We start from the raw sequence: 142,989 nt of genomic DNA, 5'->3' as shown, positions 1-142,989 counted from the left end.
GACTCAACAATGATGCGGATAAGGTGGCCATCAATAGTAGTCCGCAGCTCCAATAGGTCACTCAGGGCCGGCATGAGGTTCTGGTAGAACAACCGAACGAGCCTCGGGTAATCTGGATAAGTGAATGGAGCAAAAATGACTGAAATGGCCCGCCGATCAATATCATCAAATCCCGCCCGTGTCAGAACCGACCGGGAAAAGAAGGCAATACCGAAGATCGACTCATGCGCCACCTGAAGGCGTGTATATCTCCTACTAGGCCTGTCTAGGATCTGGCCTAGCAGTGCTGGTGGTGGTGAAGGCGGTGGTACATATTCAGCCTCATTAGAAGAAGATAATGCGAAAACAGAGGACCGTAATCTAGTATCGGCTGATGAGGACTGAGCTGTAGCTGGCTCGAGAGCTGGGTCCTGAGCATGGGAAGGCTCTACGGGCTCCTCTATCCGCCATCTCACTCTGTGCTGATACTGCCTACGGGCGACAGTCTTTACTCGAGCCATGGCTTGCAAAAATAAAAGAAAACTTGCAGATGAAATCAGTACAGGAATAAAGAATTGAAGCATAATATATAGAACATGTATGTCTAGTAAGATAGAAAACTCAGAAAAATTGACATGAATCTATGCAAGTTGTAATGTAGCCAGGTATAGACGATGAATAAGTGAAATATGCTAAATATGACAGAATAAAATGCACCCAATATGGAAAACAAAGGCATTGAGTGAATATAAGATAGTGTGGAACACAAAAGATGGCATGTGAAGTGGATATGCAAATCTGTGATGTTCAATCCCCGGCAACGGCGCCAAAACTTGGTGTGGTCGTGTCGTAACACCCCAAAATTTCAATAAAAGTGCGACCAAGTTTAAATTTATAAAGTGCCACTACCTCTAACTACTAATATAGCTAGGGTGAGTAGGGATCGTCCCAAAGGATTGAGGGCTATATTAATATGGAAATAAAGTCGAATTAGTAGATCGAGTGATCAAAAGATTGTTTGTTTGGTTAATTAAACTATGATGTAAATGAATTCAATACTAAACAACTAAAGTAAATAAAAGGGTAGAGAACAAGAGAGAGAGGTCATCACTAAATATCACCATTTTAGACATTCAATGTGTAATGGATGAGGGGAAACATGTGTTGCAATTCAAAGAAGTGTGATTAATTGAATCAACAAGCATAGATTGACTAATTAAGCATACATTGTCTAGACAACCTAGTGAAAAACACAATATATCAAACTAAGCCATTAATCCTTCCTTTAAGCTCACAATCAACACACTAACAAGTTAGAGAATTATACTACTTGCATTCATAAGTATGGAACATCAAACAACAAGCATGGATTGTCCTCACATCTAAGAAAGTAAAGCAACTACACTACTTCTAAGCTAAGGACATGAAAATTAAACTAATTAAACTAAGGTAGAGGCACAATCCATCAAGAAATGAGTATGAACCATCAAACAAATCACAAGAGTATTCTATTTAAGCACTATGCCTTGACAATATCTAGATTCATAGCATCAATACACATAGACATTCATCAATATCACAAAACCAAGAGATAAATACAAGAACATCTACTCAGCATACATAGACATATGGTTAGAATGAAATGATCAATTGGAAGTATTAATCAACACAAATCATTGTAAGAACAAGATTTATATATAAATCAAGTGTCAAGACAACATTACAACACAAATCCCCTCAAAATACAAAGCATTAAGGTCTAGAAGGCATGATTAGGGCTAACTCTAGCCCCAAGAAGATGTTTAGTCACTCATTGATGTAGTCATCCAACCCTCAAGGGCCATTTCCATGGTAAAAATGCTCTTTTTCTTGATAGAAACCCTAGAAGAATGGAAGAACTCCCAAAATAGTGTATGTCTCTCTAAGCTTTAACCTCCTCTCCAAGATAAGTGATTCTAAGTTATGCTCTCTCAAGATATGATGATATCAAGATTATGATGTAAAAATGGCTCAAAATCCTTTTATAGGTAGCTCAAGTGTGACACCCAATAGTCAGGTCTCGTGGACTAGGGTCCCTTCAATGATTGCACCATGAGCCATCTTTTAATGAGCTGGACTCTGTTTTAATTCGGACTTGAGGAAGTTTGATCAATAGAATTCAGATGCGATCGATCGAACTATGGCCAGATCCATCGAATTTAGGCCAGATCGATCAATCCTTGGCGGCACCTTTTTAGATAAGACAAATCTAAGATATTTTTGGGATATTTTGGGAAAAAGACAAAAGTGGTAGGTGAGGATAAGATCAAGGAAGTTCGATCGATCTAAAGAAAGTTTGATCGATCGAAGATTGAAATTCTTTGAGGATAAGGACAAGGGGTTTAATCCATCTTGGTGAGGTGAGATCGATCAATATGAGATCGATCGAAAATATTCCTGATCAATCGAAGATTAATGATTTCCACCACTTTGCTTCCACTTTGTTCCATTCTTCCATTCAGCTTGAGATTGCTTCTTTTATGCTTTAATTTGGCTGAATTGACTTATTTTGTGGATAAGCACCTGAAAAGGGTAACAACATGAAATTAGTCTAAAACGGGAAAGTAAGATAGATAAAGGTTCTACAATAGTCGAGCTTAAGGGGTTTAAATGTGCACTTTTCAGCGCTCATCAAGCCACATCTCTCTGAATGTCTTGAAAGACATAATCATTTCTAACCTTCCATAAGTTCCCGCAAATAAGAGTACCCAAACTACATAAGTCATCTTTCAGGGGGCTACTGGACCATTTATCAACAAGACGGGACCATGATTGACTCCAAAAATGAGGGAACTCATCTGAAATAATCTATCTAAGAGATGAAGTTTTCCATCCCCAAGATGCATTGGCTGGACAATGAGAATTATGTTACGAGGAGTCCAGAAAATATTTAGACTTGAAAATCGAATAAAATAAAGAGTGCTCGTTGGAAGAGTCCCCTTGAATCATCTTATTCCAACCGAATTTAGCAAGAAGAACCAAATTGAAATCCAGAATGTCCTGAAAACCGTGACCACCTTTATATTTGGGCTCACACAAGCGCTCCCATTTAACCCAATGAATGGCAAAACCTTTACCCGCCCCTTTCCACCAAAAAAGAAAAAGTTTGCTAACAATCTCTTGAGCAAAGAAGTTAGTCATTTTAAAACATTGGAGGGTATATGTCGAGAGGACTGCCAAGACCGACTTTAATAACGTCTCTCTTCCAGCTCGAAAGAGATAATTGTTTTTCAACACTTTAAGTTTGGAGTCAATTTTATCCAACAAAAAATGGAATGCTTCCCTTTTAGATCTTTGAAGTAATGAAGGAAGACCAAGATATTTATTCGCCTAATTAGGTTTGGGACACGCATGATGCGACAGAGATGAGAGTGCACAGAGTTATCAATATTGCGACTAAAGAAAATGCCGGATTTAGCAAAATTAATGCGCTGACCTAATAGAGAAGAATAATGATCAAGAATATGCATCAAAGAGGAGACTTTCTTCACCTGAGCCTTACATAAGAGGATTGCATCATCTGCAAACAGCATTTGATTGACAGAGGAGGAATTATGACCAATCTTCACCCCATGGATGATGTTATTCCATTTAGCATGATACAACAAAATGCTTAAACCCTCTGCACATAAGAGAAAAAGAAAAGGCGAAAGCGGGTCTCCTTGATGCAGACCTCTTGAAGGCTGAATAATGCCACCCGACTCGCCATTAATTAGCACAGAGAAAGAAACTGAGTAAACACAGGACAAAATGAAAAAAACCCATTGGTTGCCAAAACCAAAACTTTGGAGCATACCTTCAAGGAAGTGCCATTCAATCCGATCATAAGCCTTCTCCATATCAAGCTTGAAGGCCAGAAAGCCAAAATTACCATTCCATTTGGCCTTAAGGTAATGTATGAATTCATGAACAAGGAGCACAATCTCATGAATGACTCTGTGGAGCACAAAAGCAGATTGATGGTTCGAAATTAGAATATCTATAAAAGGTCGAAGCTAGTTAACTAAGACCTTAAAGAAAATTTTATAAATAACATTACACAAACTGATAGGCCGAAAGTGAGGCATAGTCGTAGGATACTTGATCTTAAGAATAAGAACAATGTTGGTGTGATTTAAGCCCCTGAGCACGCTACCCAATGACAAAAACTCATTAAAACCATTAACCAGATCCCTTTTAACAAGCTGCTAATTTTTTTTGGAAGAAAAAAGGCGTGAATCCATATGGCCAAGGGGCTTTGAAAGGACCCATGGAAAAAAGAGCTTCTTTGATTTCATCTTCCTTGCCCACCTTCATAAGGTCACTATTCATTTCATTATAAATCCGTCATGGGATAATATACGAGAGAGCAGAGTAATCGGCAATTGATTCTGATGAAAAAAGGTATCGAAAGAAACGTTCGGCCACTCCACAGATCGCCTCTTTACGATCAAGCCAACGCCCATTCTTATCTTCAATACCTGAGATTTTATTCTTGCACCTTCTAATCATCGTCTTCCTGTGGAAAAAAAGAGGAATTCTGGTCACCCAAAGAGAGCCAATTAATTCTCAATTTCTGCATCCAAAATACTTCCTCATTTCTCTAAGCTTCTGCCAAAGCTTTTTCAGTTTGAAAAATTTCGTCCCGACTGAAATTGAAGAAATTTGACTTTAGAAAATCAAGACGGGATTACAGCTGAGAAATAAGCCGTTGAGAATTGTTTTTCGGCCTACTACGGTTCCAATTTTTAAGGAGGACCTTGATGCACAATAGCTTCAAGAAATTTGACTTTAGAAAATCAAGACGGGAGCTTTTCCTTGATGCACAATAGCTTCGAACCTTAAACAGGGGAGGACCAGGAATCGTGAGTAATTTTGATACATTCTTGATGCTTAGTCCACTGGGCATCAAAATGGAAATGGTGCTGTGATGAAGCGACCGAAGCATTAAGATCCAAGATCAGAGCAACATGGTCTGACCCCAAAACAGGGATATGAGAGAGGGCATAATGGGGGAAGGCTCTAAGTCATTTAGATGAACACAATCCTCTGTCCAAACATGCCCAAATAGTGTAGGGACTATCCCTGTTGTTGCACCATGTATAGGGGAAGCCTTTAAACCAATATCAATCAGCTTGCATGATGTCAAAAAATCTATGAAACTTTTTAACATCTAGGCTTGCAAATGATTACCACCTTTCTTCTCATCCGGATGGAGCATAACATTAAAATCCCCAAGGAGCATCCATTTAGAGCTCAATCTTGCTTGAAGGTGCTGGAAATATTTCCATTGGTGAGCTTTAGTCAAGTCATCATAAGAGGCATAAGCAGAAAAGAATTCCTAAGAGCCTTAATGGACCCCTGCCTTTAAAAGACAAGAGACTTGAAAATTTGAAAAATTAACAACGGAGACCTCTAGTTCCCTATCATAAAATAAAGCCCCCCCCCCCCCCCCCCCCAGGCCGTCCTTCGTGGAGGGATAGTGAACAACTCAAAATGACCCAAAATTCAACGGAGGTTAATAACTTTCTCGTCCTGGTTTTTAGTTTCAAATAGACAAATTACCTTTGGAGAATGGAAATTAATAAGTCTCCTCAACTGGAAAACTATCCAAGGGTTCCCCAGATAATTCCACACCATAACCTTCATGGGTACCTTGGGGACCATTTAAGGCTGGTCGCCTCCACCGAAAAAGAAGAAGAAAATTCATTACACTCATTAGATAAGAAAGTTGAGGAGTTACCTTGAGCATCTAGACAACCCTTTTTACTTTTGTGGAGAATAGTTTGGGATGGAAAATCATCATCAGAAAGCTTTATTTTGATGGAACTTGGCCAAGAAATATGAGAAGAAAGCCCCGGAGAGCGACGAGCTTATTGCTTCCAAAATTTCTAAACTGAAAGCCCTTTGGAGGTGAAAACCATACTGTCGTTCTGAGGGGGGGGGGAACATGGAATTTCTGCAATATTAATCGTCGTTTTGCCATGGAAAAAAGGTATGCCCTTATGCTTCTGATCATGGGCCTCTTGGTGAAAAGACGTGCATGAGGAAAGAAAAGACTAAAACTAGATATGATGGGCTGTGAGAATGTAAGGTTCAGTGAAGGCCGTTTAGTGAGTCGCCATTAAGTGAGATGGGCCAACCTGGGTGGTAGGCGAGCTTAGAGGGGTAGACATGGGCCCAGAAACTAAGCCTATTTAGGAGGCCCATGATATAGTAGGAACGTAATCCGCTATAAAATAAGAGCTTAATGGAGTGGTTGGGATCAACTGATCCTCAACCCTGTTGACATGACTTTACTCACAGAGATCTACCACCCCACGTGAAGGAACTCCAGGTGCAGAAGGGTGAATGGGGTCAACCCCATGGATTCCACGTGGGGGATCGGCTGATGAAGTGACTAGAGGGGTTGGGTCAGACCCGTTGGGAACTGGAGAAATGATTGCAGTTTCGTTAATCAACTCCGCTGCCACCGGTAGGAGGGCTCCAGTGACTACCGACCGGCGAACAGTATACAATACCTCTTCAGAAACGATCAGCTCGCATGCCTGGCCCGTAGGGGAGATTAGATAGAGGCCTAGAATGAGCTGGGTGAGGGCCTAATGGACACTTTTGAATAATGTGGCCCAAACAACCACAGAGATAACATATCGACGGTAGTTGCTCATATTTGAAGGGGATCCAGATGACTTCACCATAGGAATTAATCTTAGTACCCCTCGAGAGCGGTTCATGAATGTAAATAGACACCCTAAGGCGTAAAAATCACCTCCATCTGTTCGCTCATGAACTTCAATCATATGGGATTGTAAGAAATTACCTCCAATCGTTCGCCCTACTGCAAGAATATTACATTCTGTTATACTGATTTAAAATTGTTCTCAACTAATCTTGAATGATGCATTTTAATTAATCCACGTTAATAGATCAAACCATCATATTAGAGTTTCATTAGAATGAATTGCTGAAGAAAAGTCATAAAACAATGTACACTATTTAGATAATGTACATGCACATTTGATAAATTTATTTCGACTTCAATTAATTACTGTATAAGTTTGCAGGTATGGGCAAATAAGGTTGGACCATTAATTAATATTGTCCAAAACACTTGGCGCATGTTTGATATGCATTTTATTTTTGTTAGGTACTATAACAGTAAATAGTAAAAACTATATATATTTGGTAAAAAATATTTTGTTTTTTATAGTGTCTAAATGTTCCGTAAATAGTGGTAAAAAATCGAAACACCAATTTAATATTTTTAAATATTTCATACTATAGCGATAAACAATACTTTTAAAAAAAAAAATTCTCGAATGACATTTTTAAACTAACTATTATATTTTTTAAACTTGCAACATTTTTTTACCAAACATGTTTTTTATATTTTTGCTTCCAAAAACCTTATAACAAATGGATGTTACAAAATATACTTTCAATTACTATTCAAAACATTCTATAACAAAACATTTATTTTACTTCGAATTAAAACAAAATTGCAACAACGAAACGCTTATCAAATAGGCTCTTATTGACACACAAAAGTCTTTTTAAATTAGTTTAGTTTGAGAGATTGTGAAAATAAAAAATAAAAAATTTGTGGAAAAAAAAAAAAAAAAAAAAACCGTATGTGTTATATATATATATATATATATATATATATATATATATATACACATACAATTATTGGAAGCTACCATCCAAAAAAATTTATTCGAAGCCAAACGACCCTATCGACAACCATTTTAAAGTAAAATTGAAAATCGAAGTGCCCAATAAACCACGGCACGTTGCACTAGTGTAATTGAGAACACAATAATGAATCAACGAAAAATGAAAAAAAGTGTAGTGATCCATTCAATTGAAGCTGAAGGCATCGACCTCATCACATGCATACCCACCAACCGACTTCAAGAGCAATCACTTCATTCTGACAGGCTCACCACTAGGAAATGAAGTGAGCAGAATTTGGTCATTCTCTACTCCCTCCCTTACAAAATGTGTCCACTTTTTTATTTTTATTGTCTTGAAATAATTATTTTAATTAAAAAATTAATATAGTATTATTAATTTTTTTTACCAAAGGGTCTTTGAAGTTTGGCTGAGAGAGAGAGAAAGAGAAGGGGGGGGGGGGGGGGGGGGGGTTTCGAGCGTAAATAAAAGAGTTTGTGTTTGCTTTATATTTTGAAAAAAGAATTAGTATTATATATATTTTTAATATTTTTAATTTACCCTGCAATTATAAAAACGTTTAAAACGTATGTGAATTAATCGTAAAAGAGTATATTTGAAAATTTATTCCCTATCACTAAAAAAAAAATCATTAAAAACTATATTATTAAAATGTTAGGTTCCCAAAAAAGTATTAGGGATATTAACTATTTTCAACCCAGGAGGTTGTTGAGTTTCATCATAGAGCGGAAACATCATCATATCACATTAATACAAGCATACATATATATACACAATAATATACATCCACGCACAATACTATATTTTATATGGTTCAACTAATTAATTTTAGGGCTACATTCATGGAGAGAGATATTTTACTAATATGTATGAAGGAAATATACAACTAAATGTCAAAACCTCACTTACTCACTCACTCATCATCTCTCTTTACCATTCGAAAGGGGAAAAAATAGTATCATTTTTTTAATATTCTTATTTTACCCTGCTTACCTTGAAGTTATAAAAATATTTAAAGTTTATGTGAACACACCATAAAAGGGTATATTTGAAAATTCATTTCCTACATCTGTAATAAAAAAATATTAAAAACTATATTCTTAAAAAGTTAGGTTCCCAAAAAGATGTTATGGATATTAATTTCCTCTAATGCACTCAACTGACGGATGTTGTTAAGAGTCAAATTCCACTTTCATCATACATAGAGGAAGCACCATCACATTATATGAATATGTACAATAATATTCATCCACGTACAGCACAATAATTTACATGATTCAACTAACTTTAAGGTTACGTTCATGGAGAAAGAGATTCACTATTATGTATCTAGAGAATATACAACCAAATGTAAAAATCTCACTTACTCACTCATCATCTCTCTTTACCATTCGAAAAAATAATAATGATACCATTTTTTTAATACTCTTAATTTACCCTGCTTACTTTGAAGTTATAAAAACATTTAAAGTTTATGTGAGCACACCATAAAAGGATATATTTGAAAATTCATTAGTAAAAAACATTAAAAACTATAATCTTAAAAAGTTAGCCCAAAAAGGTGTTAAGGATATTAACTCCCTCCAACCCACTCAATTGTAGGATGTTGTTGAGAGTTAAATTTCTACTTCATCATACACCTTAAAAGCATCATCACATCACATTAACACAAACATATATGAATAAAAATAGTATGCATCAATGCATAACACAGTATTTTACATAATTCAACCAACTCTAGGGCTACGTTCATGGAGAGAGAGATTTCACATAATGTATTATGAGAATATTCAACCAAATATAAAACCCCACTCACTCACTCACTCATCTCTCCATACCATTCGAAAATTATATATAATTAAGAATATTAAAAAATGGTACTATATATATATATATATATATAGTACCATTTTTTAATATTCTTAATTACCCTGCTTACCTTAAAGTTATAAGAACATTTTAAAGTTTATGCAAACTCACCATAAAAGGGTATATTTGAAAATTCATTCCCTACCACTATAATAAAAATATAAAAAAAAAAATTAAAAATTATATTTTTAAAAAGTTTGGTTCCCAAAAAGGTGTTAGGGATATTAACTCCCTCCAACTCACTCACTGTGGGATGTTGTTGAGAGATCTTTCATTATACATAGTAGAAGAATCATCACATCACATTAACACAAGCATACATGAATAACAATAATACACATTTACGCACAACACATTATTTTATATGGTTCAACCAACTCTAGGACAATGTTAAATCATGGAGAAAGAGATTTCACTATTATGTATAAGAGAATATACAACCAAATGTCAAAACTCCACTCACTCATTCATCATCTCTTTTGAGGCTACATCTATACACTCGAAAATTACATACAAGTACTCTCCCCTCTCCTCAACACTCACCCTTGTCTCCTTACATCTTCTTTCTTGACCTCTTACACCCATCTTTATTGAAAGAGTCTTCAAACACAATTCCTTGTTGGACAAGAATGCTCTAACTTGCCTATAATGAGTTATCATACCAGACCTCAACTCTAAAATAACAGCCTAAAGCACCACACATTTCTTCCCAAATCTTCAGCCTCTTTCATAAGTTTTTTGACTTCCAAAACGAATTAGAAACTCCAATTGAACTGGTTCTAAATAACTTAAACCTGTTCATTTTTGACAGAACACTATTCGTATACCAAATTTGTGTTAGAGTGTTTCTCAATTTCATCATAGTGCTTTATTTGAGGTGGGAAAATATTTAGTTAAGGTGGAGCTATGAAAAGATCCTTATTCAAGGTGGAGCACGTACATGAAGACATATTTTGATCACGTGTTAATTACGTGAATAATTGGGGTGTTCAAAATTGCGGACTTTGGCAACTGCCAAAGTTGAATCGGTTCAACTAGGGTTATACCGGTTCAATTTGGACAGCCAATTATTGGAAACTGCAACAAATAGTTTCCTAATTGGTTAAAAGACTGGAAAAAAGTGAAAGATTTGGGGAAGAGGTTGTACATCTATTTTAGAGTTGGAAACAATATGGTAACTGGTGTTGGAGATTAATGTGGTAACTGCTTGTAGGCAAATTAATCCTAGTTTGAAATCTCTATAAATAGATATGAGTATGACAGAGAAAATTGTAGAGAGAAAAAGAGAGTTGAGATTGTGAGAGAGAGAATAGTGTGTAATCAAGTTTTTGAAGTAAAATTAGTCATTCTTCGCCCGTGGACTAGGCAATTTGCCAAACCACATAAATCTCATTTTTTGCTTATGTGTGATTTTTTTTATCTGTTATATTCGCCAATTGTGTGTGTGAAACCTTAACAATTTGAGCCACAAAACTCAACAAATTAAAGGAACATTTTTTTGTGGGACAAAAGGAATAAAAAAGTAATGGATAGCGCGCTTATCTTCTAACCGAAAAGATTAAACCATTGAGTAGAATTGCATACTCATTAATATTAATTTATATCTATTATTATGTCTATGCAGGTGGATGTGAGACAAGAACACACCTCTAACGAGAAATTATTAAATAGTCCTGAACCATTTGACACTTGATGGACTAATTTAATGAAAACTAATGTTTAGAATTCTTTGTAATATATTAATACACTCTTATGGTGCCATTTTCTCAATCAGATTATCTGAATGGAACTGGTCCACCAAGTGTCAATGGTTCAGGACTTCTAATAATTTCTCCACCTCTAACACTTAGCAATATCAAATTCTCTAAAATCCTATTGCATCTCTTGCATGAGAGACTAAAAATACGCATAACGTGCGCTAAAACATACGTGAAAAATATTTTGCATCCAAACAAACGGAGCCTAATACTCAACTTTTAAGATTACAGCTTTCAGTCTTAGATATTCTATATATAGAGGGTGACTAATATATAAATTCACAAATTCTTGTAATTTTCAATTTTCTCTGGAATTGATGAGTGTTTTATATGACTATAGTGCCACTAGATGAACTCCAAAATTGTTGGGATTTTGGCAGAATTTCATTGGTTGAATGATACAATTATGATAGTCAACTGTTTGGTCATGTGGATGACTTAATGTGCAAGTTAAGGGTTTAATAAGCAAACTTTATGGGAAAAAATTGATAAGGAATGAATTTATTTGTGCCAGCAATAAGTCGACTATCCAAAGGCAACAACTTTGTCCTATAAATTAGACAATGAGACGCAACAAAAGAAGCATGATCTTTCGGTGATCCATGTGAGATCCTTTAGAGAGAGATTCTAATCAAGAGGGTAGAGTCAGAATAAAATTATTGGAAAATTTTCTTGAGAGTGTTCGGTGAGCTTTTCTTCGTTTGGTGGGTGACGTTTGATTGTGAGAAGAGTGATTATCTCCTAGAAGAACCAAAACGTTCTTCAATTTGTAATCTTCTTCCATGTAGTGATACCATCATCATCATCTATTGACGTAAACTCTATTTGTGAGGGTGAACCACGTATAAGTCTTGTCTTGTGGTGTATTTTTTTTCATTTTTATTCATGTATTTCTGTTATAGGATTTGTCATTATTGTGTGTATATTTGTTTGGATTTCTGTTTCTGCCCAACACATTGGTATTAGGAGCTTCCGCTGTGCCCAACCTGCTACATTGCCTAACATCAAGTGTGTTTGCCTAAGAAATTAATTAGCTGCACAAAGAGTGTTTCATAACCCCAAAAAAAAAAAAAAAATACAGATCTTCAACATTTCTTCACTTTTATCATTGCACTAACGGAGATTGAAATTGAAGTGCTACTATTCTTGAAACTCTGAAACTTAGTACATTCAATGGTTTCATGTAATATCATTGTATTCAATCAATGTTTGTGGTCATGTATCTGCAAAGAAATGGTATTCTGTAACATTGTTAATAATGGATCTGAAAGCAGATACTGTAGTTGCTACAGCAAGGAGAGAAAACAAGACAATGATTATCCAATGCCACATTTTTTTCTCTATTCTCGCCATCTTTCCCTTAACCTGTGAAGTGAGAAATAAACACATGTTAAGTTCCGTCTTTTCTATTTCTTCTAAACTCTACGTGTAGTTCAGTTTTATGAGAACAAAGAAAACTGTATTAAAACTCTGATTTGTTCAGTTTTTTGAAAACAATTTTCTGAAAACTTGGTTATAAAAAAGTCTATTTTCAAATAAATATTTTTTATACTTTTTTGCAAAAACAGTTTTATGATTTTGGAGATCTTGAGAACTACCTTCTGAAAACTAAACCAAGTAATTAAGTCCTTGTTTGGTTGTAGTTTTATGAAAATTCAATAAAAAAAAAGTGGGTTTACCAGTTTTTGTTTTCTGAATTCTTACAAACTGTTTTCAGAAAACTAAACTGAACTTACTTTATGTTTTCACAATGCAACATGATGTTGAATTACCTGAAGGAAGATCATGCTTGGGAACATGAAGGTGAGAGGCACAAGTGTGAATGATCCAAACAAGTTCACGAAATCTCCCATGAACGGAAATGTTGCCGTCACCAGTGTATTTCCCGACAAGAGGAGTGCTCTCACGTAGAATAATCGTTTGATGTTTTCTCTTGAATGCATGCTCTTACCAAGTTTTAGGAACTTAGTATCAAGTGCCTCGTGAATTGGTGCTACAAACATCTGTAGTACATATACAAGTAAATACAAGAAAAGAAAATCATAATAGTATTAATTAGTCTCTTTAAATTGCAATACTAGTCTCAATGAAAATTACTAAATAAGAACTATAGGTTTGTTTCTCAAATGATGGTTATTGGACCATAAGGTTTAGTATTGCATACTCAAAACTCTTTTAGTAATGTTTAGCAGTGTACCTTAATGCCATGTTTGGGAGTGGACCTGCACCTTGAATTTAGAATTGAACAAAATCTAGTTCAAAGTTTAAACTGAATTTTATCTAATTCCAAAACTCTGATTCGATACATCCAAACGTAACATAAGAAATTCTACTTTGTTTTTGGAAAGAATAAAACAGATTTTAAAAAATAAGCTGCTTTAAGCATTTTCTTTACTCTCTCATTCTTACAATTGGATGAACCAACGGGCAGTGGCTTAGCGGTATCAACTTTTTACTTTCCAAAGGGAATTCAGGGGTTCAAATCTCAAAGGAGACAAGTGTGTGTAAATACCAAACTAAAAAAAAACAATTGGATGAACAGATTCTTGTCTTGGTAGGAGTATATGAGCTAGATAGAAAGACGGCCTGTGGGCCGGCATTTTTTTGGGCCGATTCTCTAGCAAAGACTAATTTCGGCCCATACCTCTGGGTCCTTAAGGCCGGGCTTATGCTATCTCATTCAAAGCTCAATCGGACCTTCTGACTAGACCTTAATGGGCGACTTTAGACCAGCCCAGCACAAAAATAAAGAAATTATTGGGCATATGGAAGTGCAGTGAGTATTCATTGTACAACAACGTTATATTATTACGATATTCGAACCCCCAACATTGAAAACATTTATATACTGAAAAAAAATCTCGAAAGTATTTTACACGTGAAAAGTGTCAAACTTGGAACAAACCACGTTGATACAAGCCTTTTTTTATATTTCTCCATCAAACATGCTCTCACATTCATCAAGGCTATGGCATGAAACTAGGCACCTTTCGTGTAATTAGATCCAACCAACCCAACATCAAATATATATGTATCTAATAATCTAAACGCATGTGTGTATCTTTTTATTGGCCACAAAATAATTAATAAATTAGATCCACCCATTTTACACCTGGCTTTGAATTCGAAAGTCATACGATTCATACAAATTTTATATGAGAGGAAAGTTAATGTCAATCCTAGTCATATAAAAATAATTGAAATTGTCTAACTTTCAAACTCTAAATTATTTATAAAAATTATTAATAAATAAAAACTTACATGTTGGGAGATTATAGATTGGACAAAGACTGCTAAGTTAACGAGGACTTTGATCCATTTGGGCCCACCTAACTCTTTGGGCAGGTAGTCTGATACCGTTGAACCATAGGCCCAATATCCTGCTACACTCACACCATAATAAACTGCAAGCCCCACCGTGTATTGTACATATAATGCATTCCTCATGTTCACAGTTGCAGGACTGCGTAGAGTTGACTGCATGCACATAATAGAAACAAAATTACTATAACATATTATATTGATTGTACATATATATATATATATAGATATATGTATATGTATATGTATATGTATATGAAATTTATGTTCACATATTATCTATATATATTGCTCTTAATTACCTGTATCTCCAATAGTATACCAGAGGTGTTGCAAACTATGATAGCTGAAATTGCACCAAATGCATTGAATACTTTGCCCACTTTGCTTCCTCTGATCTCATAATCTCTGTTTTCTTGGGATTTTCCTTCAAAAAAAGAAATTTGAATATATTGTGCGTTGATCAATCAACAATGTAACACTCGATGACGCAACAATTTTAAATTATTAATGCAATAATTACGTAATAATGGTGTAGTATTGCAACACAACGTGATTTAACGTGTTAAATTCTTTGACATTTAAGTACTGACATGGTAAAATTGATAATGATATTATGGGCAATATATAATGAAAATAATCAAAATGGCAGGCTTGAAAGCTCAGTATACCTACCATCTTTTAGTAAAACAACCAAAAGGATGACAATGTAAGAGAAGGTGAGGACAGTAGAGGCTCCCAACCACCTTCTCATTGCCGAAATCGTCGGAACCAGAAATGAGAACATGAAATAGGTCACTCCTGTTATGGTGATGAAATATTGGAGTCTTATGGGATTGTCACTCAACTCTGCATTGATTTCCTGTTTGCATTGAGAAAAAAATTAAAAAATTTAAAATCTACTATTAATTGATCATATATATAAACAAGAATAAACCATGACCTAATTTTGATTATATATATCTTACTCATCATACGTACCTTTAGTGCTTTCCCTCCAAGAAGTATGAATCCCATGTTCCCAAGAAGAAGGGTCAAGAATTGGAAAACCCATGTGATATAAAACATTTCTCTTCCTTCACAAGAAAATTATATATATATATATATATATATATATATATATATATATATATATCAGTGACTATAGTATATACATACATATATATGTGGTGGATGTGGCTGTGAGAAGCTCACCATAAAGAAAGCCCATGAGGTCTCTGTATCTGATGAATCTTTGGCCATTGATGAAGTGAAATCCAGCCAAGAGCCAGTTAGCATAGGCAGCCAAGAACCCAACAACAAACAAGCATATGATACCCCATGTCCAACCCAGAGGCGCCAACATGAGATTCGAAAAGCTCAATATGTATCCACAGTTGAAGCCTGTTACTAGCAGCAAACCTACTTGTTGCCATGAATCTGCAAGTTTACATCAAAGTCACTTTCCGAAAGCCAAAATCCAAGAAAATCCAAATGGAGTAAGGGCTTGCTAAGTTCAATTTTCTGTTTTTCGAGAATTGAAAATAAAAAAAGTACAAAAATCTGTTTAGTCGAATAGTTTCTAAAACAGTTTTCAGTTTTTTGAGTTATGAACGAAGCAGCCCAAATCTCTTTCTCTCTCTATATATATTATAATTATGAATAACATAAGATGAATATTGATGGTGTTGTTGAGGAAGAGAGAAGAAACAGACCATGGCCAATGGTGTGAGCAGAAGTGAGGACATGTTCATCATGAATTTGACCAGCTTTTGCTGGACCTGGTTCATCAACACTTGGAGCTTCTATGTTGTTGTTGTTGATCTTTCCTTGTATTTCCATGTCTAATTGAGAGACATGTAGATCTCAGAGACAAACAAGGGCTTTTATTGATGAATAAATCATGAAGAGATCTAGATCATGGTAGTGGCAATCAACTACCACTTGAGCCCCTTTAAAAAAGTGGTGAAGATAGAGATTGCAATATCTCTGGTTGGAGAGGTCATTGGATATAGATCTTGGCGTGTCTAAGTTTGGACTTTGGACTGAGAGTTGATTTCAAATCATGGTGTGAATGGTTGCGCAATGTGGACCCCACTGTAGAATGAAAGCATGTGAATCCTCTTAAATTTTGGATGTATATTGATACTAAATATTGTTTTCTTGTCCAGCCAAAGATTGCGTGTGAAACGCCTCCGCAGGCCAAGCGGTAGGCTACTTGGGATGGTAACATTGCGATTTTGGACAGGTGAATTCTCCTCGCCTCTGCAATCATTTACAAACTCTCGCTCTGTTTTTGTTCAAAATTATCTAAACGGATCTTTTTATTCCATTTTTGTCCTATTTAACTTTTTCACTCTGGCGAACACCTGTCCCACCTCGTTTAGTTTTAGAATTTCTCTCCCTTTTAAATTTTTTTTCCTCAAATACAATTATATAACTATTAAAAAAATTCATAAAAATGAATAATCAATAATTAAACATAAAATTCAAAGGTACTAGCGTTCTTAATTCCATAATCTCTTCGCGTTATGATACTAACCAATCCATCGAAATTATTAGGGCTTAACCAAATCAGCAGCGTTCTTAATTCGTAGAGCTCTGTTGCTCTCTAGAACGGTTGGCAAATTGAGTAAATAGGATCACAAGTTTCTAAAGCTAACTATATATACTAATAAAATAAGGATAATTTAGTAATTTATCTATCTAGACAGGACGGAATGACCTTCACCCCCACTCTCTCGCCCTCTCGCCCGTCACGAATCCGCACGAATTTTCATTAATAAAAACTATTTTTACCCAAATAAATTAAACATTTCCCCAAAATTACTATAAACGAGACGAGTACCGATACTCGCGGAACAAATTTTTTTTGAATGGTACTTGCGGAGCAAATTGTCATCCCTAACACTACTGCCTATTATCTCTTAGAGCTATTTTTGTAGCCTTGGCTTTATCATAAATATAAGAAAAAAGAAAGAAAGAATGCGACAGAGGGGAGTGATTCATGACTCTTGGATGCATTGAGAATTTTACTTCCACGCACATATTTAAAAGGGTCAAGTCACTCAACAAATATCTTTCATTGTTGTATTCAAATATGACCACTATTTTTATTTCATGAGAAAGGCACTCTTGATGACTCTCATTGAAGTGAATTTTCTCTTGTATTAGTTTTTTAGTGAAATAAATAATCACGGGAAATTAAATTATTTTTTTAGTACTGCCACGCTTTTCTATACATGACAACGATCAGAGAGAAGAAAAGGATGAACATGTTTTAGGAATGCTTTACTTATATTAGATTTTTATTTATTTTATTTTTTGGGAAAGGTAAAAAAAAATTATTAAGTTTATCATTGAAGAATCAAGAACCTTGCTCTAGGTCATTAACTGTTACATCTTGGTTTATTTTTTACATCTTCAAATATAATTCAGTGATATTTTTCGCATTTCAAAATAGTGAGTTCAAGTTTCTAAAGAGATGTGGTGTATGTAAGTTTATTTTCCTCCAAATGTAACTCTCTAAAAAAATAAACAAAAATAAAAATCACATTTCTTTTTCCCTTTATGGAAAAGTTTCAGGAAATTTTTTTTCTTTAGACTATTAAGAAATTTAGTTATGAAAAGAAAAAGGAGAAATAATACTTGCAGTCAAGTTTTAAGACCTGATATTTTACTTATTAAAAGAAAAAGGGAACAATTCCTTCAAAAATACACTCATCAGTAATAATCTCAAAAGGCATTTTTACCCTCGATTTTTAAAGGTTGATGTTGATGGTAGTTCTTGAAGATGAGGAGATTATTTCATGTATGTCAAGAATGCTGAAGTTAGTGTCCAAGGGGGAACTCAAGCAACACTTGAGATTCTTCTTTGAGATGGAGATAGGGAAGGCAAAAATTAATACCCAAGTAACTCGAGCTCGGGGGTAGGTGGTCTGTCTTTTACTGACTGATCATCCCCATTATTTATACTAGTTTCTTCGGTTAAGGACTTCTGGTTACAAGGACGGTTTTTCTTCAGTTAAGGACTTCTGGTTACAGGGACGGTTCCTCATTTTACCTGTAGGTTCAAAGACCATGCCTCTATCGGATGGGACACCGATTGGTGGCCAGAGGCGATTATTATCTTGGTTCGAGGGGTCACCTCCTACATTAAATGCGGGTCATGTCGGTGGAATGGTGCATTTAATGCACCATCTACCTTCTGATGTGAGCTCAGTCTTGGGTAGCGATTGTCCTCTCCCTCTCATGCTGACCTTTCCTTGAGGCATCACCTTAGGTTCCAGCCACCTGTCCACTATACCTCAAATTCCCGATGCCAGAAATAGGGGAGAGAGGTCCCTTAGGATTCTGCCTTCTAGACTCTTTAAGACCACTGTCCTCACTCTACATTCAGAGTTGCGTAAACAGGCGGACTCGAGAGGAGATGTCCCTTTTTCGGATTGAAGCTCTGCCTGTAGGAGAGAGTTTCGAACTTAGTATAAACGGCAGTACCCATCCTACTGGAGAAGGGTACCTCCATAGAGGAGAGAAGGGTGGCGACCCCTTCAACAGAGGGGGGTTCACTCTAAACTTGCCCTTCCAGAAAGAAGAGCCTGTTCTTAGCAACCGAGGAGGGGAAGGTCACTGAAATAATGTGAAGAAATTCATAAGTATAACGAAAAGTTAAAACTTGACATGGAAGACAACCAGAGCACTTATTGTGAAGAGAAGAAGAATAATATATACCTAGCTTCCCGAATTTGCGAGGAATAGGGAGTTTACTTGACTGGGATACAAACTAGTTCCCCTTAACAATTATCATCCACTTCTTCTCGGAGGAAGGAAGGTCCGTACATATCCTCTGCTGCAGAAAAGAGGTAAAATAAAAACGACCAGGCTCGGTCTCATACTTAGAGATGGTATAAGTGATCAGCAGGTTAGCAAGAGTCAAATCAAGACTCTCTAGCCTTCGGCGAACCAAGAGAGCCGAGACTATTCGAAAAAAGTTAGGGTTCACTTGAAGGGGGGCAATACCTAACTTATTAAAGACAAGATGATAAAAAGGGTGAAGAGGGAACTGAAGAGCGTTAAGATGCCCAACAGAGAAAAGTAACTCATTCTCTCTAAAACCCTCCACTGAACTAAAATCAGTCATGTTCGGATATTCAGTAATTTCTACCCCCTCAGGGATATCAAATTCTTCCATTCTCAAATCAATGGAGAACTTGATACGTCGAATAGACAAAATTGTCTCTCTCTCTTCTTTAGTGAAGATGTTATTCGACCCAGAAGTGGATATCTCAGCCTGAATTAGGGAATCATCAAACTGAATGGTCGAATCGTTTACAAGTTCAAGAGGTTTAGAAACCCTAAGTGGAGGAACCCTAATGAGAATGGGGGAAGACGAAGGCGTGGATTCAGAATCTACAATCTCTACATGGTCATGAGTAGTTGAAGTACTTATGATACAAGATCGAAAAGAAGTTGAAGAACTAACCTAGTGATACGACAAAGTGAAGAGTGTAGTGAACGAAATGAGCACAATGAAGGCAAAAACGAATCTTGAGGAAGCTCTTGAGTTAGAATGGCAATAAACACACCTTGAAACGCCTCTTACAAAAGTGGAAACCGTGCAACTTCAATTCTCTTTTAATTAGGAGTCGTAGCCCAATTAAAGAGGAAATTGGGGACAAAGTGTGAGATACCCCTCGAATCCGAGATATGAGTTGATCAGTGTAATGGGTATGATTATATATATATATATATATATATATATATATATATTAAAGTTATAAATATATATTTTTTAAAAGCAAGTGGGCCCCACCAATATATTAAAAACATCACAAAGGCCATAAGGCCATTACATGACCCAACTATTTTTTTTTTTTTTCTCTCTCTCTCTCTCTGCGCATCTCTTTTCCAGTAGCTTCATCTTTCTTTTCCTTTTTTTTTTTTCTTTTTCCTACAAGATTCAAGTTTCAATTAATCTCCAATCTTTTGGAGTTTTTGGGAGCCATTTGCTGCAAAACGGAGAACACGGCGAGATCTTCAAGTGGGTGTAAACAATTTCAGTTTTGGTGCACTCTAGGGAGTTCGAAATTCTAGGGTTCTTGGGCTCAAATTGGTGGTTTTCATCAATTTGAGGTAGGGATATTCTAATCTACAACTTCTTGGGTCTTTTGTGAATTTTTCTCCTTAAATTTGATCTTAAGCATGCTAATTTTTGATTATCTAGTTTGTTGTTGTTATAGTTATGTGTAATCAAAATGATAAATGTGTTTTATGTGTACTTGAGTTCATATATATGTCTATTTTCATTTCGGTAAATGAGCATGCTTAGTGTTGATATGTTGTATGTTCTACGATTATTTATTTATTACTTTGAAAAATTGATGCTATGGTTATAAATAAATAAAATGAATGAATGTTTAGAAATTCTTATTAAATTGTGATGATGATGTAAATGGAATGTATGAAAGCCTATAGTTGAATTGATGATTAGAAGTATGGAGCATTCATGCATCCATTGGGAAAAAAAGAGGGAAAAATGTTTTTAAATAAATGAAATCATTTTTGGAAAAAAATATTTTCAAAGGTGTTTGCGAAAACCGGACGCCTAGGAGGCGCCTAGTGGTCCGTGTTGTTAGTGTAGTCTAGAAGGGAGTATGGTTGAGCTAACTAGGCCGGATGCGACGCCTTGGAGGTGCCTTGTGGTCGTGGATAGTTAGTCAACCCTCCATTCGTGACGCCTTGGAGGTGCCTTGGGTCGGATTACACTAACGGTTTGGTTGTTGAAATGGAATTGTTTAGGAAATGGGGAGCGACATTTGCATAACATTACACTTCATGGAATTTTAGTAAATCTGTGATTAGTTGACATTTGCTACATATTTGTTGATGTGGTTGAGAATATGTATTTCCCATGGTATAACCCCGTCCTTTTTTATCCATTCTTTGTGTGGATTCACGGGGTCACAAGAAGTGTGTCTTAGACACTTCCTATTGAGCTTATGCTCACCCCATTATTTTTAACATTTTTCAGGATATGGAAAAGAGGTGGCAGACGATGATCCACCACAATTTTAGACGAGCTTGGGGATTTATTTTATTTTTGCTATCTTTTGTATTAGAACTCTAATATTTTGTAAATGTAATCTTAACTATCTTGAGAAACTTTAGTTTAATTAGTATAATGTTGTAAGTTATGGACTTTTAAATTCTAGCCACATTTCATGGACTGTAACTTGATGTAACTAAGATGTGTTTCTGTTTAGATGAAATGGTGGAAGGGAATTTTTAATATGCATGTAATTATTTTGGGAATATGATGTAATACTGGTATTGTGTGTTGGGACATGACATGTTATTTTTAAGCCCAATGAGGTCATTGTATTTTATTTTGGGTATTTCAACAAGTTGTAGAGGGACTTTTTCTGAGGAAGTCATGCCGAAATTTTTATAGATTTTATTATTATTTTGGTATCTTTTCGGGTTGTTACAATCAGGCCCAAGCCCAAACCCGAGAAAACATCAAACAATTAATATATAAATGAACACAGAATATAAAAAGATTTAAGAAGTAAATAATAAAGCTGAAAGAATTATTAAATATAAATCCTCCAAACGATAATGAATAATAATAATTCAATTCTCCAAAACCTCCAAGAGTACAACTCGGGAATCCATCTAGTGGACCCCTAACAAAAATCCCAACTAAATTGAATAACTGAAAATAAAATCCTAAACTAAAACATAGAGAGAATTCCTACGTAAATAAATAAATGAGTGACTGTCCAATAAGCACGATCAAGCTTTAAGGCTGGAACCGTCCCGTACCTGAAAAAAATATAAGAGTAGGTCAGGCCCACGAACAAGTTCTAATCTAACTGCAATCCATACAGTGACACGATACACAGATACATTCTAGGTATCTCACAATATCTATCTAGTCTATAAATATATATATATATATATATATATATATGTATGTATCCACACTAAGGGACATTCATTGGACTATAAAGGGGTCTCAACCTAAAAAGAAGGCAACATGCAAAAACGCACCCAAAGGTGGGCATGAATACCTAGACTTAACAGGGTACACCTCAACCTATTATAGCCAGCTACGCATCCACTACATATATGCACCTTAACCAACGAGCATGAGACTCAAGCTCATCTCGTGGTACCATAACCAAATATCTAAAGTCCGTCCACAACCAGAGTATGTCATTCAATTATATATTGATCTGACATACGATTTATAATCTAGTTAGTCACTCAACTTATTCAGTTGATATGACTTAACTACAACAACAGTTAATCCATGTAGTCCCTCAACTTACTCAGTTGATCTGACCTAAATATAAGTAGGATTCAATGTTTACAATCCATTCCCTTATTCCAATAGGGTAGGTCTTAACGTTTTGAGCTAAACCATCCCTAGTATGCCACCGTCCCATACCGGTGCATACGATCCACAACATCCATGTACATTATAGAACCCAAATAACAGTTCAGTAATTAAAGTTCAAAACCATAATACAGGTAATTGCAGAATAATGTATAATATTTCAGCAATTAAAATTCGAAACCATAATCCAGTTAATTGCAAAATAGTGTATAACATTTCAGTAATTAAAATCCAAAACCATAATCCAGCTCAAAACCATAATCCAGTTAATTGCAGAATAGTGTGTAATAGTTCAGCAATGAAATCCAATCCTTTATTCATGTAATTGCAGAGAGAAAAAAAAAAAAAAAAAAAAAAAAAAAAAAAAAAAAAAAAAAACTAATATTTCAGCAATTTAAAATCCAGAGCATGCATAGGTCCAATCTGTTAAATAAAAGACCCTACTGTGCATCTAAAACAAGATTTAAAATCATGTTATAACTCATTAAATCGCCAAATTAAAACTAAGCAATTAATTTCCTTCCAACCGTTAACAGCATGCAAAGTTGTTAAATTTCACACTGTTAATTCCATTAATATAACGGGGTAACTTGTGCAATTAGGGACCTTAATAACCCCTGAAATTAATTATTAAAACCCCCCAGTAAAGTCCCAAAACTAATCGGAACGATCCAAACGTCCAAACAGTATCAAACAGTACCGTCAAAAAAGTCCAGAATGCGCAAATATGAGAGAGCCTGATCCATGAACTTGGGAGCAGGCTCCCTAATGCATAGAGCCAGCTCCATGCCTCTTAGAGCCGGCTCTAAAGGGGTGGGAGTCGGCTCCCACTTCCATGGAGCTGGCTCTCTCCCTCACTGAAAGCCTCTGGTCCATTTCTGCCACGTTTTCGACTTTCTACTTCGTCTTCGGCCTATTCCAACCTTTTTGTTCTTCCTTTAAACTGATCTTAACAGTCTAATATTTATCCAGTATCACCTCCAGTCCTTCATTTACAACAGTAAGAATTAATACAACGATTTAAAACCATACCAATTTGTTATGCTTTAAAACCGACAATGAACTTCCAAACTTGCAAGAATAGTTTCAGATTCAATTAAAACACATACAGTTGATTAATTTAATATAAACTAAGCATGCAAGATTCAATTAATGATCCATTAAAACCCTAGAGACTATCTAGGTATGCACAAAACACAGGCTAACGGGAAAGAGAAAGAAAAGAACTTGCCTGTGATTTCAATTATGAAATATCGGCGTCGTCTATAAGTTTCTGGTAATTACTGAATACCGTCAAGCCTTCTACCACTTCGGCTCTTCCCTTCTCCTAGGTCCGACATTTAATCCCCAGCCGAAACCCTCACTGCAATTGCTCTGTTTTTCTCACAATCGCTCTCTGTTTCTCTCAACCTTCTCTTTACGTGAACAGAACTATGTTTATGTTTTTTTTTAAAACCCTAAGCCACCGTAATAATATATTTATAGGCTTAGAAAAATATAACCCTACCCTAATTCCAATTTAATCAGAGACGAAAAACAAAACACTTATTCAATACCTAAGTCGGCTAAAACTTAAATACCTAAGCAGAAAAATAAAACCCTAACTATAATTTAATTATTAAAAACTGATATCACGAATATAATTAACTAAGTCATTTAAACAAATAAATAACACAATTTAAAACATTAACAAGTTAAAACATTAACTCAAATAAAGAAAACAAATAATACAATTTATTCAATTAAAACACCACAATTAAACCAATTAAGCAAATAATTAAATTAAATAACATTTAATCCATTGATTAAAACAAACAAGCAAATACCAAATAAACAATTAAAAATGCAATAAAATAAATATTAAAATGCCGAGACTATCCTTTTAAAATTAGGAGTATTACAAAGTGTGAAGGGAAAAATCCCCCTCCAATAAAAGTCATCCACGTGGTTATAGTTGAAGCTTTATTTTTATTTCCGTTACGGGTCGCAAGAGCCCAATCCTGTTCGAGCCCAGATAAAGGTACCCGCAGCCCAAAGTCGCTAAGATTGAGTTTCTGACCCATTAATATTGACATTCGGACCAATATACATTCAGCCCAAGTTCGTTACATTCAGCCCAACTTCATTTAAAGAACAAGACCAGTCCTGCTAAGCAAATGATTCAACAAAGAAGGCAAGTTCTGTGCAAGGAAAGTCTGGCATAGAAAGAATTGTAAAAAGGAAAGAACTCTATTTGTAAAGAATGTTGTGTATGGGAAGAATTGGAGGACAAACAATACGAGTCCTACCATAATTCTACCACCTTTTTGTGTATAAATAGAGGCCTAGACCTCCAATAAAAGTATCGAACAATATAAGCTTTTCTCTGAGTATTATAATTGTTTGTTCTGAGTGAGTTGTATTTTTTCTTTTTATTTCTTTTAGTAGAGAGAAATTTTGCACCTACACATACGACTAGACCTGTCAATGAAACGGATCCTGATCCAGATTTTATACGAATTCGATCCGATTAGTCGGATATGAATTGAACAAAAAATTCAATAACCTGATTACGATCCGAATTCGATAATTCGTTAACTTAACAAATCGGATATTGATTATGCTGATCCGATCCGATCCGATTATAATTATTTATCAATAATTTTATATATTTATATCAATACTCCTATTAGAATTGTATTAGAGGTAACCTCAAAATTCAAAAAAAAAAAAAAAAAAAAATTCGTAATGTTATATATACAATAGTGTGTTGTTCTCATCTACATGCTAATAAATCTCTTAATATAGATATTAATACTGTGATGTTCTCATCAATGTTATATATATTAGTTATATATTACTAAATTTATATATATTAATTATTTATCATTGTATTCATTTGGTTTTTTAGTTATGTTTTGTAGTATTCTGTATATTAGCAATTCTTTACCTTATCTAACTTTATAATTATATATGTTAATAAATATGATTTTAATCCGAATTCGAATTTGAGTCCGACTTAAATAAGATATGGATTGAAACATTTAGTTCGAGAATACATTAATAATCCAAATTCAATAATCCGTTTACTTAACAAATCAAATATAAATTTTATCGATCCCATCCGTATTTGATCTATTGACAGGCTTACATGCGACCCTACCCACAACCATTTTAAATTGAGAACACAATTATGAGTCGTGATCCATTCAATTAAAGCTGAAGGCACCAACCTCATCACATGCATACCCACCAACTGACTTCAAAAGCAATCACTTCATTCTTACAGGCTCACCACTTGGAAATGAAGTGATCAGAATTTGGTCGTTCTCTACTCCCTCCCTTACAAAATGTCCACTTTTTTATTTTTATTGTCTTGAAATAATTATTTTAATTAAAAAGTTAATATAGTATTATTAATTTTTTTACCAAAGAGTTTAAAGTTTGGCTTAGTATCAAAGAAAGAGGTTCGAGCGTGAGCGTGAGCAAAAAGTCTTTGTTTGCTTTATCTTTTGAAAAAAGAATTAGTATCATATATTTTTTTAATATTTTTAATTTACCCTATGTGGAGGGAAAAATCTCCCTTCAATAAAAGTCATCCACGTGACTATAGTTGAAGCTTTATTTTTATTTCCTTTACAGGTCGCAAGAGCCCAATCATGTTTGAGCCCAGATAAAGGTACCCACAGCCCAAAGTCGCTAAGATTGAGTTTCCGGCCCATTAATATTGACATTCGGACCAATATACATTCAGCCCAAGTTCGTTACATTCAGCCCAAGTTCGTTACATTCAGCCCAACTTCATTTGAAGAACAAGACCAGCCCTGCTAGGCAAATGATTCAACAAAGAAGGCAAGTTTTGTGCAAGGAAAGTCTGGCATAGAAAGAATTGTAAAAAGGAAAGAACTCTATTTGTAAAGAATGTTGTGTATGGGAAGAATTGGAGGATAAGCAATACGAGTCCTATCATAATTCTACCACCTTTTTCTGTATAAATAGAGGCCTAGACCTCCAATAAAAGTATCAAGCAATATACACTTTTCTCTAAGTATTATAATTGCTTATTCTGAGTGAGTTGTATTTTTTCTTTTTATTTCTTTTAATAGAGAGAAATTTTGCACCTACACCCTGCAATTATAAAAACGTTTAAAGCTTATGTGAATCCCTATAATAAACGAGTATATTTGAAAATTTATTCCCTACTACTATAATAAAAAAAAAAACATTAAAAACTATATTATTAAACTGTTATATTCCAAAAAAGTATTAGGGATACTAACTCGTTTCAACCCACTCAACTGTTGGAGGTTGTTGAGAGTTAAATTCTTCTTTCATCGTAGAGTAGAAACATCACCATATCACATTAACACAAATATATACAATACACGTCCAAGCACAATACAATATTTTATATGGTTCAACTAATTAATTTTAGGGCTACGTTCATGAAGAGAGATATTTTACTATTATATATGAAGAAAATATACAACTAAATGTCAAAACCACACTCACTCACTCATCATCTCTCTTTACCATTAGGAAGGGAAAAAAATGGTATCATTTTTTTAATATTCTTATTTTACCCTGCTTACCTTGAAGTTATAAAAACATTTAAAGTTTATGTGAACCCACCATAAAAAGGTACATTTGAAAATTCATTTCCTACATCTGTAATAAAAAAATATATTAAAAACTATATTTTTAAAAAGTTAGGTTCCCAAAAAGATGCCAGGAATATTAATTTCCTCTAATGCACTCAACTGACGGATATTATTGAGAATCAAATTCCACTTTCATTATACACAGAGGAAGCACCATCACATTATATGAATAACGTACAATAATACTCATCCATGTGCAGCACAATAATTTACATGATTCAACTAACTTTAAGGCTACGTTCATAGAGAAAGAGATTTCACTATTATGTATCCAGAGAATATACAACCAAATGTAAAAATCTCACTTACTCACTCATTATCTCCCTTTACCATTCGAAATAATAATAATGATATCATTTTTTTAATATTCTTAATTTACCCTGCTTACCTTGAAGTTATAAAAACATTTAAAGTTTATGTGAGCACATGCACAATAAAAGGATATATTTGAAAATTCATTCCCTCCCTCTATAATAAAAAACATTAAAAACTATAATAATAAAAAGTTAGCCCAAAAAGGTGTTAGGGATATTAACTCCCTCTAACCCACTCAATTGTTGGATGTTGTTGAGAGTTAAATTTCTCCTTCATCATACACCTCGGAAGCATCATCACATCATATTAAGAAAAACATATATAAATAACAATAATATGTATCTATGCATAACACAATATATTACATAGTTCAACCAACTCAAGGGTTACGTTCATGGAGATAGAGATTTCACATAATGTATTATGAAAATATTCAACTAAATATAAACCCTACTCACTCACTCACTCATCTCTCCTTACCATTTGAAAATTAAATTTTATATATATATATATATATATATATATATATATATTATATAGTACCATTTTTTAATATTCTTAATTTACCCTGCTTACCTTAAAGTTATAAAAACATTTTAAAGTTTATGCGAACTCACCATAAAAGGGTATATATGAAAATTCATTCGCTGCCACAATAATAAAATAAAATTATAAATTATAAATTATATTCTTAAAAAGTTAGGTTCCCAAAAAGGTGTTGGGGATATTAACTCCCTCCAACCCATTCACTGTGGGATGTTGTTGAGAGCTCTTTCATTATACATAGCAGAAGAATTCACATCACATTAACATAAGCATACATGAATAACAATAATACATATTTACGCACAACACATTATTTTATATGGTTCAACCAACTCTAGGACTATGTTAAATCATGCAGAGAAATATTTCACTATTATGTATAAGAGAATATATAACCAAATGTCAGAACCCCACTCATTCATTCATCATATCTCTTTTGATGCTACATCTATACACTCGTAAATTACAAACACGTACTCTCCCCTCTCCTCAACACTCACCCTTGTCTCCTTACATCTTCTTTCTCTACCTCTTACACCCATCTTTATTGAAAGAGTCTTCAAACACAATTTGTTGGACAAGAATTCTCTAACTTGGCTATAATGAGTTATCATATCAGACTTCAACTCTAAAATAACAACCTAATACACCATACATTTCTTCCTAAATCTTCAGCCTCTTTCATAAGTTTTTTGGCTTCCAAAACAAATTAGGAACTCTAATTGAACTGGTTCTAAATAACTTGAACCAGTTCATTTTTGTCAGAACGCTACTCGCATACCAAATTTGTGTTAGAGTGTTTCTCAATTTCATCATAGTGCTTTATTTGAGGTGGGAAAATATTTAGTTAAGGTGGAGTTATGAAGAGATCCTTGTTTAAGGTAAAGCACGTATGTGAAAACATAGTTTGATCACGTGTTAATTACTTGAATAATTGGGGTGTTCAAACTTGTGGACTTTGGCTACTGCCAAAGTTGAACCAGTTCAACTAGGGTTGTACCGGTTCAACTTGGACATTCAGTTATTTGAAATTGCAACAAACAGATTCCTAATTGGTTGAAAGCCTGGAAAAAGCGAAAGATTTGGGGAAGAGGTTGTACATTTATTTTAGAGTTGGAAACTATATGGTAACTCCTTGTAGGTGTTAGAGATTGATATGGTAACTGCTTGTAGGCATATTAATCCTTGTCTAACAAGGATTTGAGTTTGAAAACTCTATAAATAGATATGGGTATGAGAAAGAAAATTGTAAAGAGAAAAAGAAAGTTGAGATTGTAAGAGAGAGAATAATGTATAATCAAGTTTTTGAAGTAAAGTTAGTCATTCTTCACCCATAGACTAGGCAATTTGTCAAACCACGTAAATCTCATTTTTTGCTTGTGTGTGATTTTTTTTAAGCCAATTGTGTGTGTGAAACCCTAGCAACCGGTATCAGAGCTATGGCGGCAACTATTACAGATGGAAAGTGCGTGGTCGAGAAGTTTGATGGAAAAAAGAACTTCAGTCTTTGGCAAGTTCGGATGCGGGATTTATAGATTCAGCGTGGTCTAGAAGACGCGTTGGGTAAGCAACTAGGAAAGACAGAAGATGCAGATTGGGTGAAGATCAACCTGAAGGCAATGAGTGCAATTCGATTAACATTGGTAGATGATATTGTGTATGATGCGATAAAAGAAGATTCAGCAGTGGACATATGGAAGAAGTTGGAGAATATGTATATGAGAAAGAATCTCACCAACAAGTTAGTTTTAAAGCAAGAGTTGTATTCCTTTAAAAGAAAAGATGGGGTAAGCCTTCAACAACAGTTTGGTGAGTTCAACAAAATTATTTGTGATTTGTCTAACATTGATGTCAAGCTAAGTGATGAGGATAAAAAAATTATTTTGTTAACGTCTGTACGCTATACCTATAAGTATTTATTCAATACTTTGCTTTATAGGAGATATACTATGTTAGATGGAGAATTACGAAGACAGAATGGAAGCCTGTTTCGAGATCCACTAGAATAAATAATCAAGAACAACAAGAGAAGGAAGAAGTCTTGACAATTGTAAGAGCATCGGCCTTTATCCCAAAAGTAAGAAGAGTTCAATTTGGTGATGCAAAAGTAGATTCTAAGTCTAATTATTTGAACTTGGAATTTGCTAAGAATAGATGAATGTAATGGTGCGATGAAGAACGACAAGAAGAAGAATGATGAATTTAAGAAAAGGTAGAGATTGTTAAAGTGTTTCTCAATTTCATCATAGTGCTTTATTTGAGGTGAGGAAATATTTAGTTAAGGTGCAGCTATGAATTTTGATCACCTGTTAATTATATTTGGAGTGTTCAAACTTGCGGACTTTGGCTACTACCAAAGTTGAACTGGTTCAATTAGGGTTGTACCGGTTCAACTTGGACAGCCAGTTATTGGAAACTACAACAAACAGTTTCCTAATTGGTTGGAAGACTGGAAAAAAGTGAAAGATTTGGGGAAGAGGTTGTACATCTATTTTAGAGTTGGAAACTATATGGTAACTCCTTGTAGGTGTTGGAGATTGATATGGTAACTGCTTGTAGGCAAATTAATCCTTGTCCAACATGAATTTGAGTTTGAAAACTCTATAAATAGATATGGGTATGAGAGAGAAAATTGTATAGAGAAAAAGAGAGTTGAGATTGTGTGAGAGATAATAGTGTGTAATCAAGTTTTTAAAATAAAATTAGTCGTTCTTCTCCCGTGGACTAGGCAATTTGTCAAACCACGTAAATCTCATTTTTTGCTTGTGTGTGATTTTTTTTATCTTTTATATTTGCCAATTGTGTGTGTGAAACCCTAAAAATTTGAGCCACAAAACTCAACAAATTAAAGGAACATGTTTTTGTGGGACAAAGGGAATAATAAAGTAATGGATAACGCGCTTATCTTCTGACCGAAAAGATTAAACCATTGAGTAGAACTGCATACTCATTAGTATTAATTTATATTTTCTATTATGTCTATCCAGGTGGGATGTGAGACAAGAACACACCTCTAACGAGAAATTGTTAAATGGTCCTCAACCATTTGACACTTGGTGGACTAATTTAATGAAAACTAATGTTTAGAATTCTTTGTAATATATTAATACACTCTTATGGCGCCATTTTCTTAATCGGAGTGTTTGAATGGAACTGGTTCACCAAGTGTCAATGGTCCAGGACTTCTAATAATTTCTCCACCTCTAACACTTAACAATATCAAATTCTCTAAAACCCTCATGTGTCTCTTGCATGAGAGACTAAAAATACCCATAACGTGCGCTAAAACATTCCTGAAAAATATTTTGCATCCAAACAAACGGAGCCTAATACTCAACTTTTAAGATTACAGCTTTCAATCAGATATTCTATATCTAGAGGGTGACTAATATCTACATTCACAAATTCTTGTAATTTTCAATTTTCTCTGGAATTGATTAGTGTTTTATATGACTATAGTGCACACTAGATGAACTCCAAAATTGTTGGGATTTTGGCAAAATTTTATTGGTTGAATGATAAAATTATGGTAGTCAACTGTTTGGTCGTGTGAATGACTTAATGCGTAAGTTGAGGGTTTGATAAGGTAATAAGTAAACTTTAAGCGAAGAAATTGATAAGGAATGAATTTCTTTGTGCCAGCAATAAGTCAGTTATCCAAAAGCGGCAACTTTGTCCTATAAATTAGGTAATGAGACAAACGAAAGAAGCGTGATCCTTTAGTGATTCCTATGAGATTCTTCAGCAAGATATTCTGATCAAGAGGGTAAGAGTCAGAATAAAATTATTAGGAATTTTTCCTGAGAACGTTCGGTGAGCTTTTCTTCATTTGGCAGGTGACGTTTGATTGTGAGAAGAGTGATTATCTCCTAGAAGAACCAAAACATTCTTTAATTTGTAATCTTCTTCTATATAGTGATACCATCATCATCACCTGTGGACGTAACCCTATTTGTAAGGATGAACCACGTATAAATCTTGTCTTGTGGTGTATTTTTTTTCATCTTTATTCATATCTTTCTGTTATAGAATTTTCCATTTTTGTGTGTATATATGTTTGGATTTTTGTTTCTACCTAACATATTGGTATCTTCCGCTGTGCCGAACCTGCTACATTGCCTAAAAAAAAAAAAAAACAGATCTTCAACATCTTCAACATTTCTTCGTAATATCATTGTATTCAATCAATGTTTGTGGTCATGTATCTGCAAAGAAATGATATTCTCTAACATTGTTAATAATGGATTTGAAAGCAGATATTGTAGTTGCTACTGCAAGGAGAGAAAACAAGAGAATGATTATCCAATGCCACATTTTTTTCTCTATTCTCGCCGTCTTTCCCTTAACCTGTGAAGTGAGAAATAAGCACATGTTAAGTTCTGTCTTTTCTAATTCTTCTATACTCTACGTGTAGTTCAGTTTTATGAGAACAGAGAAAACTGTATTAAAACTCTGATTTGTTCAGTTTTTTGGAAACAGTTTTCTAAAAACTCGGTTATAAAAAGGTCTATTTTCAAATAGCTGTCTTTTATAATTTTTTACAAAAACAGTTTTATGATTTTGGAGATCTTGAGAACTATCTTCTGAAAACTAAACCAAGTAATTAAGTCCTTGTTTGGTTGTAGTTTTCTAAAAATTCAATAAAAAAAAGTGGGTTTACCAGTTTTTGTTTTCTGAGTTCTTACAAACTATTTTCAGAAAACTAAACCAAACTTACTTTATGTTTTCACAATGCAACATGATGTTGAATTACCTTAAGGAAGATCATGCTTGGGAACATGAAGGTGAGAGGCACAAGTGTGAATGATCCAAACAAGTTCACGAAGTCCCCCATGAACGGAAATGCTGCCGTCACCAGTGTATTTCCCGACAAGAGGAGTGCTCGCACGTAGAATAATCGTTTGATGTTTTCTCTTGAATGCATACTCTTATCAAGTTTTAGAAACTTAGTATCAAGTGCCTCATGAATTGGTGCTACAAACATCTGTAGTACATATACAAGTAAATACAAGAAAAGAAAATCATAATAGTATTAATTAGTCTCTTTAAATTGCAATACTAGTCTCAATGAAAATTACTAAATAAGAACTATAGGTTTTTTCTCAAATGATGGTTATTGGACCATAAGGTTTAGTATCGCATACTCAAAACTCTTTTAGTAATGTTTCGTAGTTTACCTTAATGTCATGTTTGGGAGCAGACCCGCAACTTGAATTTAGAATTGAACAAAATGAAGTTCAAAGTTTAAACTGAATTTTATCTAATTCCAAAACTCTGATTTGGTGCTTCCAAACGTGAAATTCTACTTTAGTTTTGGAAACAATAAAACAGATTTTAAAAAATGAGCTGTTTTAAGCGTTTTCTTCACTCTCTCATTCTTACAATTGGATGAACAGATTCTTGTGTTAGTAGGAGTATTAAGTATATGAGCTAGCTAGAAAGACGGCCCGTGGGCCGGCATATTTTTTGGGCCGATTCTCTATCAAAGACTAATTTCTGCCCATACCTATGGGTCCTTAAGGCCGGGCTTATGCTATCTCATTCAAAGCTCAATCTGACCTTCAGACTAGACCTTAATGGGCCGACTTTAGACCAGCTAGCCCAGCACAAAAATAAAGAAATTATTGGGCATATGGAAGTACAGTGAGTATTCATTGTACAAGAACGTTATATTATTAAGATATTTGACCCCAACATTGAAAACATTTATATAGTAAAAATAAATCTTTTTTGAGATCTTTTTTTATATTAACTAAAAAAATAGTATTTTACACGTGAAAAGGCTCAAACTTGGGACAAACCACGTTGATACATGCTCTTTTTTATATTTCTCCATCAAACCTCCTCTTACTTTCATCAAGACTATGGCATGAAACTAGGCACCTTTCGTGTAATTAAATCAAACTAACCCAACATCAAATATTTAAATATCTAATAATCTAAACGCATGTGTTTAGATTAATAAATTGGATTCACCCACTTTACACATGGCTTTAAATTTTAAAGTTAGACAACTCATACTGGTTTTAGGAAAGTCAACGTCAATCCTCAGTCAAATAAAAATAGTCGAAATTGTCTAACTTTCCAATTCCAAATTATTTATAAAAATTACCCAAAAAAAAAAAAAAAAAGAAAACTTACATGTTGAGAGATTATAGATTGGACCAAGACTGCTAAGTTAATGAGGACTTTGATCCATTTGGGCCCACCTAACTCTTTGGGCAGGTAATCAGATACCGTTGAACCATAGGCCCAATATCCTGCTACACTCACACCATAATAAACTGCAAGGCCCACTGTGTATTGTACATATAATGCATTCCTCATGTTCACAGTTGCAGGACTGCGAAGAGTTGACTGCACGCACATAATAGAAACAAAATTACTATAACATATTATATTGATTGTATATATCTATATATATATATATATGAATTTTATGTTCACATATTATCTATACATATATTGCTCTTAATTACCTGTATCTCCAATAGTATACCAGAGGTGTTGCAAACTATGATAGCTGAAATTGCACCAAATGCATTGAATACTTTGCTCACTTTGCTTCCTCTGATCTCATAATCTCTGTTTTCTTGGGATTTTCCTTCAAAAAAATAAATTTGAATATATTATTAAACAGAAGTGTACATCATACGTGCATATAAAATTGTCCTATACTACAAGTTTAACCATGATGCTCATATTTTGTATACATAAAGTTATTCTATATGACGGATCCTCTCTGGTGTCTTTTTGACCGTGTGTCTATTTTGTGCGTTTCAATCAATAGTGCAACACTCGATAACGCAACAATTTTAAATTATTAATGTAATAACGACGTAATGATGGTGTAGTATTGCAACACAATGTGATTTAAGGTGTTAAATTCTTAGACATTTAAAGTATTGACATGATAAAATTGATAATGATATTATCGGCAATATATAATGAAAATAATCGATCAAAATGGCCGGCTTGAAAGATCAATATACCTACCATCTTTTACTAAAGCAACCAAAAGGATGACAATGTAAGAGAAGGTGAGGACAGTGGTGGCTCCCAACCACCTTCTCATCGCCGATATCGTCGGAACCAGAAATGAGAACATGAAATAGGTCACTCCTGTTATGGTGATGAAATATTGGAGTCTTATGGGATTGTCACTCAGCTCTGCATTGATTTCCTGTTTGCAGTGAAAAAAAAAAAAAAAACATCTTGTATTCATTGACTTTATATATATATATAAACAAGAATAAACCATGACCTAATTTTGATTATATATGTAACTTACTCATCATACCTTTAGTGCTTTCCCTCCAAGAAGTATGAATCCCATGTTCCCAAGAAGAAGGGTCAAGAATTGGAAAACCCATGTGATATAAAACATTTCTCTTCCTTCACAAAAAAATTATATATATATATCAGTGACTAGCTATTGTATATACATATATATGTGGATGTGGCTGTGGCTGTGAGAAGCTCACCATAAAGAAAGCCCATGAGGTCTCTGTATCTGATGAATCTTTGGCCATTGATGAAGTGAAATCCAGCCAGGAGCCAGTTAGCATAGGCAGCCAAGAACCCAACAACAAACAAGCATATGATACCCCATGTCCAACCCAGAGGCGCCAACATGAGAGTCGAAAAGCTCAATATGTATCCACAGTTGAAGCCTGTCACTAGCAGCAAACCTACTTGTTGCCATGAATCTGCAAGTTTACATCAAAGTCACTTTCCGAAAGCAAAAATCCAAGAAAACCCAAATGGAGTAAGGGCTTGCTTAGTTCAATTTTCTGTTTTTCGAGAATTGAAAATAAAAACAAACGTACAAAAATCTGTTTAGTCGAACACTTTCTAAGTTTTTTGAGTTCTGAACCAAGCAGTCCAAAACTCTGTCTCTCTCTCTATATATATATTATAACTAGGAATAACATAAGATGAATATTATATTGATGGTGTTGTTGAGGAAGAGAGAAGAAACAAACCATGGCCAATGGTGTGAGCAGAAGTGAGGACATGTTCATCATGAATTTGACCAGCTTTAGCCGGACCTGGTTCATCAACACTTGGAGCTTCTATGTTGTTGCTGTTGTTCTTTCCTTGTATTTTCATGTCTAATTGAGAGACATGTAGATCTCAGAAACAATCAAGGGCTTTTATTGATAATTAAATAATCATGAAGAGATCTAGATCATGGTAGTGGCAATCAACTACCACTTGAGCCCCTTTAAAAAAGTGATGAAGATAGAGATTGCAATATCACAGGTTGGAGACATTTACCTAAAAAAAATATCACAGGTTGGAGAGGTCATTGGACATAGATCTTGGCGTTGTCTGAGTTTGGACTTTGGACTGAGTTTTTTTTTTTTTTTGTTTACTTTGGTTAACGCTTTGGACTGAGAGTTGATTTCAAATCATGGTGTGAATTGTTGCGCAATGTGGACCCCACCGTAGAATGAAAGCATGTCAATCCTCTTAAAATTTGGATGTATTTTGATCCGAAATATTGTTTTCTAGTTCAGCCAAAGAGTGCGTGTGAAAGGCCTTGTAGCCGAGCCTTGGAGTTACTCGTACGAAGGATGGTTTTGGACAGGTGTATCTTTTTTTTTTGGGTAATTGTTTAAAAACTTTGGCTCTATTCATTTAATTTCAGAATTTCTCTTCATTTAAATTTTTTTTTTCTTTCTCAAATATAATTATATAACTATTGAAAATTTTCATAAAAATAGATAATCAATAATTTAATATAAAATTCAAAAGTATGAGTTTTCTTAATTTGTAAAACTCTGTCGCTCTCTAAAACGGTCGATAAAGTGAGTGAATGTGATATAAGGCTTCTACATTTAATTATATATAATAATAAAATAAGAGTAATTTAGCAATTTACCTATCTAAACAGGACCCTTCTCTTGCTCCCGCCTCCGTCCTCGTCCGTCCCAAACTCACTCAAATTTTCATTAATAAAAATTATCCCCATCTAAATATGCTAAACAGCCTCCCAAAATTATTATAAACTGAACAAATACTGGCAAATTGCCATTCCTAAAACTACTCCCTATTGTCTTTGAGAGCGCTGGCTTTATCATAAATATAAGAATAAATAAAGTAAGAAAGAAAGAGTGTGAGAGAGGGGAGTGATTCATGACTTTAGGATGATAATAAGAATTTTACTCCCACACATATATTTAAAAAGATAATACTTAATTATTCACCGATTAGTAATTAAGCATTAAGCATTATCGTATTTAAAAAGGCCTTAAATCACTCTATACATATCTTTCATTGACCGTTGTATTCAAATATGACCACTCTCTTTCTTTCATGAGAAAGGCACTCTTGTTATTGAATTCCCTCTTGTATTAATTTTCTAGAGAAATAAATAATCACGTGGCAACCAAGGAATTATATTATTTTTTAGCACTGGCACGCTTTTGTATCATGACAACGATCGGAGATAAGAAAAGGAAGAACATCTTTTAGGAGTGCTTAGATTTTTTATTTTATCCTTTAGAAGTGCTTCACTTAGCCGTCCGGTGAATTGTTAGGAGGCAGGGTGCTTGCTTATGGTAGTATCAAAAGGTGGAGCCCACGACTTGGATAACAATTGCAATCGTCACAAATCACAGACTTGTTATTAGTTGCTTTATCGACTTCTTGTGTTTTTTTTTTTTTTTTTTTCTTTCCAACCGCTCTTTATTGTTATATAGTAATGTTAGAAAAAAAAAAAAAAAAAATCCAGCAAATGCAACGTTTTTTTTTCTTTTCATTTTTTTCTTTTATATTTAATTTATTTTTATTGTACAATATTATTTATAAATTTGATTTTTTTAATTTAATTTTTATTTTTGAAAAAAAAATGAAAAATTTTAGTTCTTTGCCTTTTGAATATTTTTTTCTTTAAAATGTGTCAACAAATATACGAGAAAAGGCAAAATATATGTGTGTGTGTGTGTGTAATGTCTTTTTTATTTTATTGTGAGAAAATATGTAATATACTTTATATTTTATTTATGTAATTGTGAGAAAATATATAATGTCTTTTTATTTTATTTATATAAGTGTGAGAAAATATTTAATGTCTTTTTATTTATGTTAATTTAAATTTGTTACAAAAATTATTCCATTCAAATATAAAAAAGTTTTCTAAGTAATTAAAAAAATAGCCATTGAAGAAAACACAAACAAACAAAAAAATAAATATGTAATATGTGTTTTTAAATATAAAAATATTAATAAAATATTAATTAGTGATTAACCATACTGTGAAAAATCGGTAGCAACATGCTTTTGGTAGTCACATCAGCACAATTGCTAATATGGCTAGCAAGCCACATGTACATTGTTAGCTGGTATTGCTATACCAGCTGCCCTTAGATTAGATTTGTTTATTTATTTATTTAATTTTTTGGAAATGTAAAGGAAATTTATTAAGTTTATCATGGAAGAATCAAGAACCATGCTAAAGGTCATTAACCGTTACATCTTGGTTTATATAATTAAGTGTCCGATGTGATATATTTAATTATAGTCCGTGATACTTTCTCACTTTTCAAAATAAAAATGTCTTTGCATCGGAATTTTTTTTTTTCTTTTAGACTATTAAGAAATTTGGTTATGAAAAGAAAAAGGAGAAATAATACTTGCAATCGATTTTTACGCCCTAATATTTTACTTATTAAAAGAAAAAGGGTAAAATAATCCTTCAAAAACACACTGGGTCAAAATAATAAATATATTTTGCTACAATAGATGTGTGGAAGACTGGGCTTCTGTAACAGGCCCAAGTCCAGCAGAGGCTTGACTATAGCTTTTAGTTTAAATTGTTTAGGCCCAGGGTAGTCTTTACCAGTCCCACTTGCCCTAAATATCGGACTAACTAAGTAGAGCCTGTCAATGCCATTTGGGCATATAGCCCTGAACCACACTCCGGACAACCCAATACGAATTGGTCCGCTATGAGACGAAACCCCTTTCTTGCATCAGCGAGGTGTGTTGGGTCCACCTCTCGCACTATTTAATCTCATAATGGGTAACTTTTCCATCTTATATTATTAGATTGCCCCTTCTCGGAGAATTTTTATTTTCAATGATCTGAAAGCAGAATTTTCCACAACAATATAAGCATGTGTGTGACATTTCTATAGACAGACGTGTGTCCGCACAGCACACAACATACATTTGTTAACCTCAACTTTCAACTGGAGATGGGATGGATGATGATGTGGAAGTTTAGAAGTCAAAAATGATCTGCCCAATCCCATTCACTGCCATGTCATGTCACATCTCGGAGGTTATCCTATTCAGATACTTTGTTGGTATAATACGTAATTTATTATTTAATTTATCATAATTTAATGACTTATTTATATCAATATCCGTCTTCAGGACGAAGTCAATTAAGACCCCAGGGGCATATGACTCCTTGTTCTTACTCCAACCTACTATATATATAGATATATATTTTTACTATATACATATATTTATATGGTAAATTGTGCCCTTTCAAATTTTCAAATTCCTCTAATTTCTTTTTGAAAAAAAAAATTACATATATTTCCTTTTTCAGGTACATATAATTTCTAATTTTATTTCTTTTTTCAAAAATTTTCCTTTTTTACTTATGTATTGTTGCATTTTTTCCACTTCTTTCTTTTTATGGATGACATTTGTGATTATATTTAATTAAAATATTATTAATCAATATTTTGTTTCTTATATTTGTAAGAATATATTTTTTTTACAATACTTATTTAACATATTATTTTACAACTATTTTTTTTCTTGTTTGCCTTTTGATTTAAAAAAATTATCTGTCATATTTGTTTATTTACTTTTTTTTTTTTTATCAATAAGTGCATTGTGCCTCATCTGAAATAAAATTTTAGCTCCGCCCTCTGAGTCCGTTACATAGTGACCGCAAATGATACCGTCCCAAATACCGCGATTGCGAACTATAGTTCCCGCAAGTCAATTTCTTGTCTTATTTTCACATGAATACGTATATAACCTCAAAAAGAATCAAATACATCTTAGAATTAACACAATTAATCATATTGCCTTATTACTTAATATTAAATAAAAATGCTAATAATTATTATTTTAAAATTAAAATTTTAATTTTTTAATCATAAGGGGTTGATTCAATTGGGTAAGAAATATCAGGTTGAAAGATTGACTCTTCTTGAATGCAAACAATTCTTTAAGTGGGTGTGTGAATATCGACTAGGAAAAAAAAAAAATTTAACTTTGAAATCCATTTCAATCTAAAGCAAACACTCACCAAATTAAGAAGCACATTAAATTCAAAGGAAGTGAATACCACAAAGGTTAATTTCATAATTTTAAAATAATAATTATTTGTATTTTTATTTAATATTAAATAATAAAATCAATTTTGTCTTTTCACAACCCATATGAATATGGGTTGACAAGATAACTTTTATTTGTTCTGAGAGATTATTTAATTCGGTTGGGATTATATAATTTATATACATATTAATAAAGGGGTTATGATTTTACACCATTTTATTGTCCTAAATATTATCTCCAATCCTTTTACAAATGAAAAATCAATCCATCCACTAATTACGACTCTCATGGATTCATTTTTGTTACACACTGAAGATAAAAAGCTTGGAATAATAAGTAAAAAAAACAAAAAAGTAATAACGCTATGAAAAAGCAAATCAAATTAAAAAAGACTCGCATTGAATTTAGAGGTAAATAGATGAGAATATCACTTTAAGTATAAATTAACTTTTAAGTATAAAAATATTATAATTTCGGATCTTATCCAGATCTAAATATCTTTTTTTTTGCAAAAAATATCTTTCTACTTTGCAAAAAAATATCTTTCAATATTATATTTTGAAAAGTGATCCATATTATATTTATATGGTTCAGTCTAACACTGTCATTGCATTGAATTTAGCGGTAGTAGAATAATTCCAACTTTCAAACAGGAAAAAAAAAAAAAAAAAAAAAAAAAAATCATAATACCAAAATACAACCGTGAATTTCTTATTTTATGAATATAATCTCAATAATTTTATTAATAATGATTAATACACAAAATTGTAGTGACCGCCTACCCAAAATAAAAATAAAAAAAGTCTCTCTCTATTGTCGTTCTTTTCTTTTTTTTTAATTCCACCCTAAATCACATAAAATAAGAACAGGAATTGAAAGAAACGAGAGCAAGAGTAAGAGTAAATTAAAAAACTGGAGTCGAAGCTAGAACCTGAGTCAGAGCCGGAGCAAGAGCAAATTGAAAAACGAGAGCCAAAAAAAATATTGTAGAATTAAGTTATAAACAGAGCCCGCTCGTGATAGACACCGTTGAGAAGTCCGTTGACAAGTCTTAGGCCCCATCACCACTTTCTCTCTCTACACATAGTTCTGTAAAATGACACCGCTCTCGAAAATGTTTTCAACTATAAATACCGCTTGTTGTTTCGAGAGATTAACAAAGCTGTCTTCATATTACTATCTTCCCAATTCAAAATCTAATTTTTTTCGGGCTTTGAGTTCTCAATTTCCTCATAGGATTTGTTTGGCCATTAATTGTTCGTCACACAAAGCTCTGCATAGCTTAGTCGGAGAGGTTTGGTCTAAGACGAATTCGAATTCGAATTCATCAAGACAGGCTCAAATGACGGTCACCGCCGAGCCGTGTGTCACCGACGGTTGCCTCACGGTGAACGGCAAGGTCGTGTTGACCGGTGTTCCGTCGAACGTTTCAGTTTCTTCTTCGCCGGCTTGTGGGTCAGCTTTCTTGGGTGCCACTTCACCCACCTCCAGTTCTCGTCATGTATTCACTCTCGGAGTTCTTCAGTTAGTTCCTTCCTCTCTGTCTCTCTATATATATATGTGTGTGTGTGTGTGTGTATGAGCTCTGTTTTCCTAATTTGGCATGGTTGGCGAGAAATCATAGAGAAAATTTGGAATGTTACAAAATCAATTTCACAACCGGACTTGTTACGCTGTTCTAATCCGAAATTTTGATTCATTTGGCAGCCAAATGGGTTATATCTCATGGATATATTTTCCCGGGAAACAATTGTCTATGTTTTTTTTTATCCCTAAATTTTCGATTCGTTTTAGTACATTTTCTGGGTAGCTTAATGGGTTTTATCCCATGGAAATATTTTCCCGGGAATATTTTGTGTTACTTTACTAAATGGCTCTAAAGCTCTCTAAAATCGATTCGTTTTAGTACATTTTCTGGGTAGCCAAATGGGTTTTATCCCATGGAAATATTTTCCCGGAAAATTTTATGTTACTTCACTAAATGGATCTAAGGCTCTCGAAAATTGATTGTGTATATTGATTTACTTTATAAAAACAAAGTTCTTCAGACGATGCCCTTTTTTGTTTTTTTTGTTTTTTGTTTTTTTTTTTTTTTTCATGAGAAAGTTTTACTTCAAAATCAAAAACCATATATCAAAGTGCAATGATTATGACTCCAGTTTTATAGATTTTTATTAAAAATTAAAGAAACCATGGATATAAAGGCCCTCATAGTGTGAATTTACCTTCTTACCCTTTGTTGATGAAATGGACATTTAACTTTGTGGAAGCTAGTTCTTCATGTTGGAGGTAATTCTCACTTGACTCACAATTAGAACCCAAATTGCAATAATTTTAGTGTTGCTACTGGTTTGCCTTTTACAACATTTAGAGAACATATGGTTGAGATGGTCAGAGATTTTTCTGGTTGTCTTTGACATATTTATCATAGTATTACTTTTTATAATCTTTGGTTTTAATTAATTTTATGAGTTCTATCAAGGAATGGGTTTTTCATAAAACCTTATTCCTTCATGGTTTGGAGATAAGATTTGTGTAATGTCCTGTTTCTTCTTAATACATTTCTCTGATCTAATGTGGTGTGCCCATTACAGGGAATTCAATTTCTTGTCTCTCTTCAAATTCAAAATATGGTGGATGATACCGCGAGTTGGAAAATTGGGTAGTGAAATCCGAATGGAAACTCAAATGCTTCTCTTAGAAGCAAAGGAAGAGTCCGCCATTCACGGCGAGAATTATTCCGAGCCAACTGCAGGGAGCACATTCTACATTCTGCTATTACCTGTTTTGGATGGACAGTTTCGGTCTAGTTTGCAAGGGACTCCTTCAAACGAGCTTCAATTCTGTGTTGAAAGCGGTAAGTAGATGAAGCTATAATTATGTCATACCTACATTCTTCTTCTAAATTTTCGACACCATATCATGTTTCTTGTTCCGCTATGATCTGGTTTACGTTTTGCTTCAGGAGATGCTTATGTCCAAACCACCCAAGCGTTGGAAGCAGTTTTCATAAGCTCAGGGGATAACCCATATGAGCTGATTAAAAATTCGATCAAGTATGTGCGATATAGAATTAGTCGAGCGTCTATTCTTTGTGCACTTCTTGTCACTTTGAAGTAGTTAATGTTGAATGATCACGTTTTGTAAATGTGTTTTTGTGTAGGACACTTGCGAAGCATAAGGGTACATTTAATCACATTGAAGACAAGAAGGTACTAACATTCTATTTTCATCGTAGAATGATTATTCCATCTGTTTTTCGTCTCTGGATCCTAATTTAGTCAAAACTTTTCGAGTTATCCTAATCTTCCATGTGCTTTAATGAATAGATTCCTCCACATTTGGACTGGTTTGGATGGTGCACTTGGGATGCTTTCTACAAGGATGTCGATCCACAGGGAATCAAAGAGGGTCTTCAAAGGTACAGTGAAGAAGTCAACACATTTCGGTTTGTGAACTGAATGAAAGATGTTCAAATCTGTAACTAAGGTAAAATTATTCTACTGTTCTGCAGTTTTTCCGAAGGAGGCTGTCTACCGAAATTTTTGATAATCGATGATGGATGGCAAGAGACAGTAAATGAATTCTGCAAAGAAGATGAAGAAACAGTGTAAGTATTTTCTTTCGATAGTATCTCACCTTTTTGAAAATTAATCTGCTAAAGGCCCACTCACACTTTCTTTTTGAACATTAGGTTTGCGACTAGGTTAGTTGACATCAAAGAGAACAGTAAGTTCAGGGGCTCGGGCTCAAATGATTCCTGCATTGATCTCCATGACCATGTCAAATTTATCAAAGAGAAATACGGATTAAGGTAGGATTGAAATCTGGATGATAATTCTTTTTCATTATAAAAGCTTACCTTACTATACTTCTAATTGTAGACCATAACGATATGATATAGATATGTTTACGTGTGGCATGCTTTGGTTGGTTATTGGGGAGGGCTTCTTCCATCATCCCCGGCGATGAATAAGTACAACCCTAAGATTGAATATCCGATTCAGTCCCCTGGTAATGTAGGGAATCTTAGAGATGTTGCAATGGACAGCTTGGAGAAATATGGCGTCGGACTTATTGATCCCCAAAAGGTTTTCGATTTTTACAACGATCTCCATAGCTATCTTGCTGGCAGTGGCATAGACGGAGTTAAGGTGGACGTTCAGAATCTCATAGAAACCTTAGGCTCCGGACATGTGGGGCGCGTCCAGCTGACTAAACAATATCAGCATGCGCTTGAAGAATCTGTTGTTAGGAACTTCAAAGACAATAACCTTATTTGCTGCATGAGTCACAACAATGATACCATTTACAGGTTTGGCTAGTCTTTATATTCTGAAATATCTATCACCATTTACGTGGAGTTAGAAAGTAGTTAGAAAGTAGCTTCTGATCGAGTTGTGTACTGCATTGTCAGCTCAATGAAGAGTGCGGTTGCAAGAGCATCAGAGGATTTCATGCCAAGGGAACCAACTTTTCAGACCTTGCATGTTGCTTCCGTGGCTTTTAATAGTCTTCTTCTTGGGGAGGTTGTGGTGCCGGATTGGGACATGTTCCAGGTATGATATCATGAACTGATTCATCTTTATTCTCCTTCTCTATCGGCAATTAATAAAAATTGTAGTTTTGCTGCGTTGTGACGATAATTTAAGGTCGCCTAGTTTTGGTTGATCCTTACTGAAGCACTCTACTTGCAAAATTCTATATTTATATTAGACCATTCTAAACTTGACCAAGTGTTTTTTCGTTCTTTATTTCAGAGCAAACATGTCACAGCTGAGTTCCATGGTGCAGCAAGAGCAGTGGGTGGGTGTCCTGTGTATGTCAGGTGAGCTATACTAGCGAACAATTGATTTTACATCTTTTCCTGCACAACATCATTTTAGGGTTAAATGATTAATTATGTAGTATTATTGCGGTCAAAGAAATATCATTGAGGATTTCTTGTATAATTGTAGTGACAAGCCAGGCACACATGACTTCAAACTACTCAAGAGGCTAGCATTGCCGGATGGTTCTGTCCTTAGAGCTAGATATGCAGGTAGACCTACTCGAGATTGTTTATTCACCGATCCAGTCATGGATGGAAAAAGGTAAAATACTCTCTTCTTTCTCAGAAAATGAATGAATAAATAGATAACAAAGTAACTATAAACATATTGCTGACAATGTCGATTTACTGCAGCTTGCTGAAGATTTGGAATCTGAACAAGTTATCTGGGGTAATTGGTGTTTTTAATTGCCAAGGAGCAGGAAATTGGCCATTGAAACAGGGAGCTGAAGATGTTAGCCACCAAGCATCTACAGGTTCACTAATCTCGGGTCGTGTGAGTCCCCTTGACGTTGAATTTCTTGGAGAGATTGGTGGTGACAATTGGAGTGGGGATTGCGCAATATATGCATTCAACTCAGGTTAACTTATAATTTAATTTTTCTTTTGTCTAGACTGTTTGACTCTGGTACCAATTCATCTAACATAACCATTAAACTCTCTCATATTCCAGGATCTCTGTCTAGGTTACCTAAAGAAGAAAACCTTGAAGTGACTTTGGATACACTACAATGCGAAATATTTACCATCTCACCAGTTAGGGTCAGTAAACAGGCCGCCTCTTATTTCCCTTGTGCATTCTCTTTCTATCTAGTCTAACACTAACCTCGATATTACACTAGCAGGTTTTCAATCAAAATATTCACTTTGCTCCAATTGGATTGGTTGATATGTACAACTCTGGAGGAGCCACTGAAGGTCTAAGTTGCACCCTTGAACCTTCAGGATGCAAAATAAAGGTCAAAGTGCGAGGCTGTGGTCGTTTTGGAGTGTATTCTAGCAAAAAACCGAACTGTTGTATGGTGGACATGGAGACGAAGGAATTCGCGTATGATGCCAAGGATGGACTTTTAACTGTTAAACTTGAAGGTGGATGCAATATAAGAGAGATTGAATTTTTGTATTGAAGTCTATACAAAAGTGATTGTATTCTCGAGGAGTTTATAATGTAAGAAGCTCAATAAGTTCATTTTGTACCAACTAGAGGTGGCTCCTATGTGTTTGTTACGAAAGATAGGTGTCAAGTAGCATGAAAGATGTATAGCTTTGAGCAGCGTATATCATGTATTATTCATTTCAATCCATTGGTTCTTTCCACAAATGGGAAATGTCTTTGTTTGGTTCTTGGTGGTGTTTCATGGATGTGGATGATGTTTCGAAGTTTACTTGAAAAAAACATATCAGCAGCCAACAGGTATATCTAAACTTCAAAAAAACATATCAGCAGCCAACAGGTATAGCTGGTGAATCTCTTCCGATTGAAACTCTTAAGCCAATTCCTTAGCATTTTCTTGCTGCTCTGTTGATGGTACTTTTATGGTGCCCACCTATAAACAAGTGTTTTATGAAAAATAGCACGGGGGAGAGTACCGAATACTGGTACATTCTTTACTAAAAGTTTATCGACAGTTTATAACCTTCATTACAAAAATTTACACTAAGCCTTTCATTGCGCATACCAACCCTTATATTTGCACTTGCAATGGACAGTTCTAACATTTTGATATTTCACTAGGTGGTAATTTGTATTCAAAATTTGATTACTCTTTTGCTGTGTTTTGTCTGCATAGTTTCACTCGAAACTTTCTAGACACTCAATTCTAATTTCAAACACAAATTCATGCTACTAAACACAATACTAACTGCAATTTATGTATATTGTTAATACAAGGTTTTGTTCATTGGTCCTAATATTTTTGAATTAATTTTATAACTTTCCCTATACAAAGAAGGCTTTCTCACCACAGGAGAAGCTTCAACTAAGTAGCTGGATGAGTTTCTAAGCTATAGAAATAGGAAGCATGAGTACGGACACGGACACAAAAAAAAGAATATGTTATATTATATATGATATTTCTATCCTGTCATTGTAGTTATGTTTTTTTTTCCTTCAGTTGGACACTTCTATATATGTTTATAATGTTATTTCTAGGACTGCCATATGTTTGTTTTATATAAGACAGTGTGTGAGATATGTAGTCAAGTGCCCAGAATATGTTAATAAAGCATCCAAAATGTATCGACCAAGGGTCCAAAATAATAAAAATTAATTTTAAATTATGGAACGGTCATGAAGAGTCAGAAACGTGTCCAAGAGTATCCATGAAGTGTGGATGTCCAACACAAACACGACACCTCATAGAAGTGTCGGTGCTTCTTAGGTACCCTCTGTTTTTGCATTGTACAATGGTAGAATCCATTCTACAATCGAGATATATATATAGCACACAGAATTCATGGCATGAGTTTCTAAAAATCTTGTGCTCATAGGCACTTTATTAGATATATAACATCACCATTTGTACAGAACTTGGAACTTCAAATGTACATGTAGAGAAAGGATCAGTGATTCTTACAGAGGTTACTTAAACCAAGTAACATAGGCGAATTTGAGCTCCCAGCCTCGATTAGCCTTGCAACTGAGCTTCTTGACTCGTAAGAGGAACATAAAGGACAGCAGTCTCGCTCCAGACGTTGATTGAACCGTCAAGATTCTTATCAACAACCTGCAAGTCCTGGTGTATGTTGCCAACTGGGATCACCATTCTTCCCCCAGGCTTCAACTGGTCAATAAGTGGTTTTGGGATTTCTGGTGCTGCTGCTCCAACATGGATAGCATCATAAGCTGCAAACTCTCGCCGGCCTAGCCTTCCATCTATAACCATGCATATACCAACGAACAAACTAGTCAGCACCATTTCAATAACTTGATTACAACTAAAATTCATACCGGGATCAAAAAATTACATTATGACAAGCTTTCCAAAAACTATAAACAAGCATACGAATCATGCTCATCGGTCCAAACAATTTCCTTTCATAACATACTCAGTATTTTCTGTTAACATCTGAAGAAATGAACTTTTATATATCAAAGTTTCCAGCCCAAATAATTAGGTGGTGTGTATTGAAATGTCGTGTGATGGCATTCTCATTGCTTACCAGATTTATATTAGAATCTGTCTGCCTGATGGACTAAATAAAACATCATTCTCAAAAATAAAAAATAAAACAAATAAAAGCGATGAGATTTTAAAACATACCACCAACGTGCACTGATAGGGAGCCTTTTTCCAGTAATGGAGCTGCTGCACTTTTTTCAATGTTCTGGATTGAAGCAGTGACCAATTCAGGAATATGTTCCACACCAACTGCACGACCCTGCTGTCCAACCATAAGTGCAAAGCATGCTGTCAAATACCCTGTTCCTACAAGAAAAGAATTGTCATCGGAAATGACAAAATTGTGACATTTAACATCATCAACCGTAAACTTGGAATGCTGCAAGGAATTCATATGATAATCAAACAGAGTTGAATTCGAGTGACATTGTGATGGACATAGATATTCTGATAAATATCGTGTAACTAGGCTAGTAGAATGTCAATATGAGCATTTTTACTGGCATGCACTATATAGGTGACAAACCAGCTCCATGTCACGAACATGTTTGTTTCAATCAGTTTAGGTTTTTTAAAGGGATCGACTCAATTGAGGCAGCTGGGTTTAGGTATTTGTTAATTAATATAACGTACCACAAGGATCGCACAAATTTGGTGATGCTGAGGGGTCATCTGGTTACAAAACTAACCTTTTGGAGTTAATTCTGCTAAAACCTTACTTTACCTTGCACCACAATTTCCACAATAAAGATAACATATAGTCATACACCCATACTCTTTGATACGTATTGGTAAGGCACACACTCGAATGAGTAACTTGCCAAACATAACCAGCTTCTCAGTCTCATGATTGACCAACATCACTGCCTTCAAGTTACATGATATCAAATATTCCAATGCATCATTATAAATTCGAAGTCCTTAAAATAAGAGGAGTTGGTAGGTTCAGTACTTCGTTGAGCATTATGATCCATCGACACATAAAAATAACAAGAAAAAGGATTCGTCACCTTCCAGAGAGTGATGTTGAAAAGAAAGACAATCCACTTAAATTACTAAATGATATCACAACATTATGAAACATTACAAAGAATTAAACAGAATAACATCGCATAGTACTAACTTATGGAGAATGGCAATCACGTCAAACTAGGCATTCCAGCCCAAATAACTTGGTGGATCAACTCATATTGTGCTACTGCAATTATAAGAAGCATATTTATCCCCATTTTTTTCAGTTTTAAGTTGTCCAAAATATTCAGAGTGTTTTCTACAAACTTGCTAATATATAAGTCCTCATAAGACATAACGATTGAAAATGAATATATTGAAGGTTCAAGTCATTGAATAATAACATGGCTAAACACAAATAGAGTTATAGATATACCTGAGCCAACATCTAAAGCACGATTACCAGGCTGCAAATTTTGCTCCAGTAATTGAAGGCATGTAGCATGCATATGTGGTGCAGAAATAGTGGCATTATAACCTATATCCATCGCACTGTCAACGTAGGGTGGGGTCCCATCAGGAACAAACAAAGCTCTATCAACAGTCTCCATTACTTCTGCTACCTTCTTTGAGTGTATCAGTCCATATCGCTGCAACTGCTCCACCAGCATTTTGCTCTTATTGATTCTACTCCCAGTCCGGAATCGCTGTAGACAAATATAAAGTGCTTCAGTACAATGGTTTCTTTATTATCTAGTTTAAATATAACCATATTTCATTTCATGATCTACAGGGCAAGTAGAAAACTAGAAACCATTTGCTTGACGTTCCAGGGGAAAAAAAACAAAAAAACAAAAAGTGGAATCAGTAGATTATAGAACAAAGATGTCCCTGACAGGAAGTCACAAATTTCTAAGACAAGCAACTGCTGCTTTCAATTAACCAGATCTCAAAGCCACTCAGAAGATCAAATCTCCTGTGAACATGCCTAGCCACAAGTAAAGGCTCTTCCGGAAAAGGATTGGACTGACAAGTCCATTTCTACTGGACAGTGGTCGTATAGAAATCACATCAAATTGATGTCAAAGAAAGACACTTTGAACAAGAGATATTAGCACACAATGTGCAATCTACTGATTTCACATTGCTACATCCTTGAAGAAATTCTACATAGTTGAAGAAATTCTTTTAAAAAAGGAATCACTCCCCACATTTTGGGTGACGCTGACTGTTTTCCATTTAGCTTGTGAAAAAGAATTAACACTTTATGTTGTGTAATCAATCACTAAACATCCATATTCACTGACTTTCTTCTGCTAAGATGCATGTACCAACCCATTATTAATTGTCCAAATAGCTACTAAAACTTGAACTTTTGAACCACATGACATGCAAAATTTATTGACCGCGATAATAATCTCACACCTACTCCTCCAAAATATACATGACAAGTATCCTAAGTTGATAAAGCCTCAATCACGAATATACCACAAGCTTTCAACATTAATACCAGTTCAAATAAGTTGATGATATTCACATCAACAAGAACGACTCCACATTCCATTTATCATGCATGTTCTTTTGTACTGTCCAGTAGTAAAAAAAGTACGGAAAGTGGTTCCTTTAAGACTTTCTGTGTGTGATCTCCCTCATATTTCTTGGCTTCATGGTTCCAATCCCTTTTCCACTTATAGAGGCATTCAGAGTTCAGAGACAATTTCTTGAGCCGTATATCTCTTGGAATTGTCGGAAGAGTATAAACAAAATTTTACTTTGAAGACACTACAATTTAGGAGCAAGATATTGTTTCTAACTCTGTCAATCAATAGGAGGACTACAAAAGGGTTTTCTCTAATTAATCGAAGTGTTGTTTGTCACTGGAGTTGCTGGGAAGTGGAAACCACCCTCGACAGGTATTCTAAAGCTTATTTTGATGCTGCTTCTAATGAATCGAATGGAGAAGCTGCCGATGTAGTTGTTCTTAGAGATTTCTGTGGGCTGCATCATCAAGGCTGTTATTTGTTTTTTAAAGGCTGTAGCTTAGTAGTATCTCCTTTACCTCCCAATGTGGAAGGTGAGGGTTTGTCTCCCCGTGGGGACAAATGGGTGTGTGAGTTTCTTGCCAGTGAAAATAAATAAAAGAGCTGAAGCTTTGGTATCTAAGCAAGCAATCAAATGGAGTATTGATTGGGGTTTCAATGATCCCTTGATAGCAAGGGATTGCAAATTAGCTATTGAAGCTAATACCCCCACAAGCTTCCATTGCAAGAATATGGGATGACATTCGGTTTCTTCTTCGTCACTTTCAATGTCTCGAGTTGAGCGGGGTGAACAGAGAAGGGAATAAGCTTGGTATGCAAAATAGAGAGACTAAGGGCTTGTTTGGTTCATTTTCAATTTTCGGGGACCTAAAAATCATAAAATAGTGCAGAAAACTTGTTTGGTTGCAGTTTTTTAAAAACTCAGTTATAATAATATAAATAAATAAAAATACATTTTTTTCAGATAATTATCTTTTATAATTTTTCAAAAAATAGTTTTCTATTTTCAACTTTTTTAAGTCAACTGTTTTCAACTGAACTAAACAGACCCTAAGGAGTTAATTGATGGCATGCTGATGCTTTATATCTGTATGTTAAGAAAGCAGCAGTTTCTGATTGAATTGTGTAACCTAAATTTTCTTATCAATAAAATTATTTGCCTATTCTGCTAAAGAAAAATTACAAACTCAAAAAGTCAAATTCGTAAGTAAATTTCAAAAAAACAAACATAAATTTCAATTCCACCGTCTAGAAACCAAATGGGTTCGTAAAAAGGACATGTAAAATATATAATCGATGAAAAATCACAAAATACAGATACATACGCATATGCATACACACATATAGTGTAATATATATAGAGAGAGGTATACCTCCATCCTGAGTAATAGAGAGTTTCTGGGGCAGATGTTAGCGTTTGGGAGACGGCAAGAGAGAAAGTTGGCCGAGACGGTGGCTAGAGGTGGCGCAGTGAAACAGCGGCGGTGGTGACGGTGAGTGAAGTTTATCAACAGGCGCTTTAAAGGCCCACAATAGCAAAAACCGTTTGCTGTTACTAGGATCGGCATTTTCACTCGCAATGGTGACACCGCCACATATATGCCACATGTATCACACGTGGCAAAATTCTGGGCCGTCATTTGCCTCATAGGTGGTTTGATTGGGCCGTTATGGCCCAATAATGTTTCACTGTCTGTCTCAACAGCAAATGAGCCCAAAACTACCCATCTGCCCATTTCTTGTGGTCACCAATTAGCCCATCATTGCTGCTTATTTTTATTCTTCTTTATACCTGTATGGATTTTAAATATTCAATACCCAGTGGTACGAATTCCTAAGGCACATAATTCTTCTAAATGGTTATAGTTCTTATACTCCGTGCGTGTCCCTTTTCTTACGTTATGCACGTGCAGACGTGTTAAAATACTCAATAGTATAAGTTCCTAAGGCACACAATTCTTCTAAATGGGTATTGTTCTTACACTCCATGCATGCTCCCTCTCTTACCTTATCTCTTACATTATGTACTTGCACAGGGCCAACCTTGGGGCAAGGTGACCAATGCGGTAGCCTAGGCCTCCAATTTGGAAGGGCCTCAAATTTAGGATCATGGTGTAAATATAGTAGTATATGTCTAACATTTAAGCCATAATTTTCATAATTAAAAGAAAATGCATACATGTAAATTTATGACAAAAAATAAAATTTAAAAAATATATATTATATTAATAAATACACGTACTTATAATATCAATTTATATAGAGCAGTGTTACACATCTCGAATTAAAATTTCAAATTGTATATTGAATCTGACGTGACGATAACTAAAAAGACATGAATACCCTTTATTTTAATACATATTACACTTTATTTATTTTTACATTTGTGTTTCATATTTTAACAAACTAAAAAAATTGAAAATTGAAGGAAAAGGTAAGAACGAACAATTACACTGGTTTCTTTCTCTATCTACAATTTATTTTTCTCTATTAATATTTTTCATATATATACATATATATATTCTTTGTTGGGTATCTCTTTAAAATTTAACCGTAATAAAAAAATATCAAATCAAAATATAATTATAAAAAAACTTTAAGTGAATTATGTAGATTAGGATTTTTATTTATGAGAGAGAGATCACTTATTCATCGTAAAAAAATAGCTTCTAGTTTTAATTATGTGAAGATTTAATAAAAAAAGTTTTCCCAAATCAACATATATAGGCATAATTGAATTCAAATTATTGAATAAAATTAGGGTTTGGATTCTACAATGATAAGTTTTACTATTTTCTCTCTCTTTCCTATATTAAAAGACACAAATTAGCCGAATAAAAGCCACCTAATTCAATATAAAATCACAAATTTAATATATTTTATGTGTTTATCGTCTCATTTTAATAAAAATTTCACACTTTTTAATAAATATTTTGCACTCTTATGATTTGTTTATGCCTGGGAAACTTTATAAAGAGCCTCACATTTGAAAGTTCACCTATGACCTCTTAAATTTTTGGGAATGTCAGGGTCGGCCCTGCACGTACAAACGTGTTAAAAAACTTCGTGGTATAAATTCCTAAGGCTCACAATTTTTCTAAATGAGTATTATTCTTACACTATGTGCATGCTCCATCTCTTACCTTATTTCTTACGTTATGCAAGTGCAAACGTGCTCAATTCCTACTTCTACTTTGTGTCTTAAATTTTATTATTTTTTTGCTCATGTGACTAAAGGTATAACCATATAAGTAGAGTAATTATTAAAAATTCTGTCTCATTTTTACCCTTAAAAAAATGTTTTTATGTGTGTATTTTCATACAATTAAAATTTGCATTGTCATGATTAACACGCTAAATGCACCATATTTAATTTAATGAACATAATAAAAGTCCATTAATTAACTCATGAAAAACTCGGCCAATGTTTCATTAAAATTGGTGTAGATTTAACATAGGCTAAAATTACTAGTTTAAGGGTATTTAGGTATAATTAACAGAATTTTTAAAGTAAATTTATTGATTATTATCATGCACTTTAAAGCCAAAATTAAGTAATTTTTGCAATTTAATAAATCACGTTTTCTTAAAAGTGTTTCCATGCTATTTTTAAGAAAAAATATCATAATCTCTGCAATATTATTTTTACATCCCCTCAAATCTCCCAATTTGCCTCAAAACCGTTACTCTCCAAAGTTTTAGCAAATGCTATTAACATGGTTTAAAAAAAACAATTCTCGATGTTTCAAAAATGGTATTATTTAAATCATTTCAACTCAAAAACACTTTGAAAATATATACTTTTATCATCTCCATAAAGTTCTAAATTGTGGATTTAATTAGAATTTTATCCAAATTACAAAAGCTTTATGCACTATTATAATTGTAACTTAGTAGTCTCTTCTTTAACTTTTTAATAAAAAAAATTAAAAAAAAAAAAAAGTTTGGCTCAAAATTTATTAGAACATAAAATAGGTGCATTAGTTACTTGACCAAAAAAAAAAAAAAAAACCTTATTAATTAAAGTAAAAGATAAGGAAGAGAATAAAAAGAAATGTTCAATTGAATGTTTCTTTTGGTGGAAAATGTTTCTCGGTCAAAAAGTTGTTTGGGGTCAATTAAGCGCATTTAAGAGAAAGTTATACACAATTATTCAAAAATATATGAATAATTGTTTCAAAATAATATGCAATTATTAAGAAATACTCAGTAGTGTGTAATTTTAAAGTTTGAATTCGGCAATCTTGTCAAAGTGTAAGTAAACGCTTGGTCTTCGCCTTATACTTTTCCACACTTCTTTATTAAATGAGCGGGACAGTGGGACCTGCCATTTTATCAGGTCCCACAAATGCAACTCCAGGGTCCTGCACGGATTCTGATTCATGACAATGTGTAAATTTTGTGTAAATTAAATTGCTAGCAATTCCTTGGTCGGAATTTTTCTTTTAAGGTTTATTAAAAATATATATTCCCTATATTTTAGGCAGAGGGACTATTCAGTATTTTGTTTTAAGGGACGCAACTTTTTCATCTCAGGCCGAGTAAGTTACGAAATATAATCGTGAATAAATTGCGAAGTATTCAAATTCTAAATTTGATGTTTGATGAAGCACAAGCACAAAGTGATTTGAGTTAACCTTTTTGGGTTTTTTGTACTAAGGTTGATCTGCCTCGCATGTAAACTTTATTATTTTATTTAACAATTGACAATCAATTAGATAAACATGATTCATGTTTATTCACAGATTCAGTATAAGAAATAGTGTTACAATAAACACAATCAAGAATTGACAGAAAGCGAAATATCATTTATCACACAAAAAGATAAGGATTTACATCATTCCATTTATAGTCTGTGTTCACATTGGAGGTTAGGGAATAATTTTTACTATGTGAAGCAGAAAAGGATACTAAAAGTTATCAAGCATTCCACTCTATTTTTTATTTTTGAGATTGTGTTTCATTGATTAGAATTGGAGTTTTAAAATTAAAATTAGTAAAATTAAAAAAAAACTTGGTTCAATTTTGTGAATTATTTTTTTTCAATTCTACAAATTTCATTTACAAAACTCCAATTTTATACAAACCTTAGCATCCTTAATAATTTCTTTATTAAACAATACTAACCTTAGCATTCGAATTACAATAGTGGCTAGATTTTTAGTCTTAATTTTTATTTTTATTTTTATTTTTATTTATTTTTTTGGTAATGAAAACTGAATTTAAGTGTAACAATTCGTGTTGACAGGTCGTGTTTATATCAACACGATTACGACATGAACACGATTAGAGTCGACATGAACACGACAGTTAAGGGTAGCAATTTGTGTTGACAGGTCGTGTTTATGTCAATACGATTACGACATGAACACGATTACAGTCAACATGAACACAACACGATTATTAATCGTGTCAAGACCTCTTGACACGAACACGACGCAATTATTATACGTGTGACACGACACGACACGCGTAACCCATTTAATAAATGAGTTAAGACTTGACACGACACAAAAAAATATATTTTAGTTATTTTTGACACAAATAGGATACATTTATTCTACACGTTTAACTAAATAGGTTATTTTTTATACGAATACAACATGTGTAGTTAATCGGGTTAATCGTGCTAATAGGGTCAAACACAAACACAACATATTTAGTTAATATGTTAATCTGTATTCACACGATTACGATACAAACACAATTAACTAAAACTCAAATTTAAATCTTCGTATCTCATACCTTGTTCATAACGAGCCGTTGAGCATGACAGCAGAAGACTGGAATGTGATAAGGTCGTATAACTAATTGGAAAACGATGTTAACACTAAACACTCTTGCCTTGGATTTTATTTAAGGGCTTCAATGACCAAGACTTTTCAGTGTGTATTAGCACCATCCTCCCAAGTCATTTGATTTATTGAATATCAACTTAATCATCTTAGGCTTGAGAATCATCATGATCCAACGGTCCAAATTAGCCCAATGACTGACTTTGATCATGATGGTCTAACCTCCAAAAGGGTTGACTAGAAAGCCTTCATGGATGCTCTCCAACTGTCTACCATATACACAAGCCCACTGTGTTTACATGAGTGCCAAAGACTTGACTATGACCACCGTAAACTTCTCGAAGGTGAATTTTTATTTTTATTTTTTATTACAATTATTAGATTATGAGATTGTTATGTAAAAAGCCAAATAAAGTATTTAATAGACCGATCCCACTAGGGTAGAATTTGGGAAGATTCATATTGGCTACGGTCGAATCATGACTAATCCAATTTGAAAGGGACCGGTTCATTTTGGACAAGATATTTTTAGAACGGTGTTTCGTCAAGATGGACTGGTGATGGTTTTTCTGAAATCATTGCGTGGGAATGTTTAAGAATGCACATCTTATGGGGGTAAGTTGTGTTCATTTGTATGGGACTATCTATATCAACCCTAATCAAATTTTAAGATAGAGAGAAAACATGAATGATTAAATTGATTCGTACCTACACTAAAAAGAGTAATTGAGAGGAAATTAAATTAATTCGTACTTATACTAGAAAGAGCAATTGAAAGGAAATTCTCTATTATAATTCAATCCTTCATCATTACACATTGACGTAACACTAAATTACATAAATCTTGTGTTTTTGTATGTGATTATTATTTTTTATTTTTTATTTTTTATAATTATTTGTTTTACTCCTCAAACTTTGTTGTTTTGCGATTCTGCACACAACAAAGATTATAAGAGTAGTCAGTTGTTTCTCAACCTTCCTCCTCCCCTTTTTTTATTTTTTTTATTTTTTTGGGTTATGAATGAGCTCTCTAAATAACATTATTATTACTTATAATTTTTTACCCGACTGATTAATCTAACATTATTATTACTTATAATTTTTTACCCGACTGATTAATCTAATTAAAAAATCATTACCACAACCTTGGATGAAACAAAACAAGAAGTAGAATTGGGATATAGTATATACCTTGCAGGACAAAAAGAAAAGGTCAAACAGTTTTATATAACCTGCAGGACAATAGAAACACAATAATATATAAAATTGGATGAAACTTTCAAAAAAAATAAAAATAAATAAATAATATGATATATTGGAAAACCACATCAAGCTAAAGATGCTTCTTGTCCTCTTATTGTCAAATTATTTTATATTCTTAGAAAAACACATTACTATAATTGGTGGTATTGTGTACAGTGTATTAAAAAATAAAAAATAAAAACCTGATATTTTATAATATATTTTTATTATTTACATTATTTAATAATCTTAATTTTCAACAAAAAATTTATCATTAAATTCCGATTCCTTCACCCAATTTACTAATTTTAAGGGCAATTTGGGAAATCTGCCTAACATATGAAAATGAAATCCTTCTGATGGGCCCATAGCCCAACTTTTTCCACACGGCCAATTGGTCCAACGACTTCCCAAGTCCACAACGCGTTCCCTTGTATAAAAATCCAACCAAACTAACACCCATAACTCCAGTAACAGAACACCACACTACCACCACCACCCTCGTCTTCACGGCGGCGTTCTGACTCCAATGGCCTTCAACCACCGGAAAGCCCATTTCTCTCTTCTCTTTCTCTTCACTCTCACCCTCCTCGCCCATGCAAATCTCAACCTCCATTCGTCAGACCGCGAAGCTCTCTTGATCATCCAAAAAGACTTGAGAGTCAACGGTCAACGCTCCTCCATGGACACCCAAAGCCCCTGCAACTCCGCCGGAGTATTCTGTGAGCGGCGAATTTCAAACAATTCGTACGTTCTCAGAATCCACCGTCTCGTCTTCAAGTCTAAGCGGCTCGACGGATTCCTCTCTCCAGCGATCGGACGGTTGTCTGAGCTCAAAGAACTCTCCGTCTCCGACAACAGAATCGTCGACCAAATCCCGCCTCAAATCGCGAATTGCCGGAAATTGGAAGTTCTGAACCTCCAGAAAAACCAATTCTCCGGTGATATTCCGGCGGAGATATCCTCCTTAATTCGACTTCGAGTTCTTGACCTCTCTTCCAATAAGTTTTCCGGGAATTTGAATTTCCTGAAATACTTTCCGAACCTCGAAAAACTCTCTCTCGCAGACAACAATTTCGCCGGAAAGGTACCCATTTCAGTGCGATCCTTCAGAAACCTCCGGCTCTTCAACATCTCCGGCAATGATTTTCTGGACGGTTCTCCGGTGATGACCCGAGTCGAATATTCATCACAGATTACAATTCCAAAGCGGTATATATTTGCTGAGACTAATTTAACTAAGCAAAATCAAACCTCTGCAGTGGCCCCTTCTCCGGGTTATTTCGGCGCAGCCCCAGCTCCGTCGCCTACGATGGCACCAAAACATCGCAAAAACGAGAAGAAGCTAAAAGGGTCAATAATCGGGTTCCTCGCCGGAGCACTGGCCGGAGCCGTTTCCGGGCTGATCTTTTCGGTCCTGTTTAAGGTGCTTCTCGTGTTGGTCAAAGGCAGAGTAAAGGTGTCCGGTCCGGCAATATTCAGTTCATTGATCAAGAAAGCAGAGGACTTAGCATTTCTTGAGAAAGACGACGGATTGGCTTCGCTGGAAGTCATCGGAAGAGGTGGTTGCGGAGAGGTTTACCGGGCGGTTTTACCCGGCAGCGACGGAAAAATGATTGCTATAAAGAAGATCATCCAACCCCCAAGGGATGCTGCAGAGCTCGCCGACGAAGACAGTAAGCTTCTGAACAAAAAAATGCGTCAGATTAGGTCGGAAATCAATACGGTGGGTAATATCCGGCACCGGAATCTTCTTCCCCTTTTAGCCCATGTGTCAAGGCCCGATTGTCACTACTTGGTCTACGAGCTCATGAAAAATGGGAGTTTACAAGATGTGTTGAACGATGTGGCACACGGGAATAGAGAATTGGACTGGTTGGCTAGGCACAAAATTGCAAAAGGTATCGCAGCTGGGCTCGAGTACCTTCACCTGAGCCACTCTCCGAGGATTATTCATAGAGATCTAAAGCCTGGTAACATTCTCTTGGATGATGAAATGGAGGCTCGGATTGCCGATTTCGGACTCGCCAAGGCGGTTCCCGAGGCGATCACCCATGTCACGACGTCCAACGTGGCGGGAACGGTGGGGTACATCGCCCCCGAGTATCACCAGACGCTCAAGTTTACCGACAAGTGCGACGTGTATAGTTTCGGAGTGTTGTTGGGGGTTTTGGTGATGGGAAAGTTGCCTTCCGATGAGTTTTGGCAAACCACATCTGAGATGAGTTTGGTGAAGTGGATGAGAAATGTGATGACTTCTGAGACCCCAAGTAGGGCAATTGACCCTAAACTTATGGGGAATGGATACGAGGAGCAAATGCTTTTGGTGCTCAAGATTGCTTGCTTTTGCACTCTTGAGGACCCTAAACAAAGGCCTAATAGCAAGGACATTAGGTGCATGCTGACCCAAATCAAGCATTAGCTAGGGTATGCATGAGAAAGTGGAATAAAATGTAAAATGTGTACTGGTGTGTAAAATAATGATGCATGTGATTAAGAATTTTTGCTTCAAGTAGAAAGTTTCACTCTTTAAGTTGTAAAATTCAGTAAGTTTTACTAGTTGTCTTTTCTATTTTTGGAAAGTGGCATTGTAAGCCCTATCAACATGAATTGGAATATGTCATTCTGATTCAATGATTGAATGAATGGCATCTATTGCAATAAGTTATCTTGTTGATCCAACGTATGAAGGCTGAAGCTTGCATGATATATGATGAAAATTGTATATTTGTCTGTCATTATTATTATTATTATTATTTTTTTTTTTTTTATTTTTAGTTTTTACAATTTTTAATCTCAATTTTGTTGCCTACCCATTACTCATGAGGATTTGGGGTTCTGTATAATGATGACTTGTGTGTGTGTAAAAGCATATATAATGACATATTATAAGTATAGTTTTTGAGGCAACTGAGAGGAGAGAGTGCACATAAAAGTCATAGGTTCTTTGGTTTTCTACTTCTAGGAAACTTACTAGTACTTCTAACTACAACAAATGCTTGTCATGATTCTTGAATATTCCTCATCTGAAAGTAATGGCTATGGATGATCTACTATTCAACAGTCTTGAACTATATGAGTGTATTCCTCATCTGAAAGTAATGGCTATGAATATTCCCAATATAATCTTTCCTTTTGTATTTTTTATCTACTTTTTTTTTTTTTTAATTTTTTATATATACCTATAAAATTTAAATTTTGGCCCCGTAAAATTATAGAGAGATTTCACTATTGCCCCCATATATATATATATATATGTTATTAAAGTTCGCCTTCACTCACTTACTTATCTGAGTCCATCCCTAATCACATCTATGATTACACTCTTCTTGAGTGTAAACAATTCCTTGAATGTTTTGAACCGTCACACTTATATAATTGTTTTTTTGTTTTTGTTTTATAAGAATCACTCATATACTCACTTTGTGATCGGATCGGATTCCCAACAAATTGAAAAATTTTAAATTCGTCATCGATCCTTGGGATAACCGATAAGATTCGCATATTGAGAACTTTCCTATATAATCTAATATTATTTATATTTTAACCATAGCTTAATAGATAAAATTTTAATTTATCGACATTAATTCATCATTAACTAATATATTCTTAGACTCCACTAAATGATCATTAACTAATTATATTAACTAATACATTCTTTAAATATATATATACTCCGTATTATATATATAAATCTCACGATCGGATCGAATTTTAATAACTCAATCCGTGATCCGATTTGTGAATTATGAATTCAATTTTTTTATATTTGTCATTGATCCATGGATGTAGAAATTCGATCAAATCTGCACGAATCGGATCGGATCGTTTTCGCGGATTCTATGAAGACTTAAAACCTCGAACTTATACTTCAAAAAGTGAAAAAATATTATTACCCTATAACCCTTGGTGGAGTTCTACTGGCCAAGTTTCACTTGACAAGTTTTACCTAATAATAGCCACAGTTGCAATATTAGTTACAGATACATACACAATCAACGATTATTTTATGTTTAGATTTGCTTTCATTATATATTTTTTAATGATACTTCAAGCTGGGCAAGACCAAAAAATGTGGGGTCCCTAACTCGAGCTGACTGAAGACTCAACCCTCTAATTTTTAAATTTCAGTGTTACTATGATGAGTTTCCTAGCCCCTGCCATTGCGCAAGGCATAAATTTTTTAATGCGTTCCATGTCTCCTCAGTCTCTCAACTTTTCTCATCTTTAATATGAAACCATACCAAACAAATTCAGTAGTGGCAAGTGCGGCCTAGTCTATGGATTTTTGAGTGTTCTGATTAAAGGGTTTTTTTTTTTTTTTTTTTTTTTTTTTTTTTTTTTTTTCCGAAAAGTGAAGTTAATATATAAATAAAATAGAGAAAAGTACTTGAAAGGCGTTTGGCCAGTACATTTGGGGAGCAGGAGCCTAAAACAAGCCCAAAACCAAACAAACCAATCCACTAACAACAGAATAGCCGAAGGGCCAAAACCTAAAACAAAGAAATCAGACAGTGACAGTCATGAAGCCGTTACTGGAGAATTTCAAGAGCGATTCCGGTGGCATGGCCTGTGACGGCAGAGATAACCCTCTGCTTCGAGACTCAATCTGGCGGCCTTGGCGGAGAACGGCAGCAAGAATGAGAAAGGCCCCAGTCCTTCAGCAGCTCATGCAATGGAGCTCCTTAGAACCCCAATTTTAGGATTGAAGAGATGCTGTTAGAAACCCTTGTCAGGAGTGAGTTTTGGGATAATTTGGAACCTTTGAAGATGCGAGCATTCCTTTCCTTCCAAATATGGTACACTAGTGACATTATACATAGCAAAATAGATAATAATAATAATAATAATAATAATAAGAGAGAGACGGATAGTGAGAGAGATAGAGACATCAAAAAAAATTGAACAATTGAATCTATGTCCAACGGGGAGATTCTAAGAACCTCCAACCATTCTCCGTTACGGGCATTGGAAAAACCAGTCCTATAGAATTTTTAAACCACAGCTAAAATCGGACATTACTGTAAAAGAGCAGCTTTGATGGATGTATAATTTAAATATTCATAATTAAGGGAAGATTGCTAAATTAACGCACTATTGAGATAGGCTCTGCAGATTACGATAAGGATTACAGATTGAGATAGGCTTTACAGATTACGATAAGGATTAAAGATTGTGATAAGGATTAAAAATTACGATGAGAATTAAGTCTACAGATTACAATAAGGTAATTCTACGTGACATCTTAACCTAAGCCCTATAAAAAAGGCGGGGTAATCAACGTTTAGAGGTACGCAAAAAACCCTAACTCAAGTTCTTGATTTCTCTTAAGAGATTAGTTCGCACACTGACTTATTCGTCGGAGCCTACTCCACCGGTAACACACCGGTGCTTGTAGGATCACCTTTTTTTCTCTCTGTCCAGGAAGTTAGATCAGATCCGGGTTGCGCAGAATCCATCATCAACAGTTGGCGCCGTTTGTGGGAACGATTTTAGTTCTCTAAATAAAGTATGGTTCGATTACGATCTGGTCTGGTTGCTGGCGAATACGAAGCGTTGCAAACTTCTGATCAAAGGGACTCGACGAGGCAACCCCCCGCCGTCCCAAACGATCAGGAACGCGTCACAGCGTTGGAACAATAGGTTTAAACCTTAAATAAGGGAATAAACCAATTAGTCCAGAAAAATTCAATGATTCTACAACGCTTAGCCGACCTTAATGAGGTGGAGAATAATGAAGTACCCAATAATGACTCCCGTAGGATTAACAACGACGCTGAGCTTAGTCAAATAGGGGGTCAACAGAGAAACCATCACCATCGGTCTCTTGAACGGAATAATACCAGGCTCCGTGCAGGTACCTCTGGTTGTGTTGGTGACAAGACTGAAGACGTCACTTATTTCAATCTGTAGATGCAAGATCTGAGAACTAGGGTCAAAGACGTCATGCAAGCAATGAAAGGGAAGGGCCAGGCCACAGTGAACGATCTGGTACAGAAGACCAACCTAGCATTTAGCCTCGCTGTTATGTTATGAGTTGTCCTCTACTTAGCAAATTTAAGATGCCAACTCTTGAGAGCTTCGATGGGACGCAGGACCCACTCGATCATTTAGAGACCTACAAAGCTCTTATGTATTTGCAAGTCGTACCGGATGAGATTATGTGCAGGGCTTTCCCTACCACACTAAAGGGTTGGGCTCGTCTTTGGTTCAATAAATTAAAGCCAGGCTCCATTGAAATCTTTAATGAGTTGAGCAAACAATTCATTGGACACTTCATAGCTGGGCAGAGGCATAGGAGACAGCAACACACTTATTGAATGTGAAACAGTAGAAGGGAAAGCCTCTCCATGGTTACATAAGTCGTTTTAACGCTGATATGCTGCAGGTAGAAGAGGTGGATGACAAGGTTGCCCTCACAACCTTTATGGGAGGACTACAGACTTCTAAGTTCCTATTTTCCTTATCAAAAGAAGCCCCTACAAGCATGACAGAGTTGATGGTTAGAGTGTGGAAGCACATGAACGTTGAGGATGCTATGAATGCACGAAAAAACAAAGATGGTGAAGATAAGAGGTTGGAGAAGAAGAGGCCAGCACCTAACACTAGGGAGGAAAAGGAATCGAAGTACAAGAAATTCTCAAACAACCAGGCTGACATATCGTCTCGCCGCCCAGTGAGCCAAGGCAGGTATAATAACTATACCCCCTAAATACATCTGTAGAGCCAGTCTTTCTGCAGATTCAAGATGACGCATCATTGAAATGGCCGCCAAAGCTAAAAGCTGATCCAACAAAGAGGTCTCTAGGTAAATATTGTAGGTTTCACCGGGACCATGGACATAACACAGAAGATTGTTTCGACCTCAAAAACCAGATCGAGAACCTTGTTCGTAAAGGTCATTTACGCAAATTCACAACTAGAAATGGAAAAAGAGGCTCCAACCTAGCCCGGGAGGGCCGAGATGATCGCCCTCCTCAACACCAACTAATGGGTGAGATCAAAGTTATATCGGGTGGCTTCGCTGGTGGTGGTGAGACAAGTTCGGCTCGGAGGGCTCATGCTAGGAGAATTCGGAGTTTTTCAGAGGTGAATGAAGTTGGAATGACAAGTCCTCCAACAAAATTACCTCGAGTTGAGGAGCCGGTCATAACCTTTTCTGAAGAAGATGACAAGGGAATTCACCAGCCCCATGATGACCCTCTGGTAGTTTCCATGGTCGTTGCTAATTTCACTGTTCGACGAATACTGATATACAATGGTAGCTCGGCTGACATACTATTTCTTAGGGCGTACGAGAAATTGAAAATTGGTCGAGAGAAGCTCCGACCCATGAAGTCACCACTGGTGGGATTTTCAGGCGACAAAGTATATCCACTGGGGGTAGTTACCCTTCCAGTTACTGCAGGAGCCAATCCAAAGCAGGTCACTGTAATGGTGGACTTTGTAGTGGTGGACTGCCCATCATCATATAATTTTATCCTGGGGAGGACAACATTGAATGCCATGAAAGCAATCACGTCCACTTACCATCTCCTGATGCGTTTCCTAACCGAATATGGTATGGGAGAGCTAAGAGGGGACCAAACAATAGCTCGCGAATGTTATGTCGCCTCTCTCAGAAAACAAAATCGCAAGAGGCATTTACGATTGAAGGGCTGTAAGGGAAAGATAGACCAGACTTTCATAGAGCGGAACCTACAGAAGAGCTAGAAGAGGTCATCCTTGGTGATGGTGAGCCCGAGAAAAAAGTGAGTATAGGGTCTTTACTCCCCCCAGGTATCAAAGATGAACTTACTTAATTCCTCAGGAAGAATCGAGACGTATTTGTATGAAGACATGCCGGGTATAGACCCCACTATCATGGAGCACCGTTTAAATGTAAATCCTGACTTTAAACCTGTCAGACAAAAGAGGAGGACTTTCGTTCCAGAAAGGAATCAGGCTATATCAGAAGAGGTGAAAAAGCTCTTAAAAGTCGACTTTATTCACGAGGTGTACTACCCCGACTGGCTGGAAAATGTGGTCTTAGTGAAGAAGGCAAATGAAAAGTGGAGGCTATGTGTGGATTTCACCGACCTTAACAAAGCTTGCCCGAATGACAGCTTTCCTCTCCCAAGACTCGATATGCACGTTGAGGGAACGGCTAGACACGAACTATTAAGTTTCATGGATGCATATTTTGGATACAACCAGATATCTATGTACACCTCAGATAGAGAAAAAATGGCCTTCATCACTGATAGAGGTTTGTACTGTTACAAAGTAATGCCGTTTGGGCTCAAGAACGCTGGTGCAACATACCAAAGGCTAGTGAATGTAATGTTTAAGCATCAAATTGGTAGAATCATGGAGGTATATGTTGATGACATGTTGGTGAAAAGCTTAAAAGCTGAAGACCATTTGACTGACCTGCAGGAGACCTTCGAGGTACTTAGGAGGCATAAGATGAAACTCAACCCTAGCAAGTGTGCCTTTGGGGTTTCCTCAGGAAAGTTCTTAGGATATATGGTAAGTAGAAGAGGAATTGAGGTCAATCCAAAGAAGATCCGAGCAGTCATTGACATGAGATCGCCAAGATCAACCAAAGATCTACAATGACTACCAGGGAAGATTGCTGCCTTGAGTAGGCTAATCTCTCGGTCAACTGACAGGTGTCTACCTTTCTTTCGTGTGCTAAGGAAGGCGTTGGAATGGACCCCAGAGTGTAATCAGGCGTTCAAAGAACTAAAGCAATACCTTAGTTCTCTCCCACTAGTGTCTCGAACCATACCGGGAGAGGAACTATACATATACCTTGCAGTCTCCACGACAGCTGTCAATTCAGCTCTGATACGAGAAGAAGAAGGGGTCCAAAGGCCAGTATACTTCGTGAGCAGAGCACTTAGGGGTGCGGAGGAAAGATATCCAAGGATGGAACAGTTGGCCTTTGCTTTAATTGTGTCCGCCAGGAAACTGAGACTATACTTTCAAGCGCATACGATAGTGGTCCTAACAGATCAACCCCTTCGACAGGTCCTACACAAGCCAGAAAGCTCTGGTCGACTGATGAAGTGGTCAGTAGAGTTAGAAGAGTTCGATATTCAGTATAAGCCAAGAACAGCAGTAAAGGCTCAGGTGTTGGCTGATTTCTTAGCTGAGTTTACCCCTCCAGAAGAGGAGAAACAACCCCAATTTTCGACAGAACCAGGTTTAAGTGAGCAAATGGGCCCAGAAGTAGTCTGGGACTTGTTCGTGGATGGGTCATCTAATGTTCAGGTTAGCGGAGCCGGGCTTGTTCTTGTCTCCCCAGAGGGAGAAAGTATACAGTACGCACTTCGGTTTAGTTTCAAAGCAACCAACAACAAAGCAGAGTACGAAGCTTTGATAGCAGGATTAAAAGTGGCAAATGCCCTAGGGGTTGAGCAATTAAATATGTACACCGACTCCGACCTGGTCGCTGGACAAGTTCAAGCGGAATATGAGGCACGAGACGAGAAGATGAAGAGTTACCCACAAAAGGTGAAGGAATTAAAGAATCACTTCCAAAGATTCTCAATTCATCAAATACCACGAGAAGAGAATAAGAAAGCAGACACTTTAGCCCGGCTAGCTACTGCATTGAACCTGAGATCAATAAGAATATACCATTGGAATATTTGGAAGAACCATTTATATCTCAGGAGAGACAAATTGAAGTGCAACAAGCGATATTGAGTGTGGAATGGGCAGATCCTATCATCAGATATATCAAGGATGGGGTGCTACCAACAGACCGAGCAGAAGCTCGAAAGGTCAAGATGCGGGCAGCTAGGTGTACGCTTATCAAAGGGGTGCTCAACAAGAGAAGCTTCTCCATGCCATATTTACGATGCGTTTCTAGCGAGGAAGCTGACTACATTTTAAGGGAGATCCACCTAGGAGTTTGTGGAAACCATGCTGGGGGTAGGTCACTTGGTAACAAGGCCATCCGACTAGGATACTATTGGCCCACCATACAGAAAGATGCACTTGACTTCGTTAAAAAGTGCGACAAGTGTCAATGATTTGCCAACATCCCGAGACAACCATCAGAGGAGATGACTCCCATGTCAAGACCACACCTCTTTCCCCCTTAAAAGAATGAAGGGTCAGTTTCATCTTCTTCCCTCGTAAAAAGATGAGGGGTTAACTACTTCCCTTGTTAAAGGGTGAGCTGAGTGAAGCTCATAGTAATTTACTTCCCCTGTTAAAGGGTGACCTGGGTGAAACTCGTATTAATCTACTTCCCTTGTTAAAGGGTGAGATGAGTGAAACTCATAGTAATCTACTTCCCTCGTAAAAAGATGAGGGGTTAACTACTTCCCTTGTTAAAGGGTGAGCTGAGTGAAGCTCATAGTAATCTACTTCCCCTGTTAAAAGGCGACCTGGGTGAAGCTCGTATTAATCTACTTCCCTTGTTAAAGGGTGAGATGAGTGAAGCTCATAGTAATCTACTTCCCTCGTTAAAAGGTGAGCTAGGTGAAGCTCATAGTAATCTACTTCCCCGATGAGTGAAGCTCATAGTAATCTACTTCCCTCGTTAAAATGTGAGCTGGGTGAAGCTCATAGTAATCTACTTCCCCTGTTAAAGGGTGAGCTGAGTGAAGCTCGTATTCATCTACTTACCTTATTACGAGCTACGTGAAACTCGTTTTAATCTACTTTCCTTATTAAAGGGACGAGCCGACTAAAGATGTCAATAAAATCAAGTATAAAATAACGGTAGCATGCCAGTAGGGCAGCTTGCCAAATAATGGGAGCATGCCAGCAGGGCAGCTTGCCAAATAAAGGCAGCATGCCAGCAGGGCAGCTTACCAAATAATGGGAGCATGCCAGCAGGGCAGCTTGCCAAATAAAGGCAGCATGCCAGCATGACAGCTTGCCAAATAAAGGCAGCATGTCAGTAGGGCAGCTTGCCAAATAACGGTAGCATGCTGGCAGGGCAGCTTGCCAAATAACGGCAGCATGCTAGCATAACAGCTTGCCAAATAAAGGCAGCATGCTAGCAAGGCAACCTGCCAAATAACGGCAGCATGCCAGCAGGACAGCTTGTCACGGCAGCATGGCATGGCAGCTTGCCACATAACGGTAGACTACCAGCATGGCAGCTTGCCACATATACGAGCTGCCAACGTGGCACTACGACAAATATACAAGCTTGCCAATATACGACAAATATACGAACTTGCCACATATACGAGCTACCAATGTGATACTATGACCCCCGACTGTATTCGCGAAATGACAATATAAGTCAGGCTAATGGACAAAGCTCTGCAATTCTAACTATATATTATTGTGTGATATTTTGGAATTAACGTTCCGGTGGTTTGACAAGCAATCCTCCAAAACGGGGGGCAACTGATGGATGTATAATTTAAATATCCATAATTAAGGGAAGATTGCTAAATTAACGCACTATTGAGATAGGCTCTGCAGATTACGATAAGGATCACAGATTGAGATAGGCTTTACAGATTACGATAAGGATTAAAGATTGTGATAAGGATTAAAGATTACGATGAGGATTAAGTCTACAGATTACAATAAGGTAATTTTACGTGACATCTTAACCTAAGCCCTATAAAAAAGGCGGGGTAATCAACGTTTGGAGGTACGCAAAAAATCCTAACTCAAGTTCTTGATTTCTCTTAAGAGATTAGTTCGCACACTGACTTATTCGTCGGAGCCTACTCCACCAGTAACACACCGGTGCTTGTAGGATCACCTTTTTTTCTCTCTGTCCAGGAAGTTAGATCAGATCCGAGTTGCGCAGAATCCATCATCAACAAGCTTCATCATGGAGATGTGTGTGTGTGTGTGTGAAATCACTATAGATTATTGACTATAGGGCTCTATAGGACAAAGCTTTAGTCAAAAGAAAAACATGCAACATATAGAACACTAATCATATTTTGGAATATTACTCACTTGAGCAGGTCAAAAATCATAATTACTCCAACCGTAAGAGTGAGAGTGATAAATTTATATCCAAACCTAATCAGATTTTAGAGAAAACGTAAATGATTAATTGATTCGTGTCTATGTTAGAAAAAGCAATTGAGAGAGATTAAGAGGAAATTCTCCATTGTTTATTTTGTGTGATTATTATTATTATTTTTTCATAATTACTTGTTTTACTCCTCAAACTTCCTTACTTTTGCGATTCCGCGCACAACTGTTACAAGAGTATCAAGTTGTTTCTCAATACCCGACTGAAATCCTTCTAATGGGCCCATAGCCCAACTTTTTTCCACACGGCCACTGGGTCCAACGACTTCCCAATTCCACAACGCGTTCCCTTGTGTAAAAATCCAACCAAACTCACACTCATGACTCCACTAACAGAACACCACCACCACCACCACGACCACTACCACCACCACCCTCCTCTTCACGGCGGCGTTCTGACTCCAATGGCCTTCAACCACCGGAAAACCCATTTCTCTCACCTCTTTCTCTTCACTCTCACCCTCCTCGCCCATGCAAATCTCAGCCTCCATTCTTCAGACCGCGAAGCTCTCTTGATCATCCAAAAAGACTTCAGAGTCAACGGTCAACGCTTCTCCATGGACACCCAAAGCCCCTGCAACTCCGCCGGAGTATTCTGTGAGCGGCGAATTTCAAACAATTCGTACGTTCTCAGAATCCACCGTCTCGTCTTCAAGTCTCAGCGGCTCGATGGATTCCTCTCTCCAGCGATCGGACGGTTGTCTGAGCTCAAAGAGCTCTCCGTCTCCGACAACAGAATCGTCGACCAAATCCCGCCTCAAATCGCGAATTGCCGGAAATTGGAAGTTCTGAACCTCCAGAAAAACCAATTTTCTGGTGATATACCGGCGGAGATATCCTCCATAATTCGACTTCGAGTTCTTGACCTCTCTTCCAATAAATTTTCCGGGAATTTGAATTTCCTGAAATACTTTCCGAACCTCGAAAAACTCTCTCTCGCAGACAACAATTTCGCCGGAAAGGTACCCATTTCAGTGCGATCCTTCAGAAACCTCCGGTTCTTCAACATCTCCGGCAATGATTTTCTGGACGGTTCTTCGGTGATGAGCCGAGTCGAAATTTCATCACAGAATACAATTCCAAAGCGGTATATATTTGCTCAGACTAATAACCAAAATCAAACCTCTGCAATGGCGCCAAAACATCACAAAAACAAGAAGAAGCTAAAAGGGTCAATAATCGGGTTCCTCGCCGGAGCATTCGTCGGAGCCGTTTCCGGGCTGATCTTTTCGGTCCTGTTTAAGGTGCTTCTGGTGTTGGTCAAAGGCAGAGTAAAAGTGTCCGGTCCGGCAATCTACAGTTCATTGATCAAGAAAGAGGACTTAGCATTTCTCGAGAAAGACGACGGATTAGCTTCGCTGGAAATCATCGGAAGAGGTGGCTGCGGAGAGGTTTACCGGGCGGTTTTACCCGGCAGCGACGGAAAAATGGTTGCTATAAAGAAGATCATCCAACCCCCAAAGGATGCTGCAGAGCTCGCCGACGAAGACAGTAAGCTTCCGAACAAAAAAATGCGTCAGATTAGGTCGGAAATCATTACGGTGGGTCGGCACCGGAATCTTCTTGCCCTTTTAGCCCACGTGTCAAGGCCCGATTGTCACTACTTGGTCTTCGAGCTCATGAAAAATGGGAGTTTACAAGATGTGTTGAACGATGTGTCACAAGGGAATAGAGAATTGGACTGGTTGGCTAGGCACAGAATTGCAATAGGTATCGCAGCCGGGCTCGAGTACCTGCACATGAGCCACACCCCCATGATTATTCACAGAGATATAAAGCCCGGTAATATTCTCTTGGACGTTGACATGGAGGCTCGGATCAGTGATTTCGGGCTCGCCAAGGCGATTCCCGAGGCCATCACCCATGGCACGACGTCCAGCGTGGCGGGAACGGTGGGTTACATCGCCCCCGAGTACTACCAGACGCTCAAGTTTACTGACAAGTGCGACGTGTATAGCTTAGGAGTGTTGTTGGGGGTTTTGGTGATGGGAAAGGTGCCTTCCGATGAGTTTTGGCAAACCACCACTGAGAAGAGTTTTGAGAAGTGGATGAGAAATGTGATGGCTTCTGAGACCCCAAGTAGGGCAATTGACCCTAAACTTGTGGGGAATGGATACGAGGAGCAAATGCTTTTGGTGCTCAAGATAGCTTGCTTTTGCACTCTTGGGGACCCTAAACAGAGGCCTAATAGCAAGGACATTAGGTGCATGCTGACCCAAATCAAGCATTAGCTAGGTTATGCATGAGAAAGTGGAATAAAATGTAAAATGTGTACTAGTGTGTAAAATAATGCTGCATGTGATTTAAGAATCTTTGCTTTTTGTCTTTTCTATTTTTGGAAAGTGTCATTGTAAGCTTTGTCAACATGAATGGGAATATTTTAACAAAAAAAACATGAATTGGAATATGTCATTCTGATTCAATGATTGAATGAATGGCATCTATTGCATTATTAAGTCATATTGTTGATCCAAAGTATGAAGGTTGAGGTTTGCATGATATGATGAAAATGGTATGTTTGCCCGTCATTATTATTATTATTTTATTTTTATAAATTTTAATCTCAATTTTGTTGCCTACCCATTACTTATGAGGATTTGGGGTACTCTATTTGTGTGTGTGTGTGTGTGTAAAAGCATATATAATGACATTTTATAAGTATAGTTCTTGAGGCAACTAAGAGGGGAAAGTGCGGATAAAAGTCACAGGGTTCTTGGTTTTCTACTTCTAGGAAACAAACTTAATACTTCCGACTACAACAAATGCTTGTCATGATCCTTGAATATTCCTTATCTGAAAAGTAATGGCAATGGATTATCTCAGTATTCATCAAACTCGGCTTGAAGTCTTGAACTATATAAGTGTATTTTAATAAATAAAAAAAACAATAATATGTAAAGCCGAAGTCTTGAACCATATGAGTGTATTTTAATAAATAAAAAAACAATAATATGTAAAATCATAATTGGCCCCCATTTAGTGTTAAAAAAAAGAAAAAAAAAAAAGAGTTAGTTACCTTCTTGCATATCATTGCAATTCATGTCAAAGTGTCAAGGGTAGGGTTGGTAAGAACTTGGTAATAGTGTCTCGGAAAACATGCATGGATCTAAATTTATTTATTTATATACCTATAAAATTTAAATTTTGCCCTCCTGAAATTATAGAAAATTTTCACTATTGCCTCCACAACATTTTTTTTTTTTTTTTTTTTTTAAATTTGGTTAAAATTAACCCCCCCCCCCCCCCCACATATTTATCTGGGTCCGTCATACAAGATTCAACTCCTCTTGAGTGCAAACAATTCCTTGAGTGTTTTGAACTGTCACAATTATATAATTGTTTAAATCTTCAAACTTCTACTTTAAAAAGTAAAAAAATATTATTATGCTTCAACCCTTGGTGGGTTCTACTGGTCTAGTTTCACTTGACAAGTTTTGGCAAATAATAGCCACAGTTGCAATATTAGTTACAGATATACACCATCAATGATTATTTTATTTTTAGATTTGCTTGGCTTCATTATACATATTTTTTAATGATATTTCCAGCTATGCAAGACCAAAAAATGTGTGGGCTAACTCGAGCGGACTGAAGACTCAACCCTCTAATTTCTAAATTTCAGTGTTACTATAACGAGGTTTCCTAGCACCTCCTGCCATTGTTCAAAGCAGAAATTTCCTTTGAATGAAATTAATGAATCAATTTTCACGTTACTTTTTGATTTTCCAAGTCCATTCACCATTTTATTTCAAAGAAAATAATGCGGGCCCATGTTTCCTCAGTCTCTCAACTTTTCTCATCTTTGATATGAAACCATACCAAACAAATTCAGTAGTGCGGCTTTGATCACATTGTTATTAATTTCTGGGAAATAGCTAGCTTTATCTTGTTCATATTCACGTAAGTCTATTGATTTTGAGTGTTCCGAATAAAGGTTGAAAAATGACATTATTTCCTTCTCTCTCCTTCCACTTTACCCAAACATAATTAAAAGGTTTTTCATCAGCCACCCAACCCAAACCTTCTTCCTCCTACAGGTGACTTTAACTAGCTTTATCTTCTCCTTGATTAAAGAAAAGTTACTAATAATGTATAAGTGAGAGAGAGTGACATTATACATAGCAAAATACATAATAATAATAATAATAATAATAATAATAATGAGAGAGAGAGAGACGGATAGTGAGAGAGACACGGAGATGGAGATTCTAATAACCACCAACCATTCTCCATGACTGGCATTGGAAAAACCAGTAAAATCGGACATTACTGTAAAAGAGCAGCTTCATCATGGAGAGGGGTGTGCGTGTGTGTGAAATCGCTACAGATTATTGACTATAGGGCTGTATAGGACGAAGCTTTAGTCAAAAGAAAAACATGCAACACACAGAACACTAATCATATTTTGGAATATTACTCACTTGAGTAGGTCAAAAATCATAATTACTCCAACAGTAAGAGCGAGAGCAATAAATTTATATCCAAATCCTCTTTTGCTCATCTAGTCTCTCATTCATGGCTTTGATTGCCTTCGGACTAGGAGAGGAGCTAGGTCATAATATGGTCACCGTAACAAGGATGGCCAAAATAAGATATATAGAAACTGTTTCATCACAGAAAAATTTTAATCTGCTACACTCAACTAACCCGGCCAACCGAATGAACATCCAGATAAATAACAGGAGATAAATATCTTGATAATTAACATCACCAGGAAAGTAAAGGAAATTTTAAAAAGCATTAGGTGTGTTTCATGCCTACGAATATGACACCAGTCACACCACCACAGAGACGCCAACATGGCCGTGCTCCATGTCTACTCTGAAGAAGTTGTAGTAGGCATTCTTGTTTAGCCCTTCACAATATCATAGTTGACCAAAGCTGCAATTCTATAGAAGTGAAATGATCATCCCTACTAGTAAGTGTAGAAGAATAAATAAAATAAATAAATATAAAAATAAAAAGTTCATAAGCAAGACAAATGATTTCCAATTGCATGAATGAGCCCACCAAGAACAACACAAAGCAAGTGTATCAAAGCTTTAACTAATTTTCAATTAATTGAAGATAAATAAAAAGATGGAAAAAATATCTAACTGAACTCACACCGAAGCAGTTTACATTGATATGCAATGTTCCCATTTCCAACTACAACAATAATTGGGTTGCATCAATTGCTATGATTAATTCTCAAACTACCTCTGGTCCTCTACATACAGTTCTTCCTCGAAGCCACTAATAATAACGTCTCAATTGGATTTAGGAAAAAAAAAAATAACGTCTAAATTGGAATAGCTGGGAAAAAGAAAATGAAAAGTTCCCTTAAAATCTAAATTGCTACAGATGAAAAGTCGCTACTGTACTCTGAAGATTATTACCTTAAAAATCTAGAAGTAATTGTGGCAGAATCCTTTCCAGATGAGTAGCTTCTATTTTACCAACACCTTCTGCCTCAGCAATAGTAGCAGCACGTTGAACAGCCTCTACATCAACAGAATCTTGGAAGTTATTGAGAAAAAACATGAAAATAAAACAAAAATGCACCCTAGCAAGCACATAGTTTATTTTAGACAGGAACCTGTGACAAAAACTCGGAGAAGTTCACAGCTCAGCTTCAGGGCACTTGTATTAGCTGCATCAATGTTTGCAGAAAGAAAAATAACTAAAATGACAATATTTACCACACACTTGTGCAGAAGACGTAAATTTTATAAACCCTCTCAGGTAGGACACCAATAATGCTTCTCAAAATCAGTTTATATAGCAAGAATGAGGTACAAAGTATTTACATCTGATCAGTAACAGAGAATTGAATAATAATCTGCACAAATTTCTGCAGAATATCGCAGTAATATACCAATATCACAAAAAGAATAAATAATTTAGCTTTCACCATATGAGTTTTAAATTGGTATTTGAGACTGGAAATTTTGACTTCTCGACTTTGATATTCTTCTCTGAATATGTACAGACTTAATATTTATTTGCTCTTGATCTTATGGCCCCTTTAAAATGGAACTTTTTTCTGTTAAAAAAATGGAAAACTATACTTCCATTTCATCCACAAGGAATAAATTTTCAATATAGTTAATAAGCTTTGGTTTCAAAGGAAGGTTTGCAGTGAATTACAAGGTCTCTTGCTTTCATTCAGAAATATTTCCGTATATTTTTATTGTCTTTCTTTTGTTCGGAAGGCTATGTATGGGACACAAGATTTTATATACATTATACACTAACAGTCTCACACATATTATATGCTTTGTGGCCAAACAACCTAACTTTAGTATGATCTTGTCATCACCAGCAATGCATGTGACCTATAAACTAGTACAAGTATATCTCTATGCATTTTGTTCATAAATCCAAAAAATCTATCAGCAAGTTTAGTAAACCGGGCACTCAAAAACTATATATTAACTATTAAGCAATGGAAGCACTTAAACTACATCTCACCTAAATTTCCCTAAGAGTGTTGTAGCAATGAAAACTTTCAAAGATTATCAACAGAGGAATTTTATAAGAACCCGCACGGGTGGCCAAGTGGATAAGGTTCTCTTGGGGGGAACCGTAAACTCGTACATCTTGGGTTCGATTCTCACAAGGCGCAAAAACACCCCAGCTTAAATGATATGTGTGGTTTGCGGGTAATTACACATATCCGAAGTTTGCAAACCATCCGAGAGTCCAAAGTGGCTAGCAGGTGGGTTGATTAATCGTTACCAAAAAATAAGAATTTCATATGCGTGCATGTAATAGAAACATTTGCAAATTCCCACTACAATGGTATACCATTAACCTGGTTGAGACATAACAAATTCAGAAATAGATAAAGTCAAAATAGATAATCCAGAACATATCTTCCTTATAATTGACAAGGTTCCTTTATTCAGTGTTCACCATCCGTGTCCGAGGAAAGTGCGAAAACTCAGCTGGAAAAAGTCAAATAATGATGAGAGATACCTGAGGTAGGCCTATTTTTCTTTGATGTTCCAGCTCCTGCCTGCACCTTTCAAAGTTTAACAGGACACCAAGTACATAATTAGCTGTCAAGCGCATGGATAGTGCAGTCTGCTAATAGAGCCTATTGCAGACAAAAAGTTAAAAAATATTTGTAATAGATGTATCATCTGACGCCTTCAAACAAATGGATTTAATTCAAAAAGAACCTTCAATGTATGCCAATATCATTGTCTTCAGTGTTGGTATCAGTATTTGTAATGTTCGGAGTTTCATCTCGAGAAAATATAGGTTATCAATTTACCGATCTAAAAAGAAGAAGGCTCGCGTGCGCTTTACACCCCTATGATATCAATATAGTGCGTATAACCCCCCATTGTTTGTTCACCTCCCCTATACTTTAAAAATGGTGCGGATTAGTGCCTTTTAGGAGTTGACCTCTATTAACCGGTACCGGAGTTACAAAAAGACTAAAATAGTCCTCTATCTATGATTTAAAATAATAATAAAATAACAAAAAATGGGAAAAGACTAAAATAGCCCTCTATCAATACCACGTCGTTTCAGCCTCCCCAATCGCCTCCATCTCTATTCTCATTCTCAACTCTGAACTTGCTCCCTTTCTCTCTCTCTCTCTCTGCAACTGCAAACTACAAGAATCAGAAGTTCAAAACCCATATATTTCAGTTTATCTATCTGTCTGCAAGAATCAAAAGTTCAAAACCTATTACCTATATCAAAACCCATATCGGCATATCATTTCAAAAGTTCAAAACCTATTACCTATATCAAAACCCATATCGGCATATCATTTCAGATTGTTCAAAAAATCAAAACCCATATCTTTCAGTTTCCATCACTCGCTGTTCCAGTTCGGGTTCGCCGTTCGCAAGCTTCAGCCGCTGGCCACTGTCTCTCAACTCTCAAGCTTGCCCCCCTCTCTCTCTCTGCAACTGCTATCTTGTATGTATGGGTTTTGTTTTAATTTTTTTTTTTTTTTTTTTTTTAAATCAACTAATCAAGGTCTATAATTCTTGTTTTGCAAACTAAATCCTATTTGGTGAAATTTTTTATGATCTTTTTTATATAATTTTTTTTTAGGGCAAATCATTTCAGCCTCCCCAATCGCCTCCATCTCTATTCCCGTTCTCAACTCTGAACTTACCCTCTCTCTGTGTAACTGCAAACTACAAAATCTACAAGAATCAGAAGTTCAAAACCCATATATACTATATACAAATATATATATATATATAGTGAGGGGTAGTAAAGGAATATAAGAAGGGCAATTTTGGGAATAAAGGGTTTAAAATGGTCATGTGCCATCACATGACTAACTGACGTCCAATTTCTACTGGAATTTTCATCGGAGGTGCTTAATTGCACATTTTTATATCTAGTATGGATTTATATAAACAAATTTAACTAAAGGGGTCTAATTCGCACAAATTGAAAACCACAGGGGTGTTTTTCAGACTTTCCCCAAAGAAGAAAGATAAGTTGCATGGCCAAATAATATCCATGAAGGAAGGAGGAGGGTTGAAGGGGAGGAAGTGCAGATGACAAAGAGTAAAAAAATAAAAGTAATTTGGCACAACTAGTTGATGACTGAAAAGTTTATTGATGAGAAGGCAAATTTTCCATTTAAACGAACTTCTGCAACAACGTTGGATGTTACCCAACTTTAACAAGGTGATTCCTAATGAGGCCTCCCTAAATAAGCAATTATCGTAGAACTCAATACTTTTTACCATGACGCATAAGATAAAAAAAAATTGCGTTTGTGTATCCCCTCTGTTGTAGGCAAAAGAAATATTCAATTAATAGTCTGTTAGAAGAAGATATATGTTATCACCCATATAGTTAAAGCAATATGACTGACTAAATAAATGGAAAGTGTCTCAATGCCTACATATAACTTTACCATTGATATTCAAAATGCACTGATGCCATAATATCAAATTTTATGGATCAAACAATGAAACTAGGAGAGTGATTGAACAAAAAGTAAAAGCAAGTGTATCCAATTCAGCTTGGTATCATATTGGGGGTGACTGACAATGGGAGCACTTGTTAATTGAGGAGAATTGGGTAAAGGTTTGGAAACAAGAACAAACAAGCTGGTTACTAGACTATCTAACTGTGGCAGAATGTGGCGTATTTAAAAAGAAACAATAACGCATTACTATGATAATGTTATCATTCGAGTGACTAGAAAGACAGGGTTAAGAGTCAACGTGTGAGGGGATATTAAGAGTACCACCTATTCGAGATGATAAAGCAAACTTAGGTGGTACATACATGTACAATGTAGATTTGGATTAATAATCAACAACGTTTTTGCATTCTTACTAACCAATGATTTTCTCTCTTGCCGCCACATGACAGCGTAACAGCTATATAGTTACCAAGTCCGCAAATCAAGGAGGTACAACACCTAGACAATCTACACTTCAAAGATGCAGTCAAGCCTATATAATATAGTGCAAAGCATTGTTGCATCAATACTACCACACAAGACCATTTTCAAAAAGATTTAACATAATCTGTAACGCATAATATTCAGTAACAAGTGATGACCCATAAAATCAGAGCAATATGGATAGTGGCTTCTAAAAGAGAGCTCAACAATTATAACAAGAGAAAAAGAATCCAAAGGGAGCTCCGATATTCGAAGAACAATAAACAAAACATGGGGTAGACAACCAGCACTCTATTGCCATTGGCACTCCATAAAAGTTGTTTGGGACTCCATAAAAATTTGTTTGGTTAGAAGGATTCTGAAATGCAAACGTAAAGCACAATTTTCTCATACTACACAATAAATTCCTAGCACTCGGAAATTTATTTGGGGAAGATGCTAATTCTTTCTTTTTTCAATGTCCCTTCCCTGCTATCCTCTTCAACATTCAAATTAAAATCCTAGCAAAAGCGTCAAACAAGAGAAAGATGGTCTTTACAGACCAGACTCACTCAAATAGTACCTTAACATTTTTACACTCTTTTATAACCTAATTTAATCATTAGTAGCAAATGGAACTACACCAAGAGCAAATTACGCCTCAAGTACAAAGATTAGAAAGGTTTCTTTGAGTTAGATTCACAAATTCGTCACATATGGAGCAAAAGTGCCATACATTCGACCTCTACATGTAATTTTCAATTGAAGTATGTATAAAGCTAACACAGTCTGATCAAATACGAAACATTAACATCACTTCAGACCTGAAACTGGATAGAAAATCTATAATGCTAGAAAATATTTATGAATATCTACCTCATTTTCCAAAGCCTCGGTGCCTTCGTTTCTCTCACGAGCTGCAGTGACCAACAAAATAAATATTCAAGAAAATTAATCAAAATACATCAAATTAGAGATTACTACAAAGATTAAACAAAGAAGGCAATAGTAAAGGAGGTGAGATGCGAAATTGATAAAACCATGGGCTGTTCTACTCCATACGAGCTTGAAAATGGCTTGTATTAGAACCTGCAATATATATAATCACAAATTGTGACATACATATATATATACACACACACACAAAACAGTTGCAATGTGAAAAAGATTGAAAACGAAAGAACAGGGAAATTAGGGTTTACTTACAGGATCGAAAGTGTCGTCCATCGAAAGCAACAACAAAAACTTATCGATGTATGAGAATTGAGAAGTAGGAGTGAATCAGTGAACTAAACCATTTACATACGCTTTGGCGTGAGGTTAGTGGGAGAAATTTGATAGTAGTAAAGTACAAAATTTGGAGAGAATGCCATATGGGGTGGTGGCGCAGTTGGCTAGCGCGTAGGTCTCATAGCTTCTGAGTTATCCTGAGGTCGAGAGTTCAAGCCTCTCTCACCCCATTTTCTTTTTCTTTTTCTTTTTCTGCTTCAATGTGCACACATGCAATGAGTTTTGGAATTGGAGAAAAGCAACTCACAATTTTTTTTTTTTATTCTACAGCTCCAATTCCATAGACCCGAACACAGCTAAAGAATAATTTTTTAAATATAAGCATTATTTTGGTTGGACTAATTTGAGAGGTCTTAAAGATAAAGATGAACTATGTACATCTAATATAGTACAGAGACAGTATATGTAACTGTAAAGTACTAAATTGTAAATGTGCTTAGCATGGAGGCCCAAGAGATGGCCCGATTAAAGAGTGATCTATAAGTAGCCAGAGGCCCAACAAAGGAATACCAAAAATAACCCACATACAGATCCCCTAAACTTAGGGCAGCCCAAGCTATTGATGGACCACAATTCTGGTGGTCGTGTGGGGCATAAGTTTCTTACAATACTTCGTAATTCACCTTACTAGGGATGACAATTTGTCCTGCCCCAGCGGATACCCATCCCGTCCCGTTTTTGAGGGACCGTTTAACTTATTTGGACGTAAATGATTTGATATAATGAAAACAGGCGCGAGTTCGGTGCAGGGGCGGGCCGTTTAGATAGGTAAATTACTTAATCCTTATTTCATTACTATATATATTTCACATTAGTACCTCTATTTCATTATTATATATATTTCGCATTAGTACCCCTATTTTATTAGTATAAATATTGAGATAGTTTGTTTTGTAACAAAATTAATCTGAAAATCTGGAACAAGTAACTTGCGTAACCATTTAAAATGTTTTTAATATTGAATTTTATGTTAAATTATTTATTTTCCATTTTTTTGTTATGAATCTTTTCAATAATTATGTAATTTAAGTTGATAAAAAAATATTAAATGGAGGATAATTTTTGGTCTTAAACAGGACGGGGCAGGGCAGGGATAAAGATGTTAAATAGGGGCGGGGATGGGGTGGAAAGCTCTCCTATTTTTGCAGATTTGGACAAAAACGAGGATGAAATTTTTAAACAATTGAGAGGGTACACCCGCCCCGTTGCCATTCCTACATGGGACACATGCTATCCTCCTTTCCACATGCACATGGCATTTACCAAACACATGCAATCCTTCTTCTCGCATGCACTTACCAAAAACATTCTCAGAGTGTGAGAGTAGGAATGGCATTAGTGAGATTCAAATTCCCGACCTTCAAACTGCAAGATGAGAGTTTTTACCAACCGGCCATCCTTGGGGGTTACACCGGAAGCAATTAATGACTTGTAACAAAGTTCTTTCTTAATAATAAAAAAAAACATGATTATTAATTAATGGAGAGTTAATAAGTCAATTAAAAGTTGTCACGAAGCTTATACGTAAGCACTTACGCAAAGCGATATTTGAAAACACAAAATTGATGGAGGCATTGCATGGGACAAAAGTCCTTTAATTGATCTCAAGTTAATTTGGTATTAATTAAATTGGTTAAAGTAACCCACATGCTCCTACTTATAATCAGAACTATAAGCTAAAAGCTACCTACCGACAAGTGATCAGCTTTGTTTGTTAATCATTCCAAATTTCTAAAAAATAGAAAAAGCACAAAGACCTAAGTATTTAATTTAATTATTTCAAAGCTTTTAGGCTGACACTAGCACTCCACTTAATAAAAACGTTTCATCTCTATAATTTAATTAGTTAATTAAAACATTTTTAGTACTATAATTAATGGTAGTGGAAGCTTATTATAAGCATACAATTAGGACATTCTCTTGATTTTGTTGCCTTAATCATTCTATAAACAATATTGAAAAAGCACTTCATTCATCATTGACCTATCAACTTTTGCCCAAACATGTCGTGGGCTTTGAATGAAATACTGAAAGCAACCAACACGTCTCTGCAACTGCATCTTTTAGACAGATGAAACATACAGTTTGTAGTGGACATATCTCATAAACCATAATCAACACGGTTACATGTTTCATGTGACATCTCACAGAACATATATATATCATATACTACTATATATCTATATATATATGTAGAAGATTTACACAATAAACATCATGGAGTCATGGACCAAATTAACAAGAGATCTTTTTATTAAACATCACGGGTCAATCTCAGATTATATGAAGCTGGTGACTCGCTACTAACATCAGAAACCATGACTTGCCACACCTTAACCTCACCATCAAGACTTCCACTATAGACCATTACGCCGCCACCGCCAGTCGAAACGCGGCCACCGCCAGTCGAAACGCTGCCACCGGAAACTGCCACCAACGACTTAACCGGCTTCACATGTCCTTCCAACACTGTCACACAACAAAATCCACCATCAGTGCCACGTTGCCAAACCCTAACCGTCCGATCCGATGACCCACTCACTAACACATCATCAACACACATTAGGCACAGTACAGCCCCTCCATGCCCACTCAACGACCATGCAACCATCATGTGATTATGATCATCACCCTCCTCCCTCTCCCACACTAAGATCAGACGGTCACCACCGCCCGAAAACAACGCCGATCCATCACCATTCAATGCAAGCGCATTGACACTTGATTTATGCTTCTCTAACGTAGTGATCAACACATGCATACCCCTTCTCTCTCCATCACCTCTCTCCCAAACCCTAATCTTTCCGTCCGCCGATGCGGTGTACACCAGGCTGTCACCAGAGACGGCAACGGCATTAACGGCGTCATCATGGGCTTTAATGGACTCCAAACAACGTTGGTCCGACATTTTCCATACCTTAAAACTCTTGTCCCATGACGCTGAATATATTAAACCATCATTAATCACTAAACCCGAAATGGCATCCACATGTTCTATCCACAACCGTTTCACGTGACGCCGGACTTGGACATAGTTCATCGGAGAAATGCAACGGTATAAACGGTCTTTAACTGTAGGAAGAGTGGACATTAAACGGTGCCGTTTAGATGGTGAAATTCGCCACACTCTGATCTTACAGTCTTGATGAGCGGTGAAGATTTTCCCATTTCCGAATGCAATGGACTTGACCACACCGGAACGGGGATCATCGGAGCTGAATGTGTCGATGAGGGCATGGTTTGTTAGATCAAAGACGTTGATTTGGTTGATGGATGCGGCGTAGAGGGCGTGGTTGTGGACGGCGAGGCAGCTGATTTGTGGGGTTAGGGTTTTGAGAGTGGCAATGCAGAGGTGAGAGATGGAGGGTTTTAGGGTTTTGTGAGATAGATTTGATGGAGATGAATTGGTTTCAGGACTAGTGAAACTGTTTGTTTCTTGAGAAATAGTTGAGGTGCTTTGCATTTCAGAACCAGTGGTTTGGTCACTTGAGGAGGCTGATAAGTCAATTGCAAGCCAAGTTTGTACCTCCATAACTCTCACCAGAACCTGAATGGATCGATATATATATAATGTACATAAAGAGAGACATGAATATATAGAGTCTAGAGAGAGAGAGTTCATGGAATACTACAAAGGAGGGTTTTTTTTTTTTAAATTTTCTATTTTCTATTTTTTAAAATCATAGCAAGAAACATACCCCACAGTGCATTATTAATGATAATTACATGTGGCGAATGAGTGTGACTTATATGGCATGAAACGAATGTAATAAAACCATACCGTTTTGGGGCACACTCCGCACATAAAATTCCATTCACATAAATTATTAAGTTATAAGAAATTATTAAATGATTTTAAATTCTAATGGACGGTGTCAATTAAACACAAATTACAAACTACTGCAACATTTAATCCGGCCACATGGACCATCCAATAATTTATGTATTGTATTGTGTTTTGTTGGACACGTAGCAGTTGTTGGAAACTAGTGATTATATTTTGTTTTGGTAAGAAGGCACAAGGCAAGTGCAAAGTAGTTGATTGGTTTTGATGCGCCAATGGGGACTTAGAATTATGGAATTAATTATATATTCTCCTAGTGCTTAGACGGGGACACACTTGATGCTTCCCCCTATTATTTACCTTTTCACCAAAGTTAATGTTCTTTCTGTTGCTGCATTAATTTTTTAAGAAAAAGCCAAGCTCATCACTTATTTAGTTAGGGCTAGCTAGCTATAAACAAATTAGTCGTGCTTATTAACACATTGATCCCGTTTGAATAAAAGCATGGTTTGTATATTTTTATTAATTAATTAATAAACGAGTCAAATTAATTCCAACAAAATTTCAATTTAATTGAGTAAGCAAGTTAAGTCATGCATGTGTTTGATATATATTAATTTGCAAATGAATTTATAAACCGATATTCTTAAAAAGACAATAAAATTAATGATGCAGGTAAGAAATGAGTGCGACATATATGGCATGAAACGAATGCAAGACAATATCATAGGTTAAAATGGGAGAGTTTGGTTGGTATATAATTAACGTCTGTGGTGGTGGAAGGGGATTGTTTGTAGTTGCAAGTTTCTATTCAAGGTTTAATGGTAATAGTCAATGATATCCTTTCTCTCTCTAAGGATTGTGTGGATTCTTTTCTTGTTTGGATTTCTCGTAAAGGGAACGTCGTCCCTCATGTGTTTGCAAAAAGACTTTTGCAGTCGAATAAGAATATGGTAATATTATGGTTTCAGTGATCGTTAAATGCTGAACTCCTCCATTGATCGTTAAATGTTCTTCTCCTCCATTATACTTGTCCTTCTCTTAAATGATTTATTTTTGTTTAATTGTTATCAAAAAAATATATATATATAATATTTTGTCTCTTGTGCACATGTAGACATATATATATATATATATATATATATATATATATATTTAATAAGTCACATGAAAGGATACTTGAGCGAAGGTTGAGGTAGTCATTTGCAAATTGCAGTCCTTCTTTACATCTAGAGCAAAAACTACATAAAAATATGGGTCACAACAAAGTGGACATATTAATTAAGTTAAAGGGGAGATTAAGCGTGTACCTACAATATCTCTGGGAAAAATAAAGTATTGCAGGTAGCAAAATGGGTGAACCAAACAGGTTCTAAAGCCAAGTGAGCACGTGCTATGATTGAGCCATATGCAAGGCAGGGTTTTGATTAGGTCTCTGAATTGACAAAACTTGTCAACTCTAGAGAACATATTTGTGAGATTTGTCAAAAAGTGTCCTATTGTTTAGCCTGTGGAGTTTAGCATAAGCACATGTCCACAACTTGGAATTTAAGAATTAATTGACCCATCAATTTATATATTATTAGAAGTAATAAGACCTACCACTTGCTTTCAATGAAAAGTTTGGGCAAACACGTTAGCACTTTTGTTTTGTCTATTTTACTTTGCATTTTTTATTTTTGTTGGTATATTATAGCAAAATAAAAGCACGAAGTATATATATTTTGTAATATTTATTATGCTTTTGAATAATACCAAAACACTTTTAAAATTGAAGTCAAAATTGAAAACATCAAAATGAAAAAGCTTCTCTTTTTGTTTTTAAAAGTTGACCTCTCTTTTTGTTGATATTAATATGAACTTGGCATTGTGTATTTTGCTCAAATACAAGATCTCCAAATCCTAATCAAGTTGTGCTTTTTATTATGTTGTCGTGATGATCTCATATCATAAGCAAAATTTGGTTAGGATTTGAATATCTTGTATTTGAGCAAATACTCAATGCCAAGTCCATATTAATATTCTAATGACACCTATTTATTTGCTAAAAATTTTAATAGCAGTTACCAAATAATTCTAAAAATTTTGAAAATTTCATTTTAAAGAGGAAAACATTAACTGACTTAATAACATGAAACACAACGCAAGTCCCATATCAGAAATATACATGACATTTTTGACTATAATGATTAAATATGGAGAGATTATGATTTTTGTTGTAAGCGAAGTCTCTTGATCCATTGTGTTACTTATTGTTGAAATGTGTTATTGCTTGGATCACTCTTGGAAAAGATTAGTGAGATTTGACAAAATTCGTCCCTTTCTTTTTCCTTTTTTTTTTTTTTAGCCTATTGAGTTTAGCATTAAGCACATGTCATCAACAGACGACAAAATTTGACACAACACATGGGTTTGAATACAAAACACAGTTGAACAAAATAAATTTGACACAACATGATAAAGTATGAAACATTTTATAACATAAGCATTAATTAACAAGGGTTTGAATATGGGATGATCGGGTTTGAATTATAAACAAGTCGAGACGATTAAATAAATAAATTAACCATGTCGTGTTGATTTGAAGTTACATAACTCATTTAGGGAAATCAATTATGTCAACACGGATATATACAGCTCAACTCGTTTACAACCTATTTAAATAGATAAAATTGTAAATTAGAAATAAGTGATGGGTAAACTTGTAAATTGAAGCTTAAAGAATGCAACAAAAATCCCTAAAACCCTGCCATATTTTCATTTCTGCCCTGCCGACACAAATTCATAAGTACTCACAAATACAAAAAGGGCAAACTCAAGGCTCCCGTGAATGTGTAGGTTAATTTGAACTTTGGGTAGAATAGAATGTACGCAGCCAGCAAGCATTGTCTCTGAATGCAAATAAAAGGGATTATTTTTTTGTTTTGAACCTTGACTTTAAGTCTTACCGTTATACCAAGTTTGTGGTCAGCGAGGAAATTGTGAGGGCATTATTCCATACGGTAGACGCCTGTGCTCATCCAGATAAAGCCATTTGAGACAAAAACTGCAAAGTATGTCATTCGATCAGCTTTAAGGTGTGACCGTCAATTCAAGGAGTCATTATGACTAAATAAAAACAGTTCTAAAATATCATCTTCATAGTATTTATTAGATCTGATACAAACAAATAATTTTTATTTTAAATGAATAAATATTATTTAATAATTCTCATTGGGCGGGTCCAGAATACTGTTGGTGATAATTTTGATATAATATTGACTCTAAAGAATGGAATTGAGATTCTGAATCTAACTATATGACAGTAATAATTGAGATTCTGAATCTAACTATATGACAGTAATAATACATCAACTGTTTTTTACTATGATAGTTCTATTCAATTGCTTCCCGGATGTTAACCTACTGGCATGGGCTAAAAATCAGCCTACACCACACCCGTGGTGGCACACTCGAACTTCTTACTATGGGATTCTGTTCCTTATCCATGGCACACTGGCTCTATATATAGGTTTCAAATCTTTTTATGTCTAATCTTTCAAACTTTTGTGCTAATTATTTATTCTCTAAAAATTATTCCCTTTCACTCTATAATTATCTGGAACTCTCCAATATATATTTGAACCCTTTCAATTCTCTCTTACACTTGACAATCTTTTCACAAAGTCTATAATTCCATTTTATATATTTGAACCCTTTCAATTCTCTGACACTCAACAATCTTCTCGAAAACTCTAGAATTCCATTCTATATATTTGAACCCTTTCAATTCTCTCTGACACTCAACAATCTTCTCAAAATTAAAACTCTAGAATTCCATTCTACTCATGCAAACACCAATCATAATCCTCTCAAGAGCTCATATGTCACTTGCAAGACACAACCTGCAAATAAAAAGTGCATGACAATACTCTTTAATACTTAAAATTTCTTGATTACTATCTCCATTTGAGGATTTCCTCGTGCCTTATTTTGGAACTGAATTTTTTTACTTGCAGAACTTTTTGAAACTATTGGGGCCGGGTGCATCTTTCATAAATGAAAGATGTTTCAACTTTCTTTTTTCGGCCGAGTAAGACATCTCTCATGCCACCATGTGTATATAAATATTATACCTTTCTTCCTCATTTCATCATTGGCACAAAACTGATTAAAACTGATTTATCAACATTACCCAAACACAATCTCATATACAATGCACCACAAACAACACATCACAACTTATGGTATCTTATCATGCAACCCCTCAAGACAGGTCATGGTCCAATGTTGCCATTGTAGAAACATGCACTAAATCCTTTTATCCCAAAAAAAATAATAAAATTTGGCTAGCCTAACTTGAGTACTGAATATACACCTGTGACTGTTTCTGACAAGATTTGATCTTAAAAATTAACTCTCTAACATGACACATAGACGGGCTTACTTATTCATATATGAGGAGTTAAACAAATATTATTCCAAAAGGAGGGATGGCTGGGACCCCAAAACAGTGTCGGCCCAGTAAAAAAATGAAAGCTAGTGAATCCCTAGACTGGGGCTACTGTAAGTTGGTAGGAGACCAGAAGTGGATTCAATGGGTTGCCCCAATCCAATGGGGCCCATCTCATTAAAACAAAAGAACTCTTGATAATCTTGCATTTCTCACATTTGAATATATATAATATGAATGCAATAGCCGCGATATATATATATATATGAGCCCACTTTTTTTCTTTTTCTTTTTTTCTTTCTTCATATCTTTATTTCTTTTCCTTTTTCTTTTCCTTTTATGTGAAGTCCTTTTTGTTAAATATTCTCACTAGATTTTGAGTGAAGGTTAATTAAGAAGCATGATTTTGGAAACTAGCAAGATTCTTCCATGCATTTATAGGCAGAGAATAAACAATATAAATAAATCGTAAACATTAATTTCAAAGGAGACCTTCAAATATATCTATCCATTTCTGATATCTAGGAAAGTATATAGGTATTTAGTGTTCACAGGGTCAACTAATTTGACTTGCAAATTCTTTATCACTTCTTGTTCTCTTCCTTTCATTGACTTGGTTTTTTTTCGACCTGTCATTGCAGTGCCATTGGGTTGGTACCTGTATATATGTGTGTTTTGTTTTTGTTTTTTTTCTCTTCTCTACAAGAAATTCGTACAGTTAATTATTTTTACGTAACTCAATCTTACCTTTCATTTTAAAAATAAAGAAGGTATCGTTAAGCTACTATTTTTGTAGTTATGGAGTTAGTAAAGATTAGGGTCGAATATCATAATTTGTAGATACAAGGTCACATAAATATGGAGAAAGATTGACGAAAGAAGAGAAATCATAATTAAGATTCGAAAAGTTGTTTCTGAGCATAAGATAGAGATATAAAAAGACCAATCTGTATGCTACTTTTATCGAGAAATATGGAAATATGAGTGAAAACAATACGATGTTATTTACAAGTACTATTAATTAGCCTTAGTTGATATGATTTTTTTTCAAAGAAAAAGTTGATAGTTAGAATTAGTGGTTAGAGGGGAGGATCGACTGCGTTTACAACTTAAACTTAAAAAAAATAAAAAAAATAAAAATAAATAATACTGTCAACAACTGTTATCTGATAAATGTTAGGTTGGCACACTATAGAATATTTTTAACCATTTTTACAGTGTTGAGAAGCTAGCTACAGCAATATAAGATTATATTTAAATTTGAACAGGTGTTATTGTCAAACTCACACTATATCCGGAATGGTATACTACTATTGTTTTTTTTAATGATAATAGAGTCTCTTTTTTTGGGTTAAAGAAATAGGGCACTGACAAAAATAACAGTTGTGATCATACTCAATAATTGATTTTTTTATTCATTTATGGGAAAATTAACAGTCAACAAACATGTGGCCAGTTTTTATTGTTCGAGGAAAAGGTCTCAAACTTCACCAACATACTCCCCACATTCTTATGATCTCATGTGATGTGTGTCTTATAATAAATAGACCCATTGACCATAGCTCTAATTATATAATGGACCATGTAATTGATTGCCACCCAAAAATAATTAATTAATTTTTATTTTAATTACCAATTGAGTTGTATTAATTAATTAATATTCCTCCTTCTAGGATGAAGAACAAATATTCTAATGTGCCAACGTGGGCCCACCTTTTGATGTATTCACCTCGATCTCTTCTTCTAATCAGATCTACTTGCCCTAGATACAGCCAACACATGTCACAAAATTAGTAAATTAAATTCCCCATTTAGTCATTTTTAACACTTCACTTGGCTTAGTGTTGGTTATAGTTTAGTGCTAATAGGTAAAAGGGTTTTTAATATCACAATAATGCATGGGAAATCCATTTTGCTGTGTTTGGACTGTAATTTTGAATTCAGAACTAAAAACAGGTCAAACTTGCCCAATTTTAAAAATAAAATAAAAAATCTTAAAAACGAATCAAATATCGATGTTTTTAAAGAAGATTCATCTTGAAATTGGATTGGATTTAAACTTGTACTATACATTAAATCAAATCGATTGGATTTCTGTATAGTGGATTTAAAACTTATTTGGACTATTTATCTGTTATATTGCAAATAGAAAAATAATTCTTGTACAGAAATCTCAAATCTATTTGTTTAACTATCAGAGTTTTTATCTATTTGATGTAAGGAATAAAATTCATGTTTGAGTTTATCCATATTATCAAGTGAGTAAAAACCTCTTCAATTAAACAAATAGGTTAAAATAATCCGTTTAAATATTATGAATTATGTCAAAAATCCTTTTTTGATTTATTTTTATATAGAAATCATAAAATTAAGATAGTAGTCTATAGTCTCAAGTTTATATTTACTTACTATGTATTAACTTCATTTCATGTCCTAGTTTGAAATTGAATAAATAATAATTATTTTTTGTTTACCATGATAGTGTCGTGCCTCTAAAGACACATTTAATAGCTCTACAAGAGTGTATTAATAAATTACAAAGTTTTATGATTGGAAGGTTCTCATTGAATTAGTCTACTAAATATCAAATAAACAAGACCATCTAATAATTTCTCCTTTAATCCACCATATTTATAAAATTACTTTATAGGATATCATTTGGAATTAGGGGTGCAACTAAATTGGGTTGGGTGGAATACTCACGAATATTTAACTCAAGTCCAACCTAAATTAAAAAAACTGAACTCGGGTTAAACTAATAACTAAACCGAAAAATTGAGTTAATGTCAAATTTGGTTACTCCTTATGCATAAAAAATTCTAATACTAAATTGGTTACTCTTCCTATGCATGAAAAAATTCTAATACTAAATGTGAATATATAAAATTTTGAATAGCAATTCATAGGAATTTAATAAATACTGTAATTCAAGATTTAAGAAAAATTAACCAAAAGAGAAAAAAAAAAAAAAAAAAAAATTGGTTGATCACAACTACAAATATATACAATATATTTTACCTTCCAAAAAAAATATTAATATAATATATTTAAATTTATAAATTTATACAAAACAGTATCAAAATTTGAGTTCCAACTGAGTTCACGTTTTCAACTATTCAACCCAGACACAATCCAAATTAAGATAGGTTTGAGATTTTACAGCCCAAAAATCCAACCTTTATTATATCACATTGTTATTATATGTAATTGCATTTGATTATAGAATGTAATGTGTTGCACTAAAAGCATGTAATGCTACACAAAATATCCTTCACATTGAATTTTTTTTACATAATTGGGAATTACATGATCCCAATTAATGTGTTTTTTTATTTGTTCGTCAAATTTTGATGGAAGTAATATTATGACAAGAGGAATCAGAATTCACACACTTGTTTGAGTTATTCGAACGCAATTGGATAAGGCATGCGAACGGGGTTTCACGGCCACTACAAATGACAGCAGGTCACAAAATCATTATCCCTCAAATATTTTTAATGGTTGAAAGAACATTTTTAACCCCGCTCTCTCTACTCCTCCAAATGATTACTCTGTCTCTCACATCAGTGAAACTAACAAGAACAAGAGGAACAGAAGGAAAAAAATACTGATCCGCTTCTGATTTAGGCCAGACGACAACTTCCATAGACACAAAAAAGTGGTCGATTTCTAAAGAGAGAAATTTCAATGGGTGGGGTGACTTCGTCCATGGCGGCCAAGTTCGCTTTTTTCCCGCCGAACCCACCTTCCTACAACCTAATCACCGACGAATCCACTGGTCTCTTGCTCTTGGACCCCTTCCCTCACCGGGAAAATGTCGAGGTTTTGAAGCTACCGACCCGTCGAGGCACCGAGATCGTCGCTGTCTATGTGAGGTACCCCATGGCCACCTCCACTCTTCTCTACTCTCACGGAAATGCTGCTGATATTGGTCAGATGTATGAGCTCTTCATCGAACTCAGCATACACTTGCGTGTCAATCTAATGGGGTACTCTCTCCCTGTGTAACTGTGTTATATTGATGAAATTATGGTGAATTAGCCGTACCCAGTTTGAATTATTGTTTTTATGGGCCATATGCATGAGCTTTCTATCGAATTGAGCATATATCTACGTTTAATCTTATTGGTTCTTCCTTTTATACTTGCCCATTTTTTCAATTTTGAGAATTTTGTCCATTGTTTGGTGAATTGGCTATACCCAGTTTGGATTTATTGTCTGTGTGTGTGTGTTTGTATGTGTATAAGTGTGTCATATTGATGAAAAATTCTGGTGAATTAGCTATACCCAGTTTGAATTTGTTGTTTTCATGGGTCTTATGTATGAGGTTTCTATCGAATTGGGCTATATCTGTGTGTTAATCTTATTGGTTCTTCCTTTTTTACTTACCCATTGATTAATTGTTTTTGTGGGCGATATATATGTGCTTGCTATTATATTTGGTGTATATTTATTTATCAAAAAAAAAAAATTGGTGTATATCTATGTGTTAATCTTATAGGTGCTTCACTTACCAATTTTTGCAATTTTGAGAATTTTAGTGAGTGTATGCTAAGTTACAATATTGATCCTGGGGAATTAGCCATTCTAATTCGAATTTGTTGGCAATTTTTTTAGGATAATGCTTCAGTCCTGCCCCCATCAAGATAGATTGTGTCCTGCACACTAACGTGTCCCAATAAAAGGTTGACACCTCTTTTAAACTAAAAAAAATACAAACCATGGGTTATACCAATTTTTTAGGATTAAACCCGACAAATCTATTTTTTATTTCCTCTCTTTGCTCCCTGTATCTCACTTGGTCATCCATATCTTTCTTTTCCCTTAGCTCTGCCTGATCCAAATCCTAATATTTCCTACCTGACCTCCACTTTTTAGAATAATAAAAATTCTTTTACTTCTGAAATAGTTCCAGGCAATTTTTTAGAATCATATAAAATAAACAGAAATTGTTTTAAAATTACTCAACTTTGAATGTATCTTCTTTTAATTATGTTTCTAGAGAACAACTAATGGAAAATTGTCTTTCCTACCTTTTATGTTATTTTAAATTTTCTTAAGATAAAAAACTATCCTTGAAAAATTGAACTAACCATTTCTATTTCTCCCTTTTTAAAATCTACCTCAACTATTTTTTTATGCATGCTATATATGAAAAATTACACAGCCGGGCAAATATAATGTTTTAACATACCTGTTTCAAGAAAATGAATCAATCCTTGCCGAGACCAAATCGGAATCGAAATCCAATCTTTTTTTTTGGAATGATTGGAGGCTAAGGGAAAAGAAAGATATGGATGACCAAGTGAGATACACAGATGGGAGTAAAGAGAGGAAAAAAATAGATTTGTCGGTTTAATCCTAAAATATGGGTATAACCCATGTTTTGTATTTTTTTAAGTTTAAAAGAGGTGTCAACCTCTTATTGGGACATGTTAGTGTGCAGGACACAATCTGTCTTGATGGGGCAGGACTGAAGTATTATCCATTTTTTTTATTCTTCTTCTTCTTCTTCTTCTTCTTCTTCTTCTTCTTTCTTTCCTTCAAATATTTTTATTAATTTTTATTTTTAATAAAAAAAAATTATAATAAGAGATATATGTGATGGAAATGCTTTGATGGGGCTACTGGTGGTTGGCTTAAAAATTAAATATTGGGGTGGCTATTGAATCATTGTTTTGATGAATTAGTGATGATTTTTCTGGTGGGTGTGAAACGAACAGGTCTGCAACTGTTCATCTGCAAACTATAACTTTCACATTTTCTCTGGTCTTTTTATACATGGTCCTTTTACATCTTAAGAGTGTGACATTATGGTTCATTCCACTTTGTTACTTTGTTAGTTTGTGTGAACGTGATTGATTTTTTGATGGCTGAGATGTGTTTTCTTTGGGTTTTGTTTCAGCAAATTATCCACGCCAAAGTAGGCAAAGTAAGGATACTCATAATTATTTTTCCATTAACTAAAATTCTATTATCAACTGAGAGATATGCTCTTTAGCTTTGTCCATTGAGTTGCGTCATTCATTATCTCTCAACATTTTGGCAGTGTTATAGTTTCTAGTTGAATTAGGATATGATTTTTCCAACGTGAGGATGTGCCATTACTTGGCTTTTCCAATTGAAAGTTCATTTTGATGTTATGCATAAAATTGTGCCTTTAGGAAATTTGGTCCTGAAAGATCTTTTTGCCTTGTGATATGCTCTCTGGTTGGGATTTTGGTTTTCTAACTTCGAAGTTTGAATCTCATTCTAAATTACTAGGTGTTTTATCAAACTGAAACAAATAATGAGATAACTGACTTGAAACTATGTTGTGTAAAGTGGCTTGGTTGGATTGGGAATGCCAAATTGTAAAGTCGAATAACTGGGTTTGGTCTGAGAATGAATGAAAAAGATTGAAATTGTTCTGATTATACAAAATAATCAAGCAAATTATTGAGATGCATTCATTGTAGTTCTGGTAACCGAGTTAGACAAAAAATTCCAGATGTGTGTTGGTTTCAAATAACTAAATAAGCAATTCCTAGAGAGAACATTTCTTCAGAACGAACATTCTATTATTTTATTACCTCGGAAAAAAAATTATAATCTTATTGTTCAAAATCATTATCTAAGAATAATTATGACGTGTAATTAATTGGTATGCATATTTTGAGATCAACTTTTAATTTAAAAGTTCTTTGGGCAAATACTAAACTCATTTCCTTGTTATTGTGGGCCTTTGTTTTATTTATTTGTGGGTTTAATAGTGAAAGAATCTTCTTCAATACAAAAGATTAACCAATTTAATAAGCAAAAAGCAAAGCCTGGAAATATGTTTGTCATCGTTGTACAAGATGTCCTTTTTCTTCTTCTTTTTTGTTTGAAGAGTTAAATTGTCAGTAGACTAAATTTGCTTGGTCACTATGTATGAGGCCTTTTGCTGATTTCTCACTCAAGAAGATATCGTGTGTCCATCTGGTAACATTGTTCCCATCTCCCACCAGCATCATGTCACAGCGAATAATGTGTTTTCCTCTCTAATTTGTCATTGTGGATTACAATCTCCCCCCCTCTTCTCATTCTTCTACTATATACGGATGATTATTCAATTAAGCATCAATTATGGGAACTTTCTAAGATGCATTTCAAATTCACTCAGGTATGACTACTCTGGCTATGGGCAGTCATCTGGAAAGGTAAACTGAAATGATTTTCTTTCTTCTTCTTCTTCTTCTTTTTTTTTTTTGGTAGACATTTGTTCATCTCTTATTCGTACCAGTTAACAACCTGAAGGCACGCGCTGAAGTATATATGTAAACTTGTTACAGCCGAGTGAGCACAATACTTATGCAGATATTGAAGCTGCATATAAGTGTCTCGAAGAGAACTATGGTGCTAAGCAGGAAGATATCATCCTTTATGGCCAATCTGTTGGAAGTGGCCCTACTTTGGACCTTTCAGCTCGTTTGCCCCGACTACGAGCCATTGTCTTGCACAGTCCTATACTATCAGGCTTAAGAGTCATGTACCCTGTAAAGCGCACTTATTGGTTTGATATCTACAAGGTAAAACTCTGGTATGCTCATATGTTTGACTCTCTTCACTTATCATATCCTGCAGAATGTCTCTGAACATTATTTTCATTGGTGTTATGCAGAACATTGACAAAATCCCATTAGTGAAGTGTCCTGTTCTGGTCATTCATGTAAGTGCTCAAATTCTATACTTGACATTTTAAATTTAACAAAGAAATTGTTGATATGATCAACACATATGTTCTATGCTATGATTACTTGCAGTTGTCTTTGTAGATGACAAATTTTGTGTTCCTGTCATGTTATGAAAATTTATATGAACGAATTTCTAGGGCTGTTGTTGCATTATATGGTGCTAACCGGACCTAAATTAAATTGTTGCACAAATAATAATGATACTTATGAAAACCGAAATAGCATTTTGAGGTCCTACAAATCCTCTTATATATTTGAGTTCAATTGAATGAATTAAAGACAAAATAAAAAATTATCTTATTTATGTGGTTTCCAAAAGCAATATTGGCTTATTTATGAAATACACTCCATTCCATTTCAAAGATGAATCATATGTACTACAGTTCTAAAAAGTATTCAAATGAAAAAAAAAAAGAAAAAAAAAGAAAAGAAAAAGAAAACTGAAGAAAATCATATTTATCACAATAGTGAAAATACCCAAATAGTAGAAGTGACTGATTTTTCACACAACTTGGATAGATGTCCCCTTTGTCTTCCTCCTGTAAGATTTTTGTTGAACTGCAGGCCCATTTAGTTTATCTTTGAAACAAGGGCTGAATTAAGTATAATCCTTCCTTTTCAATGATGAATCATATGTGCTAAAGTTCTAAAAAAGATTCTAATGGATAAACAGGCTGAAGAATAATCATATTTATCGCAATAGTAAAAATGCCCAACTAGTAGAAGTGGTTGATTGTTCAGATACAACTTGGAGATATGGACCTCTTGTCTTCTTCCTGTACGATTTATGTTGAACTGCAGGCCTATCTAGTTTTTATCTTTGAAACAAGGGCTGCTTGGTTAATTAAATATACTGCATTCCTTTTCAAAGATGAATCATATGTGCTACTGTTCCTTAAACATATTCAAATGAAAAGGGGGAAAAAATAAAATAAAAAAAACGGCTGAAGAATAATCGTATTTGTCCCAATAGTAAAATTCCCAAATAGTAGGAGTGGCTGATTGTTCACATACAACTTGGATGTATGCTCCTTTTGTCTTCTTCCTGTACGATTTTTGTTGAACTGCAGGCCTATCTAGTTTCTGTCTCTGAAACAAGGGCTGCTTGGTTAATTATATGGTCTTGCAACTTGAGTTGGGAATGTCTTGTCTTACGTATCCAGAGTATAGGAATTCTTTACCCTCCTTTATTCTTTTCATCTTTACATTTAGTCACTTCACTTTAAATGACAGTCCTTTTGGTTGTGGTCCAAATATATTCTCTTTCAAATTCTTAAATGTTGGTGTTCTTAAATCAATCATGGAGTTCAACTCCATTCCAATGTAAAGGACTGCGGTGGCATGTTTTGTAACCAAATCAATTTAGGTTTTCAAGAGCACTAGCAAACATGAGCGCATGTGTGTCCTCAAGTGTAATAAAGTTCTTGTCTTTTTTTTTTTTTTTTTGGGGGGGGGGGGGGGGGTGGGCGCCTCTCATCCTCAATTTTTGTAAGAAACTTTATAGAAGCCAATGTTTGTCCTCTAGAATTATATTGAAAGGCCTGTTCTAAGACTCAAAGTCATGGTTTAAAAAATGGGCAAAATGCGAAAAGTCCCCTTGAACTTTCAATTTCTTGTAACTAACCCCTGTACTATTCATATGGTAAAAAAAAAAAACCCAATGGTACTCAGAAAGTTTCAATTACACCCCTCATGTCAGATTACAGTTAAAAAAGAAATGGAAGTGTAACCACACATACAGAACGTTATAAAAATTGTGAATTATGACTACTATACCCTTTTTATTGATTCCTATTCCACTAAACTATATTTAACCCACAAAAAATTCGTTTCTTGACCCAATTCATGACCCAAATGCAACCTGTTTTCTGGACCAAAATCCCCAATTGAAATTCAAATCTCTTCCCTTTCTTTATCAAACATGGATATCCTTTCTCTCTAACATTGATCAGAACCGTAGATAACCCTTGCCCTTCAATCCCAAGATCTCTCCATCTCAATAATAGTTGTATTTACTCTTCATCAATTTTTTAATACTACCTCCATCCCATTTTAAATGTCGGCTTCGGGAATTGTGAGTCTGTGACTCACAAAATTTTGAGTCACAGTTCCCGAAGCCGACATTTAAAATGGGACAGAGGGAGTAATAGCTTGATTAAAAAATGGAAAACAATTAATAAATGCCTCCATGTGGAATCAATTGGGAAAATGAACGGTGAAAAAGAACTCTTTTGATTTGATCTTATGCAACCAATTTGGTAGTTTCTTCTTTCCCATCTTTGATATTAGCCTAGTTGAGTATTGTCGCATTTGAAAATCATGTCTTATAGATGCCACATGCTATGAGCAGTGTTGCAACCTAACTCATGTTCTCAAATACATACGTATTTTTGTGTTAGTGTGTATCTATGAATTAGCAATTCAGCATGTATAACTAATTTAATCAGGGTTTGAAGAGAAAGAGAGAGAGATCTAGAGAGAGAGAATTATTGTGTTCTAAATTTTTAATTGTGGTGGAAGATAGCGAATATGGTGGCTATGGTTTGCTGTAGGTCAATTTTGACATGGTTGAAACTAGATGGAAATAACTGCACAAAAATTAGTGCGCCAGAGAGTAAAGCGAGTAAGCAACACATCTAAGCCTGACTGAACACCATTCTCATCTTCAACCTTTCTCAATCGCCATTGGCAACCAGTAGAAGCTCAAATAATTTTGTGTTTCCACACCCAAATGGTGAACAAATGGAAAAAGTTGAAAAACAAAGAATCCCGACCCATGTAGACCTCCATTCTCAAGAGGCAACTCCTGCCTTGGCCAATTATTGAGACTCCATGCCATTGCTGAAACTCTCAGAAGGAAAAGTTAGCCATATGTGAGCGGGCCATTTTGAATGGGGTGGATATGTTCGAGTTTTTTAAGTAGATTTTCTTTTAATTTAAAAATATTATCGACACATGGGGTCATTTTATTTAATGGATAATTGTAAAGGACAGCTGAACAAAATGACATTGTCATTTAATTGATGATTATTTTTAGTAATTTTCCATTGTTACTAACAGATATCTTATATTGTGGACTAATTTGAAATTTTTTCGAAGTTTTAAGGGGATATTTGCCAGGTCGGGGTATTTTTGCAAAACACTAATAGTGAAGGTTTAAATATTATTATTTATTTTGCATTTTACACTAAAAACTTGAAAAATGCAGTTAATGTGGCAAGTTGAATTGACAATTAGTAGGAATCGTTGGTCAATATTCAACCGATGCATCCTGTTTTCTTCTTCTTATTGTGTGTGTACACAAGTCATCTTATGTGTACTTCTCATGTGAGATGACCTGTTATCTTTATTTTTAGTGCAAAGGAGATAAAACAAGAGAACTAAAATCTACGGGATGACATTCCCACTCTATCAGCTTGTACTGGCTGACTGAACCGCCTTTTCTTTTCTTTCTTTTTTTTGGGTGTTGGTGGGGGGATGTTTTGGGGGCTGAAAAATATAATTAAAACCATTCACCAGTTCCTCTAGAAGCATGTGATACTCTCTTCTAACAATCTCTATAACGTTGATTGCCTACATTTTGCATAACAAACTGCTTTCTTTACATTTGGATAAATTGTAAGCAGAACTCTGATGATCATTCAGTTCAATTTTTTATCTTTTTTTTTTTTCGGTTACCCCAATTATAGTCCCAAAGCACACTCTTGTAGTAGTTTTGCATCCAGTATCAAATGCTGGCATCATTGTAGAAAGACCTGAAACCTTTGCATATGCCTTTCAACTCTATCGAGTGTAGAAAAGTGTTGGTGCTGCAACTGTAGATACCTCGACTTGTTTCAACTGTAGCAAATTTTACGGTGTTAATCTCAGCAAGCCATGAGTTGGCCTACTTTAAAGCTTATGATATGGGTGTATACCATGATTCTTGATCTGCACGAATTCTGATTCTGAATTTTATTGTTGGCGTTTTTACCGTCGTTGCAATTTCCTTTCTAATTGTTGTGCAGGGAACTTCTGATGAAGTTGTGGACTGGTCTCACGGTAAACAGCTTTGGGAACTATGCCAAGAGAAGTATGAACCATTATGGATTAAAGGTGGAAATCACTGTAATTTAGAGCTATATCCGGACTATATTCGGCACCTAAAAAAGTTCGTATCTACAATTGAAAAATCGCCTTCCCGGAGGAGCAGTTCAAGGAGTGCAGATCGGCCTGAACATTCCAGGAGAAGTACTGATTGTTATGAGGCTCCAAGGAAGAGCACTGACCGGAGAGAGAGACCAAGGCGAAGCACCGATAAGCCTGAAAAACTGAAGAGTTACGAATACAAATTCAGTAATGATGACAAGCTTGCCAAGTTAAAGATATCTTTCGACCAGATGGAGAGGTCTCGGAGGAGTGTGGAATACCATGAGAAATCACGGAGAAGCATCGATCAACAACTGGAAAGAGCAAGGAAGAGTGTTGATTGGTTGGATAGAATAAGAGCTGGTTAAATTTATAGAATCCATTGTATAATTTGCACCTGGTTTGTGGAGGGTCTTGTTTGTTTAATCACAAGATTCTAGTCAATAATCCTACAGTTGGGTTTGTATTTAATCATTTCAGTCTGATATTACAATGGGTTGAACACTGTAATGGTAAGTTAAAAATCAAAAATGAAGTTTTGTTTTTGTGCTTCCAGTATAGTTTATGATTCAATTTCCTTTTTTATCAAGTTGTTTGTTGTACATGTATTGAAGGTATAATAGAGTACGCAAGCTAACAATTTCCTCCTTTTTTATTTTTTAATTTTTTATCGATTTTGGTCGGTCCCAAATTAATTTTTAAAATACTAATCTAAAACTAATTACAAAGGCACCAAAAACCTTTTCTAGACAATGGAGTTTGAGAAATAGAGAATAGTTTCCTCAAAGTAACAATGTTGATCTACACGAAAGGCATTTCAGATTTCTGATTGGAACAATTTCATGAAAAACTTGCTCCTAATTTCTTCCTCTACCAAGTATTCTTTGCTGACAGTGTATATGGCTTTCAAGTTTGCCTGTACAAGTAGAGGTTCATTCCAACAAAATGATAATTAGCTCATCTATATATATATATATATATATTCATTTCCTAGAAGCATAATGTTTTGTCAAGTTCATATTCAATAGTATTCTAGACCTTCATCAGTACATTTCCACCAAAACTGAGTTCAAATAAACATATATTAAAATGATATATTAAATAAGAGCTCAGTAAACTAGCATTAAAAGCAGAGTGAGGGAGATTATAAAAGTTCCCATTATATTAAGCTTTTTCAGCTCAACAGTGCACTACAAGACCTTTTGATGTGACAAAATAAAAATAAAAATAAAAATAAAAAGACATTCAATACGCTAATTTCAACCATATTTGTATCAATCATGCATCAAAGCAATTAATACGTTGAATTTAAAACCAAAATGCAGTAAAAAGGAGACAGAGTACAGCTTTATTTCATGATCTAATCAAGTATCTTCAACAATTTGTTCTAACTATATAATCAACAGAAAAAACAGTGTACTAGAAAACAAATATTCAAAAACAAAATCTAAATACTTATCACATCCAAAAGCAAAAATCAATGTTGATGATCTCCAAAATAATAATAATTAAAAAGTGAATCAAAACAACTCTACTGCATACATTTTTTCATTGCAAGATACACATACATTCACATGCGCCTACGAGGGCTTGAACCCTCAACCTCCTGCTTTAGAAGGCAAGGAAGTACCACTAGGTTACAACCTTTGCTTCTCAATGTACATTAACAGATGATACTATCTGCATTTAGCAGAGTTAGGGTCTCATCCTTATTTTAGCACATTTTGTGTGGGCTTTGATCTTTGCAATGTTTACTTACACTAAATGAAAACTAAAACCTAACAGTATTTGTTTGCCTTAGTTCAGCATCTCCAGCCATTATTCTGAGGACTCCCTACTTCATGGAAGCTTGCTGTTGCAGCCTAACAAGTGAAAAGTAAGCACCCTTTTCTCCCTTTGAAAGAAGCTCACTGTGAGAACCTTCTTCTACCATCCTCCCATTGTCGATCACTAATACTTTATACGATTTCTGAACTGTGGATAGTCTATGAGCCACAACCAAGCATGTCCTATCAATCATGATCTTCTCCAATGCATCTTGCACAAGATTCGCTGATTTAATGTCTAATGCACTTGTTGCCTCATCCAAAAGCAATATTGCAGGATTTTTCAAGATTGCTCGAGCAAGAGCTATCATTTGCTTTTGCCCACCAGACAACTGTACACCTCTTTCTCCAAAGTAGATCCCATATCCATCTTTCATTGAACTGCCCATGAAACTGAACATGCTTAGCCAATACAGGAAAAAATAAACAAAAGATAAAAAGATAAAAGAGGAAAATGGAACAGCGAAAAGGAAAAAAGAAACATATTGAGCATTGTAATTTTGTGTTTGGGGATACCTGATAAACTCATGGGCATTTGCAAGAGTTGCAGCTTTAATTATCTCAGTTTCAGTTGCATTCTCTTTTCCATATGCAATGTTTTCATGTATTGTTCCTGCAAAAAGAGTAGGCTCCTGACCTACCCAAGCAATATGTGACCTTGACCTCAGATTGTAAGACTTGATGTCAATTCCATCTATTTCCACTGATCCCTTTGATGGGTCATAGAATCTCTCAATCATTCAGATGATGGTGGATTTTCCACACCCACTCTGGCCAACCAAGGCTACAACTTTTCCAGCATCAATCTTTAGGCTTAGACTAGTTAAGATCATTTGTTTCGGTCTTGTTGGACAAAAAAAAATCCACCTCTTTAAGCTCTATATCTCCATTTATCTTTTCCAGATTGATACCATTTGCTTCATCTGAATCCATCTTGCTCTTTCTTCTCAAGATTGTTGAAATTGATTTTAATGCATCGGTACCCTTTGATAAATCTGCAGTCATGCTTCCTGTCTCCGCTATAACTCTCCCTGTCGACACCAAGATGAAGAATGTCTGAAAGAGGTGCTTGTACGCGATATCCCCATGGTAGAGAAGCTTTCCCCCAAACCAGAAAAGCAGTCCTGCCATAGCAGCAGTGAGGAACTGTGAAGTAAACAGTCCGAGTCCTGCATACAAAGACTGCTTATGGCTCTCTTTCCTGGGGCCCATTTGTGTAGCCTCAAAAAGTGCCATAACCTTCTCCTGAGAATAAAATGCAGTGATGATTCTGTGGTTGCTAATGGCCTCGCTTGCTAATTCACTGCTCCTGTTCTGAGCCTTCAAGATTTTTGCAGACATGGTTCTCATCATTACTCCCTTAATATAGAAGGCACCTATGATGAGTGGCTGCATAACAAGAGCTGCAAGGGCAAACTTCCAAGCCAGAAAGAGACCTAAAATAACAGGTAAAGTTGCTGAAGAGATGGCCTGAATAAAAAATGCCAAACGATCAGCGACCAGAGTTCGTAGCATGGTTGCATCTGTGTCTAATGTAGAGCATAGAGCCCCACTGTTGTTGCTACCTTGATCAAACCATTCAATCTCAAAAGTCAGAATCTTTGCATAGACTTCTTCTCTGACCTTTTTTGTCAAGTTCTCTCCCATGATTCCAAAGTGGTAGTGTTGAATGACGTTGGTGATGAAAGCGAAGATGGCGAAGGATAAGAAAGCAAGACAGTATATTCTTGTTTGTGACCTGATTTCATCATGATCATTGATGAAGTACACAGATAGAAGTCCACCAACGCAGAAAGATTGCCATGGCTGAATTTGTCCATAGCAAAGAGCACCAATGCAACCTACCAGAGTTGACTTCCAGTCAGATGCTGTCATTCTTATCAGTTGCCACAAGGATGGACGGCCATCTTGTTCTTCCGGCTGTTTGTTGGTCTTTTTGTTAGGACTTGATAGATGAGGAATCAAATTGTTTGAAGCATCTTCTTTATGGGTATCTTTACTCAGGGAAAGAGAGTTGTTACTTTCTCTCCCTTCATATTTTGATTTACTTTCATCATTCATCAAGGTCTTCTGCAGCTGAACCATTGCTGAGTATTGGCCATGCCCATTCTGAATAAGTAGGTCGTGAGAACCATACTCTACCACTTGCCCAAATTGAATAACAGCAATCAAATTAGCATTGCATAATGCTGATAGACGATGTGCTGTAATCACAGTTGTACGTCCTAATGAGGCCTGGTTCAAGGCATCTTGAACAGCCTTTTCGGACTGTGAATCCAATGAACTTGTGGCTTCATCAAGCAGCAAGATTCTTGGGTCTCTTAGCAGTGCCCGGAGATTCTCTGTTTCTGTCCTCCAGACATCTGAAATCCTAATTGCCCCACCTGAGTAACATAAAACATAGGCAGAAGAAATAACTACAAGACTATAATTATTGTTGTGGAGATTATAGAGTAGGAAGAGAGCAAAATGTGAGTTACCAAAGCAAATATGAAGTGGTACTTACAAGGGTATCATATCCATTCGGTAGTTGTGTGATGAAGTTGTGTGCAGGCAGCTTTGGCTGCTTGAACTATTTCATACTGTGAAGCATCCTCTTTTCTAAATAAGATGTTCTCCTTGATTGACGTTGCAAAAAGTATAGGCTCTTGGCTTACCAGGCCCATTTGACTCCTTAACCAATAAAGCTGCAGGGACTTTATGCTAATCCTATCCAGTAGGATCTCTCCGCTGAGGGGATCATAGAATCTCTGAAGCAAATTGATCACTGTTGATTTACCTGAGCCACTTTGGCCCACCAATCCAATAGTCTGGCATGCCATCACCCTAAGGTTGAAATTCCTCAACACCAAGCTTCTTGGTCTTGAGGGATATGTGAAATCAACGTCTTTAAATTTCAATTCACCTTTAACATTTGAGATGGTTTCACCTAGGCGTTCTGCAGAATCTATTCTTGGAACACGCTCGGTCATATCAAAAATAAGAGCAGAAGCAGCATTGGCCTCTATGAAGTATTTGACATTTAAAAGGGAACTCCCAAGACCACTGCAAAATGATCAAGTGAAGATCTGTTATAAGGGATGTGCTAGAAATGAAATCAAGAAAGAAATGCTTCCAATGACCAGTGCAAGTTTGCATTTCAGTATGAATTTTGCTTAATGACCATGAAATTGTTTACATTTCAATTTTGTTTGGATTTTCTTGTCATTTTTGTGATTTGTAAGACAAGCTGTCACCTGCCTTCTTGTTTAACAAGTTTAAAGGGTGTATGTTAAAATATTTCCTAATATTTGTTTTTCTAACCACATTCATACCATTTTTCTTTGAAGAAGATCCCTGAGCATAAGATAACTCTCTTTGCAAATATTTAACCTTTTTCTACCATTTCTTTATGAAGAATTTTGCAAATGAGGAATGAACTGGTATTTGTATGAAATAGGTCTTGAACTCCATAAGGTGCAATCTGAAACGGTTGCTTCAAAAATATTGTGGCCTGTTGTGAATGTTAATAGCCAGAATTGTCAAAAAATGATGCTGACAGTGACATGAGACAATTTTTTTTTTTTTTTCCAACAACCAGTAAAAAATATCCATATTTTAAGTTACAGTAAAGAAACATCCTAATCATATTATGTTTAAATTTCTCTATTTATCTATTCCATTGTTCTAAAATAAGTTCATTTATACATTAGGTTGCTATCTGATTGTCATGGTTTTCTATCCAAGACAAAATTCCATGGACCAAGATGCTCCCATACCAACAGTGGAGGCATAAACAACGCACACTCCACTAAAAAAAGCAGTATTTTAACTTACAGTCCTGCATAGACGACACATACTCCAGCAGTGAAAACATCCCCGCCTCTGACTCCCTTTTTCGTGACTAAGATGCTTCCATACCAGCCTTGAAGAGCCCAAACCGCATAGGTAACTCCTACACAACCCATGACCATTCCTTTCATTAATCCTTGTTTGATCCCAAGCTTTAAAGTTGGTTCCAGTGCACTTGAATAGCTCTTTACTGTCCTCTCCTCTCCAACATAAGAATAGACAGTCCTAATCAAAGACAGTGCTTGTTCCACTACCCCACCAGCAACTGCATAAGCTTCTTGTATCTTTTCTCCAACCCCAGCTAAGAGTTTTCCATATACCATCCCTGGAATAATCAGTATGAACAGTGCCGGGATGGCAACGATAGCTAGTCTCCAACAGAGGTACAAAGCAGCAATTTGAGCTGTCATGAACATTGCTACATTCATAATAAAAATTTGGGATCTGTGTCAATGCAACATCAAGTTACTAAGGTCAAAATCAAAATATATATATCCAAATGGTAATTCTGCTTTAAAGTGAGATAGTTGAAGTAGAAGAACCTTCTCACTAAGAACTCCTTGTATGGTAAGCATGTCAGTTGATATACTTGAGACCACTTGGGATGTCATGGATGTTCCATGAATAGTGTCAAAGAAACCAACATCTTGTCGCAGGACAGCTTGTAAGTATATAGTGCGCACTTGGGATGTTTGTCTTTTTGCAGTGCGCGCCCAACAGAATCCTTCTGTGGGATATAAAATTACAATGGCAAGAGGTTGAGAGTATGAAGTGAAATAAGAATTTAAAACTTAATTAGCACATAATTTCATTAGCAGATCAGGTTTCTCTGTTAGGGTGGTCTGTAACGACTCAAAACTAATACTTTTTAAACAAAAAAAAATTCGGCATGACCTCCCCTAAAAATAGGCCTATCACAACCTGTTTAATTGCATTTTTTAACCTGTCATGGCTCAAATTCCAAATTCACGGCAACAAATAATAATAATACAACCAACTAATCTAGACAATGCTTCAAACTAGGATTATCCATCCATTCATCAACAAGTTGCATACTATCAAATCCCCATCCAAAACATCATCAATACTTTAGTTATATTACATGACAAAGTTTCACAAAATAATTATACATCTTTGCACTTCTAGTGTTTTACAAAAAATGAGGAATATACAAAGATACAAAAGTGGACTTCTAACGCCGTTCAAGCTTGAGGTGGGTTGTCATCCACCAGTTCCTTTCCAAGACCTGAAAAAAATATATATATAGATATAGGGGTGAGCATATAGCTCAGCAGGTGACACTTAAGACACAATTCTTGTGTCCTAGTGAATCCAAATAAAGCATAGGCCAATGGGAGATTGGGGACATGCATTGAAGGGGAAAAATAATTACAAGTACAAGTCAAATTCAATCACACACAAATGCAAATGGAGTGAGATGCAATGCATGCTAAAGTCACTCCCCGTTTTCATTCTCAAAACCATCACGTTCAAAGTTAATGTAACCCCCTTTGGTAACCCCGCCGCGACGAGAGGAGGATTGGCTACCGTCCTTAGGCCCTTGGTGACCCCGTGGCACCGTCGAGGGGCCCGAATAGCTCAACCACGCTAGGGTACTCTCCCTAGTCCTCCCTAGGCTACATTAACCTCTGGCCCGTTGGTAACCCCGCAGCGACCGGGTTTGTCAAAACCAATTTTTTTTTTCCAAAACATTTATTCCCAAATCCCCATTTTCATTTCAAGACAACCACTTCCCTTTTTCATGCAACCCAATGAGATGTAGGCTCATGTCATGATCTCAATATAATGACAAATGGGAACTTAGCACAATAATAAATAAGCATGTTCTCATGGCATCATTATAGCATGTTAGTAACCTCAAAAAAAATGTAAACAACCATCACATAGACATACTTTTCATTCAACCATGTTATACACATTTACATAACTAGCATGTTGTCAATTAAATCATTTTAATCAAAATCAACAACAATTAAACATGCTATAACACACATAGAGGAGTATGATTCATTATAGAGCAAGATTCCATGGCTTAAGATGTCCCTACCTCACAATCCAAGCCGAAATCCATAGAATAGGTCCTCCAAATTCGAGCTCCAAGGAAGACTCAAAACTGGAAATTGATAGTATGGATGCGTAGAGCTCGCTACAAGCTTCGTTTTGCCTCAAACGGCACCTCAATCCGACAAAAGATGAAAGAGCAATCAACAATGGAAGTTGAAGTGAAAAGAAAAGAAAAAAGAAAAAAGGAGAAGCCGAGAGCAGTCGGGAGAGAGAGAGAGAGCAGAGACCAATTTTGGTCTCACAAATCACTTAAAAAGTGATGTGGGTCCCACTTTAGTTTATATTTCTTTTCTCTTTTTCTTTTTCATTTAAATCACACACCACACACACACAATTATGTACATAGACTTCACATTCTCCCCAACTTTAAAAAAAATTTCGTCCTCGAAATTAAGACATACCTGAGGAAGAAAACAACGCTGGATACTTGGACCGAACCTTCTGTTCAAGCTCCCAAGTAGCCTCCTCGACTCCGTGGTGTCTCCAAAGGACTTTCACCATTGGTATTGTCTTGTTCCTCAACACCTTCTGCTGTGTGTCGAGAATCTGAACTGGTCCTTCCTCGTAGAAACATCCTCATCAATATCCACATCAACCCAACTCAAAATGTGAGATGGATCCGGCTCGTACTTTCGTAACATCGATACATGAAAGACATTGTGAACTCTGTCCATCTGTGGTGGTAAAGCAAGTCTGTAGGCAACCTCTCCTACCCGATCCAATATCTCGAATGGTCCAATAAATCGTGGCGATAACTTGCCACTCTTCCCAAATCTCATCAACCCCTTCCGTGGAGAAACCCGTAGAAAAACGTGGTCTCCCACCTCAAAGGATAACGGTCGTCTCCGCTTATCCGCATAGCTCTTCTGTTGGCTCTGAGCTGTAAGTAACCTCTGTCTTATCAACTTAATCTTCTCAGTAGTCTCGAGTACAATGTCGGGTCCTAAGGCGGCTGTCTCGCCTACCTCAGTCCAACAAGCAGGAGACTTACAAGGTCTACCATACAACGCCTCAAATGGAGCCATCTGGATGCTCGCCTGATAACTGTTGTTGTAGGCAAACTCAATAAGTGGAAGGTGATCCTCCCAACTACCTCCCAAATCAAGTACACATGCCCGAAGCATATCCTCCAAAATCTGGATAGCACGCTCAGACTGACCGTCTGTCTGTGGATGGAATGCCGTACTAAGATGCAACGCTGAACCAAACGTTGCTTGAAGTCCTTCCCAGAACTTCGAAGTGAACTTAGCATCCCTATCTGACACAATGGTTACAGGAACTCCATGTAACCTTACAATCTCTTTCACATAAAGTACACCAAGCTTTTCTGCATCGTCTGTTGCCTTAATAGGCAAAAAGTGAGCCGTCTTGGTCAATCTGTCAATGATGACCCATACGGCCTCATTGCCCCTCCGTGACCTTGGAAAACCTGTCACAAAATCCATAGCAATATGCTCCCATTTCCATTGCGCTACAGGTAATGCTTGTAACAAACCAGCTGGCCTCTGATGCTCGGCCTTCACCTGCTGACAGGTAAGACATCTAGCCACAAACTGTGCAACATCATTCTTCATCCCGCTCCACCAATACTGACGTCTCAAATTGTGATACATTTTAGTACCACCTGGATGAACTGCAAAACGGGAAGTGTGAAACTCCCGTAGGACATCTTCACGACATACTGTGGGAACCACCAACAAACCCCTGAACCGTAGACCCCCATCTGCATGCAAGGCCCAATCTTTCACTGTCTCACCACTAGAGATCAAAGCGTGGATGGCATCTAACTCCGGGTCCTGTCTCTGTGACTCAATCACTCGTACAACAAGAGTAGGCTGAGCCACAAGACTAAATAAGAATGCCGACTCACTGCAAGCATCATTATCAGAACACTGTAATCCCATCTCTGCCAGATCTTCAAGCATCTTCCACTTCCGAATAGCTAAACTGGCCAAGGTTCCACGAGATTTTCGGCTTAAGGCATCAGCTACAACATTTGCCTTACCCGGATGATACTGTAAATCAAAGTTGTAATCTTCCAAGTACTCAACCCATCGTCTCTGTCTGTTGTTCAAGTCCTTTTGGGAAAAAAGGTACTTGAGACTTTTGTGATCTGAAAATACCTCGAATCTCTCACCATACAAGTAATGTCTCCAACACTTCAAGGCAAATACAACTGCCGCTAACTCCAGGTCATGAGTAGGGTAGTTGTACTCGTGAGTCTTCAACTGTCGAGACCCATAAGCCGCTACTCTACCATCCTGCATCAACACACATCCCAACCCGTCACGTGAAGCATCACAATAGATCACATAACCCAAGCCACGCTCAGGTATCACCAACACTGGCGCTGTAGTCAATCTCGTCTTCAACTCCTGAAAAGATGAATCACAGGCCTCATTCCAGACAAACTTGACCCCTTTCCGGGTCAAACGGGTCATAGGAGCTGCCAAACGGGAGAAATCCTTCACAAATCTCCGATAGTAACCCGCTAAACCAAGAAAACTGCGGATCTCAAACACATTCTTGGGTCGCTCCCAAGTCAAAACTGCTTCAACCTTTGATGGATCAACTGATACTCCACCTTCTGAAACAACATGCCCCAAAAACTTCACCTCCTGTAGCCAAAACTCACATTTCTCGTATTTGGCATACAATCGGTGCTCCCGCAAAATCTGTAAAACAATACTCAAATGGACCTCGTGATCTTCTCGAGTCTGTGAGTACACAAGAATGTCATCCATGAAAACTACCACAAACTGGTCCAAGTAATCGTGAAAGACGCGGTTCATCAAGTCCATGAATGCCGCTGGCGCATTAGTTAAGCCAAAAGGCATAACAAGGAACTCATAGTGTCCATACCGTGTACGGAATGCTATCTTCGGGATATCCTCATCCCTAACCCGCAACTGATAATAGCCAGACCTCAAGTCAATCTTCGAGAAACAACTGGCTCCCCTCAACTGATCAAATAAATCATCTATCCTTGGCAAAGGATACTTGTTCTTGATGGTGGCATGATTCAACTTCCGGTAATCAATGAATAACCTTAAAGATCTATCTTTCTTCTTAGCAAATAAGACCGGTGCGCCCCACGGTGACACACTCGGTCGGATGAAACCTTTCATCCTCAAATCATCAAGCTGCCTCTTCAATTCTTCCAATTCAACTGGTGGCAAACGATATGGTGCCATAGAAATCGGCGCGGTACCTGGCATCAAATCAATAGAGAACTCCACTCCTCGGTGTGGAGGCAACTCTGTCAAATCCTCCGGAAACACGTCCAGAAAATCACAAACAACCGCAGGATAATCCTCTTTCCCAACATCATCTTCTTCGGCTATAAGGCTAGCCAAGAAGTAATCACCATGACTTCGTCCACAAACTCTATAAAACGATAGAATGTGGGAATCACTTCGATCTCCCACGAAAAAGAAACAGTCTCCCTCGGAAGTGCAAACTGTAACCCTTCCTCTGTAACAGTCGATCGTGGCATGAAATGATGCCAACCAATCCATCCCGAGAATGACATCAAAGCTAGTCATCTCCAGGAGGATAAGGTCAAACACGAAAGTCCGCCCGACTATCACAATAGGACACTCCCGTACAATTCGGTTCAAAGACACTGAAACCCCAACTGGCGTATCAACACTCAACGCCCGTTCTAAGAAACTAACTTCCAACCCCGATGCAAGTACAAATGATGATGAAATGAAAGAATGAGATGCACCAGAGTCAAACAAAACACGGGCCCAACAACCAAACATTGGAAATATACCTCGAAGAACTGACGGTCCAGAAGATGCATCGGTCTGTGCCAGTGTAAAAACACGTCCCTGTGGTACCTGTGCCTGAGGACTGCCAACCTGAACACCTGACTGCTGCACTGACATAGTAGGAGTATCCCTCTTAACTGATCGTGAACCCTGTGAAGACATGGCAGGCTGTGGTGGTGGCGGTCTGAAACCTGACTGAACTGTAGCCGACTGAGACGGCCTCTGTCGTGACCCCCTGCCACTACCTGTGCCTACTCCCTGACTCGGATAGTATCGAATCAAATGGCCCTGCTGGCCACACTTATAACAAGCCTTCGGAGCTGAAGAAACTGAAGTCAATCTCGTGGGACAACTGGACTTGTAATGCCCAGGCTGCTAACACTGATAACAAACAACTGCACTCCTGTCAGATCCAGCTGGCATAGGAGTGGTAGGAGCAGATCTTGTAGACTGTTGTCCCTGAAACTGAGATGAACTACCCTTGTTCTTCTTCCAAGAAGATCCCTCTGAAGATAGTCCTGCACCCCACTTTTGCTTTCATTGTTCTCTTCTTGCATCTTTCTCTTTATTATCAGCCTCCAACATCAAAGCCCTTTCCACTGCTTCAGAATAAACCTTAATGAACTGTGTCATGATCAACGGCCTCATTCGATCATTAAGATCGGAAACAAACTTCTGAGTCTTATTAGCTTCATCTCTCACCACTTCTGGAGCAAAACGGGAGAGTGAGGTGAACTTGTTCTCATACTCCGCCACTGACATGTTCCCTTGAATAAGATTATGAAACTGGTCTTGTAACTCCCATCTTTTGGAAAGTGGAAAGTACTTTTCATAGAACAGTTCCTTGAACCTGTCCCAGCTCATCTCTTCAATCTTGTACTGGTTGGTGATCGACTTCCACCAAACCTTGGCATCCTTAGCAAAATTGTAAGTTGCTAGGATGATCTTCAAGTGATCCTCTGTTACATCCATTGAGGTTAGTTGGGTTTCAACTTGATCCAAGTAGTCATCTGCTATCATTGGATCCGCACCGCCCTCAAACATAACCGGCATCAGTTGACAAAACCCCTTAATAATCTTGAGACGCTTCTGAGCTGGCGTCTCCTCAACTTGAACTGTAGGTTGTGGTGCCGACTACGACTGAGCAGCAATCGTTGCCCTCACGACATTTTGCAACAAACAATTAAACTCCAGTGCCACAGAACCTTCACCCACTTCTACGGGTGTGGGTGTTTCAACATTCTCTCTTCTTGGGGGAACAGCTCTTGGGGGAATCAAGTCCCTAAGAAGCATGTTCTCATCAACTGGCTCCACCAGTTTGGAGCTAGAGCTCTCACCAACATCACCCCTTGTTGGCCTAGGGCCAACTTCTCTAGGTTCCTCACGCCGTGACATCGTGCTATAAAACGAGAAAACGATTCAGAAACATGACACTAAGACTGTGGACGACTCAACAAGAATTGATACCGTACAACACTTAGCATGCAAGACTATGCAAGAAACATTTTAACATAAACAAGTAAGCAGTAAGCACATAAGCAGTTAAACATGCTCATTTAAGTAAAATATCACGTAGCAAGTAGTCAAGTAAGCAACACAATCAACATTCCATGTGACCCTAAGTAGGCCTCTACCCGTCGTCCTAAAGGTTTTCGAACCTTGGCTCTGATACCAAATTTGTAACGACTCAAAACTAATACTTTTTAAACAAAAAAAAATTCGGCATGACCTCCCCTAAAAATAGGCCTATCACAACCTGTTTAATTGCATTTTTTAACCTGTCATGGCTCAAATTCCGAATTCACGGCAACAAATAATAATAATACAACCAACTAATCTAGACAATGTTTCAAACTAGGATTATCCATCCATTCATCAACAAGTTGCATACTATCAAATCCCCATCCAAAACATCATCAATACTTTAGTTATATTACATGACAAAGTTCCACAAAATAATTATACATCTTTGCACTTCTAGTGTTTTACAAAAAATGGGGAATATACAAAGATACAAAAGTGGACTTCTAATGCCGTTCAAGCTTGAGGTGGGTTGTCATCCACCAGTTCCTTTCCAAGACCTGAAAAAAATATATATATAGATATAGGGGTAAGCATATAGCTCAGCAGGTGACACTTAAGACACAATTCTTGTGTCCTAGTGAATCCAAATAAAGCATAGGCCAATGGGAGATTGGGGACATGCATTGAAGGGGAAAAATAATTACAAGTACAAGTCAAATTCAATCACACACAAATGCAAATGGAGTGAGATGCAATGCATGCTAAAGTCACTCCCCATTTTCGTTCTCAAAACCATCACGTTCAAAGTTAATGTAACCCCCTTTGGTAACCCCGCCGCGACGAGAGGAGGATTGGCTATCGTCCCTAGGCCCTTGGTGACCCCGTGGCGCCGTCGAGGGGCCCGAATAGCTCAACCACGCTAGGGTACTCTCCCTAGTCCTCCCTAGGCTACATTAACCTCCGGCCCGTTGCTAACCCTGCAGCGACCGGGTTTGTCAAAACCAAATTTTTTTTTTTTTTTTTTTTTCCAAAACATTCATTCCCAAATCCCCATTTTCATTTCAAGACAACCACTTCCCTTTTTCATGCAACCCAATGAGATGTAGGCTCATGTCATGATCTCAATATAATGACAAATGGGAACTTAGCACAATAATAAATAAGCATGTTCTCATGGCATCATTATAGCATGTTAGTAACCTCAAAAAAAATGTAAACAACCATCACATAGACATACTTTTCATTCAACCATGTTATACACATTTACATAACTAGCATGTTGTCAATTAAATCATTTTAATCAAAATCAACAACAATTAAACATGCTATAACACACATAGAGGAGCATGATTCATTATAGAGCAAGATTCCATGGCTTAAGATGTCCCTACCTCACAATCCAAGCCGAAATCCATAGAATAGGTCCTCCAAATTCGAGCTCCAAGGAAGACTCAAAACTGGAAATTGATAGTATGGATGCGTAGAGCTCGCTACAAGCTTCGTTTTGCCTCAAACGGCACCTCAATCCGACAAAAGATGAAAGAGCAATCAACAATGGAAGTTGAAGTGAAAAGAAAAGAAAAAAGAAAAAAGGAGAAGCCGAGAGCAGTCGGGAGAGAGAGAGAGCAGAGACCAATTTTGGTCTCACAAATCACTTAAAAAGTGATGTGGGTCCCACTTTATTTTATATTTCTTTTCTCTTTTTCTTTTTCATTTAAATCACACACCACACACACACAATTATGTACACAGACTTCACATGGTCTAGATGGTAATATCTGCTAGTGTGCCTGTAAACAATTGACGATCTCTAGGTCAAAATGAAGTAACCTTACCGTTGTGCCAAGGCTCAACAATTCAGGGTCCGCATTACTTCAGATTTCTGTGATAAAATATAGCAAAAATCACTTGACTTTTGTGTGTTTATGTCTTAGATTCTACCATTTGACTTTCTGTATTTATGTCTCAGATTCTATATATCTTCCTCTGGACCCTATCAGTGACAGTTTAGGATCCAATATGTGATGTCATTCAAGGTGGGAAGTAAAGTTTTTTTCCCCGTGTAAAAATGTATAGCGAAGGGATTGGCCGAGGCAGTTCCTCAAATAAGTGAAGTATCTCCAAGCTCATCACAGATTAAAAAAATAAAAACAAAAACTGAATAGAACCCTTTAAACTCTTGAGCCCTCAAGAGAAGACTAGCTATTTTATAATTTTTTTTTTTTTTTTTTTTTTTTTTTTTTTTTTTTTTTTTGTGTGTGCGCGCGCGCGTGTTATCCAGTTATCCTAGCAAGAAACTCACACCCGCATGTCCCTATGGGGTCTTGAACCATCAACTTTGTGCGCGCGCGCGTGTTATCCAGTTATCCTAGCAAGAAACTCACACCCGCATGTCCCTATGGGGTCTTGAACCATCAACTTTGTACTTTGTAAGGTGACGAAATACCACTGGACTATATCCCTTGGTTAGCCATTTATAGTTGATTTACCTGAGGCCTTACACATTTTAAAGATCATAAGGCTTGTATGTTCATCCTGTGTTACAGAAAGAGAACAAATCTTTTATTGAGGCTTTTGTTTTATGTACTGGTTATTTCTCTTGTTCTCATGATACTGTTAACCCAACTCCACATAACATCCGTGAATTGTTTTCAACTAGACTGTTAAAGGCCTCTATACGATATTCGAGGGATTATGAGGCAAAAACCATGTTCCATTTTCTACATTATTGCATTCAGGTATTGATAAGTTTTTCAATTGTAAATAATTCTATGGATCACTTCAATATATTATCCGCTTCATTGTGAAACAAGGAAGGAAAACCAAAGTACCTAGAAATGCACCGGAACCCACACAAACAGCAACATAGAGCAAGATCAGTGGATACTGCAAAATGAACAAAATTCAAATTTTTTATTATATGATTGCACTTAAGAATTAAAACTCTTACTATGATGATAGTAGATACTGAATGGATGTAGAGATTATTAAGGAACAGGCCAAACAATGTATATCCAGGCCTTTCAACACTGTCTCTCACATGAGACCTGATTTGTACATGGAGAGGCAAGAAAACATACTGAACACTAAACAGAGTGCAAATGTTGTCACAATTATTTCCATTCTACAATACTATTTATTTGCATATTGTGTGTTTATGCTTCTCCATGTCCATTTCCTAACAGCTTAAACTTTTAATGTTAGTTGTTTTAACTAACCTTGTCTATGTCTTCAAGGGTTAGAGAAGATGTAGCAGCATAACCATTCATCACGGTGCTGAGAACTAGCATGATTACAGGCATGGACATTCCATCTGATATGCATCCAATTGTCCCCAGCGCCATCAACAACATATCTATCCAGTCTGAGTGCTTCAAAACCATCCGTAGTGGCCCACTTGAGGTTTGAGGATTCACATTGCCCTTGGTATTGCTTGATAATTCATCACTTTTCTTTATTTCCTGGTCAAGCGTTCCCATTTCTCCAAGTTCCTGCTACTCTCACAACTATGAAAGGTTGCAAACTGGTTCACAGGTTAACATTGCCTGTGATATAAACAATCATGGATTGCAACTGCTTAGAAATGAATAGATTTACACCCACCATCAAGTTTAATTGTTATATTATCAGTCTCCCAGCCAATCTATTGTGCCCCTGAAAATGACTTCTATCATTAGAATGACTAAATTATAGTGTATACATCTAGCCTTTTGGCTGCCAATAATTTCTTATACAAATTTATGGTCTATTATATAGTTAGATACACTATGTGTGTGTGTGTTCTACATCGGCCTCATGTTTAACAGTTATACTGTCAATCTCAAGCCAATGCATTGTGCACCCTGAAATTGACTTCTATCATTAGAATGATTAAGTTATACTAGTGTATTTCTCGTCGTTATAAGAATAAAGGGAAATTGTCTACTGTGTGTAGTTAGATGCACTACTTCATCTGTCTCTGTGTTGTTTTATTTATTTATTTTTATCTTTTCTATTTTCTATCTTCCGTTCAAGTAGATGATGTACACTATCACAAATTCAACTGCTTTTTACTATCTATATACAAGAATAAAAGGAAATTTTACACTCTGTGTAGTTAGATGCACTACTTCATCTATCTCTGTGTTGTTTTATTTATTTATTTTTATCTTTTCTATTTTCTATCTTCCATTCAAGAAGGAGATGTACACTATCACAAAGTTCAACTGCTTTTCACTATCTATGTACAAGAATAAGGGGAAATTATTGTCTCAACATTGGGTCCATCTACAAGTTTGACCAAGCTAAACAAGATCACATAATTTATCCAAAATCTACTCCATTCTTCTTGTCATCATATGGTTGATATTGGTGAGCGTGTGCAGGGGCACCAGTAGGCTACCACACTGGGCGAGTTACAGGTGCACAATCCCACATCGTCTGGGTGTGGATGGGGCAAGTGCTATATGTAAATTCAATACCCTTCTATGACACAACGCGTTTTAAAGCCGTGATGGCCGTGAACCCATCAAAACTCTGTAGTTAAGCATGCTTAACCTGGAGTAGTACCAGGATGGGTGCCAAAAGCGGACAATATTGTGTCTGGCTAGGGTGAAGGTCGTTACAACTATCTTCTCCTGTGACAAAGGAATGGCAACAAAGATTTTGGTATCTTTCCTTTTTGTGCACACTGGTCGGCCGGCTACAAAAAAGATTCCATTGCAGCATATCTATGTTAGGCCAAGATTGGGAAGACATCAGAGGAGAAAATTTTGGATCTACTTAATTCACTTTTCTAACAGAGAACCAAACAGACTCTTAAATTACTCAATAAATTAATAGTGTTTTTTTTATAACTCAATTGAATACTTAATTCATAATAGAATCAACAATTATTTAAATAAGTACGTTTGACAACACAACTATGATAATACTTAAACAAAACAAATGCCACTTAAAAATAGGATAAAATTTTATATGATGGAGACTTCACTTTTCACTAACACCGAAAATTCAAAAAGTATTATTTAATGCTTAATATTCAGCTCTCAGTTTTATCAAACTGCTCTTTAGTCTTGCTTAGGCAGGGAACTAAACGTAGAAAACTAGAGCAAATCTAACTTTTTTTGACAAAGTCTTGTTGGGGCCTATACTTATAATTGAAGAAGGAAAATAATTTGTGGCTTAAAGGTGTGTAGATTTACTTTTCTTAAGGTGTTATTTATCCCCATTCATACATATATTTTGGCTACTCCCTAAGAGACCTTTCATAATGGATCAGTCAGGATGTCTGTTATGTAATATCTAAAATTATATAATCTCGCCTTGGGAGAATTTCAACTTAATATTCAAATTACAAAGCCACCAATAAATTCTTCAAGACAATAGAGTTGAAAAATATAGAACAGTTTCATCAAAATAACAACGTTAGCCTACATCATTATTATAGGATATTTCTGATTTGAGACCATTAAAATTTTACAATAACATGAACACTTTCCAACAGTGTAATAAATTACTGTGTTTTATTACAATAAATAATTAAAAAAACAAGAAGAAGAACAACAACTAGCATAAAAATCAGACTGAGGGAGATTTCAAAAGTTCCCATTATATTCAACCTTTTCAGCTCAACAATGCATGTACACTACAAGATTCTGTAATGTGACAAAAGGGAAATAAAAATTAAAAGATATTTGGAATGCTAATTTCAACCAGATTAGGATCAATTATATATCAACGCTTCATAAATTGAATAAAAAACCAATATGTAATAAAAAGGAAACAGAGTAAGCTTTATTTTACGATCTAATCCAAGTATCTTCAACAATTTGATCTAAATATATAATCAACAGAAAACACAGTGTGCTAGAAAACCAAATATTCAAAAACAAAATCTAAATTCACACCCATAAGCGAAAATCAAGGTTGATGATCTACCAAAAAATAAAGTGAATTAACTCAGCATTTAGCAGAGTTAGGGTCTCATCTCTACTTTAGCATATTTTATATCAAATTTTTATTTCAAAAAAGAAAAGAAAAGATAATAATAAAAAAATTACACATGTTACAAATAAAATGGATACAATATCAACAAACGAAAACAGAATTCGACTCAGACAAACAATAAACAGAAAGTAATTACAAATATTATAGAACAAAATGTATACAGTTCAACAATTACATAAAACCTGTAGATCATAAACTATATCTCAATTAAACTTAAATAAAGACTTGCCCCTATTTCCTATTTAAATAAACAAAATGCATATATTAAACTCGTTATGTAGAACATATAGATCATAAACTAGGAGAGACATTTCAAAAAGAAAATGCAAACAAAAGGAAAAAAAAATAAAAAATTCTAAATTACCCTGCATGTGAACATGTATGCTCTGCATAAGACAATCTTTAAAACCCATATCTAGAACAAGATACCAATTAGTAGGCTCATTTGCAGGATTGGATTGTTACCACAAGTTGTATGCGCTTTGATTGTTGCAAAGTTCTTAACCTTAAAGGAATTTGTTTGCTTGATCAGCACAGCATCTTCAACCATTATTCTAGAGACTCCCTACTTCATGGAAGCTACTGTTGGAGCCTAACAAGTGAAAAGTAAGCACCATTTTCTCCCTTTGCAATAAGCTCACTGTGAGAACCTTCTTCTAACATCCTCCCATTGTCAATCACTAATATTTTATATGATTTCTCAACTGTGGACAACCAAGCATACCCTACCAACCATGGTCTTCTCCAGTGCATTTTGTACAAGGTTCTCTGACATAATGTCTAATGCACTTGTTAGTTGTTGCCTCATCCAAAAGTAATATTGAAGGATTTTTCAAGATATGCTCGAGCAAGAGCTATCCTTTGTGTGTGTGTGTGTGTTTTACATCAGCCTCAAGTTTAATTGTTGTATTATCAGTCACAAGCCAATACATTGTGCCCCTGAAATTGAATTCTATCATTAGAATTATTAAATTATAGTGTATTTCTAGCCATTATAAGAATAAAGGGAAATTGTCTACTGTTTTATTTATTTTTTATCTTTTCTATTTTCCATCTTCCATTCAACTAGGAGATGTACACTATGACAAAGTTCAACTGCTTTTTACATTTTTTTGGTCAGGTATGTACTCAAACGCACATTTCACAAATTGCCCACCATGGGGTTTGAACCCCTCACCTCCCCTTTGAGGGAGGAGAGGTTATGCCTTTGCTTTTTACTATCTATATACAATTATGAAAGGCGATTGTCTGAACAAGGGGGACATCTAAGCTTTACCATGCCAAAAAGATCAAATAACTCATCCAAAATCTACTCCTTATTCTTGTCATCATCTGGTTGATATTGGTCTCTTTCGTGATTACTAAATAAGTCAGATTATCTTAATAAATCAATGATGTCATTAGAACGTAACTGAAAATCAGTATTACCTTCTGCCAATGACAAAGGAATGGCAACAAAGATTTTGGTATCTTTACTTTTTGTCCATAGGCCAACTTCAAAAAGACTCCACTGGAGCATGTCTATGTTTTGGTCAAGATTGGGAAGATATTAGAGGGGAAAAGTTTGGATTTACGTAATTAACTAATCTAACAGAGAACCGAACAGACTGTTAAATTACTCGAATAAGTGTACGGTACTTTTTGATAACTTGAATACTTAATTCTGAATATATTCAACACTTATTTAATTAAGTGCGTTTGATAACACAATAATGATAATACTTAAAAAATATATAAGTGCCACTTAAAAATAGAATAAAATTTTAAATGATGGAATCTTTACTTATAACTGAATCTTAAAATGATGGAAGGATTACTTTGAGAAAGCCAGCTGTAAAAGCAGAGTTCAATCTCAGTCACATATATTGTGCTGATGACCTTCTGGTGATGCTTGAGGCTAATGTGTCTACTGCTAATGCTCTGAATGATGTTTTTAATCAGTTTGCTTTAGATACTGGCCACCTCCACATTAATAAGGATAAGAGCTTGATCATTTCTTTAAGACTGCTAAAAGAAGAAGGATTATTCAGAACATCTTGCAGTTTAGAAGAGGAATATTTCCCATTGATTATTTGGGATTTACCATTGTCTTATATGGCTTTGAAAAATGTTGAAGGATTTAATTATTTAAGTTACACCCTCTCTAACAGCTTAAGCTTTATAGTAAATGGTTGTTAACATGGTATCAGAGCAGGGTAGGTCCTGTGTTCAAACCTCACCGTCGCCCTGATTTGAAATTGAAACACATGTTGGGCAAAAAGAAGGCCACATGTGAGGGGGAGTGTTGAAAGATTTAAATATTTAAGTTACACCTTAAGAGTAAATGGTTGTTAACAATTAAGTTTCTCACCTCTGATTGGTAAAATATCTGCTAAATTTAATCCTGGACTACTACTTTATCTCTTGCTGGCAGAATTAAGTAAATCAAAACTATTGTGCTCTCTTTCATTTATTATTGATCATTTGGACTTAAAATCCATGGTCATGTAGAATGGTCATTGAGAAAAGGATGAGAAATTTTCAATGGGGTGACTCGAATTCTGTTAAAAGATGCATCATCTCGGTTGGAAGTCTGTTACTTGACCTATTTCAGAGGAGGTTTTGGCATTAGAAGAATTGAGGACATTGATTTTGCTTCAAAGTTTCATTTCTGTGGGACTTCACTCATTACCCAGATCCTGATAAGCTGGTTCAATGCTGTCTCACAGATATTTGAGAAAGTATTAGTTTTGGACCTGCAATCCCAGACCTCAATTTTCTGCTGCTTGGAATAATATTCTTCATACTAGATCTTCCATGTTGCAACATTGTTTTCTTCAGATTGGTGATGGTGCTCAGTTCAAATTACTTCATGATCCATGGTATGAAGGATTAAAGTTGCGGCAGAAATTTTGAACCGGTTATCTCAGCTTAGTATTGTCAAGTGCAACAAGTCCGCTCTTTTAAGAAGCATATTTTCCTAATGCTTTATGGAGAATTTGGTCAGAAAGGAATGCTGTTGTTCATGGTAGTTCGAGGGGGTCTTATAATGTTCTGGCTAGAGATATTTTATGGGATTGCTTATTGCTGAATGGGTTGCAGCTGCAGGATCTAAAAGCATTATTTTTATTTTCTGATGCTTTTGTTTTGTAATTTTTCTCTTCTGTTTGGCCTGTACTGGAAATGGTCCTTTTCATTTCTGTTTTTGATTTCTTTGGAGGGTATGCCCTCCTTTCTCCTTGTACTCTGTTAGTGTTCATTTTATAAAATTAATCCCATTCAGGGAAAAAAAAAAACTTAATATTCGAATTACAAAGCCACCAATAACATAATATTCAATTCAACTTCAAGACAATGCAGTTCAAAAGTAGAGAATAGTTTCATCAAAATAACAATGTTGACCTATATCATTATTATAGCGTCGTTAAAATTTTTACACTAACACTTTCTAACTATGCAATTGCTCACAATAAAGACCCCCGTGGGCCGTCACCTTTGGAAACTTAGCTACTTAAGTACTACTCAATACGTGTTTCAACCAAATGATACATTTCCCACCAAAACTGACTTCAGATAAACATAATTACAAAGACATCAACTGAATAAAGGGCTCAGTATACTAGCATAAAATAAAGAATAAAAATAAATTAAAAAAAACAACTAGCATCAAAAGCAGAGTGAGGGAGATCTTAAAAGTTCCCTTTATATTAAGCTTTTTCAGCTCTAAAATGCATGTACACTACAAGATTCTGTAATGTGACAAAAAGAAAAATAATAGTTAAAAGACATTTGAAATGCTAATGTCAACCATATTTGGATCAATTATGCATCAAAGCTTCATAGGTTGAATTAAAAACCAAAATGCAATTAAAAGAAAACAGAATAAGCTTTATTTTCCGATCAAATCCAAGTATCTTCAACAATTTGATCTAACTATATAATCAACAAAAAAAACAGTATGCTAGAAAACCAAATATTCAGAAGCAAAATCTAATTACTTTCAGATCCATAAGCAAAAATCAACTTCGAAGATCTCCAAAAAAAAAAGCGAATTAGAAACAACTCTACATATATTATACCAATAAGAATTAAAAAATTTAGGTTAGTCTGCATTTAGCAGAGTTAGGACATATCTCTATCTTAGCATTTTTGTATCAAATTTTGATTTCAAAAGATGCAAAATTACTCATGGTGCAAAAAAATGGAGACTATATCAGCAAACACAGTCAGAATTTGACTCCTACAGACAATAAACAATTACTATTATTATAGAACAAAAGGTATACCCTACATGTAAGCGTGTGTGCTCTACGCAAGACAAACTTTAAAACCCATATCTGGAATAAGATACCAATTAGTAAGCTCGTTTTCAGGATTGGTTTGTGACCATAAGTTGTGTGCGCTATGATCATTGCACTGTTTGCTTAAACTTAACAGACTTTGTTTGCCTCAGTTCAGCACCTCCAACCATTATTCCAGGGACCTCCTACTTCAAGGAAGCTTGCTGTTGGAGCCTAACAAGTGAAAAGTAAGCACCCCTTTCTCCCTTTGCAATAAGATCATTGTGAGAACCTTCTTCTACCATCCTCCCATTGTCAATCACTAATATTTTATATGATTTCTGCACTGTGGATAATCGATGTGCTACAACCAAGCATGTCCTACCAACCATGGTCTTCTCCAATGCATCTTGTACAAGGTTCTCTGAGTTCATGTCTAATGCACTTGTTGCCTCATCCAAAAGAAATATTGCAGGATTTTTCAAGATTGCACGAGCAAGAACTATCCTTTGCTTCTGTCCCCCTGACAGCAGGACACCTCTTTCTCCACAATAGGTCTCATATCCTTGTTTCATTGAACTGCTCATGAAAATAGTTAGCAAGAACAATTGAAACTGAACTCGCTTAGCCAATACGGAAAAAGGAAAAAAGAAAAAGAAGAAAAAAGAGGAAAATGAAACACAGAAAAGAAAAAAGAAACAAACTGGGCAATGTAATTTTGTGTATGGAGATACCTTATAAACTCATGGGCATTTGCAAGAGTTGCAGCTTCAATTATCTCAGTTTCAGTTGCATTCTCTTTTCCATATGCAATGTTTTCATGTATTGTTCCTGAAAAAAGAGTAGGCTCCTGACCTACCCAAGCAATGTGTGACCTTAAAGACCTCAGGTTGTAAGACTTGATGTCAATTCCATCTATCTCCACTGATCCCTTTGATGGGTCATAGAATCTCTCAATCATTCTGATGATGGTGGATTTTCCACACCCACTCTGGCCAACCAAGGCTACAACTTTTCCAGCATCAATCTTTAGGCTTAGACTAGTCAAGATCACCTGTTTCGGTCTTGTTGGATAAAAGAAATCCACCTCTTTAAACTCTATATCTCCATTTATCTTTTCTGGATTGATACCATTTGCTTCATTTGAATCCATCTTGCTCTTTCTTCTCAAGATCGTAGAAATTGAATTTAATGCACTGGTACCCTTTGAAAAATCCGCAGTCATGCTTCCTGTCTCAGCAATGACTCTCCCAGTCAACACCAAAATGAAGAATGTCTGAAACAGGTGCTTGTACGAGATATTCCCATGGTAGAGAAGCCTTCCCCCAAACCAGAAAAGCAGTCCTGGAATAGCAGCAGTGAGGAACTGTGAAGTAAATAGTCCAAGTCCTGCATACAAAGACTGATTATGGCTCTCTTTCCTGGGGCCTATCTGTGTAGCCTCAAAAAGTGCCATAACCTTCTCCTGAGAATAAAATGCAGTGATGATTCTGTGGTTGCCAATGGCCTCGCTCGCTAACTCACTGCTCCTGTTCTGAGCTTTCAAGATTTTCACAGACATGGTTCTCATCATTACTGCCTTAATATAGAAGGTACCTATGATGAGTGGCTGCATAGCAATAGCAGCAAGGGCAAATTTCCAAGCCAACAAGAGACTTAAAATAACAGCTAAAGTTGCCGATGAGATGGCCTGAGTCAAAAATGCCAAACGATCTGCGACCAGAGTTCTTACCATGGTTGCATCTGTGGCTAATCTTGAGCATAGAGCCCCACTATTGCTGCTTTCTTGATCAAACCATTCAATCTCAAAAGTCAGAATCTTCGCAAAGACTTCTTCTCTGACCCTTTTTGTCAAGTTCTCACCCATGATTCCAAAGTGGTAATGTTGAATGACGTTGGTGATGAAAGCAAAGATAGATAAGGATAAGAAAACAAAGCAGTATATTCTTGTTTGTGACCTGATTTCATCATGATCATTGATGTAGTAGACAGATAGGAGTGCACCAAGGCAGAAAGATTCACAAGGTTGAATTAGTCCATAGCAAAGAGCGCCAATGCAACCTATTAGAGTTGACTTCCACTCGGATGCTGTCATTCCTATCAGTTGCCACAAGGATGGAGGGTGATCTTGTTCTTCTGGCTGTTGGTTTGTCTTTTTGTTAGGACTTGATAGCTGAGGAATCAAATTGTTTGATGCATCTGCTTTTTGTGTATCTTTACTTGGGGATGGAGAGTTGTTACTTTCTGTCACTTCAGATTTTGATGTACTTTCATCATTCATCGAGATCTTCTGCAGCTGAACCATAGCTGAATATTGGCCATTCTTATTCTGAATAAGTTGGTTGTGAGAACCAGACTCTACCATTTGCCCATGCTGAATAACAGCAATCAAATCAGCATTGCATAGTGCAGATAGACGATGTGCAATTATCACAGTTGTACGTCCTATTGAGGCCTGATTCAAGGCATCTTGAACAGTCTTTTCGGACTGTGAATCCAATGAACTTGTGGCTTCATCAAGCAGCAAGATTCTTGGGTCTCTTAGCAATGCCCTTGCGATGGAAATTCTCTGTTTCTGTCCTCCAGACATCTGAAATCCTAATTGCCCCACCTGAGTAAAAAAAAAAAAAAAAAAAAAAAAAGGGCATTAGATCCTCCTCTTCCAGGTTAGTCACAGAGCTACCCAGCAGAAGAAATAACTATAACATTACAATTACTGTTTTGGAGATTATAAAACAGGTAAGAGAGAAAAATGTAAATTACCAAAGCATATATCAAGTGGTACTTACAAGGGTATCATATCCATTTGGTAGTTGTGTAATGAAGTTGTGTGCATTGGCAGATTTGGCTGCCTGGACTATTTCATCCTGTGAAGCATCCTCTTTTCCAAATAAGATGTTCTCCTTGATTGATGTTGCAAAAAGTATAGGCTCTTGGCTTACCAGGCCAATTTGGCTCCTTAACCAATAAAGCTGAAGAGAATTTATGCTAATTCCATCCAGTAGGATCTCTCCCTTGAGGGGATCATAGAATCTCTGAAGCAAATTGATCACTGTTGATTTACCTGAGCCACTCCGACCTACCAATCCCACAGTCTGGCTTGCCATCACCCTAAGGTTGAAATTTTTCAACACCAAACTTCCTGGTCTTGAGGGATATGAAAAATCGATGTCTTTAAAATCCAATTCACCTTTAACGTTTGAGATGGTTTCACCTTGCCGGTCTGCTGAGTCTATGCTTGGAACACGCTCAATCATATCAAAAATAAAAGCAGAAGCAGCATTGGCCTCCATGAAGTATTTGACATTTACTAGGGAACTCCCAAGACCGCTGCAAAATAATCAAGTGAGCATCAGTTATATGGATGTGTTAGGAATAAAATCAAGAAAGAAATGCTTTCAATGACCAGTGCAAGTATGCATTTTAGTATGAATTTTGCTAATTGAGCATGAAATGGATTAAATTTCAATTTTTGATTGGATTTTCTTGTCATTGTAAGAAAAGCTGTCACCGAACTTCTTGTTTAACAAGTTTAAAGGGTGTATCTTAAAGGTTCCAGAAAATTATTTCATAATATTTGTTTTTCCAAACACATTCATACCATTTTTGGTTGAAAAAGATCCCTGAGCCTAAGATAACTCTTTCTTTACAAATACTTTAAACTTTTTCGACGGTTCCTTTAGGAAGAATTTTGCAATTGAAAATGAACTGATATTTGTATGAAATAGGTCTTCACCTCCAAAAGGAGCAATACGAAACAGTTCCTTAAAAAATATCGTGGCCTGTTGTGAATGTTAATAGCCAGAATTGCTAAAAAATGATGCTAACAATGACACGTGACAATGATGATAATGGCGCGTTGAACAACAAAGATAATGATAATGATGCTAAACAAATATGCCTGGTATTGTTCTGGTAAAAAAATTTCCAACTACCAGTAAAACATATTCATATTTTAAGTTGCAATAAAAAACATCCTAAAGATATTATGTTTAAATTGCTCTATTTATTAATTCCATAGATCTAAAATAACTTCAGTTACATCACCTTGCTATCTGATTGTCATGGTTTTCTATCCAAACCAAAATAACATGGACCAAGGAGTTTTTTAACTTACAGTCCAGCATAGACAACGCACACTCCAGCATAGACAACGCACACTCCAGCAGTGAAAGCATCCCCACCTTTGACTCCCTTTTTCGTGACTAAGACGCTCCCATACCAGCCCTGAAGAGCCCAAACTGCATACGTAACTCCAACACTGCCCATGGCCATTCCTTTCATTAATCCTTGTTTGATCCCAAGCTTTAAAGTTGGTTCCAGTGCATTTGAATAGCTCTTCACTGTCCTCTCCTCTCCAACATAAGAATAGACAGTCCTAATCAAAGACAGTGCCTGTTCCACAACTCCACCAGCAACTGCATAAGCTTCCTGTACCTTTTCTCCAACCCCAGATAAGAGTTTCCAATATACCACCCCTGGAATAATCAGCATTGACAGCGCCGGGATGGCAATGATAGCCAATCTCCAACAGAGGTACAAAGCAGCCACTAGAGCTGTGATGAACATTGCTACATTCATAATAAAATTTGGGATCTGTTTTAATTCTACATCAAGTCAGTAAGGTCAAAATTAAGAATATATATATATATATACATAGGGTAATTCTGCTTTAAAGTGAGCTATACGGAAGTTGAAGAACCTTTTCACTAAGAACTCCTTGTATGGTAAGCATGTCAGTTGATATACTCGAGACCACCCGGGATGTCAAGGATGCTCCATGAACACTGTCAAAGAAACCAACATCTTGTCGCAGGACAGCTTGTAAATATTTAGTGCGTACTCGGGATGTTTGTCTTTCTGCAGTGCGTGCCCAACAGAATCCTTCTGTGGGATATAAAAGTACAATGGCCAGAGGATGAGAGTATGAAGTGAGATAAGAGTTTGAAACATAATTACCACATGAATTAATTAGCAGATCACATTTCTATCTGTTAGGGTGCTATTAGATGATTAATATCTGCTAGTGTGCCTATAAACAATTGATTCTTTATTGAAAAATGAGGAGTCTGTGAACTAGGAAGAAGAAAAAAAAGACGAGTCGGTGTACGTTTCTTCAGTTTTCTAGGATATAATCTAGCAAAAACCATATGACTTGTGTGCATTCATATCTCAGATTCTAGCATTTGGCTTTTTGTATTCATGTCTCAGAATCTATATATCTTCCTCTGGGGATACTATCAGCCATGGACTGCTTAGGATCCAATATGTAATTTAATTCAAGCTAGGGAAGAAACTGTTTTCACCATGTAAAAACGTTCAGAGAAGGGATTGCCCGAGGGATTCCTCAAATAAGTGAAGTATCTGCAAGCTCATCATAGATTTATTATTTATTATTTATTATTTATTATTATTATTATTTTAAATGAATGTCCCTATATACTTTTTTAAGTATCCTTTTACACACACTAACACGCATAAAGTGCCCCTTATAAGAGATTTTTTTTTTTGTTTGGTAAAGCTGCTTCTAGGATCCTTGATATAGAGAAGTAGGAGGAGCCCTCGAGAGAAGACTTTAGCCATTTATACTTCTTTTTTTCCATGAATTTTGTTGAACTAGAATGATAAAGGACTCTATATAATAATCAAGGAATGATGAAGCAAAACCCATGTTCCATTTTCCACATTATTGTTTTAAGGCACTGCTAAGTTTAGCGTGCAGATGTACATAATTCTATGGATACATAAATATATTATCCTCAAAGGAAAACCGAAGTACCTAGAAATGCACTGCAACCCACACAAACAGCAACATAGAGCAAGACCAGTGCATACTGCAAAATGAACAAAATTCAAAGAGTTTGTTATGATTGCAGTTCAGAGACAGATAGTTATAATGGAACTCTTGTTAACCACCATCTACTCTAAAAACTTAAGCTATTAGAGAGGGTGCAACTTTAATAATTAAATCCTCCAACATGCCCCCTCACGCGTGACCTTCTTTTGGTCCATTATCGGGTGACGGTGAGTTTTGAATTTAGGATACGATGTTAACCACCATATACTCTAAAAGCTTAAGCTAGTAGAGATGGCGTAACTTCAATATTTAAATCCTCTAACAACTCTTACTAAGTTGATAGTAGATAATGAATGGATACCGATGTAGAGATTATTAATGAAAGGACCAAACAATGTATATCCAGGTCTTTCAACAATGTCCCACACGCGTGACCTGTTTATGTATGTGGAACAGTAAGAAAACATACTAAACTGCAGAGTGCAAATATTGCTGCACTTATTTACACACTGTATTTCTTTGTCTGTTTGCCTCTCCATGTGCCAGACGAGATCACATTTACGAGTTTGATCCATTTCCTAACAGCTTAAACTTTTAATATTAGGTTTTTAACTAACCTAGTTTATGTACCAAGGGCTATAGCCTAGTGGTATTTCCTCACCTTCCAAAGTAGAAGGTCGATGATTTAAGTCCCCATAGGGCCAAAAAACGGGTGTGTGAGTTTCTTGCTAAGGTTTTTAGAAAATAAATAAATAAATAAAACACTAACCTTGTCAATGTCTTCAAGGGTTAGAGAAGATGCAGCAGCATAACCATTCATCAAGTGGCTGAGAACTAGGAGGACTGCAGGCATGCACATTCCATCTGATACGCATCCAATTGTCCCCAGCACCATCAACAACATATCTATCCAGTCTGAGTGCTTCAAAACCATCCGTAGCGACCCACCTGAGGTTGTAGGATTTCCATTGCCCTCAGGTTTGCTTGATAATTCATCACTTTTCTCTATTTCCTGGTCAAGCTCTCCCATTTCTCCAAGTTCCTGCTTCTGTCACCACCATGAAAGGTTGCAAACTGGTTCACAGGTTAACATTGCCTGTGATTTAACAATCATGGATTTCAACTGCTTAGAACTGAATAGATTTTATACCCAACATCAAGTTTAATTGTTATGTTATCAGCCTCCCAGCCAATAAATTGTGCACCTGAAATGACTTATATCCCTAGAGTGATTATATTATATTGAAAAAATATAGCCATTTTAGTGTTGGTTGCCCATCATTTCTTATACAAATTTACAGTCTATTATATAGTTAGATACACTACTTTGTCTCTGTGTGTGTGTTTTACATCAGCATCAAGTTTAATTGTAATATTATCAACCTCAAGCCAATACATTGAGCCCCTTAATTTGACATATGTCATTAGAGTGATTAAATTTGGTATCCTTTTTGTCCATACTGGCCGGCCGGCCGACTTCAAAAAGATTCCACTGGAACATGTCTATGTTTGGTCAAGATTGGGAAGACATTAGAGGAGACAATTTTGGATCTACGTAATTCTTTTTTCTATTAGAGAACCGAACAGACTCTGTTAAATTACTCAGATAAATTTACAGTGCTTTTTGATAACTAAATTGAGTACTTAATTCTGAATAGATTCAACACTTAAGTGCATTTGATAACATAATAATGATACTGAAAAAAATAAGTGCCACTCAAAAATAGGATTAAATTTTAGATGATGGAGACTTCAAGTATCACTAACACTTAAATTCAAAAGTACTATAAAATTCTCAATTTATAACTAAAGCTTAATATTCACCTCTCAGTTTTATCAAACTGCACTTTAGGCTTGTTTAGGCACGGTACTAAATGTAGAAAACTTGAGCAAATTTAACTTTTTTAACATTATTTTTGTACAAAGTCTTGTTGGGGCCAATACTAATAATTGAAGAAGGAAAATAATTTGTGGATGTGAGGCGTGTAGCTTTACTTTTCTTAAGGTGTTATTTACCCCCATTCATAAATATCTTTTGGCTACTCGCTAGGAGATCTTTCATAAATATATACCACGACTAATTGTATCCATAAAATTGAACAAAAGTTGGGGACTTTGCTATTACCAACCAAAAAATTAGTCCAAAATTAATAACTAAATTATTAACCTAATGACATTGAATATGGAGACCCTTCACCTTTGCAAATGGTTTCCTAATGGATCAGTCCGAATGTAATATCTAAAATTATATAATCTCACCTTGGGAGAATTTAACTTATTAATATTCTAATTACAAAGCCACCAATAAATTCTTCAAGACAATGGAGTTGAAAAATAGAGACTAGTTTCATCAAAATAACAACGTTAACCTACATTATTATAGGATATTTCTGTTTTGACACCGTTAAAATTTTACATTAACATGAACACTTATTCACAAACAAAATGGATACTATATCAGCAAACGAAAACAGAATTCAACTCATAAAGACAATAAACAGATACTAGTTCCATTTATTACAGCACAAAAGGTATATCATAAACTAGGAGAGACATTTCAAAAAGAAAATTCAAACAGAAGGAAAAATAGATATATACATATCTAAATTACTCTGCATGTAAACATGTATGCTCTATACAAGACAATCTTTAAAACCAATATCTAGAAAAGATACCAATTATTAAGCTCATTCGCAGGACTGGATTGTGACCATATGTTGTATGTGCTTTGACTGTTGCAATCTTTGCTTAAGCTCAGCCTCTTCAGCCATTAGTCTAGGGACTCCCTACTTCATGGCAGCTTGCTGTTGGAGCCTAACAAGTGAAAAGTAAGCACCCTTTTCTCCCTTTGCAATAAGCTCACTGTGAGAACCTTCTTCTACCATCCTTCCATTGTCGATCACTAATATTTTATATGATTTCTGAACCGTGGATAGTCGATGAGCCACAACCAAGCATGTCCTACCAACCATGGTCTTCTCTAGTGCATTGTGTACAAGGTTCTCCGATTTAATGTCTAATGCACTTGTTGCCTCATCCAAAAGCAATATTGCAGGATTTTTCAAGATTGCTCGAGCAAGAACTATCCTTTGCTTTTGCCCACCAGACAACTGTACACCTCTTTCTCCACAGTATGTCTCATATCCATCTTTCATTGAACTGCTCATGAAAACCAAACATGCTTAGCCAATATGCATGGAGGAGGGAAGATAAAAGAGGAAAATTAAACAGCGAAAATAAAAAAGGAAACATTGTGCATTGTAACTTTGTCTTTGGAGATACCTTATAAACTCATGGGCATTTGCAAGAGTTGCAGCTTCGATTATCTCTGCTTCAGTTGCATTCTCTTTTCCATATGCAATGTTTTCATGTATTGTTCCTGCAAAAAGAGTAGGCTCCTGACCTACCCAAGCAATATGTGACCTTAAAGACCTCAGCTTGTAGGACTTGATGTCAATTCCATCTATTTCCACTGATCCCTTTGATGGGTCATAGAATCTCTCAATCATTCTGATGATGGTGGATTTTCCACACCCACTCTGGCCAACCAACGCTACAACTTTTCCAGCATCAATCTTTAGGCTTAGACTAGTCAAGATCATCTGTTTCGGTCTTGTTGGATAAAAGAAATCCACCTCTTTAAGCTCTATATCTCCATTTATCTTTTCTGGATTGATACCATTTGCTTCATCTGAATCCATCTTGCTCTTCCTTCTCAAGATCGTAGAAATTGATTTTAACGCACTGGTACCCTTTGATAAATCTGCAGTCATGCTTCCTGTCTCCGCTATAATTCTCCCTGTTGCCACCAAGATGAAGAATGTCTGAAAAAGGTTCTTGTACATGATATTCCCATGGTAGAGGAGCTTTCCCCCATACCAGAAAAGCAGTGCTGAATTAGCAGCAGTGAGGAACTGTGAAGTAAACAGTCCGATTCCTGCGTACCAAGACTGTTTGTGACTCTCTTTCCTGGGGCCTATCTGTGTAGCCACAAAAAGTGCCATAACCTTTTCCTGAGAATAAAATGCAGTGATAATTCTGTGGTTGCCAATGGCCTCACTTGCTAATTCGCTGCTTCTGTTCTGAGCTTTCAAGATTTTCTTAGACATTGTTCTCATCATTACAGCCTTAATATAGAAGGAACCTATGATGAGTGGCTGCATAGCAATAGCTGCAAGGGCAAGTTTCCAAGCCAACAAGAGACCTAAAATAACAGCTAAAGTCGCTGATGAGATGGCCTGAGTAAAAAATGCCAAACGATCTGCGACCAGAGTTCTTACCATGGTTGCATCTGTGGCTAATCTTGAGCATAGAGCCCCACTATTGTTGGTTTCTTGATCAAACCATTCAATCTCAAAAGTCAGAATCTTCGCAAAGACTTCTTCTCTGACCCTTTTTGTCAGGTTCTCTCCCATGATTCCAAAGTGGTAATGTTGAGTGACGTTGGTGATGAAAGCGAAGATGGCGAGGGATAAGAAAGCAAAGCAGTATATTCTTGTTTGTGACCTGATTTCATCATTATCATTGATGAAGTAGACAGATAGGATTGCACCCAAGCAGAAAGATTGCCATGGCTGAACTAGTCCGTAGCAAAGAGCACCAAAGCAACCTATCAGAGTTGACTTCCAGTCAGATTCTGTCATTTGTACCAGTTGCCACAAGGATGGAGGGCCATCTTGTTCTTCTGGCTGTTGGTTGGTCTTTTTGTTAATACTTGATAGATGAGGAATCATAGTGTTTGATGCATCTGCATTATGGGTATCTTTAGTTGGGGAAGGAGAGTTATTACTTTCTGTCCCTTCAGATTTTGATGTACTTTCATCATTCATCAAGGTCTTCTGCAGCTGAACCATTGCTGAGTATTGGCCATGCCCGTTCTGAATAAGTTGGTCATGAGAACCAGACTCTACCACTTGCCCATATTGAGTAACCGCAATCAAATCAGCATTGCATAGTGCAGATAAACGATGTGCTATAATCACAGTTGTACGTCCTAATGAGGCCTGGTTCAAGGCATCTTGAACAGCCTTTTCGGACTGTGAATCCAATGAACTTGTGGCTTCATCAAGCAACAAGACTCTTGGGTCTCTTAGCAGTGCCCTTGCAATGGAGATTCTCTGTTTCTGTCCTCCAGACATCTGAAATCCTAATTGCCCCACCTGAGTAACATAAAACATAGGCAGAAGAAATAACTACCAAGACTATAATTACTGTTGTGGAGGTTACAGAGCAGAAAGAGCAAAATGTGAGTTACCAAAGCAAATATGAAGTGGTACTTACAAAGGTATCATATCCATTCGGTAGTTGTGTGATGAAGTTGTGTGCATTGGCAGCTTTGGCTGCTTGAACTATTTCATCCTGTGAAGCATCCTCTTTTCCAAATAAGATGTTCTCCTTGATTGACGTTGCAAAAAGTATAGGCTCTTGGCTTACCAGGCCCATTTGACTCCTTAACCAATAAAGCTGCAGGGACTTTATGTTAATTCCATCCAGTAGGATCTCTCCACTAAGGGGATCATAGAATCTCTGAAGCAAATTGATCACTGTTGATTTACCTGAGCCACTGCGACCCACCAATCCAACAGTCTGACATGCCATCACCCTAAGGTCGAAATTTCTCAACACCAAGCTTCCTGGTCTTGAGGGATATGCGAAATCGATGCCTTTAAATTCCAATTCACCTTTAACATCTGAGATGGTTTTGCCTTGCCAGTCTGCAGAATCTATGCTTGGAACATGCTCAATCATATCAAAAATAAGAGCAGAAGCAGCATTGGCCTCCATGAAGTATTTGACATTTATCAGGCAACTCCCAAGAGCCCTGCAAAATAATCACGTGAACATCAGTTATAAGGATGTCTTAGGAATGGTATCAAGAAATAAATGCTTCCGATAAGCGGTGCAAGTTTGTATTTCAGCATGAATTTTGCTTAATGACCACGAAATTGATTACATTTCAATTTTGCTATCTGATTGTTATGGTTTACTATTCAAACCATAATTCGTAAGAACCAAGGAGTATTTTAACTTACAGTCCTCCATTGATAATGCACACTCCAGCAGTAAAAGCATCCCCACCTTTGACGTCCTTTTTAATGATTAAGATGCTCCCATACCAGGCCTGAAGAGCCCAAACTGCATAGGAAATTCCTATACTACCAATGGCCATTCCTTTAATTAATCCTTGTTTGATCCCAAACTTTAAAGTTGGTTCCAGTGCAGTTGAATAGCTCTTCACTGTCCTCTCCTCTCCAACATAAGAATAGACAGTCCTGATCAAAGACAGTGCCTGTTCCACTACCCCATCAGCAACTGCATAAGCTTCTTGTATCTTTTCTCCAACTCCAGATATGAGTTTTCCATATACCAACCCTGGAATAATCAGCATTGACAGCGCCGGGATGGCAACAATAGCCAATCTCCAACAGAGGTACGAAGCAGCCATTTGAGCTGTGATGAACATTGATATATTCATGATAAAACTTGGGATCTGTGTCAATGCTACATCATGTTAGTTTGGTCAAAATTAAAAATATATATATAAAGGATAATTCTGCATTAAAGTGAGCTATACTGAAATTGAAGAACCTTTTCACTAAGAACTCCTTGTATGGTAAGCATGTCAGTTGATATACTTGAGACCACTTGGGATGTCATGGATGCTCCATGAACAGTGTCAAAGAAACCAACATCTTGTCGCAGGACAGCTTGTAAATATTTAATGCGCAGTCGGGATGTTTGTCTTTCTGCAGTGCGCGCCCAACAGAATCCTTCTGCGGGATTTAAAAGTACAGTGGCCAGAGGATGAGAGTATGAAGAGAGATATGAGTTTGAAACATAATGACCACAAAATTAATTAGCAGATCAAGTTTCTATCTGTTAGGGTGGTATAGATGGTTAACATCTGCTAGTGTGCCTATAAACAATAGATTCGTTATATAATCTAGCAAAAACCAAATGACTTCTGTGTATTCATATATCAAATCCTAGCATTTGACTTTTTGTATTCATGTCTCAGATTCTATATACCTTCCTCTGGATCCTATCAGCCATGGACGGTTTAGAATCCAATATGTAATTTCATTCAAGATAGGAGAGAAATCGTTTCCCCAAAGTAAAAATGTTGAGAGAAGGGATTGTCTGAGAAAGTCACTCAAATTAGTGAAGTATCTCTAGGTTCATCATAGATTAATTTTATTTAAAAAAATGATAATTACTGATAAGGTCCCTCTATATTCTTTTAAGTATCGGTCATAGAAGTCCGTCCCACATCGGATAGGGATGGGAAGGGTCTTGGGCTTAAAAAAATGGATATACAACACCACCTAATAGTTTAAGCTTTTGGATTGGCCCAACCTGTTACAAGTAGTATTAGGGCAGACCTCGACTCTTAGAAAGAGCATAGCATCAATAAATTTTGTTGAACTATAAGTGCAATTATATTTATAATTCTATGGATGAATTTAATATGTTATCCTCTTAATTGATACAAGGAAGGAAAACTACATACATGAATTTTGTTGAACTATAAGTTTTACAATTTTATATACTCTCAGGAAGAGCATAACATCCATAAATTTTGTTGAACTATAAGTTTTGCAGTTGTATACATAATTCTATGGATGACTTTAACATATTATCCTCTTCACTGAAACAAGGAAGGAAAACCAAAGTACCTAGAAATGCACCAGAACCCACACAAATAGCAACATAGAGCAAGGCCAGTGCATTCTGCAAAATGAACAAAATTCAAATGGTTTATTATGATTGCACTCAAGAAGCAGATAGTTATAATGGCAAGTACTCTTACTAAGTTGATAGCAGATTCAGAACGTATGTAGAGATCATTAAGGAATGGGCCAAACAATGTATATCCAGGTCTTTCAACACTTTCCCTCATGTGAGATCTGTTTTGTTTATGGAGAGGCAAGAAAACATACTAAACACTAAACAGACTGTCGCACTTATTTTCATTCTGCATTTGTTTGTGTTTGTTTGCCTCTCCAAGTGCCAGACGAGATCACATGTATGAGTTTGATCCATTTCCTAATAGCTTAAACTTTTAACGTAAGTTGTTTAACTGACCTTGTTTATGACTTCAAGCATTAGAGAAGATGCATCAGCATAACCATTCATCAAGTTGCTGAGAACTATCATGATTGCAGCCATGTTCATTCCTTCTGATACGCATCCAATTGTCCCCAGCACCATCAACAGCATATCTACCCTGTCTGATTGCTTCAAAACCATCCGTAATGACCCACCTGAGGTTCTAGGATTTCCATTGCCCTCAGCTTTGCTTGATAATTCATCACTTTTCTCTGTTTCCTGGTCAAGCTTTCCCATTTCTCCAAGTTTCTGCTACTCTCACCACTAGGAACGGTTGCAAACTGGTTCACAGGTTAACACACTGCCAGTGACTAGCTTATAGTCACGATTAATATGCTAATCATGGATTTCAACCGCTTAGAGCTGGTCAATAAATTTTAAAATAGCATCAAGTAAATCAACCTCTGAGCCAATACATTGTGCCCCTGAAAATGACTTCTATTGTTAAAATGATTAATTTATAGAGTGTATACATCTACCAATATTAAGGATTAGCTGTCCATCGTCTCTTATTCAAATTTAAGGTCAATTATATAGTTAGATATACTACACTACTTTGTCTTTCTGTGTGTTTTTTTATCTTTTCCATTTCCCATTTTTCCAATTTCAAGTTGGAAATGTACATTATCAAAAAGTTAAACTGCTTTTTACTATATATGAACAAAGGTAATGGGAAATTGTCTGAACACCGGGGTCATCTAAGCTTTCCCATGTTGGAGATGTACACTACCATAAAATGAATTCTATCATTAGAATGATTAAATTAAAGTGTATACAAATTTATAAATTGGCTGCCTATCATTTCTTATACAAATTTATGATCTATTATGCAGTTAGATACTACTTTGGCTGTGTTTGTCAGTGTGTGTATGGTTCAAGTTTAATTGTCATATTATCAGCCTCCCAGCCAATACATTGTACCCCTGAACATGACTTTAACTATTAAAATGATTTAAGTATAGTGTGTCTGTGACGCACCGCATCACCCGAGGAAGGGGGAAGAAGTTGTTGGCACTTGATGTGTGGACCCTCCTAACCATATAGATACTTTTTTCAAATCATGAATACAGAAAGTGTGCAGAGGACAACATCTACGCAACAGGGCAAGTCATGACAGATGGTATCAGAAACAATCCCCAGCCAAAAATAGAGGTGACCGTGCACAAGTCCACAAGGGTCAGACCATCAAAGACATTGTAACGTCCTACATTGCCTGGGAAGAAAGGTTGTTGGCAGTTACATGTGTTGATAACTTTATGCACGGAGAGTGTGCAAAGCGAACAATAACCACACAGCGGAGAAATTGTCTTCTGTGCATAGATAGAATGACAGTATTTCTAGCCGTTTTCGGAATAAAGGGAAACTGTCTACTGTGTCTAGATAGAAGGTTAGATACACTACTACTGTGTTACATCTTCAATTCAAGTAGGAGATGTATAGTATCACAGAGTTCAACTGCTTTCTACTATCTATATACAAAAATAATTGGAAATTGTCCGAACATTGGGGTCATCACATAATATACCCAATATCTACTTCCTTATTCTTGTCATCATCTGGTTGAAAATGGTGCTCTTTCGTGATTACCAAACAAGTCAGTTTGTTTTAATAAATGAATTATTTCACCAGAAAGTAAACGTCAATCAGTATTACCTTCCAAGAAGCTGTGACTTTTGCACAAAGATTTTGGTGTCTTTCCTTCTTGTCCATACTGGCCGACCGCCTTCAAAAAGATTCCACTGGAGCATGTCTATTAACAAAAAAAATTATATAACATAAAATCACCATGAGTGCAACAGTTCTTTTTTTTTTCTCAACTGAACAGTTAGGTAGATAAATAATATGCTTAGCCAAATATATATATATATATATATGCAAATTAAACAAGCTAAAATTGTATACTAGTTCCTTAAGACAATATTCTTCACATTTCGTGCTGAACAAACTCAATTGAGAATTGTCTCCAGGATACAACGATCTTCCTTCCATTGGTGGCGAATCAAACTCCATGTAATACTCTCTTTAACCCTGACTCAATATGGACCCTCAGACTCGAACCCAATATGAACTTTCAGAAATTGGACACAAAATGCAGAGCATATATGATAACCAAGAGATGACTGTGTGCGCACGTGTTTGTGTTTGAAGGGGTGTGTGGGGCCCTTTTATGCGGAACTTGAAATTTTCTTCATTTTTGCTCTAATAGCACATACATTTTTATGATAACCATTGTTTGATCATATTACTGTGTGTTCCCATGAGGGTAACGGGACAGCAATATTGACGAAATTTCATAAAATGACTTAATTATCTTTGTTTAGTGTTAAAAATATATTAATTCTATACTTATTTTCATATTAAAGGACAAAAAGACCGCATTAACAAAATTGCCCTTCTGGATATGGAGAAGTACAAGGCATTGTGCAAGTGCAAATGAAATGCGAAGTTTAAAAAATCAAATTTCATACTGATTTTATATAATTAAATTAGACAAAAAATGACAAGGCATAGTAGTCATTTTCTTCCATTTTAATGGCAAAATTAGACAGCCGGTTTGGGTGAGGTTGCAATGTGCTACATTTTGAGAGTCCGATGACTTAATTGATGAGTTAATTGATAGTCCGAGGACCTAATTGATGAGTTTTATAGTGCAAAAACACTATAATTCAAGTGTTCAGTGCAATTTTGTCTTTTTGAGTTCTAAATCACAAAATCTTCCACATATACCCTTCCCAGAAGTGATTTTGAAATTATAAATTGAAAATTTGATATAAATCTAATCTTTCTAAATATTCCTTTTGAGTTCTAGTTAATAATGATTATTGTAAATCTGATGCCTCAATGAACAAAGGCTATTTTTGAAGTGTAAATTCGAACATCTTGGGTTTAGTTCTCACACAGCCCAAAAATGCACTATCGGTTTAAATAATATGTAGGGTGGTTTCAATCTCATGCCCAAAAACACATGAATTTAAATGATATGCGTATTTTGTAAGTCATTGTAGAGAGTTTGCAAAACATCTAGAGTCCAAAAGTGGCTAGTGGGGTGAGTTAATTCTTTGTTATCAATAATAATAATAATGAATTGAAATAATAATTATTTTAATTTAAATTCAATTAAGAAAATCATTCACAACAACTTTATTACCCAAAAAAACTTAAATGTTCTATAAAAAAAAAATAAAAAGAAAAAGAAAAACTCAATAAAATGTTACCTTTTCTTTTTAGTTAAATTTTATATATAATTTTATAAGATTTTACATAATAGTTTGAGATTAAATTTTATATCTAATTTAGTAAGAGTATAAATATAAGATTTAATGATTTAGAACTTAAATAAAATCAAAGTCAAAAGTAGAACTAATTGGTCTTAAAATAAATTTATAAGACTTATTTTTCTTTTAACAATAAAAAGTAGGAATTGGTGGTAAGGATTTCAACTTCTTAGAACTAGCCAATGGATTTAACATCAGCCAAAACATTGACTCACTAAAAAGTGATTTTTGAAGTGGAAGTTAAATACGGATCAATTCTTCAACATTTGATTATAAGTTAAAATCAAAATATTCGTATAAATGAGATTTGACCTAATTTGAAGATGTGTCAATATATTTTATTCACAAATTTAACATCAGTCAATACATTCGACCCGAAAAATTAAATCCATCATTAGAGTGATTACATTATAGTGTATTTCTAGCCGTTTTAGGAATAAAGGGTTATTGTCTAATGAGTGTAGTCAGATAAACACTAGTTTGTCTATGTGTGTGTTATTTTATTTATTTATTTATTTCTCTTTTATATTTTCCATCTCCAAATTGTCTTAACACTCGGGTAATCTAAACTTTAGCATCCTAATAAGGTCACATAATTTATCCAAAAACTACTCCTTGTCCTTGTCATCATCATCTGGTTGAATGGATCCAATTACCAAAAAAAGTCAAGATTATTTTAATAAATCAATAAAAAATAGCCGTCAATTAATATCACCTTCTGCCAAATTACAAAGAAATGGCAACAAAGATTTCGTTATCTTTCCTTTTTGTCCATTCTGGCCAGCCGCCTTCAAAAAGATCCAAAACTACAACATGTCTGTGTTTGCCAAGATTAAGAAGAGATTAGGAGAAATTTTTTGATCTACATAGAATGAGTTTTCTAACAACAACCGAACATGACTCTTTTGAATTTGTGACTTCCCATTTTATTGAGAAAAAAGTTCGTGACACTTATAATGCCTTCTAAATGTGTAAACCGGACTATAATATCAGAATTAAATCCTAATTACGCTTGAAGTTTTATTGTTTTGGAACCGGTTCTTACAAAACAAAACTTGACCTTCGGGAGAGAAACTCTTAACTCGTTTGGAGGCTAATAGTATAATCATGAGACTTGAACCCTTGACTTCTTAAGTGAAATTTGTACCAGCTAAAGTTTGTACCAGTTGAATTATTGCTATGTTAGGTGATTTCTTATAATACAATTGATTATTTTATTTTGAATACATTCAATACTTGTTTAATGTTATGTTTGTAAGTATTGAATTGACGCTTTTTATTTATTTATTTTTTTTAATTTTAAATTTTAAATATCAATTCACTGCTCCCAAATGCAAAATAAATGTAACAATTACCTTTAAAGACTCAAAACTGGGGAAAGGATGGATGTTATCATGGATGTTCTGCAGAATATTAACATGACGCTTTGCAATATAGGGATTATGGTTTTTTATTTTTTTAATTTTTTTTAACTTTTTTGAAAAAACCT

General features: G+C 35.8%; 13 protein-coding genes, 2 long non-coding RNA genes, 1 other non-coding gene and 1 pseudogene across 17 annotated transcripts; 6 read left to right on the top strand and 11 right to left on the bottom strand.

Annotated features, from left to right (window-relative positions):
- Positions 1–12,317: 12,317 nt before the first annotated feature.
- On the bottom strand, positions 12,318–16,629 carry LOC132286690 (proline transporter 2-like). The gene is made up of 8 exons (XM_059789058.1): positions 16,334–16,629; positions 15,834–16,058; positions 15,621–15,715; positions 15,315–15,501; positions 14,942–15,066; positions 14,580–14,795; positions 13,091–13,321; positions 12,318–12,683 (listed from the first exon to the last, which is right to left on the bottom strand). Exons 1-8 carry the CDS (start codon positions 16,458–16,460, stop codon positions 12,534–12,536), a joined length of 1,356 nt encoding a protein of 451 aa, XP_059645041.1. The 5' UTR covers positions 16,461–16,629; the 3' UTR covers positions 12,318–12,533.
- A 16,004-nt stretch (positions 16,630–32,633) lies between these two features.
- Positions 32,634–33,598, bottom strand: LOC132280825 (proline transporter 1-like). Its single transcript, XM_059782581.1, has 2 exons — positions 33,274–33,598; positions 32,634–32,867 (listed from the first exon to the last, which is right to left on the bottom strand). The coding sequence occupies exons 1-2, from the start codon at positions 33,502–33,504 to the stop codon at positions 32,718–32,720; spliced, it is 381 nt and encodes a 126-aa protein (XP_059638564.1). The 5' UTR covers positions 33,505–33,598; the 3' UTR covers positions 32,634–32,717.
- Positions 33,599–34,627: 1,029 nt separating this feature from the next.
- On the bottom strand, positions 34,628–35,129 carry LOC132286795 (uncharacterized). Its single transcript, XR_009472861.1, has 2 exons — positions 35,000–35,129; positions 34,628–34,877 (listed from the first exon to the last, which is right to left on the bottom strand). It is a non-coding gene; the product is annotated as an uncharacterized LOC132286795 (long non-coding RNA).
- A 352-nt stretch (positions 35,130–35,481) lies between these two features.
- On the bottom strand, positions 35,482–36,660 carry LOC132281191 (proline transporter 2-like). Its single transcript, XM_059782918.1, has 4 exons — positions 36,506–36,660; positions 36,005–36,229; positions 35,821–35,915; positions 35,482–35,703 (listed from the first exon to the last, which is right to left on the bottom strand). Exons 1-4 carry the CDS (start codon positions 36,630–36,632, stop codon positions 35,482–35,484), a joined length of 669 nt encoding a protein of 222 aa, XP_059638901.1. The 5' UTR covers positions 36,633–36,660.
- A 5,078-nt stretch (positions 36,661–41,738) lies between these two features.
- LOC132285533 (probable galactinol--sucrose galactosyltransferase 2) lies at positions 41,739–46,981 on the top strand. Its single transcript, XM_059787722.1, has 14 exons — positions 41,739–42,353; positions 43,424–43,686; positions 43,795–43,885; positions 43,993–44,041; positions 44,159–44,250; positions 44,344–44,439; positions 44,524–44,643; positions 44,734–45,144; positions 45,247–45,388; positions 45,590–45,657; positions 45,788–45,922; positions 46,015–46,241; positions 46,334–46,422; positions 46,506–46,981. Exons 1-14 carry the CDS (start codon positions 41,926–41,928, stop codon positions 46,785–46,787), a joined length of 2,493 nt encoding a protein of 830 aa, XP_059643705.1. The 5' UTR covers positions 41,739–41,925; the 3' UTR covers positions 46,788–46,981.
- Positions 46,982–48,115: 1,134 nt separating this feature from the next.
- On the bottom strand, positions 48,116–53,010 carry LOC132281190 (protein-L-isoaspartate O-methyltransferase 1-like). The gene is made up of 4 exons (XM_059782917.1): positions 52,648–53,010; positions 50,170–50,440; positions 48,924–49,088; positions 48,116–48,535 (listed from the first exon to the last, which is right to left on the bottom strand). Exons 1-4 carry the CDS (start codon positions 53,008–53,010, stop codon positions 48,288–48,290), a joined length of 1,047 nt encoding a protein of 348 aa, XP_059638900.1. The 3' UTR covers positions 48,116–48,287.
- A 5,753-nt stretch (positions 53,011–58,763) lies between these two features.
- On the top strand, positions 58,764–60,993 carry LOC132283126 (leucine-rich repeat receptor-like serine/threonine/tyrosine-protein kinase SOBIR1). Its single transcript, XM_059785027.1, has one exon. It carries the CDS (start codon positions 58,841–58,843, stop codon positions 60,731–60,733), a length of 1,893 nt encoding a protein of 630 aa, XP_059641010.1. The 5' UTR covers positions 58,764–58,840; the 3' UTR covers positions 60,734–60,993.
- A 3,231-nt stretch (positions 60,994–64,224) lies between these two features.
- On the top strand, positions 64,225–66,024 carry LOC132281189 (uncharacterized). Its single transcript, XM_059782916.1, has 3 exons — positions 64,225–64,302; positions 64,700–64,987; positions 65,053–66,024. Exons 1-3 carry the CDS (start codon positions 64,225–64,227, stop codon positions 66,022–66,024), a joined length of 1,338 nt encoding a protein of 445 aa, XP_059638899.1.
- Positions 66,025–70,635: 4,611 nt separating this feature from the next.
- Positions 70,636–72,782, top strand: LOC132286376 (leucine-rich repeat receptor-like serine/threonine/tyrosine-protein kinase SOBIR1). The gene has a single exon (XM_059788702.1). The coding sequence runs from the start codon at positions 70,644–70,646 to the stop codon at positions 72,552–72,554; it is 1,911 nt and encodes a 636-aa protein (XP_059644685.1). The 5' UTR covers positions 70,636–70,643; the 3' UTR covers positions 72,555–72,782.
- Positions 72,783–74,902: 2,120 nt separating this feature from the next.
- On the bottom strand, positions 74,903–81,036 carry LOC132283970 (protein MHF2 homolog). 2 transcript variants are annotated; one of them, XM_059786026.1, is made up of 7 exons: positions 80,888–81,036; positions 80,722–80,770; positions 80,558–80,598; positions 77,284–77,329; positions 75,902–75,955; positions 75,702–75,806; positions 74,903–75,212 (listed from the first exon to the last, which is right to left on the bottom strand). In XM_059786026.1, the coding sequence occupies exons 1-6, from the start codon at positions 80,906–80,908 to the stop codon at positions 75,703–75,705; spliced, it is 315 nt and encodes a 104-aa protein (XP_059642009.1). In that variant the 5' UTR covers positions 80,909–81,036; the 3' UTR covers positions 74,903–75,212; position 75,702. The 2 variants fall into 2 exon arrangements, with proteins under 2 accessions (XP_059642009.1, XP_059642010.1); XM_059786027.1 differs by having other exon boundaries at positions 74,903–75,204.
- A 20-nt stretch (positions 81,037–81,056) lies between these two features.
- On the top strand, positions 81,057–81,141 carry TRNAM-CAU (transfer RNA methionine (anticodon CAU)). The gene is given in 2 exon segments: positions 81,057–81,094; positions 81,106–81,141. It is a non-coding gene; the product is annotated as a tRNA-Met (tRNA).
- A 2,084-nt stretch (positions 81,142–83,225) lies between these two features.
- On the bottom strand, positions 83,226–84,503 carry LOC132281188 (protein JINGUBANG-like). Its single transcript, XM_059782914.1, has one exon. It carries the CDS (start codon positions 84,501–84,503, stop codon positions 83,226–83,228), a length of 1,278 nt encoding a protein of 425 aa, XP_059638897.1.
- An 8,170-nt stretch (positions 84,504–92,673) lies between these two features.
- On the top strand, positions 92,674–101,588 carry LOC132282316 (uncharacterized). Its single transcript, XM_059783940.1, has 5 exons — positions 92,674–93,176; positions 96,332–96,368; positions 96,501–96,737; positions 96,830–96,877; positions 100,910–101,588. Exons 1-5 carry the CDS (start codon positions 92,875–92,877, stop codon positions 101,396–101,398), a joined length of 1,113 nt encoding a protein of 370 aa, XP_059639923.1. The 5' UTR covers positions 92,674–92,874; the 3' UTR covers positions 101,399–101,588.
- An 837-nt stretch (positions 101,589–102,425) lies between these two features.
- Positions 102,426–107,103, bottom strand: LOC132281187 (putative multidrug resistance protein; annotated as a pseudogene).
- A 7,333-nt stretch (positions 107,104–114,436) lies between these two features.
- Positions 114,437–115,826, bottom strand: LOC132284303 (uncharacterized). Its single transcript, XR_009472241.1, has 2 exons — positions 115,464–115,826; positions 114,437–114,629 (listed from the first exon to the last, which is right to left on the bottom strand). It is a non-coding gene; the product is annotated as an uncharacterized LOC132284303 (long non-coding RNA).
- An 8,699-nt stretch (positions 115,827–124,525) lies between these two features.
- Positions 124,526–131,146, bottom strand: LOC132281185 (ABC transporter B family member 15-like). The gene is made up of 7 exons (XM_059782913.1): positions 130,886–131,146; positions 130,099–130,153; positions 129,022–129,206; positions 128,458–128,915; positions 127,109–127,649; positions 125,054–126,930; positions 124,526–124,898 (listed from the first exon to the last, which is right to left on the bottom strand). The coding sequence occupies exons 1-7, from the start codon at positions 131,144–131,146 to the stop codon at positions 124,526–124,528; spliced, it is 3,750 nt and encodes a 1,249-aa protein (XP_059638896.1).
- A 1,756-nt stretch (positions 131,147–132,902) lies between these two features.
- Positions 132,903–138,462, bottom strand: LOC132281184 (ABC transporter B family member 15-like). Its single transcript, XM_059782912.1, has 7 exons — positions 138,202–138,462; positions 137,793–137,847; positions 136,705–136,889; positions 136,149–136,606; positions 135,397–135,937; positions 133,399–135,275; positions 132,903–133,275 (listed from the first exon to the last, which is right to left on the bottom strand). The coding sequence occupies exons 1-7, from the start codon at positions 138,460–138,462 to the stop codon at positions 132,903–132,905; spliced, it is 3,750 nt and encodes a 1,249-aa protein (XP_059638895.1).
- Between the last annotated feature and the right edge of the window lie 4,527 nt (positions 138,463–142,989).

Source organism: Cornus florida, unplaced genomic scaffold (genome assembly GCF_030987335.1).
Source record: "Cornus florida cultivar Cherokee Brave unplaced genomic scaffold, ASM3098733v1 CherokeeBrave_3.0.0_Hap2_Chr11, whole genome shotgun sequence".
Classification (NCBI taxonomy): domain Eukaryota; kingdom Viridiplantae; phylum Streptophyta; class Magnoliopsida; order Cornales; family Cornaceae; genus Cornus; species Cornus florida.
Note: the sequence above shows the minus strand (reverse complement) of the source record. Positions and strands in the feature narration are given on the sequence as shown.

What these genes read in the sequence shown, in the direction of transcription:
- LOC132282316 (XM_059783940.1), top strand. Translation starts at nt 92,875, where the DNA reads ATGGGTGGGGTGACTTCGTCCATGGCGGCCAAGTTCGCTTTTTTCCCG. An exon ending in ATTGGTTTGATATCTACAAG is followed by an intron (nt 96,738 to 96,829) that starts GTAAAACTCTGG and finishes GGTGTTATGCAG; the next exon opens with AACATTGACAAAATCCCATT. An exon ending in GTCCTGTTCTGGTCATTCAT is followed by an intron (nt 96,878 to 100,909) that starts GTAAGTGCTCAA and finishes ATTGTTGTGCAG; the next exon opens with GGAACTTCTGATGAAGTTGT.
- LOC132280825 (XM_059782581.1), bottom strand. Translation starts at nt 33,504, where the DNA reads ATGTTTGTAGCACCAATTCATGAGGCACTTGATACTAAGTTTCTAAAA. An exon ending in CAAGCATGATCTTCCTTAAG is followed by an intron (nt 32,868 to 33,273) that starts GTAATTCAACAT and finishes CTCACTTCACAG; the next exon opens with GTTAAGGGAAAGACGGCGAG.
- LOC132281191 (XM_059782918.1), bottom strand. Translation starts at nt 36,632, where the DNA reads ATGAAAATACAAGGAAAGAACAACAGCAACAACATAGAAGCTCCAAGT. An exon ending in TGCTCACACCATTGGCCATG is followed by an intron (nt 36,230 to 36,505) that starts GTTTGTTTCTTC and finishes GTAAACTTGCAG; the next exon opens with ATTCATGGCAACAAGTAGGT. An exon ending in CCTCATGGGCTTTCTTTATG is followed by an intron (nt 35,916 to 36,004) that starts GTGAGCTTCTCA and finishes TTTTTTGTGAAG; the next exon opens with GAAGAGAAATGTTTTATATC.
- LOC132283970 (XM_059786026.1), bottom strand. Translation starts at nt 80,908, where the DNA reads ATGGACGACACTTTCGATCCT. An exon ending in ATGGAGTAGAACAGCCCATG is followed by an intron (nt 80,599 to 80,721) that starts GTTTTATCAATT and finishes TGGTCACTGCAG; the next exon opens with CTCGTGAGAGAAACGAAGGC. An exon ending in CCGAGGCTTTGGAAAATGAG is followed by an intron (nt 77,330 to 80,557) that starts GTAGATATTCAT and finishes AAACTTTGAAAG; the next exon opens with GTGCAGGCAGGAGCTGGAAC.
- LOC132281189 (XM_059782916.1), top strand. Translation starts at nt 64,225, where the DNA reads ATGCAAGATCTGAGAACTAGGGTCAAAGACGTCATGCAAGCAATGAAA. An exon ending in AGGCCACAGTGAACGATCTG is followed by an intron (nt 64,303 to 64,699) that starts GTACAGAAGACC and finishes GATATGCTGCAG; the next exon opens with GTAGAAGAGGTGGATGACAA. An exon ending in ACATATCGTCTCGCCGCCCA is followed by an intron (nt 64,988 to 65,052) that starts GTGAGCCAAGGC and finishes GTCTTTCTGCAG; the next exon opens with ATTCAAGATGACGCATCATT.
- LOC132285533 (XM_059787722.1), top strand. Translation starts at nt 41,926, where the DNA reads ATGACACCGCTCTCGAAAATGTTTTCAACTATAAATACCGCTTGTTGT. An exon ending in ATCACATTGAAGACAAGAAG is followed by an intron (nt 44,042 to 44,158) that starts GTACTAACATTC and finishes TTTAATGAATAG; the next exon opens with ATTCCTCCACATTTGGACTG. An exon ending in CGGATTGGGACATGTTCCAG is followed by an intron (nt 45,389 to 45,589) that starts GTATGATATCAT and finishes TCTTTATTTCAG; the next exon opens with AGCAAACATGTCACAGCTGA.
- LOC132281184 (XM_059782912.1), bottom strand. Translation starts at nt 138,462, where the DNA reads ATGGGAAAGCTTGACCAGGAAACAGAGAAAAGTGATGAATTATCAAGC. An exon ending in GGGTTCTGGTGCATTTCTAG is followed by an intron (nt 136,890 to 137,792) that starts GTACTTTGGTTT and finishes TAAATCCCGCAG; the next exon opens with AAGGATTCTGTTGGGCGCGC. An exon ending in TGCATTATCAATGGAGGACT is followed by an intron (nt 135,938 to 136,148) that starts GTAAGTTAAAAT and finishes ATTATTTTGCAG; the next exon opens with GGCTCTTGGGAGTTGCCTGA.
- LOC132281185 (XM_059782913.1), bottom strand. Translation starts at nt 131,146, where the DNA reads ATGGGAGAGCTTGACCAGGAAATAGAGAAAAGTGATGAATTATCAAGC. An exon ending in AAGGAGTTCTTAGTGAAAAG is followed by an intron (nt 128,916 to 129,021) that starts GTTCTTCAACTT and finishes GAATTAAAACAG; the next exon opens with ATCCCAAATTTTATTATGAA. An exon ending in CAAATGGATATGATACCCTT is followed by an intron (nt 126,931 to 127,108) that starts GTAAGTACCACT and finishes TTTTTTACTCAG; the next exon opens with GTGGGGCAATTAGGATTTCA.
- LOC132283126 (XM_059785027.1), top strand. Translation starts at nt 58,841, where the DNA reads ATGGCCTTCAACCACCGGAAAGCCCATTTCTCTCTTCTCTTTCTCTTC.
- LOC132286690 (XM_059789058.1), bottom strand. Translation starts at nt 16,460, where the DNA reads ATGGAAATACAAGGAAAGATCAACAACAACAACATAGAAGCTCCAAGT. An exon ending in AATCTATAATCTCCCAACAT is followed by an intron (nt 13,322 to 14,579) that starts GTAAGTTTTTAT and finishes TATGTACTACAG; the next exon opens with ATGTTTGTAGCACCAATTCA. An exon ending in CAAGCATGATCTTCCTTCAG is followed by an intron (nt 12,684 to 13,090) that starts GTAATTCAACAT and finishes CTCACTTCACAG; the next exon opens with GTTAAGGGAAAGATGGCGAG.
- LOC132281190 (XM_059782917.1), bottom strand. Translation starts at nt 53,010, where the DNA reads ATGGGCAGATGGGTAGTTTTGGGCTCATTTGCTGTTGAGACAGACAGT. An exon ending in CTCTATTACTCAGGATGGAG is followed by an intron (nt 50,441 to 52,647) that starts GTATACCTCTCT and finishes ATTTGTCTACAG; the next exon opens with CGATTCCGGACTGGGAGTAG. An exon ending in TGCTTTAGATGTTGGCTCAG is followed by an intron (nt 49,089 to 50,169) that starts GTATATCTATAA and finishes CTTTTCTTGTAG; the next exon opens with GAACAGGGTATTTGACAGCA.
- LOC132281188 (XM_059782914.1), bottom strand. Translation starts at nt 84,503, where the DNA reads ATGGAGGTACAAACTTGGCTTGCAATTGACTTATCAGCCTCCTCAAGT.
- LOC132286376 (XM_059788702.1), top strand. Translation starts at nt 70,644, where the DNA reads ATGACTCCACTAACAGAACACCACCACCACCACCACGACCACTACCAC.